This window comes from Anastrepha obliqua, chromosome 1 (assembly GCF_027943255.1).
Source record: "Anastrepha obliqua isolate idAnaObli1 chromosome 1, idAnaObli1_1.0, whole genome shotgun sequence".
In the NCBI taxonomy this organism is placed as follows: domain Eukaryota; kingdom Metazoa; phylum Arthropoda; class Insecta; order Diptera; family Tephritidae; genus Anastrepha; species Anastrepha obliqua.
In genome coordinates, this window is record NC_072892.1 from 71,632,236 (window position 1) to 71,776,414 (window position 144,179).

Below are 144,179 nucleotides of genomic sequence, written 5' to 3' on the forward strand. Positions count from 1 at the left end.
TTTCCAATTAAGGTGCTGGGAGAAATGTGCGCTGATGTTTTTATACTAACTATGTACCGAGAGAGTTCGATTATTTAAAATTCAGAGCTCTATTTTTTGTTTCCTACTACCGAATATATCCACAATTTTGCGACAGATCGGACCTTTATGCACCTGACTTTGATTATTTATATACTGTTCTGGAAGGAAGTCAAACTCACTTTATTAAATTTTGAATTGTGAACTACACATCGCTTGAAAGCGAAGCTGCCAATCAGAACAAAATCGAACCCTCGACAGTCGGTTCTCAGATCTATATCCGGCAAAGGACTGCCACTCCAGCAGCACTACGCGTACATGTATTCCCCATACATGCTGCTACAACAACAGCAACATCATAACAATGCATTTTATGCTATTTGAGCATAAATTCGGAAGTATTGCGAGTACTTAGATTAGCCCTCTCGTTTTGGCAAAGTCTGATCAAATCTTCTCTATTTCTTCTCAATTGCGGTCTCTTTCGTTGCACTGAGTTCGCCAACCAAATTCTCCAGTAGGGTACCAACTTGGAACTAGTGATTTTACCTACACGGCAATCTCTGTATATGTACGAGTATGCACTTTTCCTATTGTCTATGCCTCTCCCTGACGAAACGCAATAAACATAAATCAATGCCGCAACTGAGAGAATGAGAATCGTCGTTGAGATCGAGCTGACTAACAGGCAAGGAGACATATCAACAACAACAGCAAAAGTAAATGTTATGATTACGTAGTCGCAGACAACAGCCGGATAACCAACCAAAGGCAATTGGTAACAGCAGCCAGCAGCCTGCAATTAACAGCTCCATAGCAAGTACATACATCAACATGTACATAGATGGTAGATAGCGGCAGTAGCAGCAGCAAATATTGCAATTAGCGTCTGCCTTCGCCTATCGAAATTCGAACATAAAATTTCTCTAATTTGTTGCAATTATCCACAAACATCAACTCGCAAACATAAATGGCTGTGTAGCTTTCGAAGCTAAAGTAAATCAGAAAAAAAACAACACTTAGCTGCAATTGTAAAATTAGCAACAGCATAAACAATTTCTTTAATACTTGTAGATATGTCGTTGTTGGAGTCGTTGCGAATGCCATTGCGGTGGCTTCTGACCGCCGTTGGCCAACGCGTCAGCCAATTGGCTTGGCCCAGACAGTAAAACGTCAATTTTCGCCAATAAATCACACATTTTTATGACAAAATATAAACAAAGCGACAGCAAGAACAACAAGAATAACAAAAACAATGAAAATGTGGGATCTTTCGCAGGTAGTGTCAAATAGCATCAGCTAATATAACACCAGTCAACCGGTATTCCAAGCAACAGCCTGCAGCCTACTGCCTACAGCTTATAGCCTATATCTGATTGAATGGCTGGTGTGTTGCATTTGGCTATTAAGTATCCAAATGTATTTGTTCCAGGTGAAACGACTGTTGGAGTATGGGAGACTGCAAAAACAAAAGTAAAAACTAAATACTAATTACAACAACTACAGCACAGACAATAGACGTTTGTTTTAATAGTTTTTTGTTTTTGTGTCGAACACTAAAAATCTCTGATTCTTCATTAAGCGCGAAGATAAGAAATTATGTGAAAGAAAATATTTCAAAAGGAACGAACTGAGTGAAGGTTGGTAAGTGTTAAGAAAGATATGAAGGGGGGTGGTTGAGAGGAAACTGCAGCCAATTTTTACCCATTACAATGGGCAAAGACCAAAAAAATATAGAAAGTAAATATTTAATAAGGACTCACGAAAAAAGTCTGCAACATTGTTCTGCAACATTTTCATTTGATGTTTAAAGCATAGCACTAAGTTCGTGTTTCAAGTGAAATGGCTGTCAAAATCCATACAAATTGCACTACCGCAAGCCGAATCACATACACAAGGGGGCGTCTTCCCACCTTTACTTTATTTTTGAGTGTGTCACGTCAGGCACCATATTGGACCAAAACAAACAAAAGGACGAGAAATTACATGTTTGTGAAAATTCAGAGAATGGCTTTCTAATATTGTGATTTGTGGCATTTCAACTAAAAAACTAATGAAAACGAAGTGCCTCGTGCTAAATTGTGAAAGCACAAATTAATAGAAAGCCTCCAAATGCAGTTTATTTGCGTTTTTTGCCGATGATGCAGTGGAAAGAAACTGTGCGTGTTTATAATTTGTTGTGTTTGACAGTTTCTACTCGTATCGGCATTCTTAGAATTTTACTGCAATTAATGCGTGACATTTTATATGTATTTTACGGCAAAGTAAATGTCTTATTTGACAGCAACATTTGCTAGCAACATTTCACGGCAAGTCAAATGCATGTTGCTGGCGAAAATTCCCGACTGTTAAGTTAGTACTAGCCAAGGCGAATCTATTAAAGGTGGTATCGGCAAACCAGCTGATTTGATTTTTCTTTCGCATATCTATGTGGCTGTCAGCCCAGAATGAAATAAGGCAAATTCATTCTTTCTACTTTGCCAATACTTTTGTTTGACAATCAAAGGGACAAAATATTGTTGTTGGTCTAGTGCCGCCACTTTTAATGAATGCGAATTGGTACGAGCCTTGACTTAGAAACATGTGCCGCAGCCCATATAGCGAGTATTTAAGGATCAAAGCAGGTACGCAACCAGGATTTTTTTAGGTTAGGGAGTCTGTAGAAAATTCTCAAAAATCAATTCTTTTGAATGGAAACTAATTAAATTCTTATCTCAATGGATCAAATAACGCAGTTAGCACATGAAAATAAAAATAACTGTAATTTGATTTTGACTCACCGCTTGTTCTCAGCAATTTTTTCTAAAATGCTCTCCACTGTGTGAATTTTACATATACAGACGGGTAAATCTTTTAAATCACTCCCTATCAGTTGATTAGGTAAAATACTTCCCTTTTCTAAAAAATCTTCTTTCGATGGTAGCTGTAAATGACCATAAAACCTACTCTGCCCGGACAAGGGATCCTTTTGATTTACTTGATTAAGATCACAGAGGAAAATGTTACGATGAAATAATTGTAAAAACGTTTGGTTGCAAACTTTTATTTGTTTCATTCAATAATATGTATTTACCATCAGTTCTTGTTGTTGTTGTAGCAGTTCACTAGGGCAGCCAGTAACTGATCGTCATCGTCTGGCTCATCGGGTTGGGTCCAAGGAGAGAGTGGTATTAGGTGAGTGAGTTTAAGGCGGAATGTGAACGGTTGGTTCATATCGTGGGAGGTACCTTCGCGTACTGGGCATATATTGAGTATGTCGGATTCCATACCCCAATCGTCGACGACCTAATTGTCGTTCCGCTACCCGACCATAACGAGGTGAGAATAGCGATAACGCGGCTAATGAACAACAACGCTGACGGACTGCCGGCTCAGCTATTCAAACATGGCGGCGAGGAGCTGGTAAGGTGCATGCATCAGCTCCTATGCAAAATATGGTCGGATGAAAGCATGCCTGCCCATTGGAATTTAAGTGTGCTCTGCCCAATCCTGCAATCTGTGCCAATTACCGCGGAAATAAAGGATGCCACCAATAGAGCCACGCTGCGATCGGGCGCAACGCGAACCATGTGGGCCGGCTACCGAGAGTTAAAAAACGAAGAGAGACGCATTATCCGAAAGAAGAAATGAGATGCCGAAATACGTGAGTGCGAGGAGCTTGAGATGCTGGCCAACAGGAACAACGCCCGAAAATTCTACCAGAAAGTTCGGCGGCTTACAGAAGGTTTTCCTGTAAGAACAAAGACGGCAAACTGGTGACTGACAGGACGTGGAAAGTCTACCATCGACCAAATATTCACAATACGCCAAATCTTGGAAAATACCCATGAAAGGAGAATCGACACACACCAGCTTCTCGCCGATTTCAAAGCTGCATTCGACAGTACGAAAAGGAGTTATCTGTATGCCGCGATGTCTGAATTTGGTATCCCCACAAAACTAATACGGCTTTGCAAGATGACGTTGCTCAATACCAGCAGCGCCGTCAGAATTGGGAAGGACCTCTCCGAGCCGTTTGTTACCAAACGAGATATCAGACAGGTTGACTCGCTGTCGTGTGACTTCTTTATTCTGATGTTGGAGAGGATCTTGCGAGCCGCAGAACTTAATAGCTCAGGCACAATATTTGATAAGAGCGTACAATTGTTGCTGTATGCCGATGATATTGACATCATCGGCCTTAACAACCGCGCTGTTAGTTCTGCCTTCTCCAAACTGGATAAAGAGGCAAAGCGAATGGGTCTGGTGGTGAACGAGGACAAAACGAAGTACCTCCTGTCTTCAAACAAACAGTCGGCGCACTCGCGTATCGGCACCCACGTCACTGTAGACAGTTATAATTTCGAGGATTTCGTCTATTTAGGAACCAGCATTAACACCGATAACAAAGTCAGCCTTGAAATCCAACGTAGAATCTCTCTTGCCAACAAGTGCTACTTTGGACTAAGTAGGCAACTGAGCAGTAAAGTCCTCTCTCGACGAACAAAACAAACACTCTACAAGACTCTCATCATGCCCGTCCTAACGTATGGCGCAGAAGCTTGGACGATGACAACATCCGATGAAGTGACGCTTGGAGTGTTTGAGAGAAAGATTCTGCGCAAGATTTTTGGACCTTTGCACGTTGGCAGCGGCGAATATCGCTGTATGAGCTTTATGACGACATAGACATAGCGCAGCGAATAAAGATTCAGTGGCTACGCTGGCTGGCTCATGTTGTCTCTGAAAGTATTTGATGCGATACCAGCTGGTGGTAGTAGAGGAAGAGGAAGGCCTGCTTTGCGTTAGAAATATCAGGTGAAGGACTTGACTTCTTTTGGTGTGTCCAACTGGTGCCGGTTGGCACGACAAAGAAACGACTGGCGCGCTTTGTTAAACTCGGCCAAAATCGCGTAAGCGGTTATTGCGTCAATTAAGATTAAGACGATTTTTTTTACTTTAAATGTTCTTATTTTAATTCTTTTTATATCGATTCGTGTCTCAAGAATTAAAATTTTTAACTTGGAAGCAATGTTTGATAACATTTATTGCAGTACATATTTGCAAGCAGTTAGAAAAACTCAACGGTATTTCTCAGAACTTTCATTTGAGTCTCCGTTTCGGAAACTATGCAAGTTTCGCTACATTTGCTGCACTATTAATAGCATATTTTCGAGTATTTGCTCCTGAATTTTATACTTGTGTATAGGATTGCTGATGAGTTCCGCTATATGAAACTCATGTCAATTAAAAACAACACAGTTTTATTCAGTTTCTTTAATACTTTCTAAAATTGGTAGAATTTAAAGGACCTCAACGAATAATGACGTATGTGCGGCATTCTAAATTTTTCATCACAGCCAGCAGAATTGAAGTGGGAAGCGACTTGCCTGGAGGCCAAGGTAATTTGGAGTTCCTTGAAATAATTTGGCCGTGAAATTTTCGCTGTAAACTCTACCATAACAGATCTCAATATGTGCAAACTTGCCCGAGCTCGTTGAGGCCAGTAGATAATTTCCTGGCCAAAACTATTGTAGTGATCTATGTGCCAGCAGTTACTTGAATTCTTTTCTGGCTCTTCGATACCGAGGGTAATAAAAACACGAGTTTGACGGCTGCACACGAGCAACCTTGGTGAGCATATTACTACTACTATTTCATTCATTTTTTTATGTTAAGATTAAACTTTACAGACTAGATTCATAAAATTTGAATGCATGATTAAGTATAGTTCATAAATTCAAGCACAGATCCAAAACGAGATCTCATTTGAGTAAACTTTAAATCAAGACTACTAAATATTCAGCTCAGCAATCAATAGCCGGACCAACAATAATATTATAAACCACCATCAGCGATTGAATGGGTACTTGAATCGAGAAGATCCCTAAAAGCAATAACGCGTCAGGGAAATTAAGGGGTTTGACAGCAAAGCGAGTAAAAATCCGCTGGACTCTTCCAATTGTGTAGGAATAACTTATCTATTTAACTCGGCTTCAAGATTGAAGAAGCATATTAGAGTTTTGATCTTACTGTGAAACAGCTGGTTGACACAAGACGTATTAATTATCACAAAAACGTTAAGATTATTTGTACAGCTTCGAGTAATGCCGGCAATGTAAAACGTCATTTTACGGCTTTGAATAAGAAAGTCTTTGCTAGCATCATCAAATGTGTTTGCCTTAATCATAAATTTGTATGCCGCTAAACGAGAATTTCCATTAAACTGAATTTAGAGACTTGAATTTGCCGGTGTGTGTCTGAAAGGCATTTTTTTATTAAAATAGATCGTATGCTTTATACCAAAGCGACTAATCATTTGGCCCAGGAGTGGGCTGGATGCATATCAGCGTTTAAAGAAATTTACTTTGCTGAAAAGATACTTACTATCATAGCGTTGTTGTTGTTGCTGTTGTCGTTGTGATAGCATAAATGTTTGTGGAAGCTTGTGGAAAGACACTCCGGATATAGATCCGTGCCGTTCCGGTAACGCAGAACCGACTGTTGAGGGAAGGATCATTCTTCTTGCTTTATATAAGTCTGGGGAAAAAGGAATCCACTATTTTTCTTAACATTTTTGCGCAAATGGTTTGAAACTCTTTTATGGTTGATCTTTAGCTCTTGGGCTACGACTACTAACACGCCGGTAAACTTCGATATTTCTGTGACGGCGGGTCTACCTGGTGCATGACGGCGGCGTGCATCTTTAGTATCAAAAATACCTGAACGGAATCGACCTAAACATGCACGTAATTGGCTGTTACAGTATCGGCACCATAAACACCATTCCCAATTTCAGCGGCCTGGCTTGCATTTTCGCCTTTATCAAAGAAAAACTGTAAAATGTACCGATTGTTTTCTTTGTTGATTTCCATTGCTAACACCCTGTAACTCAAACTGAATGGAACTAACAAGAAGCAGCAACATATGTTTTAGTGTGAAATGTCACCTTGTCAACGAGCATACACTTTAAATTGTTTGATAGATACTTTACGAGATATCGATCACTACAGACACCTACCGAGATAATAGAAAATAATGGGTTTCGATTTCCTCAAACTAATATATTATCTTAACGCCAAAATCGAACCTGAACTGACATATTTCGGAATTCTTATTAACTAATATACTTCACAACCTGCTCGGTCCAAACACCTGGAGTCTAGCCAATGGTTATAAGCTTTAATTTTTTCAAGTGGTTCTATACAAACCTTTGGAATTTTTGCCCGCAATACATTTTTATTATATATCTATTTATGCAAATTTAATATATGCATATTAGGGCAGGTCGATTTAAAAATCGCTCATTGCTCTGTAAAAATCGTATTCTAGGGATCAAAATAAGAAACTTTGCCGAAGGAACCACACCTCTAAAACGAATTCTGATGCCCCCCAATTTGGGTCGAACGCAAAATCCCACTTTGACCCATTTAGAGTGCTCCAATCGAGTCCAAATGTATGACTGACCCCCACTAACTTTGGACGGCCGATCCACCCATGCCAGTGACACACCCCCTTTGAACTCTCCTGGGGGGTTCCCCATACAATCATTTCAAAATATCAACATTTTTGGCCTTTACATGAGAAAAGAAACTAAAAAGTTCGACCCAAATTGGGGGACATCAGAATTCGTTTTAAAGGTATGGTTCCTTCGGCAAAGTTTCTTATTTTGATCCCTAGAATATGATTTTCACAGAGCAATGGACGATTTTTTTGCCTCCCCACAAATCGACCCAGTCTAATGCATATATAACAAAAGCATAACACGGAAAGTCAGCAGAAAGATCTGCTCAAATAGCCGCATCCCATTATCCCAAATTAAATAAAAAAAGTGTTTTTATTTTTCTTTATAATTCATTCATAAAAATTTTATTATACTGTTTTTCATATTTTTTTATGTGATTTATTTTCCATATTTTTATTTTTATATTCGATTTTTTTATTTTTTGTTTTGAAATTCATTCGTTAGCTAACTGCCAAATAATTTCAATTTTTATATATAAAATTTTTAGACTAAATTGTAAGTACAATAACTACAGATGTACTTATAGCTAAGCACACAAATTACACACTAATATGGTATAAATATATATTTATAATTGCTTACATCATTCATTATATGTACATACCTACATAAGTAAATGTCAGTGTATAATTATATGTAGTTGTTGTTTTTTTTTCAATTCAATAGCTTACACTACTATTTACATATATGCAAATGTGTATGTATAATATTTTCTGCTTTTATCTCTCACAATTAAATTTTTGTTCCAATACAGATTTTCAGAAGTTTCAAATGCTCGACTCCGGAATAGGCGGAAGGGGTGGTGAAGATGGATTTTTTTTTATAATTGGAGCGCACAATTTTGGTTTTGCTTTTCTTCCAACTCACACAACACAAATTACAAATGCATATATACGCATGTACGTATGTAATGAAATAAAAAAATGTTCTTTAGCTCCGCAAATAGATGTTAAAAATATGAGCTCTACATATATGTATGAGGTAATTTTATTAAAAGAATGTAAAACTTTTGACTAAAACTAACTGCGTTACATACATTTTTTAGCACAAACCCAAAAAAAAAAATTTAGTTCAAATAAAAAGTATTTAAAAAAAAAAGAAAAAAGCAAACCAAAAATCATAAGAACCCAGCAAAAAAAAAAACACTAAAAACTCAAAAAGCAACAAAAAAATATATGTATAAGTAAAAAAAATACCAAAATGGAGAAATGTCATACAGCGGAAAACTAAAAAATGCGAAAAACTAAAACTAAAAAATAACAATCAAATTATAAAAAATGGAAAATTTTACATTGCAATGAAAAAAAATATATAGAAAATTAAAAAAAATCTATGTAATATAAACAGAAAAAATAATGAAATAATATAATTGAAGCTTGAAGCCAATAAAATATATCGATAGAGACCAAAAAAAAAAAACAAAATGAATCAAGACTACATAATAAAAATAAATAAAAAATTTGTATGTAAAGGTCAACAAAACATATCGAAAAGGATGAAAAATTAAACAAAAAATAAACCAAAAACCAGAAGAAAAAAAAAAATAACTAAAAAATAATAATAATAAAATAAAAAAAACAATAGAAAAATTAATTAGAGATTAGTAGAATATATCGAAAAACTACAAAATAAGTAGATAAAATAATAAATTACGGCAAACTAAAAGCATAGAAAGAAGAAAAGCCCTAATATTAAGAGAAAAAAGTTAGAAAAAGGTCCAAAAAACAAAAAAAAAAAAAAAACAAAATGATAACAAAAAATCAAAAAAAAAAAGTTCGTAAATAAAAACAATAATAAAAAATTGCAAATAACAATAAAACAAAAAATCAGAACGGATTGAGTTTGTTTATTAAAAAATTTAAGAGCTACAATAAAATATATTGGCGTGCCGCAAATATTTTAAAATAAAAAAAAAAACAAAAAAAGGTGTAAAAAAATTGCAAAAGTTAATTTTAAAACGTCGTAACGTTTACAGTGTTTTAGTTGCATATTTTTCTAAAACTTTTTTTTTTAATTTTCTAAGTAAAAACAAACAAAAAAAAATTACCTGTGTGAGTCTTCCTGTGTGGAAAAGTGTTTTTTCCGCTACAATTGTCATTTTTAATATATAAATTTCTTACGTGCAGCCACATTTAAATCATTTATGTACATTCACATGTATATTTTGTTTTTATTTATTCATTTGTTTAGTCTATGTGTGGGACTTAAATTTAATATTTTTTTGTTTATTTTTGTTTTTGTCATTTGCATAAAACTACTTTTCACAAATTGGTTAAAAACTAACGAGGAACCATTTTGCCTTTATTATTTCACCTCACCTGCGCTTTTTACACTGTTCTACACCTTATACAGCAGATACATATACATGTACTTTGTTTTTGTTTTCAATGTTTTATTTATTTATACACAGATTTCATTAGTGGAGACATGCACCCACGTACATTATCGCTATTTTTCACAAATGAAATCAGAAAAGGGTAGAAGTTTTGTATGCATGCACATGAATGTGTGCACATATACACATATACGTTTACTCAGCCATACGTGCATGCATGGGAAATTTTGAAATTTGCTTGCTGACGTTACAGGTCGTTAGGTTTTGCGAAAATTTCACGAGGATTGCTAATAAGCGCCGAGAGTTAGTGCGAGCCGTTATTTTTCCACTTTATATGAGTGAACTCTAAAAATCGCTGTACTCAATGCGATTTTCGAGCCATTTAAATTTTTTTGTTTTTGTGTACTTCCACCCTAAATATTTTCAGGGCGTTTATTTTTGTTATTAAAATGGTCGAACTTTTTCTACCGCCGTAAAGTAACAAGCAAGTACAAATATATATATATATATATATATATATATATATATATATATATATACATACATAGAACAGTACTTCCCTTCTGTGCTTTGCAATCGCGAAAAATTGCAGCCGCGCGCAAAATTTGAGATCATCACGAGAAATTAGCAACTTCTTTTATACAACTGTGCTGTGCTAAAAATGAATAACAGTAAAAATAATAACACATTGTTGTTTTTGTTTCATTGACATATCATTTTATGTTTCGTGCTTTTAATAAATATTTCAACTTAGGCGCGTCTAAGATCTACATTTTTTTTATTATATTTATTTTTTTAATTTTTGTTTTTCATTTAACTCGTAGTATACAAATTTTTTACATTTCTTATTCACAATAAATATTATTGAATTGCTTAATTTTTCATTCATTTTCAGCTTTTTTCACAATAAATTTTAGTTCACACATTTTCAACGATTTAGTTGTAATTTAAAATATTTGCTTTGTGGTCGGTAAAACTTTTTTTTAATTTCATTTGCTTAAAATATTTCTGTGCAGAATTCAAATGTATATGAATAGTTTTTCATACAAGTAGCGCTTAGAAATTAATAAATTCATTACATTGTGTTACTCCATAGTTTGTGTGTATATGTGTATGTGTACTTTCCAGTTCTGTTGTGCGTTGTCATTTGTAAAAAAGTATTTTTTTAATAATTACAACTAAGCAAATTGTATGGATGCATGTGTGTGCAAACCACTAAAATTGTGCTGACTTGATTTGTGACACTGAAAAAAATGTATAGGTTGGTGTTTCCAAAAAAGTTTTATTAGCTTTTTATTAAAAACATTAATGAACAACTCAAGTGAGCCACAAACTTTGTGTATTCATTTTGAATTCTTAAACGACGATATGCCAAAGTTTCAAATTTTTTAAGTGTTTACATATTTTTTTGTTTTTTTTACTTGTAAAATTAAGAAAAAAATTAATCGACTTTTAAATTTAGAATAATTTTGTGTTTGCTTGTTTTTCAAGTAATATTTGAACTAAGTATATTATGTATAAAATAAAAATAGCGTAGAAATTAAGTTTAATTTAGTTTAGGAATAAGGGACATCACTATCGAATGCTTTTTTTAATATAATAGTTTTGTCTTCACTTTATGATTTGTTTGTTTTGCTTGTGTACTACTTACGTAAGAGTTATAAAATGTATGCTAAATTTGTGTGAGAAATATAAATTTATAAATAAATGTTAACTAATTAACTAGAGGAGCGCAAAGGGCGGTTAAGTGTGCGGGGTGCCAGAATTTTGTGCGGCTAGAAACACAAAAAATGTTTATTACAAAATTATTTGATAGCATAAAATTTTTATCTACGGCAGCATACAACTTTTTGGCCTAAAAAAATTATATTGAAAAATAAGTTTAAGAAAGCATTGCAGCAACAATTAGACATTTTCAAAGTATATTTTTGAACTTAAAAATATTTATCTAATACGAAAAATATTTTTGAGTTCAAAAGTTGTGCACATATTTATAAAAAAAATTCGAAAAAAGTTTGAAGCCTATTTTGAACTCAACAAGATATTCACCAAAAATATAGTTTTAGTTGCTTTTTTATAAATTTTTGTTCCTAAAGACGTCCCTTAAAAATTACAAAAAATTGTATGCACCGCACAAAACACAAACACACCGCACGAACAATTGATAATTTAGAATTGTGTTTGTTAAATAAACTAATAGAAAGTCAAAAGAGCGTAAATTTAATCAAAAAAATTAAAATCAATATTTACAAGTCACTTAATTTCGTTTTTTGTTTTTGTTGCTGCGCGCCACGCCGCAAACTGCTTTTCGGAAAAAAATGTGTACCTAAATAAAATTATGTGCGGGCGTAGCACAAAAGGTTCAATTTCTTGAACAGTGGAATTTTTGTGAAAAGGATTCTAAAATCTAAGCATTTGCAAGTAATCTGTAATATGTCGAATAAATGGCAATTTTACTAGCAAAAGTTATTTTATACAAACTAATTTTTGAAACATGAAAATTTCGCTTTTTTTTGTTTTTGTTTTTAGTTGCATGCAACAAGTTAAAATGCCAATCTAACAGACACTTTCTTTTGTCTTTTTTGTTTATAGTTTAGCAGAGTGGCTTTGTCATTTACACCTTAGTTTTAATAAGAAGTATTTTTTAATTCAATATTCGTCACAGCAATCAGCGCACTCCACTAAAAAAAAATGAATAAAAAAACAAGATTTTGAAAAATTCGCACATAATTTATATGACAGAGAAAGATCCAAAATGTCTGATCGGCAAATGTGTGGCTGCGTCATGCAAAAATTACTCGTCGTTTGCTACTAGCGGAATGCGTCATTTCTAGGCTTTTCGCTTATTAAATATTTAAATTTAGTAAATTGTTATAATTAAAAATTTCATAACGCTAAGTTTCTTTCTTGTAAATTCTACGAAGCACACAACATACAGCAAATTTGGTTTTTTTTTGTGAATTTTTTTAATTTCTAAAAAAAATGTCAGTATTTGCCTTCTCACCACCATTCGCGTTCGTTCGCTCTTCGCTTCTCGCAATTGCGCACATCTAATTTATTTAAATATAATTAATTTTAATTTATATCTATACGTCTTTTTTACAATGAATTTCTTATCAACGTCAGTCCTTTTCAATAGCGAAAAATTACAGAAAAATTTAAGTATGTAAATATGCGTGTATGTAAGATATTTGAAAAGGTGCTGCAGCACATTTTCGCTTGTGAAAATTCTTGCATTTACATGAAAAAAAAAATTATATTAATATAGAAAATAAGATTTTTTTTGTAAAAAATATCGTAGCAAATGTAGCAACAGCTCGTTACGCGTGCCCCCACCAACGCGCTAACACCATACGCACGCGTTCACCGTGTCCGCTCACCTCGCTTGACGCCACAGCCAAAAACTGCTCACCTACAACACGCGCTCACATATGTGGCGTGCCACACATCACCGCACGCGCCTGTTGTTGTTGTTGATGCGCTGTAGATGCCGCCGCACTGCTCCCCGCCGCCGCGGCCGCTGCCGCTGCTGCTGCTGATGCAGCCATCATTTGTGACGCACAGCCACCACTCACACCCGCCGCCGCCAACGATTGCCACCGCTGACTGCAATAGGCGCTCTCACCTAGCACTGAGATGCGTTTTCCTTCGGCTATGCCGCCGCCGCCGCCATTGCTGCTATGGACACCATAGTCTTTGGTTGCACCAGCAACACCACCACCACCAACAGCGCCATTACCGCCGATCACTCCACTCATGCCGGCGCCAGCAGCATTTGCAGCCGCAGCAGCAGCACTTGCACCGGCTACAGCACTGGCGGCACTGTGCAACAGTTGCGAGGCGCGGTGCATTAGAGTGGGGTCAGTGTTGAGTTGTTTCTGTGATTTGGCGCGTTGCAGAGGCGCTATTTGGCCGACACCACAAAATTCCGAATTGGCGTTATTATCTGCTGCATAATTGGCTAACGCTGTGCCATAAAGCGATGTATTCAAGCAGTCATCTGTACTCGGTGAAGCGGAAATGTTATTCACTGATTTGTCCCAGGTGTTCTTAATAATGTTTGGATTTGAATTGTCGAAGGCCAGCCCCGAGGAAGAGGTGCGCTTTATGCCCAAGCCTACACCGCCTACCACGCCGCTCATAACGCCCATACCAGCGCCGCTGTTTACGTTGTGATGCAGCGTCGCCACTGCGTTTTGTTCGTTCTGTTTGCGGGCCTCCGCATCGTCCTTCTCCTGAGCACGCTTACGCTTGCGCTTCATGCAAACCACAACACAAGCTGCAATCACCGCCACTACAGGCATAGCGACCGAAAGTATAGCAATCAGAAAGACTTGTCCACTTGTCAAACCGTCACTGCGTGCTTGTGGCATCGCTTCGTATTGGCGTGCATTATACGTAGTCGATGCGTAAGACTCATCCTCACATTGTTTACCGCGGAAGTTGTTGGCGCAAACGCAGTGGAAACTATTGACGCGATTTACGCAGGTGCCACCATTGCGACAAGGTGCCGACATGCACTCGTCAATGTCAATAGAACAATCTTTGCCTGCGAAGCCAGCGCGACATGTGCATCTGTAGTCATTGTTGAGGTTCGTGCAGACGCCGCCATTCGCACAAGGCTTCGTTAAGCACAAATCTACTTTATCTGCGCACAAAGAACCCAAGTATCCAGGCACGCATTGGCAACGAAACTGATTGACCATGTCGATGCAGGTGCCGCCGTTCTGACACGGATTGCCCTGACAATCATCTATGTTCTGCTCACACATGCTACCTGTAAAACCACTACGACACTGACATTGGTGATTTCCAGACGGAGTCATGAAACAGCTACCACCATTTTGGCAGGGGTTCGGATTACAGTTGTCCACATGCAGTTCACAGATACGCCCGCTGTAGCCGCTCGGACAGTCGCATTGAAATCCTTTCGTAGTGTTGCGGCAACTGCCGTGACGACACGGTTTATCCAGGCAAGTGATCATTCTTTCTGCGCACAACGGACCTCCCCAATCTTTCAAACAATCACACTTGTAGCCACGCTTGGAAGCATCATCACGACAAGAGCCGCCATTCTGACAGGGATTAGCCTCCTTGCATGAAGAGATCTCAGTCTGGCACTCAGAGCCAAGGAAATTCGGCGGACACTTGCAGGTGTATAGATCAGGGCCGGTATTAAAACAGGTGCCGCCATTTTGACAGGGACGATGGTTGGTGCAGTAGTTCAGATCCTGATTGCAAAGCAAACCGCCCCAGCCTTCCTTACAGATGCATTTCCACGGTTTGTTGCATGTGCCGTGCACACAGCCGGGATACGGTTCACATTCGTTGCACAGAGGCCCCTTATAGCCGGTTTGGCAACTGTAAAGAGAGAAAAAAGGTAGAGAGAGAGGTTAATAACTAAACTCCATTTGGTATGTAACTAAGCTAAATACCTATGTGAGAAGCAAAGTGCGATATTGCTATTTGGAAAACGCTCACAAACAAGCTAAGAAAGTGAGGTGTGGATGCTTAACGAATATTTAGAAATAAATTAAATTAGAAAAAACGTTTACATAATCTATTCGATTGAGAGAGTAGATTAACGCAAGGAATATATATTATAATATATATATAAAATGGTTTGTATTCGTGTTAAATAATACTAAATGTAGACTTTTTAGGTAACATACGGGTACAACAAGAACTTTCGCTACACACGGAAACCAAGTAGCACCCAGCCTTTATCAATGGCTTAGCATATACGAAGAAAGAGCACATCAAAATTATTAAAGGTGCACGACGGAAAGTATTTGATTGTTTGGGACGATGAAGCCCACGTCATCACTAGCTTCTCAGATCGGAGATGCCAAACCATGCTGCGGTGGCAAAGCCGATGGGACACTGAACCGAGTGGCAGATGGACGGCGAAACTTATTCCATCAATTGACAAATGGGTCCAACGGAACTTCGGGGAAGTGAACTACTTCTTAACTCAGTTCCTCTCGGGCCACGGATACTTCCGAAGATACACCTATACCGCATGGGCAAGGGAACCGATTCCAAGTGCATATACTGCAAAGCGCTGAGCGATGACGCTGCACACACATTTTGAACCCTACCTCACCCACAAAAAAAAAGAAGAAGAGTGCGCTTAAAGTGTTCCAATTTGCAAGTAAGCTTTAGAACGAAGTGATAAATATCCAACTCAACACAGCAGAGAGGGAGGGTAACACAAAAGACGAAAGCAACGATATTTTGAACGAGTTGGCGTTGCCGGCGTATTTTAAAAATTCTCGCACGTATGCAGTAAACATGTTGTTGCATTTAATTATCATTCATGCAACAATCAGGCGAAATGCGGCAAAGAGCAAGACAAGTGAAAGAAACATAAAAAGTTGGGAAAATGAGCCATACACTGGACGCCTGACTGCAAGCGATCACAGCTTTTAAGAGAATGATTTGAAAGGAGTCAGAGTAGAAGATAAATAAAAGGAATTATATAAATATAAACAAATTTTTTTACTATAATTGCTGCTGGTCGTTGCGTGGACCACGTGGTCAGTCAATGCTTTTAATGCGAGTCAAGCATTTTTTGGTCTTTCCCCGCCCCCCATTTAATTTTTTTACCAAGACGGGATCACTTGCCGCTGCTGAGTTGGCAGCTTGTGTTTTCGTGTTAGTTCTGCATTATTATTGTCATTATTAAATTAAATAACTTTTTTCTTACTCATTTCGGCTGTGTGCATCATATCCCTTATTCTCGTGCTCACTACTACCGCGACTTAAAATAAAATTTCGAACGTGATCGCTTCTTCCTTTTTCCACTAAAATAACTTGACGCACTGTGGCATGCCAGTGGTAGAGGCAACAAGAAAAGATCAGACATTGTTGGAGCTTACTTGATATTGCTTTGAGTTGTGTTTAATCAGTAAAGTAAGTGATTGTCTGTGAGTGTGTGTCATTGCGCGCGTACATTTGTGTTTGCGCATTTGCCATGCATGTGCTTATTGGCCGTGAGAAATAATTTGCAAAAATGGTCACACACCATAAACACACACAACAACTGGATGGACGACGGATGGCTGGACAAAGAGCGACAAACAGACATACAGACATATAGATAGAGTGAGACTGACAAACAGAAATATGCGCACAGAAAGTACCAAAGGCAAGTAAGAAGTCAAAGTACATATGCATGTATGTAAGTGGAACGCGTGGAGAAGATGCAGTGCGAATAAAAAGTGCACACAATGAGAGATCAGCGCTCATGTTCACACACCGGCGCACAAACCTAGGTCCAGTTACGCTTAAAAGCACCTCGACTAGCTACGCATACACAATGCGCTTACATTCAACATTGCTTTGACGGGCACACCAACTTGAGACCAAGTAAAAGATCACCATGATCACCGGCTAGCTGCGCACTGTGCACTACGTCCGCGTCACCTTTCGCCAAATGACCAACTGCAAGTGGAGTTATTTACTGTGTGCGTTTCGTTTTTTTTTCGTATAGCTTCCACCCGCTGCAGTTAACTGCGAAGATAAGTGCGCAGAGTCAGTTCCCGATTTTTTGGATCTTGCCTCTTTCACTCCTGGCTGCTGCTCGACCAGTGGCAGTCAGTCAAGCAGTCAATGCGTTAGTTTGTCTTTGCGCCTGTCACTCAGCAACACCAGTGACAACGGCGAGTTAGCCGTGCCCGTTGGTCGGTCAGTTGCCAACTGGGGTTGGTAGGTTGCTTCTGATCGCGCGGATCTTCTTTGCTGATCGTGCACATATGAGTAATGCGGGAATATGTATATTTAAAATCAATTGCTTGGCTATTGCTCGTGGCAATGTTGGTGACACTCACACCAAGCACATATGCGTGGATAGGCATGCTTTTTTTGTTTTTGACTATGCTCGTATTTCTAAAGATGATTTCAGTTGATGTTGAAGTCGTAGTTTGATTTGCGACTGACAGACGTGCGCTCACTTGTCATTCACTTTTGTTGCTGCTACCATCAACTAATGATGGCAAGTGAATCGCGTTGGCGCTTTCGAAAAGTGAAAAAGTGTACACCAATATAATACGTTTTGCGATTTAAGTAGGAAGTGGGGGTGATATGATATTTTTAGCATTTTAGTATCTGCCTTCATCGATGGGGGGTTTTGAACTCGGTAAAATTTTCTAGCAAAACTTACAAAAAAAAAAAAAAATTCAAAAAAAGGAAACAAAAAAATAAAAGACTAAAGAATATGTATACCGAGGAGCTACGCTTTCTCCATGCCATTCAAATGATTAAATTTTTCACACGCAAATTTTTTTTTTCGTAAATTCACCAAAAAGCAACGCTTGACCCAGTTGCGAAAAAATTGCGAAACTCAGCAAAAAAAATATACTCCTTTTTTTCTTAGGCAGCAAGTATGATCTATTATGTGCTATTAAGCGTGAGGCGTATACAAGAAGTTGCTCCAGTAAAAAGAAATGAATGTCAAAAATCTTCAATGACAACAATTTAGAAAGCATTGCAAATATATTTGTTAGTAATGTGGCTCAACAAATTTTACTTAAACACACACGAGCTTGTATGTAGATGATATTTGCAGTACTTTCAACGACAAACTGGCACGCATGCGCAGCGACGGTGAATTGTCTACTACAAAAAATGCTGTTTACAAGCGGTTGGAGTGCTTATTAATGTGATTCGAACAAAGACAAAAAAAAAAGTATGATTATGTTGTTGTTATTGTCGTCACAGTTGCTTGCTACACTCCAGTTATGATAGTCAGCTAACAAAAGCACGTCAAAAGCCAGCATAACAAGCTACTTCATTAAAATCAATTTTAATTTTAAAGTTGCCAAGAAAAAAATTCAAAATGTAACATAAATGAAGTAGTTAGAGGAGTGTTTGAGAGGTGGAAAACGAAGGAAATAGAGTAAATCAAAAAATGGCCGCTAGCTGTAGAGCAAATATACTGCATAAACATACAGTGAGAGTCATTGAAAATCGAGCAGCTATTTTTTTACAATGTTTTCAAAGTGTATTGGTTTCCGGTTATTTTTTTTTGAGACCGAAGGTGGCCACAGAAGTGCCGCAGTAGCTCCTCACCTATTTCTGATACGTGCTGATATTTTCTGCTTGTCAATTTATAAAAAAAAATGGAGTTCATATTCCCAGAAAAACAATATGGATGGATTATAGTCAAGAAAAATTAGCACAATTGTATCAGATTTAAAAGAAAAAATACATATATAGTTTTGTACATCATTAAATCTTATTAGTGTGTAACTTTACCTAGCTAATGGTAACAGTGTAGAAGTTGTAAAGTTTCTGCTGAGCACTCTCGCCATAGCACGCATTCATAAACATAATCTTTATTTCTATGGAGAAAATGTGCACGGGTTAACAATCGGGTTATTGCAAAATTCAAATTCGGGTCGTCAAAAATTGGACTGATCGAACGTAACTGCATATTCAAAAAATTAGCAAAAAATAACAAAATAAAAAGAACTTTGAAAACATTGCAAAAACACAGCGGTACAAATTTCAGTAGCACTCACTGCCTATAATTTAGATGTCTATGTGTATTTATACCATACTTGAAAGTCCAAAGAGCAGAAAGATTTCACTGCGTTCCCAGATCCCTCAAGATCAGATAAAGAAGAGCGCAAGTTTACAAACAAAAAGCTAGCTGGCTGTTACTTGCTACGTTTCTTAGCAGACAATTTTAGCGTCATATTTATTTGTGTTTCGCGGCGCAACTGCCAATGAGTATGCAAATTTTTGAAAACGATTCATATATTAATATACGCACCGTTGAAGAACAGACCTAGCTGAAAGGAACAACCTGCCATGCCAGCCACAATCAGCACTCTGCACGAGCCTGCTTATTTTCTCACTTGACTGACTCTGCCGTGGCTGAGTAAATCAATGAAAATGCAAATAAATCAACTTAAGGGCTTTTCTTTAACTCATAAGCAAGTCAACCAAAGGCAATGGCACAACCAACAAGGCCGCTAGCAACTAGTGAGTAATGAGAAATCAAAACAAAAACAGTTACAAAAAAAAAAAAGAAAAAAAAAAAAAAAGTTGAGCTGCTTGAGATTGCAGTAGAGGCAGACTTTCAGGCAGAAGACACAAGACGAATCACCTGTTCCACAGATAATCAGCAAACGTAGAAAAAATCGGAGTTAAAAAAAGTCGCATCGTTGAAGGTACTGATGGTAGTAGTGTCGGTGTAACATTCAAATGACGCACACCAGCATGCAGGAGATTGCAGCTGTAGAAGTTGCGTTGTCAGCAAGCAACAAGTGGTCAGTTTGGCTGCCACGCACTGGAGTATGAGTGAGTCCACCCGGTTGTCAGTTGTTTATGGGTTGGGTGAGTGTTTGCAAACCGTGGCCAGAGCAAGCGGACAAGCGCAAATTGCCATAACAACTGGCTGAAATGGTGGACGCATGATTACAACGACAAAAGCCTAGTTAGTGGAGAGCCTGACAAGTCAGTCAGTCTGTCGTTCCAGCACTATACCGCGTATGCAAATATGACAAAAATACAATAGAGGTATTATTCAAAAGTAAAAAAAAAACCAAAAAGAAAAAAAATTTAAAATAAAAAAGACAAAAAGACAAAAAGGTGCAAAAACTCCATTGAAAAGCATAACGATCAAGGCAATCTTTCGTAAAATTTATTGATAATAACATTTGCTATGCAGCCTCATTTGAAAAGAAAGTAAATAACTATGAACTTTACTCCAAAGCAATTTGTGATTGGTGTCGTGACGATCGTGCTGATCATGGCGCTCATGAGCTTCAACAAAAAGCTGTAAACTAAAAACAGAATTGCTCATAAATGAAATAATTAACCAATATCGGTGTAAGAAGTTGAAAAATTCGAATAAAGAATTTAAATTATTTATAATGCAAGGCTAAGGATCACGCGAGCCAAAGAATTAATTTCGGCATTTTATGGTAAAAGAAAAGGTTTTTTATGGTACTTGCAAAAGAAAATTATTAACACTAAAAGAAGTTGCAAAAGTGAAACGAAAACGCTATAAAACGATATATTGTAAAATTCTTGTTTTTAATATTTTCTATGCAACAAAAAGAAAATATGTTTACCATGAAAGTTTTTTGTAACGACCTACAGATAATAAAAATGAAATGCGCCGGCGATGAGTGATCATGTAGATGTAGAGCGAAACTATTGGCAATTACATATACATTTTTGTTGATTTTAAACTCAAATTGCCTAAACCAAAGCTTTTGTATAATGATAAGCTGAAGATTTTGTGGATCGTGTTATGATCTGAAAGAAAGTTTTTTTTTTATTGGAAAACTTCTATTAGATATAACAAAAATAAAAAAATGAATATGCAGACGATCAGTGATCGTGCAGAGATCTAGAGAATTGTATTAATTTTGGACACAGAAAGGACAAATTTGAAAATCTTAAAATAAAAAAGCTGTTAGGTCTGATTTTCCATCAGATGCTATCTGAAATTTCATCGTACATAGTTAACTCCAGCAAAGCCTTCTTTTTATTGGATAACATAGATCTGGAGCATGTATTGGCAATTTGGAATGCAGATGGTTGGTGAACTTAAAGTTATTACTGACAAGCTGAGAGAAACGATCGTGTAATGATCTACTGGCACTCCCGAAAACATGAAGCACGAAACCCATGGTGTTCTACAAAAAGTAACGTTCGCTAAAAATGTGGGAAAGGTACTATAGTCTAAGCAACTTTGCTGTGTGTCGAGGATCAGTGGCGATCACATCACATCACAATTTTTGCTTTTTCACAAAATGTTAAAAAAAATATTAGTAAACTGTTGGCGAAAAGACATTTCCTGCTTTTTTTTACTTTTTTTCTATTTCGCTGTGCAAACACTCAATAGAGTACTAAATTTAAAATAATATTACCTTCACTATTAGCAAAAATATAAAAGCATACAATGAAGTGAAGCGCTTGAATGCAGAGCATACAAATTTCATAAATTCCATTTAAATAATACAAATAAATGAAAGAAAATTGTAATTGATATGCCGTATGCAAGGCAGCAAGTAACCTAAATCGTAAATTATGCGAGGTTATTAGCAAGAATAAGAAGAATATAACGACATGCAAATCGACGGTGATATGCCCAACCTTAAATGAAAAATGAAGAGCGCAAAGGGGAAAGGATAGGGCGAAAAATACAATAATCAACCTTTTGTGGAACTAAAAACAAACAGAAGCAAAAGTGAGTGGTGGGATAGCAGCGAATAGACGAAGAGGGCGATTGCCTGGGCGAATAGAATTTTCATAGGCTGAGAAAAGGGCCTTCACCTAAAAATCAATTACCAATAATTCATTTGAATTCAACGAATTGCCATAAAATGCCAGTGAGAATGGGAGTTGTTGAGCGGTTAAAGGCGTAGTTAATAGTCAAGGGGAACGCGCCACGCTGTGGAATTGCGGCCATAAATCAGTTGATATGCAAAAAATCACAACGCACAAACATGGCCAACATCATTTGCGCAAAGGTGCAATGATGAGTGTGAAGTATTGTGTATATACAGTTGCGGACAAAGAAATATGGGCAGGTGGGATATAAAGGTCAGCAGAAATAATATTCCGAGGAAGGCTACTTCTTTAGTGTAAAAACAGGAACAGGAAAAATTCAAGAACTCCGAATTATAAAAAAAAAATCACTGAAAGTGACCAGAGCAAAATTTTTACTCCGATAAAATACAAAATTTTTAATCCCTGAGGTGAATTCCACGTCAGTGTAGCATTTGGATAGATAGGGCTTAGAACTAGAAGGCAATAGTAACAATTTGGAAAATATACTCGAACCTGCGATATAAAGTAGGTCTTCCCAGAAATTGGGATACAATGTATTTAGTTCGAGAACAGTTCGCTGCAAACTTCAAGAATCTTTTCGTGAACAGAATTTTAATAAATCGTACCTACTAATTTACAATGTGATTTAACATTTTTTAGTTACACACTCATGGCAAATAAAGTAGGTTTGCGACATTTTGACCAGTCGTGGCTATTTTACTTTTCTTTATTTGGTGTATACTAATTTTTTATAAAAGTTTAACTTCTTATGCAACAAAAATCATACAAATCGTTTCTCAAACTTTGAGCAAAAAATATGAAGATTTCGCAAACTTCACACAATTGGCAAGTGTCTTACAAAAACCGTTGATTTAAAAAAACATTTTTGCTGCCGCACGTTCGACAAATTTTTTGTGCGGAAGAAAATTGTTAGCATCGTTAAAAAAAAAAAACAATAACACAGCTAACACTCAAAATTTGGTGGCTCGAATTATTGTGCCCGCTACTGTATGTATGTGTGTGAGTGTGTGTAGCATTAGGCGAAGACTGTTGTGCTAAGAAGTGCGTTAGCTTGCCACAAGCCGGCACGCACTGTGCAGTGCAAGCAACCTACAAGTGGAACAGCAACTATAACAATAAAAACAAGAAAAGTATGTGCGCTCACACGCATACAAATATTTGTTTGAGTACATTTCTGAGCACCTTTCCTTTGAGCTACTTATTTGAGTAACTTTTGCTTTTGTTGTTCTTTTAGATATTTATTGTTTGTAAGTTGTTGGTTGGCATGAAATCGCCGGTTGGTAAATGTACTGATATGCGTGTAATGTTTCTTATTTCATTTTATTGCTTCGCTATTTTACTTGTTATTGTTGTTGCTGGTGTTTTAAGGCATGGTCATTGCTTACTAGCAGCGGACTCATGTCCAAACGTACTTATGTACATATGTATGTATGTAGTGCGGTTCGTATGAAGCAGCGCGCCTCACGTGAATGCGTGCGGAATTATTAAAACATTCCCACACATTACAACAGCACATCAACGCTACAGAAGCAGCAACACCAACAAATCCACAAGCAAATGGCATAACAATAATAATAAAACAAAAAACAGGAGAACGTGTATGCGCGGATTCTTAAACGTTTCAGCAACAATAAAAAAAACGCAGCAAAGTAAATGAAAACAACAGCAAGGTGTAAGCAAATGCAGACAGCTTAAAGCTGCTCTTGTTTGTTGTACTTGCAGTGCAATTGTTGTTTTTTTATTTTTATTTTTAAATTTGTGTGTATGCATGTGTGTCTAAGCACTTCCAAAGAAAACTGATTTAAATTTTATTGCTTTTGCTTAACCAAGGTGAGCGCAACATTTGCCAACTTTGTAGCAAATACATTTTTCTTGCGGTTGTTGCTTGTACTGATAACTTCTAAGCAAGCGCTCGCCCACTTGCACCGCCACCGGCCGGTCGGCCGCTCATCCAACAGTAGTTGGCAATTCAATTGAAGCAGCATTTCGCGCTTCAGCACCGCCAATATTTTAATTTTTCCCAACTTCGACTTTGTTATTGTGTTGTATTAGGTTGCAGCAAAGTACTTGGTAAGTGCTGCACCAAGATGATTTTTTTAATTAAATTAATTATAACAATTATTTTTGAGTGTGTGCTATATGTACATGTATGGGCGTTAAAGCGACAGCAATAAATGTTGAATGGCATAGCAACCGCTTCAAATGGACGAGAGCTGTTGCTCGTAAAGCAACACTGCGCTAAAACGTGGCAACTAAAAAACTTAAGAAAAAAACTAGCGTGGCAGTTGCAAGCACTGCTAACTTCACTCAAATAGTAAGCCACTACCTGTTAGCAGCATACACACACACACACACACAAGCTCATAAGTGCACATAATATTTCCAGCTGCCTTTCAAGCCAGTTTTTATGTCTGTTGTTTACTTGTGCTTATCTGCCAACAGCACATCATCATTATAAACAACAACAATCATATCAAGAAATTAATATAAACTGAAGGAACAAAAACAACAGCGATATTATACGCCTGCATAAATAAGAATATATGTATATAAGCATGTCTGTATGTATTCACTAGGCTGTTGCTAGTAACAGCCGGCTACTAGTCGCCAGCAACATCCACCGGCATTATCGTCATTTTGCTGGCTTATGCTTACTGCTTCAGTAATGTTGCGGTTGCTTTTGTTTTTTATGTTTTGTTGTATACATCATTGTGTTGCTGTGCTGCTGTCTGTCAACTGCGCCACAATTACCGTTGAAAGATGCACACACACGCAGGTGTATGCGTTATGGGACCCTTTGAAACCAGTAGCAACACAAAAGTCAACAGCGGCAGTGTAATGTATGTGTATACATATGTATGTAGTAGAATTGACCAACACACACATACATAATATTGCAGCTGTATTTGTGGTAACTTCTGCCACTTCACTTACACACGCCACTGTTGCACACACACAGTTGATACACACCAGTTCATATTTCGTCTGCTACGTGTATTATTTGTTGTTGTTGTTTTAATGTTATTAATATTGTCAATATATCTCATAGCACAATTCACCTGTCGTCATCAGCACTGCAGAGAACTTGAAATGTTGCTGCCGTTCATTGCTACTTTTAATTTTTGCGACGAATTAATGTGTAGATGTATCTCTGCCACTATTAAGTAGAATGAAATTGTTGCGCACGAAGCAAGGTGCGCCGTTGGTATTGCAGTTTAGTTGTTTTTTTATTTTTTATTTTTATTATTAAACACGCAATTCGGTTTCAGCTTCTTCTTCGCCTTCATTTCATAAGCATTATTTATTTGTAGTATTGTCTTTGCTATTGTTGCTTTGTTGCTGTGGAAGTGTTGAGTTGCTAACAGCAGCTATTGAAAAAAGTCAGCTGCTACTTTGCGCAGAGTACGGAGACTTACTGAAAAATATGAGCTAGTGAAGGAACATGTTGCGTCAAAGTCGAAATTTTTTAGAGGTGGCGAGAGTTTAAAGACTGTAGTTAGTGTTAATGTTGAAGAATGAATTCGAAAAATTGGAGCAGTGCAACATATTGCTGCTCCGATGATATGTTGCTGAAGACATTTTATAAGTAAACATCAATTTTATAAACCATTAAACAGAAATAGATGCATGGATATACCTATTTTTGATTTTCGTGGCAATATACATACATTTCGTGCAACATGTTGCTAGTATTACTATATATTGCTGATGAGAAGTATTTAAACCAAAAATAATTTTTTAGATAAATAAGTTTGTGGTTTGGTATATTTTTGATAAAAAATTTTAATATAAAAAAAATATATAAAAAATACTGAATTTTTACTGCAAGCAGAGTATGACTGCAGGTATTTGAAGTCTATTTTCTCTTGTCACAAACATTTTTATTTATTTTTAAACATGAAAAACCTAAATGGGAGCAAATGTTAGAATATCTAAGGTACTTAACAAGCAAGCAACATGTTGCTGACGCAGAAATATGCTGCTAAGGTGCTTTTCAGACACTCAAACACCAAGTAACATGTTTCAAGTGCAACGCTGCGGCTTAACCTCTTCAGGTACATCGGCGCATATGTGTACGTTTAGGTTTCTTTTTTTTGTTTTTTTAGTTATTTCAAGAGAAATGAAGTAAAATTTTGTTAGAGAATATTTCACTACAGAATCCCTCAACTAAAGAAAAACAAATCGCTAAGTATAACGGAACGGATAACGGAATATTCTGCTTTATTCATGTTTTATAGCATTGCAACGATAACTTCTTGTGCGTAAAGTGTTCCCATTTATTCAAAAACAATCATTATTCGTATTACTTCCCAAATAAAATATCAGGTAAGTAAAATATAATCCCTTACAATGATTGTATAAGTTTAAAAATCGTATTTTGAATTATAAGTCGTATTTTATAGCCAATTATAAACGTAGGTACACATTTGTGTACAGTTATCGGCTGAGGTAGTATTTCTTGTGAAAATCGTTTCGAGTAACATTTCTCTCAGAATCGTGATTATGTTTGTGAAAGTCTGTTAACGATTCTTTGTTCTGATGGATTCAATTTTATACCCAGATTACAATGAAGGTAAAAAGAGGATACAATAAGGAGCAAATCATTGCAGAAAAACAAAATAATGTCTGCTGAGATGTTGAAGAGTTAGAAGAAGATTTGACGATTGAGCCCCAGAACCCAGAAAGACCTTTTATGAATGAGGAAGACTACACCGACTCCGATGGAAGTATTTATTTTCGCAACTCCAGAAAACTTAGACGTATTTTAGAAAGTGAGACTAGCGACGAGGAAGACCTATTAGGTATTAGACAACACCAACGGTCCCCGATTTGGTACACTGAGAAGGATAAGGAATTTTCCAGTACCCCACCACCTTTTGTGAGTCCCTTTGAAATTAAAATTACTGGTGAAACTCCATACGAATAGTTCAAAAATATATTTACCGACGAAATCTTGGAATATATAGATGAACTCTACGCTAAATGGCCACATAGGTATGTGGACATATTTTTTTTTTTTTGTTTTTTTTTTAAATTACTATTTTCTATTTTGTTTCTTATCTTACTGAAAATGAAAAATAAAATTAACGTTTTTTCACTTTAAAAAATTCGTCCCTGAAGAGGTTAAGTTACTTGAAGGTGCTGAAGAAAGTTGTTTCTATTAGCGCAACTACCAGACACTTGAAAGATAAACAGACAAATGAAGTTTCTTGTTTTTTATTCCTTAATCACTCCCCTAGGGAGCATAAGGCCTCAACAAGAATTCACCATCTGATACGATTTGTTGCTGTTGTACTTGCGTTATTACGCGCGATGTTAACTGCAGCTAACTCACGCAAGTCGATCTTCTCCAGGTGGTTTTGGGTCGCCCTCGCGCTTACGAAGCTAAATTTCTGCAATTCCGCCCAAGGTTAATGGCCAACAAAAATTTTTGGGAGAAAATATAAGTTTTTTCTAATACTAATTTAGTCCCTTCAATATGTTGTGTATGCTGAACTCTTCAAAAGCAAGAATTAAATTTTTAACGCACTTGGGAACGTACTCTTAACAATTTTGTGGAAGTGTCAAAAAGTGCGTTTTCAAAGATTTATTTTTTTACTTTTCCCTATATTCTCTTCCTACATCATAAAAAAGCTCCTCGTAAAAAATATCTGCTGTTAGGAGTCAGCTTAAAACTGTAGGTCGCTTCATTTGTGGAACAACTTCAAGACACACCCTACAAATAGGAGGAGGAGCTCGGCCAAACACCCAAAAAGGGTGTACGCACCAATTATATATATACATATATATTACAAAAACTTTTTTGTTTGTTTTTTAGGCATTACCAAACACTCAGAAACTAAATTATTTTAACACATTTACCACAAGAAAAAAAAAGCAGACAACCAGCCGCAAAACAGCTGACTTTGCTGGCGTTTAAAATCATTTTTCATATGAGTACCACAGCCTATAAAAACAATAGCAAAGAATATGTCACCATATATGCATAACTCTGACTGCATGCGTGACGGAAAAATTATTGCCGCAAAAAAAAAAACAAAAAACCGAAACAAAAAATCGGCTACTGTCACACGAAATTTCACTCAGCTGAGCTAAACTTGATTTATATGAGAAAACCATAAATATGAGTGTAGACTGTTAAACAAACTTATATATGAGTATAAGTATAAAGAAATAAAATGTTTGGAAAAATTCTGCTAGCACAGCAAAGTGTATTCTTTCACCTGGGCTGAAATAAAAAAAAGAAATTTAAAAATGTATATTGGTGACAGGCAAACGTAGCCACACAAACGAAAAACAGTCAGCTTTTTAATGTTGCTGGAAAGCAGACAACAAACGGTGCAGCCGTAGCTCATAGTTGCTATTGATGTATGTTGCCTTTGCCTCACGCTGCAGGCATAAAAATGTGGGAAAAATTTGTGATTCAATGTTTAACTTATTATTTTTCGTTGACTTGAATGGCTGGAGTTGACGTATTTTTGTACGTGAGTGTGAGTGATTCAATACTACAAATAAATGTGTACGTACATATGTGTGTGCTGCACGAGCATTTGCTTTTGAATCGTAATGCAAAACCTCAAATGAAATTAAAGACATCCAAAAAAATAAAGAATGGAAAAATCAAAACTTTAACAAAAACAAATATTAACATTAGAAGCCAGTATTTGCAACAAAAGAAATGTGTGGAAAAATTACTGCAGCGGTGCATCATCGTATTGCAGGTGCAGGGCAAAAACACCAAAAAAAATTTAGAAATTCAACACAGAGAAGACTATGAGCTGGGAGCAGAACGAAAGCAGACAAACTAACAGTGATTTCGCGGCGTTAGTGGGCATTGAGACATTCATTGCTTACTGCTTCAGGGCGGGCAGCCAGCCAGTTGATGATACAGGCATGCAAGTTAAAGCTAGGGGCAGTCGCATCACCTAATAGATAAACGAGTGTGTGATAGAGCGGTGGCGGCGGCGACGCTGCGCCATATTAGTCAGTGTGTTTAAAAGGTAAGAGTGAAGGGGGGGAAACGTTTAAAAACATTTAAAACAAATAAAGCGCCATTTGAGTTATGGGCTGCAGCAAATGTTATACGCCCTTCTTAATGGATTGCAAATGAAATGAAATACGCCACCACAGCTATGCAACCCAACAAAGGGCGCTGTGGCAATACACCAACAGCAGGGACAATATATCTATGTATTTATGTATAAGAGCAGAAAATAAATAGGTGTAGAATATAAATAAGCAAACTACGAGTTCGGCGCATATGGAATGCAAAATAAAACCGATTTAATAGCTACAAAAGGTGTGCCAGTCAGTCGCGCAGTGGTGTTTCAACTGCTGACTGTCTGCCAAAAAATTACATGCCGGCGGCTTGGGAGTGTTTGACTGGCTAAAACGAAATGAAAAGGTACTTGCCGGTGGTACTTTATAGCGCATAATAACAAAAACTGATGGTGTGGCATGAAAGTTAATTTGAAACTAAAATGCAAAAATTTAGTGCACATCAACAAAAAAAACTACAAATAAAATGGTATGGCTCGCGGTGACACCTTCGTCGCGGAGAAGATGAGCTAGCGATGAAAAAACATAGTAGCAATAAAAACAAAAATAAAAAAAAAAAAATAAAAAAAAAGTATCACTCGACTCTTAAGAAAGTAAAAAAAAATTGCCGGGAAAAAAAGAAAATAAAAAATCCAATTGCAGCGCACTGGACACAGTAGCGTAACAAAAATACGATGCGCACACAAATCTAGCGAACGTGCGAAACCAATTTTAATTAGCTGCGAGCAAATGCAGACTGACTAAGTATGTAGATAGACCGTCAGTTGGCTGAGCAAGTGACTGGAGTGGTGACGAACCATCATGAGCTGTAAGTTGTATAGTGTGAGTGGACCGACGCCGCTACCGCCGTAGCCTCTCATGAGACGGTGGAGACGACACCCAGAGTCAGAGTAGTCAGTCGTCAGCAGTCAGTTAGCATTTGCTCATGAATGAATTCACACAAACGGTTTTGAAATACAAATACATACAACAAAAGAAGCTTTAACAAACTTAAAAAAAAACAAATGACGATGTGTTGCTTAGCGTGAAAATTTGTTGAATCGTTGCTGCTATTAAATGGGTGGTGGCGAATGGTGTAGCGAGCGAGTGCGCAGAATTGCAAAGCGTGTGCAGGCGTGTATTATTTAAATGGGTTCGTGTGGTTATTAAATAATTAATAGCAAATAGTTTATTTACGTAATATTTATATTTGTATGTAGATAGGTACTTACATGCATTGATTAGGCTTGTCGCAATGGCCGTGGTCGCATCCTTTGGTGCATTCAGCTGCAATGAGAGGTGGATGAGATGAAATTCATGAGAAAGTTATAACCAAATATGGATATGTATAGGTTAAATTTTCGATTGGTAGAAAAAATAGTAGTCAGAAAAGCTAAACTTTCTTTAAAGATTTTAAAATAATTTAAAGACACAAAAGTGTATAGATCAGTTATAAAAAAGTAATAAAATTAAAGAGTTCCTTATATTAACAAAAACGATAAGAATTCCCAAAAATTTAGATCCAAAGGAATGGTATCTTAAAAATTTTAAAATCAGCTTTAAGATAAAAAAACATGCCAAACTTAGTTTAGTTCAAAGTAAAAATAAAAACTTTAGTAAAAAACAATCACAAATTTCAAAAATACTTCAAGTTGAAAAATATCAGGCCTCTTCTGCATTTCGAGTCGTTTTGAGAGTGGTGTTCTTAATTCCGAATAAGTTACAAAAGTTTGAAACCTTTTTCGGAGCACATTATTTTATATTCGATAAACAGCTGGTTCCAGTATTCTTTTGGATAGGATCGGCCATTAGGCGCCGATTATTGTCAAATTCGCAAAAAGTAAGATATTTTTACATATTTCCATAAAAAACATTGATTCGAATTCGATCGAATATTATTCGTAATGCAAGGCACTGAAGCGAATTCTAGGACGTTCCCACGACAATCGATTCTACGTTAGCGGAACGACCCGGATTTATAGCCCTGACTGTCACCATTCCAATTTTATTTCGTTCCTTAGAGCTTTACTTATCCAAATATTTTTGAACACAACTCTTATGGGAAATATTCTTCAAAGGGCGTTATATTTTTCCGCCAAACAAGAAAATTTTAGATCAAAGTTTATATAAAAAATAGACCACAAAAATAGTTCAGATCGGGAAAGAAAATTAAATTAAAAATTTTGAAGTATCAAGAGGTAGTAAAGTCTCTTAATATTATACTTGATAAAAATATCTCAGGCGAGCATACAAACCTATGTATCTCAGCAAGGAAATATCAAAAATTAGTTACTTCAAATGATTTCAAATACATGCATATGAGCATGTGTAGATATATATGTATATAAAAAATAAGTTATAACTGTGACTTAAAGAACGGGAAATTATATGAATAAAATTCAGTTACTATATGCAATTGGCGCGTACACTTCTGTTATGGGTTTGGTGGAGCTCCTCCTCTTATTTGTGGCGTGCGCATTGATGTTTTTCCACAAATGGAGGAGTCTGCAGTTTTAAGTCGACTCCTAACGGCAAGTGGGTTTTATTGGCAGAAATACACTCGGAAGCTTGCCATATCCCGCGCATTCCCGAATGAGACTTTTACCAAAGTGATAGTTTTCAAGGTGAAAGGCTGAAGCCCACCATCAATCAACTGATCGGACCTTATCAGTGTGTCTTTACAACTGGAAAGTCCACCATCTACCAAATGTTCACAATACGCCTAATCTTGGAGAATCGACACACACCATTTTTTAGTCGACTTCAAAGCTGCATTCGACAGTACGAAAAGGAATTATCTATATGCCGCGATGTCTTTATTTGGTATTCCCGCAAAACTAATACGGATATGCAAGATGGCGTTGCTCAATACCAGCAGCGCCGTCAGAATTGGGTAGGACCACTCCGAGCCGTTTGATACCAAACGAGGTTTCAAACCGAGTGATTCGCTATCGTTTGACTTCTTTAACCTGATGTTGGTGAGGATCGTGCGAGCCGAAGAACTTAATCGCTCAGGCACAATATTTTATAAGAGCGTGCAATTGTTGGCGTATTACCATCATCAGCTTTAACAACCGCGCTGTTGGTTCTGCCTTTTCCAAACTGGATAAAGAGGCAAGGCGAATGGGTCTGGTCGCGAACGAGGACAAACCAAGTACCTCCTGTCATCAAACAAACATTCGGCTCCCTCGCGCATCGGCACGCACGTCACTGTTGACAGTTATGATTTCGTGGTTGTAAATACTTCGTTTATTTAGGAACCAGCATTGGCACCGATAACAATGTCAGCCTAGAAATCCAACGCAGAATCACTCTAGCCAACAAGTGCTCGTTGGACTAAGTAGGGTATTGAGCAGTAAAGTCCTCTCTCGACGAACAAAACTAACACTCTACAAGGCCAAAGTACGGCGCAGAAGCTTGGACGATGACAACATCCGATGAAGCGACACTTGGAGTGTTTGAGAGAAAGATTCTGCGGAAGATTTTTGGACCTTTGCACATTGGCGACGGCGAGTATCGCAGGAGATGGAACTATGAGCTGTATGAGCTTTACGACGACATAGACATAGCGCAGCGAATAAAGATCCAGCGGCTCCGCTGGTTGGATCTTGTCGTCCGAATGGATACAAACGCTCCGGCTCTGAAAGTATTCGATGTGGTGCCAGCTGATGGTAGCAGAGGAAGAGGAAGGCCTCCTCTGCGTTGGAAAGATCAGGTGGAGAAGGACTTGGCTTCACCTGGTGCCGGTTAGCACGAGAAAGAAACGACTGGCGCACTTTGGTATACTCGGTCAAAATCGCGTAAGCGGTTATCGCACCAATTAAGGAGAAGAGATATTGTTGAAGTGAGTAGTGATTTTGATCAATGTGATGATGAGGAACTCTTTAGTAATCCTCTAATACTTTTGAAAAATATCGAATGCCTCAAAATTATTAATTTACTTTTCGTTATAAATTGGATTTCTTTGTTTTAAGATATTTTTAATAAGAATTGCCTTAAGTTATAGAATTGCCAAAAGTATCTCAAAAAATACAAAAGTATGTCACAAGATGCAACAGTATTTGAGAAGATACAAAAGTATCTCAGACGCAATGACATGACAAATATGATAAGAAATTTCATTTTCAAAACTTTTTCTTTTCAGAAATTGTGCAGATCCATACTTTTCAGAAGTTTTTTTGTTTCCTTTTGTTAGCTTTCACTCAGCTCTGCTGCACTATCTTTTCCGTCAGTTTTTCAGCCCTTCGTGGTACTATAACAACAAAATTATCCACAAAAATATTTACTAATGATTTTCATTGCAAATATCCCACATTTGTCTCGCATAAAATGTTTCTAGCACTTCATTCGTAGCAGTAAAATTTAAGGACGTGTTTTTTTTTTAATATTCAGCAAAAATAGTACATATGCAAAACTGCGCTCGTAAAACTTTTGCCCCAGCCAAATAGGCGCTTGAATAATTAATACTATATACAATTTTTTTTCTATAAACCTATTCCATTATATTCATTTTTTTCATACTTTTCGCGCCCCAGCCAGCACCACAAAATTCCACTTTAGTTGCTGTCTGCAGTTTTATGCCTTTTCCGTTGAAAAAGCAGACAAATTTTATATCAGTCAACTAACAGCAGCTACAACAACAGCAACATCACGAGTAACATCAAAGCGACGATTTTTCAAATAAAATGCAGTTTTTTCTTTTATAATGACCAATTCAACTCCACAAACTTAACAAAAACAACCAACTGGAAATACGCACATAAAAATATTATGACAAATGTTGCAGCAGCGGCTGTGGCGTTGGTGTTGGCACAACTATGGAAAATAGAAAGTTGAATGCCAAAGCAAAGTCAGTGAAGGCATCCAACAAAATGCGAAGGTGTAGGTCGTCATAGTCGTCGCTGTTGTTGTTTGGTGGATGTTGCAATTATTGTTGTTTTTATTGCCATCATAGCATTTGTTGTCCATGAGCAGCGATACGCGGGTGTGAGATGCAGCTAATAAAACGACAAACAGCGAAAAGTATTGCGCACTTTACCAAAACCATATACTCTCAAATAACTTCCTTAGCTGAATGCCGGTTTAACAACTTTTTAGTTTTAATTGTATGCAACGCAGCAAGCATCATTCGATGCATTCGAAATTGGCAGATACTTTATCAATACAACTTGTCTGCCTGTGCTGACTCGCGGACGTGCATCTGCAGGTGTTTGATTTTTATTTCTGTTTTAAGATGGGTTTTTTCTCCACAGCTTACAAATAGGTAAGTACATACATATTTAAGTGTATATGTCATATGTACTATGGATGTGTGTAACAGTACAATTTGCACGTTTGCTTGCTTTTCTCACATTAGACGATGGTTTACGAGTGTTTTATTTGATTTCCTGTGGCGAAGACATTTTTATATCTTACAGATAATTTTACGTTTTCTTAATTAATTTAATGTTTTTCATTTATTTTTGCATGTTTTATAAGTTAATACGTGCCTTTGTAGCGATTTATTGCTTTTATTAACTGTAAAACTGTAAAAAGGCAGTTTTGTATCTAGGAAATATATTTATAGGTAAATTAATTTTTTATAAGAATGATTAAGTTGCCCCAGTTGTTTTAATGCATTCGTTGGTTGTCTTCCATCGCGGATACTTTTGTAGCTCATGGATATTTTTTGCTGCACGTTTAATTTAACGCTTTTCACTCATAACTAAACGTTTATTTTGTCCAAAAATGTGTGTAAATGTTTTTTTTTTTCTAAAATAATGGCAGACAGATTTTTACATCTTAGAAATAGTTGCGTATTCCACATTTTGCAGACGTAAAAAAATGAAAATTTTCTAGTTAATTGAAGGCCTACAAATCTGCATCTCACATATATGTTTTTTAATTTTAGCCCTATTTCATTTTTTTTTTGGCATATTTAACTGAATTTTAACTTTCCAGTTAATTCAAGTATTATCAAATCTCACAACTATGTACTTTTACTAATAATTTTAGTTAAAAAAGGAAGCAAAAACAAAAACGACTTCATCCCGCCATCATATTCTCGCACCTCTCTCAGCTGCGCTAAGGGAATTTCTAAACGCAGGCATTGCTTTCAGGGCATATAAACTTCCTCTTTAAAGCTAAAAACAAAAAGAAGAAGGTTGCTAGCTAACTAAAAACCCTAACAACACCGATACCAATGCTGATCATTGGTGGCAAAAGGAAACACAGAAAATGAAATAATCTCATGGTCACAATAAAAAACGATTCCCAAGCCTCTGAGACAGTCAAACAATCAGTTAGTCAGCAAGCCGGCCGATCGGCGAACGAGGCAGCCAGTTAAAAAGCAATGCATATGCATTTGTGTGTGTGTGTGTGTGTGTGTTATTGCGCGGCCTATGTTGCAAGAGTCAGCAATAGCAACAGCAGCGCAAAACAGCATAAATATGTGGCAAACATGTTTTTGCAAGCCGCGTGAACAACTTGAGGCAGTCGGCAGTCGGCGGTGACGACGATGCAAGAACGGAAGGTGTGCGATGTACCGCCGATGACGCGCTACAACAAATATGGGAGTTACCAATATAAAAGTAGCTGAAGTTACGCGAAAAGATGCTGCAAGAAACGCTGGGCTCAAACTGCAACAAGGTCCTCTAACTCTTGCACCGCCGACGTTGTCTTTTAGCTCAGCTCTCAAACACTAAAGGACTCGTCTGCCGTAAATCGTGAATTACCTACGCGTCGATTGGCTTTAAAAATTCCAACAATTGAAGGAAAGGTAAGGTAAATAAGGAGAGTGGTGAGGTGGTGGTTGTAGCAGACAACCCACAATTCATTCAAAACCGCACAGTAAACTAATAGGACTCGATGCGAGCAGCAAAAAAACAAAAACCAACCAACAAAAAGAAAGGAATTTCTTGATCGCGCAATCTGGTTAAAACTTTTGCGCCTGCAAGTGAGTGTATGTGATATTTGTGTTTGTGGAATTTTCGCTGCCACAAAAAAAGCAAAGAAAATTAAAAAAAAAAATTTATATTAAAAACACAACCGCATTGATTCAGCTCGATGCCAATGCGCAGCCGCATAGACAGACGAATTCGCTTCGATTAGCTCCACCACACTAACATATACTTTTAATGCACTCTGAAGTTTACTGCCTTCTACGTACTACATTTTCCTTGCTTCGGGTGGTGCGAAACAGTAAAATAGGTAGAAAATCACAAAAACGTGCGCATATGTTTTTTCCCCACTTTTTGCTATATTGCGGCTGTTGTCCAAGAACCTTCTCAACTCAAAGAACCAAACAAAGTTCCAATGCTTGCTTTTACACCCAATTCGCTTAGCCTTTGATAGATTCTTTCCTGGGCTGGAGTCCATTTTCCAATGAAGTGCGCGTTCACTTTTTAATTTTCCTCACCATTTCAACTTGTAGACACCCGCTCGCTCACTTTCCGTAGTATCTTTTGTCTTGGTGGGGCTCGAGGCAAACGCTTAAGGGCAATAATGAATAATATTATAGAGCAATTGGCATTCTGCAGCCTTAAGTAGAAAAAAATGGCAATTTACTCACATAGTACAGAGTACTGAAGAGACTGCTTGTTTGCTCTATAAGGCAAGCATAGTCAAGCAGGAAACTGATTTGGTAGCCGACTTTGTTGGTTGCAGAGCAAGGACGAGACCAACCGTTTAGTGGTAAATGATTTCTGCCTCTGAAAGTGAATTTATGTATGCCTATGAAGCTCACTGAAGAATCGCATGCATGCCACCAGGCATACTGCAGTGATGAAAGCAAAGCAAGAAAAAGAGTACATAGGTAGGGAAATCCAGTTGATTTTGCCATATATGTGTGTGTATGTATGCCAGTGAGTTTATGTGCAAGTAAGTGATCTGCGCGCAAGTTCACACGCCCGCAAGGATTTTTATTAACACACATGCGTACATATGTAGCTATGTAAGTGCTTGTGGCGTATGCATCATTGTTGATGTGGCAAATGCAATAACTGAGAGTATTACAAAATTGCTTTGCTACGATTTTTCCCAACGTAAGCACTTTCTCTGTGTGAACGCGTGCACTATGCACTAAGCACGAAATAGAGGCTTACATACATATAAACGCAGGTATTTGTAGTACCATATTTATAGCCTAAAATGGTAATAGGCTGTCAGCTGCTGTGCTGGCATAGCGATCACTTCGTTAAACCTACCATTCGATAAGTTGAAAGTGTGCGGGAAACTATGGTACTGATACGCAAATACGAAGTGTAGAAAAGGGTTGAAAAAGCACATAAACTCAGAATGGCTATATTCAAGACGTAGTGCCTTTAGAAAAGAGAGCTTTGGCATGCTCTGGAAGCTGTATGAAAGCATACAGGGCGCCTTGCATTGATTAAAGCTTTAAGCGCCCAAGTAGGAACTATTCAAAAGGTACACTACAGATAAAAAAGCAGGAAAGCTGCATGTAGGAAATTTTTAAAAAGTTCCAGAAAGACAAAAATAAAAAAGTGATTACAGAAAAATACTTTGAAATGTCACACAAGTAGAAAGATATTTTCTTAAATTGATGAAAGCTTTAAGTGTCAAAGCTGCACGGGAATTTTCGACGAGCAGCATATAAGTAAAAATAAATAAATATTTATTATACATAGACATTTGAAATGGGATGAAAGCGGCATACAAGCACAAACAATAAACTATTGTATTTTGCATTGATGAAAGTTTAAATATTAAAGACGCGCGAAAATATTCGAAAAGCAGCATAGAAACAATGCGAATCTACATCCGACAATACACATATGTAAATAGAGCTTTGAAATAACATGGAATCTGCGTGAGAGCTTTTAATACGATGCCTTAAGTCTTAAGCACTAAATCAATGAAAGTTTCAAGCATCAAAAGTGTGCAGGAAAGTTCTAAAAGCAATTTGAGTAAAAAATTGCATTTCAGTCTAAGTACGCCTTAGAATGCCACGATATCTTTCCTATTCCAGAATTCATAATATCTCACTTTTGTTCCCACATGTAAGAAAGAGTTTGTCGTAAATATATGTATTAGTCTGTAAGGATATTGTAATCCTTGACTTAAATAAATACATGAAATGAAATGCTTTTCAAAGCTTGCCAAGCCATTGCTAAGTGACATAAACCAAATCACAATATATTTTCAGCACGAATATTATTTTTTTTTAAGTAAATAAAATGTAGAACAAGGCCATTAACTCAAATTTTAAAACAAACAATTACGGCGCGAAGTAGAAACATTACACAAAATTTTGAGGAAAACAAAAAAAATTAACGCACATGCGCACTTCCACAACCTAATTCAGTGTACAAAAATAAATAATCGTAAGTGATGGGCTACCAAAAATAAAGGATAGCCAACATTACTCCAAAGTAAGAACCAAAGCACGCGAAGGTGCTTTATTTTATATAAATATTTTTTTTTGTTTTTGTAGAACTCATGCACCTTAAGTACTTTTTCGAGTAGTCATTAACATATCAAAAAATTTAGAATTGCTTAGAAAAACAAAAACTTCTATACAGATCAGCGATCGAGTAAGCTGATTGATCGCACGTTGCGCTTAAAGTTTATGTCATTTTCGTATGAAAACCCCTTTGAAAAAAATGTGTGGCGAAACGAATCATTTGAATGTTTATTTTTAACTTACTTTTTTTTCATTATTGAAAATCACTTGCTTGTCAAATCAAATGGGATGATTTAACAAAAAATTTGAGCGGCGTAATTTTGAGAAAGAATAAAAATAAGTGAGAAAAAATCGATTTGAATTGCTTGCTGCTAGGATGCACACCCATCTGAACACACACATGTACGCACACGCCTAAGCAAACAGTTAAGCTAAAGTGTAATTATTGTCTCAGCCGCCACGATTGATTGGATTGGGACTGTGAAGCGCATGCAATATATGTAAATATTTGTTGGTGCGATGACTAGAAGCTAAGTGTGTTGCTGCTGTTGACACTGATTATTAAGTATTTCTTTTTTTTTTGTAATTCTAAGGCCGACAGTTCCAGCTACAAGGAAGTGAATGGAAAATACGCGAGCATTGCTTGATCATGGCATATTGGTATACAAAAAAACAAACAAAAAAGTGCATGTACATTAATTTTCTTTTATGTAAATTACAAAACCATTGAGTGTAGAAAATTTCATTTGTCATCGTTTGCGTTTGAGGCTACAATGCCGGGCTATTGTTTTCGAAAGGCGGTGATCGCAAGACGGAACGATCATTCGAGCAAGGTACGGGAAAAGGCAGGACGAGGGGAAAAGGGCCGTGTATGGTAGATCATAAAATGAATAGGTAAGCTGAGAAATAGTGCATGAAAAATGAAGAGGTGCGGAATAAAAGAAGGGGTCTAAAAACGGTTGATTTTCGATGAACGCTTTAGTAATAAGATTATTTGGTGATTCATTTATTCACAGGTTAGTAAGGAAGGCGGGCGAAAGTACTAGCGACCTAGATAACGAGGGTTAATCATTACACGAACGGAGGGGCGTTAACAAGCAAGTGATAGAGTGAAGTCTAACATTTCTGTAAAAAAAAAACGAAAAAAAACCGAGGAGCTGAAGAATCTTAGAAGTTTTCAAGGGAAATGTGTGAAAATGAGTTGCAATGATATACAGCTTTGACACTCTTGTTTGTTTGTCTAAGTTTCGTTGGAAAAGGGCATATAGAGTTGTAACCTTTTAGAATTAGTGGTCACTTCATTCGCGTTAATCTTCAAAATATTAAAATTATTAGTCCATTAGTTGCCTGAAAGACTTATTAAAGTCAGTCAGCATAATTATTAGGATGCTGCATGCCTATCATATCAAAAGCATTAAGTTAACAATCCGGTTTATAAATCTGACGAGAATTGTAGTAAAGAAAGCTAGCTTAAAGCAATGAAAGAGCGTGCAGCGATTAACTTGTTTGGAAGAAGGGGCTAGTGTACTCTATGGAAACGCATGCTTTTGAGTGTGAAGAGCGAGATGGGCTGCCTTGGGCTGCTGTGCAATAAACACGCGCCAGCTTCCAATATTTTATTTCAAAAAAGGGTTGGGAATTGAATTCAAAAAAGGTTGGGAATAATGAATAAAATAATGAAGAGTTCAAGAAATAAAAAGTAGTCAAATAAGCTGAAATAATTTTTTTAACCGATAATTTAATGTAGAATTAATATACATTTCAATCTAATTTGACTACAACAAATATTTGAGTGCAACATCGAACATAATATAATTCGAGCATCGAAAAACTCTTGTTGCCTCACAAAATGTGTTGTAGCTTCAGTTAAGCCAGCAAGACAACCAGTTGTTGTGAAACATAAAACATTTTTTCTTCCCAACATTTTTGGGGAGGGGCTGGTTGTTAGGTTCTAGCAACAACAGCAAAAAGAACCACAAAGAATGCTAGCGATCAAGACAAGATACAAAACACGCCATGCCATGCCACGGAACTCAACTGCGATGATAGTGGAGGAAGGAGTAGGCGATACGTAAGCGCGAGAATACGAAATATTGTAGGCAAAGCCAGAGCCTAAACCTAAAGAAAAATCTTCCCACGCCACAGTTTGGGCACAAAACGAATGAAAGGATAGTAACGGTGTACAATGAGGTGCGAGGAAAGACAGGCAAGCAAAGAAAGTAAAGAATCATCGGGCTCTGTGTTTTATTGTTGTTGTTCGTTTTGTTTGCTGGCGCATATGGAGCACTAAGTAGCGGCACAGAAATTGTGCTGCTACCAGACCCTGGTAGTCAGACGGCCATTCGATTATTTTGGAGTCCCTTTTCTGCCAATACTACAGCGGCAGCTTCACATTTCCGCTCGCTACGCCGCTAACTCCGCTAGCTAACTGCGTCCTGCTGCTAGTGCTTATATAAGCCAGACACAAAGGGTGTGTGGTTGTCAATACCTGTCGTACTGTTGGCTTACTACTACTACCACTACAACTGCATACGAGGTACTTTGCGTGTGCTCCAAGGGACGATTCTGTGCACTCAAAGGCGGCTGCCAGCAAGCACGCAAGCCCAGCAAGTGGGTCCAAGCGGACTTCAGGCTGTGCGGCTGCACAAAAATACGTATCTGTGTGTTAGTGCCTTTTGGAAGGTGGAATAAGTGTGTGTGCTTATGCATGTGCGGTGCCATTCAAAATTTAAAGACCCTTCAGCTGCTGTGTTGCTTTTTTTTTACTACGCTGATACTTGTTTGTTCGCCGCTGCTCGTCTTCCTTTTTCGTTGTGTGGAATTTTTTCGTTGTTTGTGCGCTCTTTACTAGCGGATGTTGATTACACCTTGAATTTTGTGGTAAATATACCATTTTTTCGCCTGCAATTGTGGTATGCTTCCTTTTTTCGTTGAACGCTGCCGCCAGGTTGCTGTCCTTCAACAGGCAAGTGGGTAAGTGCGTGTTCGTATGTGTGTTTTTTTATCACAAAATATGCGTTGCTGGCAAGACAAACGAACAACAATAGCAAATCGGAAGCATTGACACTGCCAAAAAATACAGCTGCCGCTGGATGCACCGGTTTTCAGCAGCATATTTTTTTGCTTTTCCTATGCCCGATTTAATCGAGTAAATGGCCTTAAAATTAGGTACTTTCGTATAGTCCGAGTTCGAGTTGAATACAATTTGCCAAAATATAATGAGTATTAAAAGGAAATAAAAATAATGAAAACTGAGGCTGGCGAGGCAGGTTGTTGTTTTATGTAGTTATGAATGATACATATGAGGCTGATGGTGGTGGAGAAAGCAGGCAGTTTGAGGGGTAGTGAGAAGCAGTGAGGCGATAAGCCGTGCTGGTAGCAGTAGCAGTGGCAGCAACTTCTTGAATAAGTGGGCAGACAAGTGTTTTAATCAAGAAAGGAAATGAGCGATTTGTCGAATGAATGAATGATCGCATGCGTGCGGCAGCGAATGAATGAATAAAATGCACTTTTTAAGTGCGTAGAAGGCGCAGCAGCAGAAGTTGTGGAGGAAAACGTAAGCGAAGCAGCGAAAAGCACACAAAAGGCTGCAAATTTCAATTTTTGTGTGAAATGCAAAAACACAAAATAAAAAAAGGCGCAATACTGGACGAACATTCAATATATTGTTTTTATTATATTGAGAATTTTTCGTGCATGTTGTCAGTGCTGAAAGATTTACTGGAGACAACGTCAATTGCAAAACTATATTTTCCATTTTGGTTCAATTTTTTTTGAAGTATGTTTCGGAAAAATAGTCGTAATTTTTTTTGTGGAAAAATTTTAATTACAAAAAAAATTGGGCAAAATATGTTACTTTGATAATTAAAATTAAATGAAATTTTTTAATGCAAAAATAATTGTTTGAAAATTTATTGGATTTTGTTTTTTTAACTCAAGTGAATATGTTCTTAGGAGCAAAAGAAGTAAGAAAAAAAATGCACCTATAAATATTTTATTTTTATTTTTTAATAATATTGCTTTTTTTACATTTGCAAATAGAAGAAACTGAAATATTTAATACGTCATCAAATATTGCCTCATTGCACTTTTTATACATATGCATATGTATTATATATAAATTGTTTTTTTCTTCTTAGTTTGGAAAATATATTAATTTTTGTTGAACCTACCTTTATCACAATAATCTCCCTGCCAGCCACTCAAGCAGATAATTTCACCGCTCTCCGAGCAGGTATAATGCCCAAATGAATCATCACGTGGCCTACACAGATTCGCACAGCCGCGACCATAATAATGAGCATCGCAGGTGACACGAAAATCATATTCCAACCAAGTGTATTGAGCTTCGCTCTTGTTCGTTTTCCACTCAGTCGATACTTCGAGCACTTGTTGCAGCGACATACGTTGAATTAATAAATCTGTGAAAAAATACATAAATTTTTATGCTTAAAATAAGTGAACAAATAGGTAAGAAATATTGAAATAAAAAATTAGGAAAATATAATATAAATGGCGCATTGTGATGAAAAATGTCAAACTACAATCAAAATTAATGGTTTAATATATATAATATTTTATTTTTATTTATTCTTTTATTTAATATATGGAAAATAACAATAAATTATTATTTTACAAAAAAATGGAGCACTAGCTGTCAGGGATATAATAACAAAAATATTGTTGAAAATAGAAAACATAAACAAATATTTCAGAAAAATGGCAACTTTAGATAAATTTGATTGCGGGTATCTTTAAGTTCCAATTTTCTATTTTTCATGGTATTATAACATACATATTTATGGCTTTATGGCCCTCTTAAATGCGTTAAATTATATTAATATTTCAGTACGTAAAATGCATAATAGGCGGCAGTTTTAAGAAATATAAAAGCAAGTGCAGCTATGTTTTGTAATAAAGTTGTGCTAAAAATCCAACCAGACAGACCTGTAGGTGATTAGTACTGCAGCAGGGAAGCAAAGCAAAATAACAGCACGCTATGAGGTCCCTCCAGGAAAGACGAGAGCTGCGGAAGGGAGAAACAACTGCAAACGCCGATGCATAAGGAAACAATGAAGATAATGTAGAGATTTTGGCTGCAAGCAAGCAGCCGAGAAAAACAAGTAAGAACATGAGAAGTTATCGAAAAGATCAAGTCGTAAAAATTATTTAAGGCTAAAAAAACACAACCAGAAGAAATTCTCAGGCAGCAGCGGAGACTTATGAATATTTCTTACCTTGTACTTGGTTTTTTTTATTGTGTTTTGTTCGAGATTGATGAGAAAGCCGCTGTGTTGCAGCAGCAGTTATCACTGCATAAATATAAGCATGCATGTGTATGTGTGTGCTTGCTCGTCTGCTGGTTAGGTTATTAAATGAAGATTAATTATTGTGAATTAGTGGAAACGGGAGGCCGAGCCGTGAAGAAATACCATCGCGCAATACAATGCCTTACTGGACTTGAGATGGAGGATGTTGTAAGCTGTATTTTTTGTGCAGATTATCAGTGGCAAGTTGCAGAAGCAGCACAGGTAGATGCGCACTTAATTGTATTAAATACATTTGGTTTGTTCAGAGTATTTTGGGATACACTCCTAAGCGCCTCACCGTGCCTCAGTAACCATGTAAAAGCAGCACGCAATAGAGATATGGAAGAAAAGTACAGTAGTGACCGCTTCAAATTACAGATTTTGTCTTAATGTGTCTTAGGTTCTACAAGCTGTTTGTGAATAGGAGTTACAAATTTGTTAATCTTTAATTTTTCTCAAATGCATAATTAGCGCGATTTCTGAGGAAAACAGAGCAGTGATTTTTTGTTTTCCCCTTTTTTTATATTACAATAGTTTTCATTGTTCGTGGCAGGCAGACAAGCAAATGTCAAAAAGAGATTAGATATTCAACATTCCAAGTAGAATAATTATAAATAAAAATTGTAGCAGCACTACATGTTGCTGACTGGGCGATCTTTTATATGAAAATTATATTATTAAATATGTACATATACATTTAGCTATGGGAACCGTGATAAGTACGTAACATAACAGATAACTTGCTAAAATATAATAATTGCCTTCGACAACATTACTACAAACTTTTACAACAACCTGCAACATGTTGCCATAATACCAATAATTCGTTTGTCTAAATGTTATTGCAATGGCGCATAACCATAGTCCAAAATAACCCAGTCCCATAATTATTAAAGACAGGTTAAAGAAAAACCACAAAAAGTCGGAACTAAAGTTCGTTTGAAACAAATGAAAATCAAATTAAATTTATGAATGTATGTGCACCTAATTAAAAACGTTTAATTTTCAATATATTGAAAAGTATTTTGATATAATAAACTAAGGAACATATACGAAAAATCTAATTTTGAATTACTTTAAACTGATATTTTACCAAAATTCAATGGATATAAAACTGCCTACTTGAAATTTTTCTGAAAATTCTGTTTAAAAAGCTTCAAATTTTTATTAAAATTTGTTTAATTCTGTAAAATTGTATGCCAAGTGCAAAGCTTTAAATTATATGATTTTTATAGTAGTATGAAAGAAATATTTATAAAAAAAATATAATATAAAAAATTAAATTAAATAAATAAATAAAACAAAGGTATATAAGTACAGAGTTAGCAGGAAAATAAAAATATTTCAATGTAAATTATCAGGTCACTCCATAAGTAAATTTAAATTAAAATTATTCGCGGAATATAACGGAACTATTTATAGTTTCTTTGATATATTGTGCATTCAACAAGTGATTTTAATAGCGGAAGCACGTTTGTTAAAAAATAAAATGGAATCTTCGAAAGCGTACCTACAAGAGGCATATTTTGTATTTTTTTTCTAAAAGTGGTAAAAATGCAACAACTGCTAATGCAGAAATAAACACTGTTCACGGAGAGGATACCGTGGACAGAGAGGAGTGTAAGGACTGCGCAAAAGTGGTTTTCAAAATTCCGAAGTGGTAACTGCGACGTGGAGGATGCCCCGCGCGCTGGTCGTCCTGAAGTCCTTAACCCCGACGCCTTGCTCGAACTCGTGGAAGCTGAGCCAAATTTGATAGTCGATATGATAGCTCAGAGGTTGAATTCATCGCATGGAACAGTTCACAGGCACCTGGTTCAGTTGGGAGAGGTTTCAAAGCTGGGAAAATGGGTTCCGCATAGACTTTCCGTCACCAACCTTCAGCAGACAGTGAATGTGTGTTCTCAGCTGCTGCACCGGCTTGAAAATAAAAGTTCTTTGAACCGTATCGTTACTGGTGATGAAAAATGGGTCCTTTACAATAATCCTGTTCGCAAACGCCAATAAAGATGAAATACCAGAACCGACCCCTAGAGATGGCCTTCGCTCCAAGAATATTCTCCTGTCTATTTGGTGGGATATGGCCGGTATTGTTTATTATGAACTTCTGGAACCAAACCAGACGATAACTGCGGATTATTATTCCTATCAGCTATCAAACCTGAATGAGGCACTTAAAAAAAATCGACCGTTTTTAGTGAATAGACGCCAAGTTTTGTTTCACCACGACTACGCAAGACCTAATACCGCAAAGCAAACATTAGGCAATCTGAACGAGGACGGATGGGAGCTAATGCCGCATCCCCCATACTCTCCGGATATTGCACCTTGTGATTATCACCTTTTCCGTGGACTTCAATCTCATATGAGTAACAAGAACTACTCCCCAAAAGAAGCTATAAAAAGCAATAACGAAGCGCATTTTGGCTCCAAGGACAAACATTTTTTTGAGCAGGGAAAACGTTTGAACGTTAGGAGACATTGTAAATAATAAAGGAAAATATATGTTTTATTGACTAATAAATCTTTAAACATCTTTTTTATTAATTTTAAAACCACCTTTAAAAAACGCACGAAATTATGGACTGACCTGATATAATCATGCATTTATCAGATGGCATTAGAATATAATCGATTTGAGTCAAAGCTGATTCTTACTAAAACATAGATTGACATGTCAGTAGAGAAAGTAAACCCAGTTCTAAATATTTAGCCCTATGATTATGTGGCAATGGCTTTATATACAATTCACAAGATCAACCACTGAGTAAAGTGGCTGCTAAAGACCGGTTTGCCTTGCCGAGTGAGGCTGCCAGCTAAATTTGGTGTGGAGCGGCGGATTATTTGTATTGTGGGCACATAAACTGCGACAAATGTATGAATACATGTATGCATGTGTGTATGCACACATACAAATGTATGCGGCTAAGGTCTATAAAGTAAATTGCAGGTGCATGACTGGTGAATTGAGGTGGTGTGGCAAGAAATACAAAAACAAAGCATAAGAAGAGTAACAATGCAAAAATAGCAACACAAAAAAACTACAATAAATTAGCGGACAACATCAAATTACAGCAGCAAAGGCAGTAACCGCTACGGCAGCGGTTAAAGTTGAATGCAGCATAATTCTCCCGCATGACAAACAACAACATGGCTAGTTTACGAGTATGTATACATATACATATACATATTGTAATATGCAAGTGGCAGTGACATGGCGAAACCGTGACCACACACACGTGACCACTGAATGTTGCTGGTATTGCACCGGGCAACTGAAAGAGAACGAAGTTGAATGCACGAAAAACGAAGAAAATGCAAGAATGCTACCACACTATCAACAAACTAAGAAAATATAAAGTAAAAGCTACAAAAACGGAAAGAAAGAAAATAACTTTCAATAAGAAGTTTTCAGCAGGCACTTAATACACAGTTCGGGTTGAGAGAAGGGTGGGATGGAAAAAAAGCAAACGGCCAAACTAACAACAGCAAACAGCAATATAATCACCACGCCGCAGCAATCAGCAATAATAATAAACAGCAATTTCAGAGGATTTTGGAGGTTAACATTTTCATGCGCAACCAGAACGAGAGACTTATGCAACGAACCCGACCAGCATTTGTAGTCTAACTGCCGGCGCAGCAGTGTAGGAGATGAAACTTAGGGAGTTTTGTTCAGTTTTTATTTGTTACCGGTGCTGTTCTTACTTTCCGCTGGTGGCATTTGCAAGTACTATAGTTGACGACGTATGAGCGCGTGAAAAAAGCAAAAGTGGCCGGCGATGGCGCGGTGAGGTTTCTGTAGCCGCCGCATTTAATTTTCGCTGCACTTAAACGAGATCTACCGTGGAATGGAGAAAAAGCGAAAATGGTGCCTTCAATAGATGGTGTTTAGCTAAGCAAGTGTTTTGATGCATGTATTTGATTTTGTTACGAATTATATTAGGTGCGCAACTAAGTTCTGATGAAAATACAACTTTATTCTGAAAAAATGGTTACAAGTGAATCATTGAAAGTATTGCCCATCCCCGGCTACTACTTTTTCCCATCTTTCTGGTAGATCTCGTAAACCGTCGCGGTAAAACTGTTCATCTCTTGAGGCTATCCACGGATCAAGCCAGTTTTTTATGTCTTCTTATGAATGGCACTGCTAGTCAGCTAGACCATGTGCCATCGATCGAAACAGGTGGTATCCGGACGACGTAATATCTGGAGAATATGGCGGGTGGGGTAAGATTTCCCATTCAGTGTTTCCAGGTTGGTTTTAACGGGTTTGGTAACGTGAGATCGAGCGTTGTCATGCTGTATAATCACTTTTTCATGCCTCTCCTCGTATTGCGGCCGCTTCTAGCGCAGTGCTCGGCTCAATCGCATCAATTGAAGTCGATACCGATCCCCAGTGATGGTTTCACATTTTGGTTTTAACATTTCATAATAAATAACACTAACTTGGTCCCACCAAATACATAGCATAACCTTCGCAGCATGAATATTCGGCCGAGGCGACGACGTAGAAGCATGACCGGGCAGTCCGCATGACCTTCTTTTCTTTGGATTGCTGTAATGAATCCACTTTTCATCACCCGTCACGATGCGATGAAGAAAGCCCTTCCTTTTTTGCCGCTGAGGCAGTTGTTCACAGGCGAAAAAACGACGTTCAATATCCTTTGCTTTTAACTCATAAGGAACCCAAGTCCCCTACTTCTGAACCATTCCCAAAGCATGGAATCGCTTAGAAATGGATTAGCAGGTAACTCTTAATACTGAAGCAAGCTTTTCTTGCGTTTGACACGGCTCCTCATTGAGCAATGCCTCCAATTCAGCGTTTTCGAAGGTTTTTGGTCTTCCTTCACGCGGACGGTCGTCAATATTAAAATCACAGTCTTTGAAGCGACGGAACCAATCTTGGCCTGTTGTTTCACTTAAAGCAGCATCTCCAAAAACTATTTGTAGCCCTCGATGCGCTTCAACCGCTGTTTTTTTTACGAATGAAAGAGGAAAATCAACACTTCCCGCAAATAACGATTATTCAGCATAAAATCAGACATTTTCACAAAATCAAAAGTATATGATACCAAACCAAAATCACTAATGTGTCGAAGCAGTTTGTTTACCATATGTCTAAGCTTGGTTTATGACGCTTAAGTTATGTTAGAATCGACTAGCATACACTGCTGGCGGCAGCTATTGACAAACAGCGGGAACTTAGTTGCGCACCTAAATAGTAGATGAAAAGTGAAAAGACCTTGTGTAGAGAATTAATAAATGCGATTGAATGAGATATTTTTCAATAATGCATAATATTTAGGTGTTTTTAATAAAAAACGAAAAAACTTTATTTTGAGATAATTTGACATGCGTGCCCTCCAGAATTTGTCATTTTAGATGAATATAAGCGTTGTAAACAAATAAATGGCAATGGTTGCGATTAACGAATTTAATGTGTGTATATTTCGGACAAGAAATCACTGTCAATTCCTTGTATGATAACACGAATGCAACATTTTTTAACCTTATGACGTTTGATCGGTGTTTATCCATAACGAGTATCTTCGACGCAAACAATTGAAGGACTAAAGTGAAAACAAAATAATTTTATTATCTTGTTTTTATTTTATATTTTGTTATTTTCATAATCTTAAACTTTTTTTCCTCTTTTTTAGCGATCTTCAATAATTTGTTCTTTTTTTAATGTATTACTCGTATTTACTATTTTTTATTTTATTATTATTTTTTATTTTTTATTTTATTATCATTTTTTATTCAGGTTTTTTTATTCAATTTACTAATTAGTTTTTTTTTAATTATTTTTTGCTTTTTAAATTTATTTTTCATTGAATGTTTTTTGTTTTTATTGTTTATCTTTAAGCATTACTTAATAAATTTTTATTTTCATTTTGTTGATGTTTTTGATATATATTTTTATTTTATTAATTTTATAAATTATAATAATAGTTTTAGTTTCCCCTATTTTTATGTAATTTTTTTCATATCTTTATTTCGTTTTACTATTTATTTTTTAGTTGTATTTAATTTAATTATTTATTTTTAATTTTTTACCTACTGTTTTATTACTTTTTTTGCTACTTTCTTGTTTTGTTTATGCCGACTATAAACGTAAAAACTACCATCATAACTTGTTTACTATTTTACTTAAATTTTATTTCACTTTTCATTTAATTTTTTTCTAATACTTTGCTTACTTTATTAAATAATTTCTTTATTTAATTTTTTTTTACATCGTGTGTATTTTTCTTTTGGTTCTTTATTCTCGAAAACACTGCATTTCGCTAAACCTTCCCTTCTACTTTAAACTGGAGAAAACTTTGCCCCAATCGCCTTTATCGAATTCACCTGCAGCAACAAACGAGGCATACATACATACACACCACAATTTTCCATTTTCAACCTACAAATGAAAATTTCACTCTTATCAGCCCAAAATGACAACCAACCAGGCGCGGCACGCAGCGAGTGATCAATTTCTCAGCATGCGGAATAGCATGCGAGCTGTCACATTTTTCATGCGTTAGTTACAAATTTAATAGAAAGAAATAAAATTAGTAACGGAAATTTGAAATGCGACAGCAAACAACAATCAGTTTTCGTGCTTATCACATGAAATGTTTTTTCAAAGGCGACATAGCGAATTAGTAATGCGAAAATGTAGGAAATAAAATTAGCAAAAGCACAAAAATTAACGACTTCTCACAGGAGACAGAGTAAATTATCATTTTTTGTTTTTGCTGTTTTCAACCGCGTTTCTTCATATGCTGACAACTTGGAAGGTTTGGAAATTTTATTATAAATTATTTGACTTTTTTTCATTATTACAATTTTATAGCTACATATGTGTAAGTTGCGTTGCTGCATTTTTGCGAGAGAACAACAACAATAAGTCGTACTCAAATTAATATAAAAAATGTGCGTCTAATAACCTGTCATACTACAAGTCCCACTGTTCGCATGCGCGGCCACTTGCTGTGCTGTGCTGTGCGCGGACCCAATGCGAAACTACCGGACTGACTGGCTTACTGCGGAGTTGGCTGGCTTGCAGTTATCGTCACTTCATGTGTTGCAGCAAAGTAAAAAACCTAATAAGCAGACGCAATGAGTGAGGGGAGGCGAAAAAAGCCAACGAGCGGGCTGCTGACTTGGTTAGTGCCGTCGCAAGCACTTATTACAACAATAACAATAACTACGGCAGCAGCAGAGGCAATGATGAAAATGTAAGCAGCCGCAACGACATTAGCGGCAATAGTAAATGGCAAACGCAAATGCGCAAAGCTTTTAGGTGATTGCCATAGCCAACACGTATACACAACACTTTGTATGTATGGATGTATGTAAGTGTGTTCGTACACGCGCATACATTAGTTTCGTGGAGCAGCGAGCGAAGGTGCCACACAAAAATTCCGAAAATCCATTGGAATGCCAGCATGGTAAGTACGTACGTAGTGCTGGAGTGCCACATGCCACATTCGCGGCCCAAAGACAGTGTGACACACAGAAATCGCAATAAGTGTGTGTGCGTATGTTGAATATGTGTGCTAGGATGCAAAAAAAAAGTCAGGCTTAGCCAGCTGCTGCACACGTTGGCGACTTGACGACCCAGTACATGCGCCTAACGTTTTTTTGCTTGTAATAACTTTTTCAATTTTTATTTTGTTTCTACTTTATTTTACCCGAAGTAGCTTTGTTGCCAACAAAATTGGTATAGAACAGGTGCCATGCACGCGAGTTCCGTTTATTTTGTGCAAAATATTTTTCGTTGTAATTTTTTACGTCTAATTTTTCTGTTTCAATATTTTTTTCGCTAACTATATTATATTTACTTGTTAATTAATTAAGTTAATTTGTGAGCGTTCCTGTATCGTATTTGGCGAATTCGCACAAAAAATCCATGCGCATAGGAATTTGTTGGCCTATTCTATCTCGTTTGTTATTTTTGCTTCTTTTTTTCCAACTTCGCTGACCAACAACCGGTTGACATTCGCAACATGTTGCCACAAAAAATAAGCAAAACTCACAACTAATTCTCAACACAAATTGACATTTTTCGGATATTTAGTGTTGCTAGTTAGAATTGGCTGAACTGTCACAGTAAGCTGTGTTGCCAAACTGACTGCCCCGGAGAAACGCCAGAGCGTTGTATGCAATGGCTGATCGACTGGAGGCAGACCGCCAACCGCCAAGCGCCGCCAGTTAGATGGCGAGTACAATTAGCTGACTGGTTCGGATGATTTGCCTAACAGCTGGTCAAGTGCCCCAGCAACTAGATAGGCTGACTGCCTGTCACACTAAGCGAGTAGAGTTGTGTGACAGTCGTATGGCAAGTAAAGTTACAAGCAAATGCAACTGCCTTTCCGACATCTCCTGCAGCTGACAATGAAAAGGTGTACTTCACCGCGAATGACCAAAAAATTGTTGCAGGAATTTTTGGGTTAATTAGTTTGAGATCTCAAAACAAACACAAGCACAAAAAACAAAAAATGTTAAACCACAAGTGACAAACTGACGTTTAAATTTAAAAACTCCGAGAACAATATGGTTTAGAAACCTGTCGCACTGCTATTATATTTCATATTCGCAAAAAGTACGCATTGTAAATGCCAGTTTATCAAACTAAGGCCACGAATAAGAAGCAGCCAGCAAAAGGAAAATAAGCAGCAAGAGAAAGAAAAGAGAAGTAACAAATGAAAAGTAGCACAAAAACAATAACCAACAACAGAATAAATAAAGAAGAAACAACAAACCCCCTCACCAGCATGATCAACAGCCCCAAGAATAGGCAACCACTTAAGAGCGCAAGTGCCACTGAGATAACTCACGGCGATGATAACTGCCGAACAATAGCTCGAAAAAATTTACCAAAAAACTAAAAACAAAGACAAAAAATAATATACGAGTATATACATATATACTTATATTTATAATGGAAACACAGCCAACCAGAAAGTCAAACAAACATTTAAAACCTCTGCTCCATTGAGTTAAAATTAAAAGATAAACATTTAACAACTTGCAACAAGCACTTGCAGCAAAACGGCTAACAACTTTGGTTTGGCATTGGCAGAGATTAATTGGCAGGTGTAGAAGAGCATCAAGCAGAGGTTAAATGTTAAGAAGCGGCAGTGAACAGTAAATCAAAGAGCAAGAAACAAATGATAACGCAAAGAGGAAGAAATATATTAAAATTATGAAAAATGCAGTGGAAATGTTGGAAAAGGCAGACCAGGAAACAGGAGCGTGGTAGTCTTTAAGGATAAGTAGATCTAGGAAATGAGGATAAGTGGTCGGGAAAGCATGAAATTGAAAGTTTATAGCGTAAAAGGAGAACTAGGCAATGAGGGAAGGTCTGAAAAGCATAAGTAGTAGAAAGTAGTGAAGAAAGTTGCAAGTTTATAATTTTTAAGGCGAAAACTTAGCAGTGTGTAGGCTGAAAAGGGCTGCAAAGAAGCAGAAGAGTAACTATAAGGTGAATAACGAAATTAAGAAAGGCTAATGTGAGGGATGAAAACTCTAGGGCTTACATAGTGCAAAAATTTAGTAGAGTAGCAGTTCTTGAGTGTAAACAACGCAGATTTAAACAAGTGTAAAGAGAAAGAATGGTTGTCCAAATTTGAATTATCGAACAAAGAATGATCCACAACTCTCTGCTCTGTTGTCTACTGAACAAGAAGTTTCACTTGCTCAAGTGTTTGCGTGGCGTACGCGTAACCAAAACCAACCAGTACGTTTGTGGGCATTTGGATCCTTAACAAACAATTTTTTGTTTAATTTATGTTAAATTAAAAACTTGTTGCATCCAACGACTGGTTAGCCGGCGCACGACAGCTGGACAGATAGCGTTGGACAGGCGTAAAGTGAAGACGGTTGAAAAATAAAAGCGATAAAGCGAAAAAAGCAGAAAAAAATGGCAAAAACACGCAACACCGCACAAACATAACTAGTGAAATAATGAAATTAATCCTTGACAAGAGTCAACGAGCCACATGAATAAAATTAAAGCGCCTTAAAGCCGAACGAGTTAAAAAGCTGGTGGAGTAGGCAAAGGAGGCGGAGGCGCTTTAGAAGAATGCAATAATATTACAAATCGCGATAAAAATCTACAAACGACATGCAACATACAGCGCAGCTTATACAAAGTAAAATTATACAGCTTGCAACAAACAGCTTGAGCAGCGTGCTTGGTGTTGGCGGCGAAGGTGCCGCAAATGCAAGCCGGTGTGTACAACACTTGAAAGGAGAAGTAGAAATCGGAACAGGATGCGCACAGCAGGACATGCACGCACAAATGTCCAAGTATGCATATATACAGGCATGCACATTTATGTGCATATGAGTGTATGAGAAGCTAGAGACAAAAAGTGAAATGCCAGTGCATGCAGCATGCAACACACAGCGGCAGTAGAAGAAAAGAGGCGTTGCGCGTTATTGGCAGGCAGGCAGGCTGGCAGAGCTAAGGATTTTAGTATTTTAAGCTGCGACTGCATTGAAATGGAAAATGAAAGATCGTGTGGCAATGTGGCTGAATCATTAGGATTTTGTTGGAGTAATTTTTGATTTTCTATGGATATGAAAAATGTGGAAAAAAAACAAAAAAAAAAAAAACAAACAGATTGAAGAACTGAAAAAAGGGCAGTGTTTTTTTCCTCTTTGATGTGCATGAAAGAGCATAATTAAAATTCCAGAGACATGGCAGGGTATTCTTTATTTTTAGACCATAGTGAGTGCAACCAATATTAGGTGTTTCAAGCATTGAATGGCAATTTTTAATGAATTTTAAAGAATTTAACATCAAATAAAAGGAAAAGGGCACAACTAGGAAATTTTCTCAGATGCCATAGGCGATCAATAAATGGTTGGCCGAAATGGTGGAATAAATTGTTAATCAAAAGAAAGTATTCTTCGCCTTTTTTGTTTGGTTTTTGTATTTTAAAATTTTCTGTGGATATAGAAAATGAGGAAACATAAATCTCCATTTGTAGCGGTCTGGGAAAATCATCGTAGGTATATTGAAGCCCACCAACAACTACATACATTAAAGCATTACAAAAGGGTACATAAAAATCGAACGGCAGGTAAAGCAGGTGTTGATTGGTATACCTACATATGCACGTACATATATAGGGGCATACAGGAATGGAAATGTAAGGAATGAAGAACGGGCGATGAGAAGCAAGAATGCTGCAGGTCAAAAGAAGTTCACAAGGTACTTAAAATCGCTATTAAAGAGTGACATTGAAGCAGGAAAATAAAAAATAAGTTTCTATTTAGATAAAAGGCGGAATTCAAACAATGCAAGAAAATGCAATTCAAAAATAATTGTTATAAAAAAAAAGCTATTCAATGGCGATGGGTTTCGTATGTGGAAGCATTGAATTTCTCGTATTGATTGTTGGAGTAAAGAAATTTTTTTTGAAAATTGGGTTGAAATGAATCAAACCAAAGGCATAAGAAGGAAATGCATAGGGACGGTGATTAGCTCAAGGAGAGTGCGGGAGAGGGTGGAACATGGAGATGGCAGAGACAGGGGGTGTGAACTATTACGTTCCCATTTATAAGTTAAATTTTCTTTAGGTTGCAAGCGCGCTGAAGGCTCTGTAAGCCCCATTGTAATCACACAGCTTATCACCGCTACCAGGGTATGTGTAGCTTGAGGCTTATACGTACTATCAGGCAGTGTCTTAGGAGAGATTGCGCATATGACAGCACTACTAGAATCAGTTGTTGAGTTTAGGGGTACGGCTACATTTTTTTACTCATAATTTTTTTTATTTTTCTGTTACTTTCTTTCATATTCTTCTAAAGTTTACATTAACCAAACTCAACTTTTTCATTTTTGTTCACAAAAGTTAAGTGCAAGATAATTTAAAACTACGTTGCAGCAAAAAACTCTCGATGAATTCCACTACAGTCTGTGTAATCTCTCCGTCAACCCGTTGAGAATTTCAAACATAGACCAAAAAATGTTGATTCTTGAAACTCGAGAATGAAATAATGAGTAGCTATCACAGCTTACTGTAGAAAAAAGCATACTTACAGGCGAGAGCAGCGATACACACAACTCTCACAAACTTAGAATTCTTCGAATGAATTATTCAAAAATGAACAACGGTAATACTGTTCGAAAACTTCACCGTCGAGGCTTACAATGCCCCCAATTCGCCCACTGCACGCCAGCTGTGTGGTCGCGGCAGGTTGACAACAAACAGCACTGCGTGCTAAATGCTTTCAAGTGCGATTGATGTGCAACATGCCGGTTTCTGTTGTCATTTGTGTTTTTTCTTTGTTCTTTTCTGAGATATTTTTTGCGAAGGATAAAATAATTTTATCGCTTTGAATAATCAAAAAGAATTTAAATGGCAACAGTGCAGCATCAAGCCAAAAACAAAAAAAGGGGCAAAAAGCTACCCAGTGAATGGATGATAGCGACATGAAATCGAAGTAGCAGTAAGAGAAGCATCAAAAAAGCAAACAGCCCAACAGATGCGACATTATTGGCATGCAACAAGAGATATAAAAGAGTACAACTTTACAGCAGCATAGCAAGACGGCGGTGGGTGGGAAGAAGAGCGCATGAAAAGGGATACAAAAAGTAATATAAAGAAAAAGCAATGGCTGAAACAGGAATGCACGGAGCCCAACAACCATATCAGCAGCAGCAGTGATCAGCAGTCGGCATGCGGCATTCAACAGCAGGGACTGCACTCACATTTCGTTAGTGGCTGGCAATAAAATCCAACATTCGTGGTTATAAAAACAAAAACAGGCATATAAGATGGATTACACGATGGCAAACACGATCGTTGATTTTTGTGAAATAGCTCCAAAGTTGGCAAGGAAAGGCCAATCGAGTATGTAAAGTGTAGAAAAATCTCAACAAGGAGTTTCAAATATGCAACTAGACAGGCTGGCAGAATGATGCGATTGTTGCTAAGCAGCCAGCCAGGCAATGCATAAAATGCCATCGAACGGAAAAAAGTTAAAAACTTGATAGTGCGCGAGTTATTTCTGCTATTCCACACGCCACACACTGCTAGCCAGCAGTAGACAAAGAACAACAGCAACAACACAGGAGCAGCAGTGCTGCGCGTGCAACATTGAAATGTTGCGTGGTGTTGCAAAAACAGACAATGAAACGAACAACATCAGGCAATGAGACGACGATAGTCAGCCAGGCAGGCAGGCACAGACAGACAACGGGCATCAGGCATCCAGCCAGTTATCCAGTCAGCGCGCACAAAAGTCGTGATTCGGCGGCGCTTTTTAATGGCTGCCCCGCAAGCAAACCAACAAACAGAAATAATAGTCGCTGAATTAAAATATTTGCAACATTTAACGAGTGGTAGCAGCAAAAAACAATCCAACTGCAGAGTGCTGCTACACGTCAAAGTAATTGCTGAATTTGCAGGCGGTGGATCAGAGCAAGGTGAAGTAGCGGATGAAGACACACCAAGAGCAACAGCAGCAACAGGAGCATTGGATGTTGGTAAATTAATTGTAGCTAAAATTAAATTAAATCCAACTAAATGGCGAATTAGTCCTGAAAAAACTATGAGACTTTAAAGTAGCAAAACAAAAAATGCAACAGACACAAACACAAACGGCAAACCGACATACCGTCGAAGAGTGAGAAACGGATGTACGGGTAAGAAGAGGCACACTTCCGTTCTGTGGCAGCCACAAACGCAGAAAGAGAGACAAAAGACATAAAAAAACACAAAAAATCTTCTATAAAGCATAAAATAAAGTGCAATTCATTTTCAAGGTTTGGAAAAAAGGAAAAAAAAAATGTACACAAAACGCCTCACTAAGTGTGCTGCCATATAGTAAAACCAAAACAGCGTGCGGGAGCATCGAGTAGGGGATAAGCCTGGCAGCAGCAGCAACTGACATTGTTTTCAGCAAACACGACGACGCTGCAGTTGGCCACATATCTATTCTACAAAAATATACATATCTATATACCTATAAAAAATGTGGACAGAAGCTGACATTTAAAACCACTCAATATGCCGGAAATCTGCACAAAAACAATAAGCGCAACAACAACATCGACTGTGGTTAAAACTGCTAGTCGCAAGACAAGAAAAAAAGGGGTTGCAAACAACAGCAGCAGCGAAAAATGGGCTGCAGGAAACTTGCCCGGTGGCAGGCAGTCAGGATGGCAGGAGCTGGCAAGGGGTAAAAAATGATGCGCAAGTGTCAGGCGCTTAGGTTTTAGAAACACCACCAACAAGCCTACTCTCTACTGCTGCCCAAAAGGATATCAAATGACGCATACATGGCGAGGCGCAAGGAGGAAGCTCGCGAAGAAGTGACAGCAAACAGGCACAAATGTGGTGATCCTGCTGCCAAAGTAAATGCGATCATAATAACTCTTGGCTTTTGCTCATCGCCACAAGAAGCGCACACAGAAAAAAAAACGGATGACATAAACAGGATATTATATTAATATAACACATGCATATATGTATATGCATACAAAATTAATATTTTTTTGGTTTTGGCATTAAGGAAGCAATTATAGGGTTACATGAATATGAAGAAGGGTACTGATCATGCGACGAACGCAAGCGCTCATCAGTGCGTTCGAGGAGGTAGTGCCAATTTGAAATAAACTTAATTTGAATCTTCAAGGAAGTGCAGCAATTCGAATGACATTTTTAAGAGGGTAGCAAAAATATATAAGCCTAGCAAGGGCAAGTTTTTGCGAGAATTGCGAGAACGCTTACTTGAAGCAGCGATTGAAAAGACCGCTTGACGAACTTCTATAATGAAATATTGAAAGTGGGTATGATCGACAAGATCGCTTGAGAAGCTTATGCAATGAAATAGGTAAAGTAGAAAGAGATAGAGTGGATAATAAGATCTCTACAGGAGATTCCTTAACGATTTATAAAAATCGGGTTTGTTGTTGCTGCAGCAGCATAAATATCCCCATACATTAACGGGGGAAAGCTGCTGGAGCGACAGTCTTTGGCTGGATATAAATCCGGATTGTTCCGATAACGTAGAACTAACTGTCGTTGGACCGAATCGGGTATGACCGACAAGATCGCTTCACAATTTCACGAAACTTATTTCTAGAATCAAAATGCGATTGAGATTACTATTCAAATAATTCAATAATTTCTTATTTAGTAACACATTTTTTTAGTCAAAACTTACTATTTGAGCGCGTATTGGCGCTGTTGTTCGTATCATGCAAAGCCTCGACGATCAAGGTGAACGTGCCCTGTAAGTGAAGAAGTAGAAATAGAAATTAATAATTTAATGGAAGAATATCGTACAAATTATAATTATAGCATTTAAATGAAAGATAAGTGAATAAACAAATTAAACTCCTAGTATTTTTTACTAATTTCAAGGATGCTTTAACCAATACAGCCTCAGTTAAGGTTAGTGACCACTAATCCCTGAAGTGACTGCTGGCTTAGTACTTAAATTTTTTAATTTTAATAAGAAAACCTTCATTAGTAATGAACAAATAGAATTTATAAAACAATTTATTTTTTAATAAGAACAAAATATCTTTAAAAAAATTATTTTTTGATAAAAAAGTTTCTACAAATATTTAATTTTTAATGAAATATGATTTAGTAATGAAAAACTGTGCATGAAAGAATCGTTTCATTTTTATTTGGAAAACACCTGTTAGATTTTATAATTCTTACATATTTTTAATTAAGAATTTAATATCTTAATATAAATTTTACTAAACGAAAAATCAAAAACAAAAACAAAATCAATTAAAAACAACTCTATGTGCCAACGACTTTAATCGTGAAGATCTCGAGAAAAATCAGACGAAATTCATACGAGCGAGAAATGCTAAAAACATTCTAGAAACTCCCTAAAACAGTAGGGACACAACACTCAAATCACTAAAGCTCGATTTTTAACTAATATCTTTCCATACTTATTAATAATTTTACTTTTTTTGTAAACTTTAAGCGCGTATCAGCTTTTATTGAAAATAATTTTTTACTAAAGTTAGTCAGCAACTTTTTTATAATAATTTAAAATCAGTAACTAAAAAATATGCACAAAAGCAATTTGAGTTGACAACAAAAGACTGTTGAGCATTCGAGGCGTCGCAGGCCTGTACGTTACTCTAAATACTGAATAAGTAAAAGCAAATAGGTTTATGATGTATTGAATTATCAGAAATATGAGCTTACGAAAGGCATGAAATATCGAAAGTAAATTGCTGATCGCTTCTAGGTGAATAACTTAAAAATATCAAAAACATCCAAGTCAAGCGGATGTAATAGTTCAGTGTTGATCGCTTTTAACGATAAAACAAGTGGTGATCATAGTCGATCGTGCACAAGCGCTTTACGTTGAGCCTCTTCAAACCTACTTATCAACAACAAATTTCCGTTCAACACAAAAAAAAGTAAATAGCAGCAAAGAGAAATTTTTCAACAACAAAATGGTTAAAGAAAATGAAGATTCACCAAACGAACATCATTTGAAATAGTGAGCATGGCCAAGAAGGAAAATAAGAAATGTTCAAGCAGAAAGTGCAACGGAAATACCAAGAAGCGTACAGCAACTGATGTTGGTTATGAGGTAAAAAATAAATAAGCAGTGGTCACAAAAACACACTAAGGCTGTTGAAAAACTATACAAATGCAAATTAGTGACAAATTAATAAATTGTGATAATCGCACGATAATGTATGTGGCCGAAAAAAAACTTGGCCAGCACACGCAGAGGCCACAACACAAAGCCTGAAAGAGGCTGAAAGTGAAAAAGCGTTACAAAGAGTCATGAAAAAACGACACCTCCATAGTGTGAGTTACAAATTTTAGAAAAAATTATACAAGTATGTATATGTAGATATATATGAATTAAATAGAAAAAATGTTGCTGAGCTGGCTGATGTGTGTAGCTGGCCGAGTGTGGCCACTTTGCGGCTGGCTGAGCTCAAAGTTGCTAAGCGTGGCTGGCGTGGCTTACCTAGTTAGTGGCTACTTGCATATTACACCTACATATACACATATATATGTACAAATGTAAAATAAATAACGCAATCAAGTGGCAAAATGCATAAGTAACGGTGCAGCAACCATTGAAAAAGACGAGGGGGAAGCGTCGAAACAACGCAACTGTTGCATGCATTTGAAATGCAAATATGCGCGCGCCATGAGCAGCTACAACCATAATAATGGTACTCGTAGAGGTAGTAGTATGATAGTAATTGTGTGTTAGTGAAGCGCATGCGTGCAGGCGGCTACTTGCCAAAGCGCCCTCAATTCATACACAACAAGCAACAGGTAAATTTAAATAAAAAATAAAAAAAAACTAATGCCGCGACTACTTGGAATAGAAGTTATATTGTTTTATAGCTTTATTTTGTTATCTCACGACAGATAAACGAAGATGAAGCCACCAGCAATGCAAGAGGAAAAAATGCAGAGGAGGATGTGCTGCCGCCTTGGCCATTCGGCGTTTGATTATTGCAGCTAACAAGTTTGCTTTCGATTTTGAAAGCTTTGAACAGGTTAAGCAAAAGCGGACAATATTTATTAAAAAACATTTTAGGTGGGTGTCTAGCGCTTCCTACATTGATAAACCGTAAATAGCTAAAAGTAAAATTCGATTATTTAGTTTTTTTATTAATGACGATTTTGGTGCTCCGAGAGTTGCGCACTTTTCACCAAACACGCTCGGATAGAAAAATTAAAGCAGCTTTACAATTTACCAAACAGCTTTTGTGTAACTAAATAAATTTTTGTAATTTTTAATATTAATCTGTTTATTCATTTATTTCTTTTTATTGAACGTGGGCTGTCGGAAATGTTGCACTGATTTGCATTTAAGGAATTTTATTGCATGGCGATCGTTTGAGAATTCAGAGCGAAGGGTTGAAATGCTGTGTGAATTAAAATTGAAAGAAGGAAAAATGTATTAAAAAATTTCAGCATATGAGGCAGCAAGCATTCAAGCGCAAACAGGCATTGAAATACCAAAGATCAAACAATTTGAATGCGCCTGCGCCGCTAACTAGTGAATGGATGCACCACCACCACCACGTGCACGCATCCTATAAAACGCCAGGCGACGGCCACCACCAACTGGGCGCGCTGAAGAGGAAATTATTGCAAGTCACAAATCAAAAAACAGCAGCAAGCAAAAATTTTAATGAAAAAAACAAAACGCCACACAAGTGCAAAATTGATGCATAAGAAAAAGTGAACTAAAGTGCAAAGGAAGAAGGTAGAAAAGACGGCGTACTAAAATGAAATAAAAATTTGGAACATATTGAAAATGTGCGAATAATAAATTTTGCATTGATAAAAATATTATTGGCAGACGCTTGGTAAGCAGTGAAGAAAAAAATCACAGTAAAAAACAGTAGGCGAATCACAAGAAATATGGGCACGGCAGGAAGCAAATCAGACGACACACAGAGCGCTGAGCGGCAATCAATTGCAAGCAGCAGCAGCAAGTTGCAACACAGCACAAATGAGGCTGCGAAAAGAAAGCGATCGCGCGCTCCATCGCTCCTCAAAAGTCCATAAAAGGTGCTGTTATGTAGCTAGCAAGGTGTAGGTGACACCAACCACCACAGTGGCCAAAGTAGTGTGGTGTGGCAGATTATGTCGCGTCAAAAGCGTCGTCGTCGTCGCGAGAAATAGATATAGGTGGCAGTCAAAGTGAACGCACACAAGCTATCGGTAAGGCAGTGGCGCAATCAGTTAGGTGCATGCAAACATACATATATATAATTATATACATATTCATATACTATACGTATAGTTATATATATGTAAAGAATTATATATATGTGTATAGTTATATATACATGAAAGATGTATGTAAGCAGAATGATTTTCTACGAGAGCAAGTGGCAGGAGAAGCGGTTTTAGTCAACAATAGCGGCGGCGATCACTTCTGAGCGATCAACGGTGATCGCACCATAGCCAGCTCAAAAAGAAATTGCATTAATAAATTGTCAGCATGCCATTTTGTTGCCATTTTCATTTGTCGCCGCCCATGAATTGTTTGAATTTTATTTTTCTCTTTACTCAAACTCTTTTTCCAGGGGTTGGCCCGCCGCCGCCTGCGATAGGCGATCACTTTGCACTTTTAATGAAATGAAGAAGCTGCAGCAACAGCAGCAGCACTAGTCGCCGCAGCCATGTCTTCACACACAGTCGTCAACGATCAAATGCGCTAAAAATACGTAGGTATTGTTAGCGCGTGGTGCACGTCGTCTGCATACAACAATGCAACGCTAGATCGCGTGCAACATGGGACAGCAGACAAAAGACATATACAGATATATAGAAATGTAAACAGCCGCCACAAGACAGTGAGTGAGTATAAAAGTAAATAGAGGTATGCATATTTGTTGCATGATGCGCGTCTGAGATTAAAGTTCAATTTCAGAAGCAACACCCTTTGTCAGCGCGGACCCCAAAGTTTTCACTCCCCAAAATGCAGCGCACAAACCACTACATACATTTAGCGCAGCTATAAACTATCCGACAATCGCGACATGCGCTGTGCTCGAAACGACATCTATTTTTAGGCGTCTGGCATCACATGAAAAGTAGGCGTACTACTGGGTAGTGTTAGTGGTAGAGTGTATACTACTTAGCTGAGGCTGCTGTACAATTGCAGACTGTGTTGATCAAGCAAAATACCAAGTAGGTTGCATTAGGGAAGGAAGGAGGGTAAGCAGGGGGGAGCAACTGCTACTTGGGTCTTCACCTTTGGTAGATGCCAGCTTGACAATAGGCCCTGGTGACATAGACGCCGCCACAAATGCACATACTTGTACGATATCTATATATACATATGAGGTAAGTGTTGTGTAAAGGGGCGCATGGTTCATATTTTAAATTGTATCCGATTTTGTTAGGTACATTTATTTACACATGCTGCTGAGTTTAGCTGGAGTTGTATTAAGCGAAATTGTTGTTGCTCAGTGCTAAGAAAATACTTTTCATTAATTTTTATTTGACGCAGACAAATATCGGCACGCGTTAGCGCCAGCCGCAATGACCCAGAAACTTGGGGAAAAAAGCAGAGAACTTGCGAAGAACTGAGCGCAAAGAATTTTAATTTTTAATTTAATTTAGTTTAATTTTAATTTTTTTAAATTTATTTTTATTATTACTTTCTCATTGTTAGAATTTTTATTTTTTATTTCCTCTTCCACTTCCTCAGTATTATAATATGTAATTAAATTTTTTTTATCTGTCTCCATTATTTTTTATTTTTTTAGTTTTCATCAATTTGTTCACAGCTTTTTATTTTTTTCATATTTTTTTACTTTTTATTATAACATTTTATTGCATTTTATTTTCTATCGATTTTATGTTTGGTTTGTAAATAAATTTAATTGTTTTGATAATCTTATTTTATTTTACTTTATATAATCTGTATACTTTTTAAATTTAATTAATTTTTTTATTTATAATAATTAATATAATTGGTTTTTTTTTATATTAATATTTATTTATATTTAATTATTTAATTTCTTAATTTTCTTTTTATTTGGTTATAAAAAAAGTGTTAGCGTTTTTCTTTATATTTCATATTTTTATTATTTTTTTTACATAGAATAAATTTTATTTCAATATATATTTGTGCATTTTTATTTAAATTTCTTGACTTACTTCTAATATTTTGTTTGTTTTATTGACAATTGTATTTATAGTTAACTATAAAATACAAAAGGCTTATAGCTATGGCTACTGTGGCCTTAAGCTAATATTTGTTTTTGCGTTTATTTTATGCGGCCGCCGTAGCGGAATGGCTTGGTGCGAGACTACCATTTGGAGTACGTAGGTTCTAATCTCTATGAATGAAACAACAAAATGAAAAATTGTTTCTAATAGCGGCGCTCGGGGCCAGTATTATTTTGGTATTTTTAATCAATTTTATTAGGCTAGTTTTATGCATATTTTTGTGTTTTTGTATGTTTGTGGTTTATATATTTTATATTAATTTTTTATTTTTAATACAAATTTTCTTAATTAAAAGAAAATGTTTATTTAGTTATATATTTTTTTCTATTATTTTATATTTTTAATTTTTATGTATTACTTTTTATATTTATTTTATTTTTCATTGTTTGATTTGTTATTTTATATTTTTATTTATATACATATTTTTTCAATAAACTTAGTTTTCAGTCTATTATCGCATATTTGTGCCATTGCTCAGTTAAAATACATTTTTTGTAGCAAGCATCAATACAGCCCATTTGGGTAAGTCCACTCAGACAAACTGCAAAGACAAAGAAGCAGCAAAGGCAAAGATAAAAGCAATAAAAACGGCGAAAAAACTCAATTCAATTATAGATAACACAAAAAGGAAGGTTCTCAGATAAGAAGCGGAAAAAGAAAACCGGCCGCCGCGGAATTTCACGTGCCACATTAATTTGCCACAGCAATAGCGGTCTGGGGGTCGAAAGACGAGTACCTGGCACCATAAGACAGACGCTCTGCACAGCTTGAGCTTGGGCCTGGGCTTATCCCTAACCGCTACTAAATTAATAAACTGCAAGCGTGCATGCCTACTTTGTTGCCGGGACCGCCGACCGCCGTTTTTGCTTATTGTTGTTGTGCAAATGATAAAGATGACGTTTGCAATGTTGACGACAATGACGCTGAACGCTGACAATCGCTGATGGGCTGATGGTAATGACACCAGCCTGCCTGCCTACTGCACCATCATCCTGATCGGCCAAGCGCACCAAGCGGAATTGTAAATGATGAGTAGTAAGTGTACTATTTGAGGAAGACGAGGCGTAAAAGCAGGAGAGAACAACAACGGTGACGGTCACAGCGATGGCGATGGCTATGATGATGATGACTAGTGACGTTGCACATGCGCGTCGCTGTAATTACACATGGCATAGCAAGCGATCAACATGCCACAAATACGCTGTCATGTGAAGTAGGAAATGATGGTGCGGCAAGAGCAAGGGGAGAAAAGTGTAGTCAGCAAAGAAGGAGGAAGTTAGTAAATCACCCTTACGCAAGAAGTTGCAACTGAGTTCTAGACTGGGAAGGCAAGCAATAAATGCACTCGCACATACGTACGTGTGTGATGTTGACAAAGTTCACTGAGCTGTACCGCTAATGCGCTTACTTTACATACATAAATTTACACATACATATATACAAATGTAGCTCAGCGATGATGTAGCAATAAAGTATGGTTGGTCTACCTAGTTGTGTGCGGGGTTGGCAAGCAAGTGGCAGGAAAAATATTTTTCATTACCACATCACAAGCAACATTTTGGATACGTAGCTTGGAAAAAGAAGAAGAAGCAGTAGAACACTTTGAATACTTGCACGAAAAAATGTGCCGTTGAGGAAACCCAAAGTCAAGTAAGGAAAAAAAAAATATAATAAAAATACGTTAAAAATTGCTGAATTATTGCAAAGCTTGAGTGCTTCGCAAAGGCAAGGGTAACACACAGACAGCATTTTCCGAGTCTAATAACATTCACAAACTTGAGGCTCTGAAAATTAGTAAAAGACGCGCGTGTGGTTGTTACCTCATTTATCTATTTCTTACGAAAAGTAGGTAAAGTACTTTTATTTATTTAGATATATGAAGGCAAGCATGCTTTAAATTCCCATAAAACAAAAACAAAAAATAAATAATATGAAATAATGGGAAAGAATTGTGCAGAGCAAATGCAATCAAAATAGTGAACAATTTTTTATTTAAATTTAGCGGCGCTGAAGCATGAACCAGAATTCTCTTTTCGACCAAGAAACCAATAAAAAATAATAAAAAGAAAACACATTTTTGAATATTAAGATTTATTAAGAAATATATTTTTGTATCTATTCCTTTGCATGCATATGCACAAATATACTTTCGAAGAACACGTGCGCTCAACGCTACTGAATACGAAGATAAGTTAGTTGAACCAACGCTAAAGATACCACCACCGAGCCACAGCGCATTATAAAATTTCCGCTTAGCAAAATAGGGGTGCACTACTTTCGCCGTTGTTACTCTTGTTGTTGCGCAAGTGAAGTTGGAGTATGTTTGTAATGAACAAATGCGCTCTTCTATAGGTGACAACTAAAATTAGGGAGCGATCGCTTAAATAATGAGCAACATGCGTTGTAACGCATGCTACTCTAAAGAGGAGGAGAAACATACAAGTGTATGTATGCATGTGTGTATGTATGTATATGGGTATGAATGAATACTGTAGAAAAATATAATAAACTATCCATGTGACAGCAAACTTTTAGTTTAACTGGCAGTATATGAGGGGAATGGCATGACTCCATATAGCGATTGGCCATGTGTAAGTCTTTCATTCAATTATAGTGAGACGTAATGAATATTTATGTATGTAATAGTGAATGGGATGAGCATTTGAGGTATGAGTGGCGATGTTGCAAAAAAAAAAAATAAGAACTAATGAGACAAGTTTCTAAAACACAACCAGGACCATTTCAGTAAATGTAGACTAATTTGCAGTACCCACTAATTTACTAGATTGAAAGTTGTCACATAAAAACCAAAATGGGGTTAAATAAAAAAACTTTAAATTGCACATGGTTTCATAACATTTTCGACAAATGCAGATTGATCTGCTGTAGTATGGCTAGTTTGCGCTTAGTTCATTAGAGATCTAAGCAAGTACATCAAAAAAAAATTAATTTCACATTTTTCTAATAACCAAATTGATTATTTAAGAATATAATGCAATCGCACAGTGTGTCACTAGTTGGCAACTAGTTGATCAAAGACCAAAAAGCATTTACATTGAATGAAATTTAATTTGTCTTAGTCATACCATATAAGAAAAACAATTAAATTGGTGATCTAGCAGCATAATGCAATCGCACACTTTGTCACTATTTGATAACTAGTTGTGTTTACATTAAATAAAATTTAAATTTTTACATTTTTTAATAATAATAAGAAAAAAATTAATTATTTAACTATACTCGTATAATGAAATCGCACAGTTTGTCACTAGTAGCCTAGTAGTCGACTACAGCCCAAAAGTGGCTTACATTAAATACAGCCCAAAAGTGGCTTACATTAAATATATGAAATTCAAAATTTCAAAGGTTCAATAACAAAATTTCTGAATGTTTATGGATATGAGTAAAAAATTCACGCCAAACAAATGTCTCAAATGTATTAAAAATTGTATAATTTCTGATAGTTTTTTTCTAATTTTTTAATTTTAATTTATATAACGTGCGCTACTTCGCATTTACATTCCACAGAAAATTTATCCATACACAAATTTCTCATGGATACTGATATGTTGCAACAAATATGCACGCTTGCAAAGAGGCAAACAAGTTTCGAATAAAAACGCGACTCGTTGACTAAATTAAATCACCAAATTGTAGGGGTTGAATGGGCAAATACATAAATGTACCACAACACGCGCCAGCAAAACTGGCAGTGGCACGACGCAAAGCAAGAACAATACATATGCGCATAAATAGTGTTCGTTTGAATGGCACAAATTCCAGTTGGAAAAGCAGAACGAAAAGTGCTGATCGCAGCAGAAATAACAAGCAGCAAATTTACATTATCAAGCCATATAGGGGGTCAACAAAATCGATTGATAGCGAGAGAGAAAGAGCGCGAGCGCATGTCCGGGGCGGATAATTACGACGCGGGCGCCTAGGGAGTTCACGATAGCGAAGGCCACAACGCCTAATGGTGTGTGACAGCCGCTACGCCACTGACTCTGCCGCTAGTGCCGGTGGTAGAGATGATGGAAAAAAGCGCATAGGTTTGGATAATGGGTGTTTATGATAGTGGTGGTGATGGTGGTTGATACAATGCCTAAAGTGATTGCACACACACCAGTGAAAGAGGATAATACACTTACAAAGTCACAAACATGAAGTATAGTTTGTCCGTTAACGTAAAGCGCACGCGCAGCCGTTCATTGTTGTCGACGACGGCGACGCCACAGACTGCGCGGAGTGACTATGCGTAGCGGTGACTCGGTTTTAGCGCATTTTAATAGCTAACAGCTGTTAAGCGTAAAAAGCGGCAATCGAAATATTTACTTTGCGTAAAGTGGTGAAGTGTGTAGTGGTGGTGTGGATTGTTGAGTGAGGTGCCGCAACCAAAGCGACCAAGTCTGCCAGCCACCCCTCGTCTAGCGAGCGCTTGGATATATGCACGTATGCATGGATGTGTGTGTATGGATTGCACCCCAACTAAGTTATAAATATGCACATGTGTGTGCGTTCTTAAAGCAATTTCTTCTGTATTTATTCTGCATTTTTAATATCCATTTGTTTATGTATATGACTTTTTGCTGTAGTTTTTGTAACGTATATTTTGCTACAAGGACAAGCACGCTTTGTTGGTGAACAAATTATAAACAGAGACAAATTAAAAAAATTTATGATACTACGGAAGAGAGTGATAAAGGGTGCTTCGTTTTTATTTTTTAGTTCAAAAGTAAGGAATTCGGAGACTGTTTTAAAAATAAATTAAAATAACACTCTCTTAAATGTTTTTCAACCCGATTCTCCGGAGTAAATTTCCCATTTACAAAAAGGCAAACATATTTTTGTTATTTATAAACCATATTTTATGAATCAGCAGCAAAAGCAAATCAAAAAGAAAACAAAAAACTATCGGCACAGAGCGAAAATGTGCCACTTGGCAAGCGATTCGATGATGGCGGTAACATTAGCGAGGCCGGCTAGCTTGGCTTAGCGCATATACATATGTTGCATGCAACATATGATGCGCCACACAGAACAGTAGAAATAAATAACAAAAATGCAACTCAAAGAAAAGCACTTCCCGCTTCGACAGCGAGCCAAAGGCGAAGACGAAAATGTTTTTGTTGTTGTAAATGTATCTATACATACGGATTTTATTTAAAAATAACTCGCAAATGTTGTGAGGCTTTAATTTGAGTGTAAGTGTGTGTTTTATTTTTATTTTTTTACTATTCCGTTTTGTGGCATGTACATGCTTTACGAAATGGGCGATAAAGCACCGCACACAAAATTAGCAGAAGTGTCAGTTTTTAACAAACTTCTAATGCTGATTGTTATGTTGCTTCTGGTGGTGGCGGGCGGTGGTAACTTTAAACTCTTTGCTGGCGTTTGTGGACGAAATTTATTTTTAAATTTTTTGCGAATTTTTTTGTGAATTTCGGAGAGAGCCCAAAAAAGAGCTGATAAATCACAGAAAATAAAAAAGACCGCGAAAGCAGATATTTACCATGCTTTGATGTGATTACGAAATGTACATAAGTGAATTACTTGGTACGAAAGTTGAGAGCTAACAAAACTTGGCTGGAGATATTTCAAACAATGCACTGTCAGAGGCGAAATGAGTTTCAAAATTTCTCGAAAATAATTTGTTTGTAGAGTAGGTACAAATAAAGTTTTTGAAATTTTCAAATTAGCCCTTAAAAGCTTTATGGGTTTCAAATAAATTATTTCGAAAATAATCAGTAAATAATAAGGAATGAAGCTAGTTGCACCGCATATCAACTACTTTACTCAAATATCAGCTAAATTATGCACTTGCATAGCACGAAATCCGCTCAATATTGCATATTTTGAAATCTATTTCGAAAACGTGCTTCTCACGTACTTTTGTACATATTTTGGAAATATTTGAGTTACTCAGTGTCTAAAAATACTTAAAACTGTAAAAACGTTTCGAAAAAATTCGAAGACACACTTCTCAAGCACTTTTTTTCAAACTTTGAAAAAAACTTAATACTCAATAATGCTCAAACACGTAAGTGAAGCTCAAAATTTTCCGAGAGGCTCTTTTGTGCATACTTCATAAAATCTAATAGACTTTAACAATCAATATTGTTAGGTTCAAGTTATAACTTTATTTGATTTATATAAAATGATGCTTTTACTTACCGGCCATGCAAAATTGAAGGCAAATTGTATTGGATTCGTGAAACCTTTGCTTTTGAATTTTTGCGTGTTCGTTAGATTTACCGAATTTTCACCCAGTATCGGCGTCACAACATCACCATACGTACACTGTGATGTCGTATCGATTTTCGCCTGATAATGTTTGAGACAAACGCGAAACCGTGTCTTACATGTACCGATACATTTGCCCGTTTGCGGATCGGAGAAGCCACTACAACAATTGCCTTCGCTATCGCGTCCGTAATCATTGTTGAAATAACGTAAGCGTAATTCAAATAAACCGGAACTGTGGACCTGACGAAGAAGAAGTAAAAATGTTTAAAAATTACTAATAGAAATTTGTAAGAAAAATAAAAGTTTTCAATATAAAATATAATAAAAATGTCTACTAGTTACATACCGACCGAAAGTTAACCTTAGATACTATATTTAATCCACTCTGAAAAAGTATTCTCGAAATAGTTTACATTGCGAGAACGAACATAGATACATACATACACACGGGTACACACATACCTGCATGATAACCCACCAAACGTTTGCACTAGTCTTGAAATGCTTTTTTCTTTAAATCGTTTCTATGTGCCGCCAACTAATCGAATTATAAAGCAATTCATTTAACTTTACACGCAATTCTTTTTATTAAATTTTTTATTCTTTGCTACTTCTGCCAGCCTTCCAACAATTCCACTTAAACGATGTTGCATTCCTGCATATCTCTCTCTCATTCTTTTTGTGGTAGAAAAAAATGCCAGCTACCGATTTAACATGACAATAAATCTTTCAACATGGTATTTAAGCAAAATACTACAAAATCGCAGCCAAGCGGACGGCAGCGGCAGTTACGACAATTGCTGAGAAACGAATACAATACGAAAAGCTCAAGTTGAAGAATTCTTTGCAGGCCTAAGAGGTTGAAAAGCCCAGCGAGAAGAAATAAAAGCGAAGGTGATACAAATAAAGAAATTTGCCAATTGTCTGCGACTTCGCAGTCGAACAGTGGCGGGCGGCTGCGCGATCAACAGTCGCATATTGCTGCGACCAAACGCCTCGGCCGCCTGCTCACTGCCAGAACTGTAAATCACTTACTTATGAGAGCTTGGTTGTTATTGTTGCACACTTTTGGCTGCCAATGTTGCTGGTGTTGGTGATTAAGTTGCTGAATTTCATATGTATGGTTGTGTGCAAATTGACAGCAAGAGGACCAAAATGCGCATTCAATTGCCTACAGCTTCGAGCCTTAGCAAAAGTGAATTGAAGCAGCAGGATGTGGAGGACAAACTCTGATTCTGTAACCATTGATTATTTTATAATTTCGTTCCATTTGTGATAAACGGTTCACTAGACAGGGCTAATTTACTGGGGCGGCAGCCCTTGGTCGGAGAACCCCAAGCCGTTCCGGTAACGTAGAGTGTCGTTCCATTTGTGATTCTACTTGCTTTCTGTTGATAATTCAAGAAACGTTTAAATTTTTGTTTTCTTTTTATCATAATTCCTTTGTTATTAAGTTTTAATTCTTTTATTTTTTAATTGTTCATTTACCTTTTTTCACGTATTTATCATTACAGAGTTTGGTTTTCGTTTATTTGTAAATTTTAATTTTTTAACATTGTTAACATTTATAATTTAATATTTTCTTAATTTTTTCTATGCATATTTTTTACATTTTTTGTTTATTTTTTTTTCATATTTTTAAAATTTAAAAAATGAGTACTGACCCAAATCAAACAGAAATTTCCCCCATTTCTTATTATGAGACATATGTAAAACATACAAACAAAGCCCATTTCACTGATATGTGTAGATTTGCTTCACCACAAGCCGATCTTTTTTCCACGCAAAAAAAAAAAAAAACAAAAAAAAAAAACAAAAAAAAAAAAACAAAAAAAAAAAACATATGCAAATTTGTCATAAAGACAACAAAGCGTCTAATTAGCATAATTTGATTTGTGGCTTTAAAGAGGCAGATTTTTAGATTAACTTTAGCAGCTGGGTGATAAAACTGTCAGCATTTATTAGCGAAATTGGAAGAAGTGAGCAAAGTCAAGCAATCAACAAACAAGCGCCTCCACTTTGTTTTGTTGTGGCGTTAATTAAAAATTGATTAAACGAAAGGGTAAAAATATAAACAAAAATCTTTAAAGATGAAAACTATACTGAGTTTACAACAAAAAATAAAAGATCAGAAGAAATCGGAGAGTTGCATGCAAATTAGGGTAACAAAATTTTAAAGCAAGTTCGATCGATTTGTGATCTTTAACAAGATTGAATAAAAGCAAATTGATTTTAGTATGTATGATTAACGAGCAATAATTAGTCGAATTTGTAAATCAGGTTAAGCGGATGCTTTGGAATATACTCGTAAAAAATACAAAGTCAGTGAAAGAATGAAAATACCGGTGACAAATTATGGCAATTCCTCCTATAGCGGGCAAATGATGGATAGAAATTAACTAATGACAAAGAAAGCTTCAAATGTTAATGCTAATACATACGCACACTAGTTGCCGAGATTCAATACATAGACATAAAACCAAAGAGGAGGTACGCTGGCGACAAACCAAATATGGAGTAAATTTTTTTGGCATTTTTGGAAGACAAGAAAAAAAAGACTTAAAACAAATTAAAAGAAAAAAGAGAAAAAACATGTAAATTAAAAAGATAACTTAAAGAATAGAAATAAGAAATCCAACGCTAAAAAAGGCAAATACATATGGAATAACTTTTATAAAAAATTAAAAAAAATTTACTAATTAAAAAAAAAAAAATAACTTGAAATTAATAAATGAATTTATGAAAAAATAAGTAGATAAAGTTTAACTTAAACAAAATTAATTAGAATAAAAATGTATACAATTAAATACACAAAGTCCTCACTCGATCAGGAGTTTTAGTTAAACTTTTTATTCATAAAATTATGAACTAAAAAATTAATTAGTTTAAAGAAAATTAGTGAACAAAAAATGACAATTAGGAACAAAAAAAAACATTAAAAAAAACCAATTAATAAATAAAATGAGGAATATATACAAAAATGTAATAGAAAATCAAATAAAACATTACTAAGAGTTTAACAAAAAAAAAGATGAATACGAAAAAATTCGAAAAACCTTTTTGTTTAAATCGTATTTCCAAATAAGCATCTGCATGTTAATCGAACAATTGAGTGAGAAAATTAACACAAAAATTTTAAACGTATTTACCAAGTCCAAAGAATGCCAAAAAGTTGACCAAAAAGGGAACGAAAAAATTTGAAATGTTAAAAAAAATTATATAAAGAGCGAAATAATGAAGAAATTAAGTAAAACCGAAAAATATATTTTTTAATTTTTCACCCATAAAAACTAACCGACAAGCAATCAACGCTTCATTAAATGCACAACCAAAAATGGAGGCAGTCTCTACAGTAACAGTGACAACAACATATACAACACTGCAAAAAAAAATGGAGCGAACAAGTGTCCAGCACAACAGCAACACACTCGCAAATACGCACAGAGGCTTCCTCAAGCTGAACGCCCCAACATACAGCTGGAGTGCTCGACGGGCTACCGGCTGCTGCTGGCTGCCCAAAAATAGACGCACACAGGCACTTACATACATACATACATACATGCCTACACTGCAATGCTCTGATTTATAACTGTCCGGCAATTAACATTTACAACAAGTTTAAGCTCGTTAAAATGACAATTTAATTGTTAACAAGGCGACGTCATAACAAAATGGGAAAATCAAAAAAAAAAATAGAAAAAGGAAAAAGATAAAAATGTAAAATAAATAGCTAGAAACATACAAATATAAAGCAGAACAAGGAATACGTATTCCATATATGGACGGAAACAAACGAAAAGGGAGCAAAATTGGCTACGCGCATAGTTTTGTATGCCACTGTAGGAAGTCAAGAAAGCAAGCTCGGCTATTTTGTGCTTTCCTGCTTCGCCAGCTAACCAGCTAATAGCTAAATAATGTCCACTAGATTTTTTGTTGTTCTTGTTGCTACTGGTGCTATCCAGCAGCGCATCATTCATATTGTAAGTGTTGCTGTTTAATTACTTAATTACTCGCTTAAACTGATACCACTAGCGTTGATAATTTGCCTGGGAGAATATGGCGAAGCCGGCCAACAACGCAGCAAATGCTTGAGGAAATCATGAGAGTTTAAAGATTGAGATAGGCAGTGAGGTGAATGGGCGAAAAGAAGAGAGAAAAAACTTAACGTAAAGAAAAACATATGAGAATACTGAAAGCAAAAGTCTAATTATTTGTAGAGTATAAAAATAAAAAGATGAATTTTTTGGCTGCAATTAAAGAAGAGCGCATATTATTCAATGAAAGTTTCGAAACAACAAAGTTTATGGATGGTAATTTAAGAAAAGCCCTCTTTATAAGCTAATAAAGTGCGCATACTTAGGATCGGCTTTGAAACACCAAGAGCAGGCTAGTTAACAAAAAATTAATTTAATTTCGATGTGCGCAATTAAGGAGCGTGCAACATTGAATTTGCGGCAGTTATGATTCGAAGCGCAGCAAGCGAAGAAAAAACGGTTAAATAGCGTACGCACTTTAAACGCCTATTAAGAAATAAAGCGGTTTAAGTTGGCGCTTGGGGTTAGAAAAAAAACACACACGCGCACGCAAGCAAAAGAAAATAATGAAGACGACCAAGTCAATGCTAAGCACAAGTTGGGCACAAACGACGAAGAAGCGGCACATAGTGTAATAAACAAGTTAGACGCATCAATATCTACACCCGACAAGAGGCGGTCAATAAAAGAAGAAGCGTGGAAACAGAATTCAGACTGGCGGCCAATAATTTCGGCTTAAACTGGAACGAAATTTAAGAAAAAACTAATAGAAATGAAAATAAAAAACGTTTGTATTTGTACACTACCAAGTCTATTTGTAAAGCTATCACTGGGAGAAATCTGAAAAAGTTTATGCACACACACGCCCAGCACACAACAACAAACGAGTCGGGCTAATGACCAAAACCAAGCCAAACTTTAAATAAAACATTATTAGAAGAAAAAAACTTAAACTCAAGTCACCAAACAGCAAGAAAAAGGAAATTGACGCTTAAAACGTCACACCAAAACCGTAAAAATATACGAAAAATATAAAACAATGTTAAAATTATTGGCACTTTTTATTGGCAGAGGCCGGAAAAAGCCGAACTAAAAAAAAACAAAAGCACAAATAATCACAAAAGAGAAAAAACATGAATCATGCTTTTTCTATGACGAAGACAACGACGACGATCAACTAAAAACTGCCACTAAAGAGAACGATTTGGCGCTGAAGAATACAACAGGCAGCCAAATCCCAGCTTCGGCCATGCAATAGCCAAAGGCGAGACTTAGACTTAGCCAGACCGAAGACAGGCCTCAAAATCTACACCTAAACGTAAAGCTGAAACACTAAGCAAAATAACAACAAAACCTAAAAAACCCAATACCAAGCAATTTCACAAGTAGGCACATGATGGGTACACACGATCTAAACTACAGCACAAGCACTATTTAAGAAGACGCCTAAAAAAAGGAAAATAAAATATACAAACTGAAAAGATAATGTAAAAAAAACCCAACTGATCAGCACTAAAAGCAGAAAAGCAGCAGTAGAAATATGTAGGTAAGCCTGACTAAAGTCGAAATACAAGACAACAAAAAAGCGGTGGCAGCAGAAAAAAGAACGCCCGACGGCCAAAGCATGCAACTAGCAACCCAAACGACAATCATATTCAAGCCCAAGCGGGTGCGTTGCCGATCATGCCAAGTATGTGGAGACGGCCAAGAGAAGCACCATACAACACAGCAGCTAACAGCAACCAGCCAGCAAGCAAGCAAAGATCAAGAGGAAGGCAAAACCAAATACCGACGCAAGAGAAGTGGGGACGATGGCAGGCAGGCAGGCGCAAGTTGAGGATAAACCGAGCAGTGAGGCGAGCGGTGCTCGAAGCGAAAAACACCGCACCAACTAGCCAAGCTAAGCAGTCAACGAGCCAACCAACTGAACGCCCGAACGGCCGACCGACCAACACCAGCCAAACGACCAATCATTCCAACGTCTAGCAGCTAACCTAACTACACACAAACAAACGTGCATAAAAACCGAAGCGAACAACAAAAGCAAACAAAGGCAAAAATAAAATTGAAAAAGTGAGATGAAAAAAATCAAAAAACAACAAAAGACAACAAAGCAAAGTGCAGGCAGAAAACATTTTTTCAAGTAAAACCGAATTGTTTCCCACGGCATACGATTTGCCGGTCAACATTGATGGTTTAAAAGCGATGCGGCGGTCGACGGAGACGCCATCGCCGTCGCTGCCAACAGCCCGAGCTTATGACGATGGTGATATATAGCGAAAAATGAGCAAAAAAGCAAAAGCCAAAGCAGCGAAGAGCCAGCATGGAAGAATAACAAGTTTTTTGGTGAAGTAAACGACGAAGAATCGAGGCGAGTTAGGTGACGAAGCTGAAACCGGAGATTGAGGTGGTGTGGTGTGGTGGTAATGCATAAAAAAAGCCCAAGAGTTAAAGAAACAAACGACAAACGAAAATACGCCAGAGAAACGCAAAAATATGAGCTTGACGCTGGATCAGCAGTGAACACAGTGCTGGTGAGAGTGTGCGAGCACGAAGAGCAGCTGAGAGAAATATTTCTGAAGGCAATGAGGTAATGATGAGGCAGCTTGCAAAACCAGTTTTTAGCGAATGTCAGCTTGCAACGGCGCTTTTCTTAACGCCCAAAGCTATGAAAGCAGTTAGCTGAGAGAGTTAAAGCATTGAACAGCTGTGCTGCTGTGTGAACTGCTTGCCGGACGAAAGATCAATCGATCGTGCTCGTGGTTGGTGGTGGTGTTGTGATGTGGTGTCAGCGATCGAAGATCAGTGGACTGTAGAATTGTGAAAATATTGCAGCTGCTATTACTGCTACGTAATATTGTTGCAAGTGCGACCTGTGCAACATGCGAACCAAGAGTAGCAGGCGAGCGCCCGAGAGCGCCAATGAGCGAATGAGTAGCGAAGTAATTGTAGCATTTATGGCAAACTGGATTTGAGCGCACAATTCATAACTACTTGGTTAGATGGCAGACAGCGATACTTGCAAAGCATTCAAGAAAAAACGAAGCAGATGAATATTGTATGGAAGGAACAACAACAAACATGCTGTTACTGCATGTGAAATTGTGAATTGCATGGGTCGATTGATCTTTTGCTATGCACTCATATTGCAAACCAGCCAACCACCAGCCATCAATGCAGTGCTGCTGCGTGCTTTTGCTTTTGCTTATTCTTCTTCTTCATCTTATGTTTCTATGCTATTTCCATTATTGTTGCTTGAGAATATTAAATTAAAAATGCTATATTAACAATACGACAAGCACCACTAAGAAGTTAACTTCGACGCTAAGTTTAGCTGAGCAAGTCGGTTGATGTTGATCATCGCTAGTCAACTGTCTGAACATCGTTGATATTGAGGGAAGAGAGATGATAATGGTGATCATCGCGATTATCAACAACAACCACAAGAACGTGTTCAGCAAAACTTTGTCTATGTAGCAGTCAAATAATCATCAATACCAATAAAAAAAGACGAAGTTGGAAGTTGAACATCATAAATGTACTGGAAAACAATAAAAAAAGGAAATGCAATTGCTAAAACAACCAAAACAACAGCAGCTTGTACGAATGTGAGAGCCAACATTATTGTACATTTATAGAGAACCTTAAAGCAACAGAAGAAAGGTTGCTGTTAAGTTGCCAGGGCGACCGACCGCCAGCGATATATGGCGAGTATCATTCGGATAAGTTTAATATTGACGAAAAACAACTGCTGATATTCAATGTCGGTTGGAGCACTGGTTGTTGTGTGACTTCTTCAGTTACAAATTTACCAAAGCGATTCATTTTCTCCTTTTTAGTTAAATGTTTAGTGATTAGTAGAATTTAAATGAATAAATTCTCACAAAACAAAAAAACAAATGCCAAAAATTATTTGAATTTCATTCGCCGTATTTTTATATAACCTTCCCCATCTATTTTTAAGTCCCAATTGATTTTTATCAATATTTTTGGTCGCCGTATTTTTAGCTGCATTTATATATGTAGCTATTAATTCTCTCAGTTTCTTGTTTTCCTTTGTTAAATTTTGTTTTTCTATTAATTTTATTTACTTTTCCTATTTTTAAACTTTTCCTAACTTTTTCCACCAGTTTTTATACTTTCCTCCTTATCTGTTGTATTATTTTCTTTGATTATTTCAATACCTACTTTGTTGTTGGCAAAGTTTTTATTTGCTTTTACGATTTTTCTTTTCTTTATATTAATTTCTTTAAAACGGATTTTTTATAATTTTTATTTTTAATTTATTATTTATTATTATTTTATTATTATTTATTTATTATTATCATTGACCTTAAGAATAGTTTACATGAAAGGATCAAGGAACAGTAAAATTAAAATTAAAATTACAGATAGTAGTAAAGAAGTATACGTTGGAGAAAAGTATTAAAAAAGGAAAGTAAGGTAAAAATAATAGTAGCAGGAGTAGGGATTAATTGGAAGAGATTTAAATAATGTGGAACCATTTGATTCCATTCAACAATTTTCGGCAAGGTAGCGAAGCAATTTATTTTTGAAACATGAGTTTTCTTTTATACGTTTAATTTTGTAAGGTAAGGCATTTCAAAGACGGACAGAGAACACAAAGTGTTGACGTTCAGTCACCAAACAACTGTATTTCATCGGGACTAAGTTTAACGAACGGCAGGACTTTGAAAACATAAGTCGATCTTTGAGGTATCTGGGTTCCTGAGTGTGTATGATCTTCTGTAGTAAAACCAAAAATGTAAACCTAAGCAAGTCGTAAAAGGACACGGAAGCAATTTTTTTAGCAAGAACAGAAATATGGTCATAACGTTTTTTACAGTACACGTATCTTGCAATGTTGTTATACAAAACATTAAGCTTACTTTGCCTATGACAGTAAAGATGTGGTTGCTCCATGTCAAAGTTCTATTAACTGTAACCCCTAAATTTTTAACATTGTCCTCATATTTAAGAATTAATCCGTTGTCAGAACCCCACTTGCTTGTGAGGCTCAAGCCAGAATTCATATTACTTATGCAAATATCAATACAGCTAATGGGACAACTAACATATAATTGAACGTCATCAGTATATACATGGACATCACTATATTTAATCACACTGAACAAATCGTTAATGTACAAGACAAATAAAAGATGGCCCAGGATAGAGCCTTGAGGCACACCTCTGGTTACAGGTAGAAAGTTTGATATGGTATTATCACCACATACTGCTTGTAGTCGGTCACAAAGATACGTTTCTATAAGAGTCAAAGCCGACGATGAAAAGCTAAATAAGTTTTTAAGCTTCAAGATTAAGAGTTTATGGTCTACGAAGTCAAATACCTTGGAATGGTGAAGTAGAATTAGAAAAGTCACATGTTTTTTGTCAATGTTGAGCCTTATGTCGTCAGACATTTTTAGGAGTGCTGTCATGCAGCTCCTGCTACATCTAAACCCCGACTGCAGTGTGTTCACCAAGGCGTTGTTGTTCAGAAACGTGTTTATTTGGCGATGCATAATACGCTCAAGAACTTTAGATATTGCAATCGGGCGGTAGTCCCCATTCGCTTTCTTAATTGGTATGATTTTGGCTCTCTTCCAAGAGCTGGGAAAGACTGAGGTGGTTAAGATGGTATTCAGAGCATATGTAAGATATTTTAAGGCATTTTAGAAATTTTGGATGAGTTCCATCCCAGACCGGCCGCATTCGACTTGACATTAAGTATGGACTGTACCACCTCACAATCATCGACACATTCAAAACAAAAAGTGGACATCACAACGTTAAGATTATAATTGTAATTGTCATATCAACAGAACCGGGCAAGCACACAAAATTCTCATTTAGTACATTTACATTAACATCACATAAATCGAGCATAGGTTGATTTTTGTTCCCAATCCCGATCGCACGAATTTTGTTCCACGTCTGCTTCGCTCGCATACTTCTTGCGCTTTTTGCATTCCACTTATTCATTCACTGAACTTTTTCTCGATAACTTCCAATAAGCTTTTGATTTCTTTTTCATGAGTTTCAAGTGCGCTTTCGAATTCAAACTTGTAATCAAGCAATCGTGAACCGTTCTTGTCGACTACACTCTGCACCTCCTTAATTGCAAGGTCAAAGTTGCTAGTGTAAACCACACATTCATCACATATGTAGCGAAGTTTGGGAAATTCATCTAGTTTTCCTAATGTATATTGATCTATTCCCGAGCATTTCGATTGGGAATGATACGTTTTGCCACAAACACCCGCACACCTTATTGCCGTCTCTCCACGGATTTGCAGTTTGCACCTTTTGCAACCCATGGATTGCGTATATTGTTATTATGCAGTTAATATTTAATACTTTCTTTTGCACTTTTTTATTTTAACTCTTTCTTATGGAAAATATGTTTTACGGGGGAGAGAAAGAGGCAGAAAACTTCAAAAATCCACTTTACCACTGGTATAGAGTCACTGTCTCAATACGAACATCAATTGTGTCCAGATTTGAATTTTTGAAAACACTTTTTTGCAGAGCGGTCCGAAACACGTCCGTTGCGCTTGACATACAAAAGAAATTCATTTAATTTTTATTTTTAATATTAATTTATATACTTATTACTGTTATATTTGTATTTAGTTATAGAACTTTCAGTTACATATATTTGTTTTTGTAATTTTTTTTTAATTTTCTGTTATTTTATATTTTTACTTACGCCCCCACCCCCTTTCTTGAACCATTTTTAATTTTTTTTTTTAATTTTTAAATTTATTACCATGTCTTTTATTCTAGAAGAACATTTCACCTTATATTAAATTTGTATTCTTATGCTTAGTTTTATTTCCCTTTTTTGTTGTTATAATTTTATTATTTTATTTTATACTTACTATTTGCTTATAAGTAAGTATTTTTTACTAATTCTTTTTCATTTTACTTAATTAACTTTTTGATTTTCTCAATTTCATATTTAAAAAGAAACTCTTTTTTATTTTCTTTTTGTACATATTTGAAAATAATTTCGTTTCAGTTTACTTTAAATATATGATGTTTATTCTTTGAAACCACATTCTTGCGTAGACCCATTACCACTCGCTCCTGAAGTCGACAGCAGCAGCTCACATTTTAAAACTCATCTTCACAAAATAAATAAGCAAATATTCTACGCTCTTTTTTAACGCGCTACAATTCCTAAAGCAACAAAAACTTATTAAAACTCTACAACAAATAGCTAACAAACCAACCAGCAGTCAAACAAATCAAAGAATCCAAGCAATAATGAGGCAGTCAAAACAAGCCTCTAAGCAAAGCGCTTCAAGGCAAATAAATTAAAAAAAAAGCCAGGAAAAACAAAGTGACGAGAAAAAACTCAATGCATAAACATATTTTTACTTCAACTGTCAACACAAACAAAGGTGTATTATTGATTTAACAGAAATCAATTTGAATATGTCAAGAACCTTATTTTTTCCACTATTTCCACTTTTGAACTCCCATCAGTTTTAGCTCAACACTTCTTACAAAATATGCACTTCAGTTGCCGGAATGACATTTAGTGGTTTTTTTTTTTGTTTAAGTTGGTAATTCATTGTTGTTGCATGCGCCACAATCGAAACCTTAAAACAAAAAAAAAAAAAAACAATAAATTTGATGCTGACTTGAGTGAAAAGCACAGCTCGTAAAGTTTTGCTTTAGAAAAAACGGCGGCATAGGTTTTTGATATTTTCAACTTTTTTTTAAATACGAGTATATACATACATGTACTTTTTGTTGTTGCTTTTTCACGATTTCCTCTCACCAATAACAATTTCACAAAAGCGTTGCGCAGCAGTTAGTTTAAGCTCAACTCAAATGCAATAGCAACAAAGCGCACGTTTTAAATCAAGTGTGGCACCGCATTACTATTATGAGTCAGTTGTGTCGAAGATGGAGAAGAAGAAGCAGAATAAGAAGAGGAAGAGTGTGTCAGGATGAATGGCTGATTGGTTGCCACGATGCTTTGCTGGTGGTTGGCACTGGCTGTCTGGCAACTGGGTGCCAACTCAGGTGAGGAATGTGTCACTCAAACGTGAGAAAATCATAAATTAAAAATGAGCAAAAAAAAAACGAATAAAAAAATACGTATTGTCAGTTAATGCATTATTATCTAAGGCAAATTGCGAGGGTAGAGGGAATCAAGGAGCAGCAATAGTTCAGCATAGCTTTGCAATACTTTATTTTTAAATAAACAAGAAAAGGCAAAATAAGTCTATGCGCTCTTAAGAGCTACAAAAAAAGGTAAACAATGCCATCAAGTTTAATGAATAAAATTTTAGCAGAAGTAAAGGTTTCCAAAGCATTTTCATCAATGGGATTTCACTTCGTCATCTTAATAATTCTTTGTTTTAACATCCAATAATAACAGCTAGTTGACTTAATTCCACGCTTGGCTTAAACTTACTTGCCGCTTTGGCTAACTCAAAAATCAACTAGGCGGCGAATGGCATTTTAAGTCAGTGAGCAAGTGACGGCAACCCAATTTTGATTTCTTGCATTTCTTAACTTTACTTTGGCATTTTTAACTTTATAATGAAGACAATAAAAATTGACTGCAAACGATTTAAAAAAATTGTAAAAAGAGTACGCCATATTTACCAGAATAAATAGATCGTAACTCATGAACTTTATTACGCAATAAAATGCGTGAAAAATGCAGCAAAGGAAAAACGGAAAATATGAAGAAAAGAGAATATCAATTATAAAAGGTACTACGAAATATGGGGTGTAATGTTCATAGGCTGGTTCAGTAAAATTAATTAAATTGCTTTTAAAACAGTAAAAAAATCGAAAAAATATAGTGGAAAAATGGGCAAGAAAAATAGAAAATATTATTTTGAGTTACTTACTTTTTTACAGTCTGTTCACTTATAACGGGAATAGTCGAAAAGCCCATTTATTTATTTAATTATTTGGGTACTATCCTGAACGCAATTGTGCCATTGCATTCTTGATCTTTGTTATCCTCTATCTAACTAACTTTGTGCTTGGGATGCTAAGTATTTACTTTGTGCCACTGACGTACAAGCCCAACAAGTCACTCCACACTTTTTATAGACGATATCAGATGCCACGGGCTGTATTGATGCTCAAGCTGAATACCAACGGTGCTTTTAGGCTAAGCTAATATCAGACAGTATGACGGGCGTACGCAAAAGCAAAGATCATTTCAAAGTACTTAAAAGTATATTGGGGAAATATTGTCAGGGAAATCTGTTACGAAAATTTCCCGATGCCTTGGTTTACAATACGAACTCGGTAATGGTAACTAATGGAATCGAAACATATTTATTGAATTTGTTACGCTTACTGGCATGGAAAAGTAAAGGTGAGAATCCCTAAACCGATTTCGTGCTCTATTCAGTAGTTAATTATTTTTATTTTTTATGATATATTTCTTTACTTTAAGTTTCATTTCATTACTATTTTTATTGTTTTATTTCGATATTTTTGTTAGTTCAACTTTATTTAAATTACAAAATTTCAACTTAGTTCACTATCCCATTATATTTTTTCTTTTCTATAAATTTTTTCACATTTTTTATTCGATCATTATTGTTTTTATTTATTTTTCCCCCTTTCGCATTTTTTTGTTGGTTCTTTCTTATGAAAATTTTGTTTTCATATTTTTTTATTATTACGATTTATTTTTAATTATTATTTATTTAGATATTTTTTAGTATTTATTTTTAATAATTTACAATGTTTTGTTAGTTACTTTTTCTATATTTCATTATTGTTTTTATTTTTGTTTATTATATTTATTTTGTGTTTATTTTATTTGTTGTACTTTTTATTATTTCTTGTTTATATTTTTTGGATTAATTTAATTTTTTTTCTATTAATTTCATTATTTTTTATTGCTTTTAATTTCGTATTTATAAATTTTCTTTATCATTATTTATTTATTTTTCATTATATAAAATTATAAAAACAACGGCAGTCGACAGCTGGCTGGACTTGCTTGAATGCCTTAGAAAAAAGCTTGAATGAAGCAAACTAAGAGATATATAATAGCAAAGAAAACATGAACACAAAAGAGAAAAATTTAAAACAAATAATAAAAAGAAAAATATATGAAAAAAAACTAAAGTTGGGTCTGAGTTACAGGTGGGCCAAACACATTCAAACCCACCTTTATAATTGCAAATGCAATGCAATTGATCGCATTACAGCCGCTCTAGTAACTAGCGGCATGCAACATATTTATGCAAATATGTGTGAATGTACATCTGTACATACGAGTATGTATGTATGTTTGAAGCGTAGTTGAGTATATAGCTATTTTCGTTATAAAAACTCCAGGTGAGGAGACGCGCGCACGCTCACTCAAGCGTCTTACATTCAGGCAGTCAGTCAGTCACTCATTCATTCATTTACTCTTGTAGTCAGCCAACCATTTGGCAAACCAACCACCAACCGTTCCTACGCAGTGCTTTTCCAGTCAACCGGATTGCTTCTTAGGTGATTTGCTTATTCTTCTTCCACTATAAATACCACTACTACTGTTACCACAATTTCTATATATTATATGATGACTTTTTCTTCACTTTTATTGCTAATATGCACACACTTGTACATATGTACATATATTTTTTTATTAATAAATTATAAAACATAAACATAACTTACAGTTATGCGAAAAAGTAAAGCAAACCCACAACGAACGACCAGCCATAAAACAAAGGGTTCAACCAAGTGGCTCCCCCACCTAGCATAAGCAGCTAAGTTTCAAAGAAAACTGGTGCAAAGAGTAGTGGCAAGGAAAGACAGCAGAAAAAATTAAGGCAAGACAATTAACAAAGCAAAAGCAGTCGAAATAATAATAATAATAATAAAGAAAAATGAACTGTTAGTGCTATCGCATTAGACGCGGTGTATTCCCTTCAAGCCAACCCCGCTCCTCATGCCCCTCTCCTCTTTAGTGCGGGTTAACTCAATTAAGACAAGTGACGTTCACCAAACAACGCATAGGCGAAAGCCTGACACCCAGACACACATACATACTTACATATCCACAAATTATATTAAAGAAAGAGGCGTTTGAATTAATTGTGGATACGAGTGTACTATGTGGTCCGTTTCACAGTATGTTAAAAAATATGACATACTCAAGTGCATTCATATGTAAATATGTAGTTGAGTGTCTAGGTGCTGAGGTGCCTTGGAAGCACAGGTTACGCCTTTTGATAGCAGCCTGGCGTAGCTTCCTCAAGCCGTAGGGTCTGTGAGTGGTACGTTTTTTCTATACACGTAATTTTGTTTATAGGTCCCCTTCTATCGGTTTCACGAATTTCAGTGGCAGCCCCATTGTCTGAGTGGTATCTGCCTGATACTTAGCAACTTCCGTAAATGTATGTAATGTATGGTATGAGTGATTAGTTGGCGGACTGATTGCTTGGCGCTGTGGCACTCAGGCAATTAGTGCGAAATCGCTGAGAAATTAATTCTCCGGCATTTTTCCCCCCTTTTTTGCTAAGATTATTGTTTGTGCAAATAATTTGTCAAGTTTGTGCTGATAGAGAAGGTAAGGGATGAACGAAAGAGTAAGCGCAGTTTGAATAAAAATTAGGTAGTTGAATCAAAATAATCAAAGGGGGGGGGGGGGGGGGGAAAGTGAGATGAACAATCGTTGGGAAATTAAAAAAAAAAAATTATTAAAAAAAACTAAAAAACATATATAGAGTAAGAAAAATTTATAGAAAAATAAAAAAAATATAAGTACAAATAAATGAAAGATATAAATATATATATTTGAAACAAAGCAATATAAAGAATTATACTAAAAAAACGAAAAAAAAATTTAATTAATTTTATATTTTATTTATTTAGGAATTAAATCAGCAGAAATTAAAAAGATAAAAGAAAACACAATCACCATTTGATTCGCCTTTTAAAAATTAGTTTGTTCTCACAAGCTTTAACAAAGTTGCAATAGGAGCGATATCCATTAGAAAAGAACTAGAAGAAGCGTCATTATCTTCACAAAAGCCACTTATTTTCTCAGTAATGCCATGTCATTTTCCTGCGAGTCAACCAGCGCCTCTAGCTGATGAGGATGACAACAATAGTTACAATTTCAATGTCACATTTGGATTTTATACAAAATTAGTGAGGCACTACATTAAGTGAATTGTCACAAGCAAAACGGAGGATGCCACTGTTTTGGTACTACGCGACGAAATATAATTGCTTTGTGATGGTTGCTTGACAGCCTGATTGGACAACTGTGAACGTAATTATGGAATAGGGAAGAAAACGTGAATAGAGAACTGATAAACAAAGCAGCAAATTGTTCTTAAAACACTGTCAAACTAAAATAAATCGCATAACAAAAAGTGAGAAAAACATCTGCTCAAAATCCAGTTTTTTTTTTTTCAAGACAAAATGAGAAAAATTAAACTAAAACTAAAACTAATGAGATGAGAAGCGACAATGAAGAAAGAATTTGTAACATAAAAGCGAATTTAAAAATTTGCAGCGAAAACCAATGAAAAATAAAACCAAATTTAATATTAAAACACTAAAAAAAAACAGCTAAAAACAGCTTGAAAAAGTCTACGCAAGTAAATATTTTTCAGCTGCTCGCAAAGACCGCAGGAGATGCATTTCAGCAGCCAGCAAAGGACAGCAAACAAAAACAAAAAAAAGAGAAGGCCGCTGGGAGGGAGAGTAGAGTTAATAATTTACAATAAAAACAAAATACAAAAAAAGCACGGAAAGAAATTAAAGTGCAGTAAGACGATGGAATTAATTTGGTTAAGCAGAGCAAAATTAGCCACAAGAAAAAATCAACAACGGCTACAACAGATGATTATCATGCTGATGATCCTACACACCATAGGGCGCGCCGAAGGAACGACCAACATATGTTTTGCCGAGCAGCAGCAGCGACAGTTGTCAGTCAGCACACACAGCAAGAAACAATTTTGTAATTTTAGCAACGCTTTTGCTGCAAAGCAATTTGCATTTTTTTACAAAGTAAAAATATGCGTGCAAAGGCAGGAATATAAAAAAAAAGTATGCAACGAAAATGCTGAAGGATGGTGAGGGAAGGTACAAGTACAAAAATTTTGTTTTTTCTAAAAGTAACTGCTGGTGGTGGTGGTGGAAGTATTATAGGATGCTGAGTGCTTGCTTTCCCTTTTTCCTCAATCCACTCACTGTATTTGTTGCTTTCGCTTGCCTGCTGGTGGTGTTGCAAGCGCTAGCGGAACGTTGACCTACGCTGCGCGTCGTCGTTTTGTGTTGCACTGGTTGGTTGGTTAGTTGGTCTCAACTACAGCAGCCCCGACAAGTTGACAGCCACAAGCAGGCAGTCAGACAGGCAAACTGTCGAGCCATGCCGTGACAAAGTCAAAGTGGCAGCAAGTGAGTCAGTCGGCTCAACTGTGTTTGCGAGCAGATGTTGTTTTTAAAACTGTATATTTAAACAAAAATGGTATACAAAAAAATAGCAAGTTGAGTGACTTTTAGCGCGCACTTGGGTTTGTTGAAAAAAGGCCCTCGAAAAATATGTCAACGGCAATCGCAGAATTTCTATAAATAGGACAGGCGCAAAGTCAAGCATTTATTTTTCAAAGAAAACATTTTTGATATTAATGAAATTGTGAAATAGAATTTTTTTTAAATATGATTCCAAAAAGTTTTTAGTTAAACTCAAAAAATTATGCTGCTTCAAGTCAAGTTTCTTTGGCAATCTTTATTAAATGTTGCACAATTCCAAACTTTTGGTTAATAAAAATGTATATCTTTTAGTTTTCATCTGTTGTTGTAGCAGCATAAACATTCCCCATACTTACATACATACGGGGAATGCTACTGGAGTGGCAGGCAATCCTTGGCCGGATATAAATCCGGGTCGTTTCGGTAACGTAAAACCGACTGCCGTGGAAACGTTGGTTTTCAGCTCTCTTACTTTACTTATTGATGACCTTCATTCCCATATGTAAAAAATTTTCAAATTTAAATAACAATACAGCCAGCATACGGGCATACGCCAGAGGGCGGTTGTCTTATTTTATGGGTTGTAGCGTATTCCTCATTAATTTCATTACAAAAGTATATTTTCAATAATTTCGAAGAAGTGTATGGAATTTCTAACTCTTACTTCTATTACTGCGCCAAAAATCCCACCTCTTTCTCCACTTTTGTATACTTTTGTAAGAGCTATCCAATTACAAAGGCAACCCTTTGTTTGGATTTTCAAAATTTTTGGAATATGTGCTTAAGTGCCTCGAAAGAAAACGAATATTAAAAGTTTAACGACATTAAATGCTAAGAAACCCTGCAAACATAATTTAATAAATTTACAGTAAGGAAAAAATTTCAAAAAGTCTAAAACAATTCCAGAAATCTTGCGAATGAGGAGGATTTTTGGAAAAACCGATTAGAGGTTGATGAAAACACCCTCGCCTGAGTTGGAAAACTGTTCTTAAATAAATGTGTAACAATATTTTAGACGAAGGTCATACTTTAAAAATTTGCAATGAGAATATTTCCAATACCAGATATGAAAACAATTTAGGTTTAATTAAACACTAAATAGAGAACAAGTTTTGGTTGAAAAAAATTTGTAGTCAAATTTAAGCTACAAAATTAAAAACTTACTTAGAAATTTATCGATTATAATTTAGTACTAAACTGGCGTAAAACTTAAAATATTTTAAGCAATTTTCCAGTTCAAATATTTACATTGTAAAAGTTCGATAAAGTAGAAAGGGGCTTCAAAAACTCAACGGCCAAATATTTACTTATATTTCATATTTATTGCCAAATGAAGCTTAGAATATAAAACAATCATAGCATTATATGAAATCTTAAATAAAAAAGAGGTTTGCACAATTAAAAAAAAAAAATCGATTTTCTTGTATTAAAAATGTATAGCTAATAGTTTTCCTTTAACTATTTTTTGGTAATTTTTACGATGGAAAAAATTGACAAACATTTGTCACAATAAACTTAACAAATAGGTTTTTTGCTGATGAAATTTGTTTTTTTTTTTGTAGTAATATTATATTAGCTACAAAGAAAATTGGTAAAAATTTGTAACTAAAACTTTTGACAAACGCCCTAATTTTTATTTCTTATATTACAACAATTAAATCTAAACTTGTTTACCATTTATTTTTAAAAGAACAAACTAAAAACTCTTGTGATATTATTTTTAGGACAAATAAATTTTGTAAGAATTTTTAACAAAACAAAAAAAGTTTTACTAACAGTTACAGCTATATTACTATGTCTAGTATTAAAACAGTTTAATTAAAAAGCTGTCACTTCTGTTTAAAAAACAATGCATCTAATTAAACTTTAATTATCAAAAAAAAATATTAACAATTTTTTTTTAATAAAAGTCGCCTGCGACTAAAATCTAGATAGAATAAAAAAAATTTTAATTTCATGGAAAGCGACTTGTTATGGCTTTCAGTATCAATTCGAAATGCTATTTAAGATGAAGAGTAAGTTACTTGATCCTTACTTCACCTCTCCCTCAACAACACTTCTGTGATAATTTAAAACTTCTCGTTTAATAACTTCTTTTTCTCTCCCATTCCAAAAATTATTTTATTTACTTTTCCTCCACCTTTAAATATCAGTGTCATTTTTCTTTTTTCAACAGCTCTGAAACTAAAAAATCCAAACTTACCTCATTGACAATGACTAAGAGCGTTAGGATTGTGGCTGCTGTTAAGTTTATCCAATTCATTTTGAATGATTTATGGTTTTAGGTATGTAGCTAATCCGTATAGGGAATTTAGTCCAAAGTAGTGTTTTACGCCGACGAATATGTCCAATTATAGCTGCCTTGTAGCGTTGTCCGAAAAAATTCGGTCTAGTGTGTTTTGTTTTTTTTTTTATAAATAATCCTTTCTATATGGCATTAAACGATTTTCCACTTTTGTTTAGTTTCTAAATAAAATTCGTTGGATATTTTCTGTTTTTGTTTAAAAGCAGCAGGAAACAGTTTGGGAGCACAAAACTAATAACTTTTTTTCTTCTGTGTTTGTTCTTAAGAAAGACTTTTTCGGGTTTTTGTTGTTGCACACAATAAATTATTCATAAAACTATATAATTGGCTTACAATGTAAAACGTGTTTAGAAATATAAATTTTGTTGAGTTTTTTTTTTTTTTGGTTTTGTTTTTGTAACCACTTTATTAACTGTTAGCTTAGCATGGCGCAATGTTTCTTTATCAATTTGGTTTTATCTTTATTTGAGATGATCTGTGAGATATTACATGCACTACTGTAGGCGCAGTTGTTTTCAATTAATATATTTCTGATTTAAATTTTCCTGCATTCTGATTGATTTATTTAATTTGGCACGCATGCACTTCTTTCCCTTCGATTAGGCGTCTTTTGCTTTTGCTTCCTCTTTTCTTAGTTTTTGCACAATTAACGTTTGTTCATATTTAATTGCGAAGTTTCTTTATTAATTGCATAATTTTTTACAAAAAGTAACGTTACTTCTCTCGCCGTCAGCTTTGCGTGGGCGATAGCAGCACCACGTGAACTTTTGACATTTCAGCGCTGCGCAGCTTGATTTCGTGCGTGTCGTCAACGTTAACCGCGTAACGTAAAGTAACGGTTTACTTACGTTTTGAACTGAAAAAATCAGATGCAAAATCAGCAAAATGTCCGCGCGATTTTTCACAAGTAGCATTAACTTTTCCTCGTTTTTTAAAGCCTTTACACTAATTAAATTGCTTTGTGAAGTTTGGAGTTTTAATCTTTGAAAATTTCGCGCCGTTTCAAATTTTATTTGCAAACGCTAGTTCGTATATACCTCGAACAAATTTCAACGACACAAAAGCACATGGAATGATTGCGTGGTGCATAAGTATGATAAAATTGGCCTCTGTCACCAAGTTTTCATTCTACACCCATTTTTCTGTCTTACGCATTCGCACTTATTCACTTTAAATTTGACTCCAGATTAAATGCAAGCCTTTATTGCATCGTCATTTTAATTCATTTTCAATTATTTTTTCTTAACTATTTTAACTTTTTTATACAACGCGAAATTTTGCGCATCACTGCACATTTGCATACAAATTCTTCAGAAAATATTCCTCCTTATCGAGTAAAATTTTTCTTCACTCGCCTGCACGTCTTCAAACACTTTTTTCTTTTAAGAACTTATAGTAGCAGTAGCAACAAAGTAGTAAAAATGTCGCCGCTATGTTGTTATTGTGTTTGATTCAGGTTTACCTGCGTTACGGTGCGATGCGCAAACTATATGATGTTTATCACGCAAACTTCAATTCAAAACTGCCGCTACGCTACGTCGCCAAGTTGCTACCGCCCGCAAAACTTCACCTTCGCAGCGAGCAAAACAACCAACTGCATTCTCTGCTCTCAGAGGCGTCCCTCATTTGCTGCCGCGTGTGTGAGTAAAGCAGCATATACCGGCATGCCAAAGTGTTGCTCTGCTTCCGCTTATGCAGTGAACGGCAGCTGCTCCGTCGACAGATGTTTTTCATTGTTTGCTTTTTACGATGCATTCGCATGCTGTTGTTGCTATCGCGGTGGCGTTTGATAGCTTTGATGAGCTCTTTCACTACCATGAGCTCAAGTCAGAGAAGAAGAGAGTGCGTGTAAGAGAGCGAAAGTTAATAATTTGTTCTCATTGGCGTGCTCAAAAAGTGTTAACGGTGAGGGCTGAGAAATGGGTAGTAGGTTTAGTAGTAGATTTTGTTACTGAGAAATATAGCAGCAGCTGCATGGTAAGTGTTTCTTGTTCTTGGTTTTGCATGCTATACAAAAAATTTTAACAGTCTTTTGTTAATAGTAGTAAAAGGAAGTTATTCCTAGTTGGATCTAGTATTGTAGTTATTGATGTGCGGGATCAGGCAAGAAATTTATAAATATCTTTGAATTTCATATATGTACACGAAATCGTCAACGAGTGCAGTAGAAGGGCATGAATGGTTGTGGCTCTCAAACTGTTACGGCCAGTAGAGAAGTTGCTACCAATATTGGTATGTTTGAAGTAGTGGTGTGTGCGTAAATAAATATTTACCCATACACCCATTTATACACTCAAACATTCACACATAAGAAATACCAAATATGTTGTCGTTATTAAACTTCTTGTAACAACATAATCTCCAAGAATCATTTAGGGAATAGTACTGGAATTGCATCTCAAAAAGGGATAGAAAAAGAAAATCTAGGACTCAATTTCCGCATTTATTCTTCGTTGCCCCATATTTTTAAAATTGGGTGTGCTTTACATAGATTTTTTTTATAAAATGCGGATTTTTTAATATGGACATAAATACCGTCTTTTTCCGAAAATAACACACTGTCTTACTTTCTTTTTTGGTCCAAATACGCGCTAGGGCAAAAATGAAAGTATATATGTATATTTTTATTTAATATTTATTTTACATAGAATACATAAATTTCAATTTATTCAATTACAGTCAAGTCATCTTCTTCTGGAACATCGTCATAAATAAAATTCTGAATTATATTCTGATTTTCTTCCAAAATCATTTCCTGTTGAATCATTGGTCGGAATCTCTCATGTCTTGCGATATAACTATCGTTAAATGAATATTTCTTGTCTAAGTAGCCTGTTCGTAGTGCATTGGAAACTCATTATCAGTTATTTTGTTCCATGAATTTTTTACCCAATTCACAACTTCGTGTAAGCCTGGTTTTACAAAATTACCTCATTGATTTTCATCCGCAAATGATCCTTGAATGGCTTGTTTATTGCAATGTCGAGTGTCTGGAGGTAACCAGTCATTCCTGCCGGAATCATTATTCGATCAATCTTCCTCTCAGCAAGAAAGTTTTTCATGTCTTTAGCGCGGTGAGTACTGGCTGAATCCCAAACTAGTAAACCTCTATTCTGACCCCTTAACAGTGGTGACAGCACAAAATCAAACCACTTTCTTATAACTGCTTGGGTGCACCAGGCTTTTCCCCTTTCAATGACATAAATTCCTGAAACACCTAATCGTAGTTTGCACGCCATTTACGAACCATACGGATATCCAGTATCTTCTCTTTACAGAACGCTACAAGATTTACACCCCTGGAGTCTTCCATGATTCCCTTTTTGTACTCGACGGAATAGCGCTTGCGTTTTGTACTCATTTACCTGAGGTTAAAAATGATGCACTTTATTTTTAAATAAAATTACGTATGAGGAAATAATCAGACTTACAAGACTGAAATGAATGAACGTTGTATACTTGCACTGTCACTCGATGTAGACTGCTGCCTTATTTTGTATTGTTAAGATAAATTCCAAGAATTAATGGAAACGAACCGTAGAGGTAAACAATTAGTTTCTCGAAATATTTTGTTGCAAAAATTTCTCTGAAATACTAGTACTAGATAAACTAAACATATTATTACCTATACTTAATAAATCAACAGCGTTTTTTAACGAATTCTGTTGTCTTATTTTCGCTTCACTTCAAGAGTTGATTTGGTCTTATAAGCGTTTGACTACGGGAAAATTTTCTAATGCATATACTAAAAGTCCGGGATGAAATGCGTAGTATTTTTTTTTTTTTGGGAAAACAATGAAAATGGACTAAAACGGTTAAGCAAATTGCGACACAATGTGGACTGAGGACTCATAATTTCTGTAAACACCGCGGAAGTTTGAAAAACTTTCCTATAGCTCTTAAAAAATCACCCTTTAGTTCCCCATGCTATATATAATCAATAGCACCGCATTCTATCCATTCTAAATTCAAGGTACACAAAAGGTCAAAGGAATAAAGACTAAGCCACAGTAAGACAGCGAAAAAGGAAGTGCTTCTGTGCAAAGGATACGTACTTATATGCGTGCAAGTGTGTAACAAGAGCTCGATGACAATACTTTATGCTGAGCGCTAGCACAACGAAAAAGGGTTAAATGCAGAAAGAAATATTTTCATATGCGCGCGCAAATATTTTGAATGAAGTGAATTTTATGAATGAGATTCGATAAAATTTGCATAAGACATTATGAGAACTTTGAAAAGAAGAATTGCATTTTGGCGGCAAAATATTTTTAGTTGTTTGTTATGTAAATTCCAAGAATTACCTGAGCAATTAAAGGAGCAATAATGCTCATTGGGAGGACAGCAGAAAAAAAGTGTAGCAGTATAAAAAAAGAATTTACGAGATCTTATCAATGGGGCCCATATTTAACTATAGGCCACGTTTTGGAGTGCAGATGACATAACTGACATTTCTCATTTGGCAGTAAATTTGATCGTGTTTCGTAGTTTTTATTTCTCCATAAAATCTAAAAAAACTATTATCGATCCGTATTTTGATTTGCTACATATTTTTGGGCGGAAAAGCAGGCAAGAAATGGAAGCAAACTTGCATGTTGTTTGTAGAAACTGAAATGACGCTCTAGATCTGTTTTTGATAAGTAGAGGCCAGATAGTTCACCAGACGTGACAAAGAAATCGTGAAGAGTTAGTCATCTGTTATTTTACAGTTTTGAATATTTGGAACCCTTTCCTCGTTATGAGGACAAGACCAAGCATCAACTTTCTCAAGAAAACAGTCAGCGTATCCTTCACTTAACATCCACGTCCCTGTTGAGAGTTTTCACCATTTGGGGACGAGTGTCGGCATATATCCGCCCAAGTCGATTTACCGTACCGGAAGCGTGTCGGCATATTTTCCCTTAGGGGATTCGCCGTCTTGTACGATACAAATTAACACGTATGAGCTGAATCGTAAATTGTACAAACTTGTTCTGAAATCTACTGCTGGAGGATGGTGTAGCTTTTATGCAATGCAGGAATGAATGCACTGACTTGCATCCGCATTATAAGTATACTTATCGATACATACAAATAGTTATAGCATACATCCCCAGTAAGGTTTTTGTCTTAACTTCTCTTCCAATTCGCAGCGATCTTTCAAATTGGCAAATGGAGTAACCTGTAGTGTTATATTATATAACCGCTACTACATTTAATGTTTAATGTTCACAAGGAGTATCGAACTCGGGGTCATACGAATGATGTTTCGTATCGCTTACATAAAAAATAGAAATCCTTGCGCCTCTTCCCCACCACGTAAGCCGCGATCATCCAAATGATATTCGTGATTCGGAGCTCTTATCTGGATTAGCTAAAATAGTAGGTTGGTTCCCAGAAGGGTCCTTATCGACCGACCATCATATAGCAAAAGTAATTAGAGAAGTTTAAATAAACTCTTTTGAAATTGATCTTTTTTGATGGATTAAAAAATGTTCCCGTGTTTTATAGCTGAAAATTGGGGTGTGAGGCAGATCGCCTCCGCGTGTTGAACCCTGGGTTACGCCAAATGATCTGCGGCCTTAACGGCCTTGAAACCTGAACGGTGACGACCCTGCATTCTCTTTGCGCTTTCATTATCTGGATTTGATCGCTGATCCCTGAGCTGGTGGTTGCGGCATTCTGTCACCTGAGTACGTTGGGGTGAAACTCAGCCGAAATGGCTGGTGGGCCAATGCCGTGACTGCCCCCGTCCCGTTAAAACCACTGGCAGGCCTCGGAGTACGTTCCAAACTCTGCGCCATTGGGTTGGTGGTGTAGGTACGGTTGAGATGACTCCCGCTTTGCGTCCGATCTGACTAAGAACGCATGCCTCCTAAGGCTATGCGTCAACCCATCTGGGGTTGGCTCCCGGACACCATCCCAGGTGGCGTGAGTGGGAGCCTGCTTCATGTAGGTCTCTTGCGGAACCGCTTGCGGCTCGTGGTGAGGTAGGATTGGAGCGGATGGCCAGTACCACCAAAGGAGTTCTCCCAAGCTTTCCAAGAGATTCAGGGACTTCTTTTCAGGTGTCCTGTGCTAGGCCTAAACGTCAGCCAAGGTAGAGCAGGAGAGCCTTCTCTGACCAACGCCTAGCCAATAAAATCCTGGAACGCTACGGCGGCCAAAATGCTTCACAGGTATATATATATATATATATATATATAGGGTGTTTGGCCGAGCTCCTCCTCCTGTTTGTGGTGTGCGTCTTGATGTTGTTACACAAATGGGGGGACCTACAGTTTCAAACCGACTCCGAACGGCAGATATTTTTATGAGGAGCTTTTTCATGGCAGAAATACACTCGGAGGTTTGCCATTGCCTGCCGAGGGGCGACCGCTATTAGAAAAATGTTTTTCTTAATTTTGGAGTTTCACCGAGATTCGAACCAACGTTCTCACTTTGGATTCCGAATGGTAATCACGCACCAACCCATTCGGCTACAGCGGCCGCCGCTGCTTCACAGGTACCTGAGTAGTATTTACGGACGCTTGAGTGGGCCAGGATAGTACTCAGCGGGGCAGAGAAAACCTGCGCGGAAAGGGAGGGTGCGAGAGCACCGCCACCGGAATCGGCAGTGAAGCGGCGACGCTCTGAAGAGGAGGAAGTTCTGCTATTGAAGAAACCGAGAACTGGTGGGGTTCCGCCGAAATCTTTCAGCGAAGTCACTAAGCGGGCTGGATGCATCACTCTAGGGGTTGTCGACAGCGGCAGGGAAGATGGCGCCATTTCCAGGGATGAGCAGAAAATATTGGCGACCGCCGGTAGTAAGGGAAACACCTGGACCTCCACCGTGCTGCGAGAGTGCCGAATGGCACCGTGGTACCTTTAAGCGCATTATATGCGCCGATGAGCGGTTGACCACAATGTACAGGACGGCAGTAGCTCTGGTGGGGGAGGTCTGGAAGGGAGCCAAGCTGGAAGCTTTGGACAAAAACAACCTGCCTCTTTGTCCCCGCGTCCGGGTCTGGCTCCCCTCTGAGCCTTCTGCTCCAGAGGATAAGGATGGAATCCTCCATTATTGCAACTCCAAACTTCCCAACGGAAGATAGTCAAGATGGAGAAACTAGGAGTCGAAATCGAACTCATTAGGCTTATCCACAAGATGCTTAGCGATAGAATTATCGCGGCAGAATGGAGCGACACCTCTCTCCGCCAGCAATTGAACAGAGGCAGTCCGCAAGGCGGTGTTCTCTCGTCACTACTCTGGATTGCCGTACTCAACGACTTGCTGGAGGAGCTGCAGAGGAGGGGATGCAGGGTGATTGCCTACGCGGATGACTTATTGTCAGAAGGACCTTTTTAGATACTCTGATGGAATTGATGTGGGGTTATCTGAATCTAGTTGAGAATTAGACCGCGGCTTTTCGATAAATTCTCTGAAGACGGAGCTCGACTTATTTACCAGGAAATATAAAATACCTAGAGTGTTTCTCCCATCAATGGCGGGCGCTCCGTTGGTACTCTCTGACAGGGTGAAGTACCTGGGACTTATCCTTGACAGAGGTCTAACCTAGAAGCCAAACATTGAGGAGAGAATTAGGAAGGCAACAGTCGCCTTATATGGTTACAGGGGCACTTGCCTAAAGTCACTTTTTGGCTTTCTAACACGAATATAAAACCAACCTTGCTGTCCCGAGTTCTTGTCTGGTGGAACTCGGTAGAAATGATGGCATCAAATAATAAGCTGGAGAGGGTACAAAGGTCTGCCCTCATTGGAATCAGTGGGGCTCGCCGTAACACTCCTACTCTAGCGCTTAACGCTATGCTGAATGTGGCACCGGTGGACATTGTAGGAAAAACTACTGCTGAACGCACCGCAATCAGACTAAGGTGTTCGGGCTATATTATAAGCTATACTTAAGCTACGAACACTCTAGCATTCTTCAAAATTTTGAGTTCATCCCTATAGTGCTGGATCATTGTAAACCCACGCGGATTTTTTCCCACTCATATTGCCTTAAGGGATGAGTGGGCGGGGGGTAACGTTTGGCAGCAAGGCATGGCAAGCATGTTCACGAATGGCTCGAAGTTGGGTGGTAGAGTTGATGGAATCGCTTGAGAGAACTTCTTAGGCTAACAAAGCCCCAGCTTCCGAATTTGGTGGGTATTCTTACCGGAGATTGTCCGTTAGGTGTCCATGCGGTGAGACTTGGGATAGCCTCAAATCCGTTCTGCAGAAGCTGTCTTGAGGAAAAGGTGGAATCATCTCAACACCTTCTTCTCAGGTACCCTGCTCTCGTCTGCCAAAGATTTCGACATCTTTTTTCGCTACGCCCGCGGATATAGCGGCTTTAAATATCACACATCTGGTGAATTTCATCAGCGGTTTGTTGCGGCTAATTACGAACGTAAATCAGCCACCGTCGCCGTCGTCGTAAGTGCATGGTCATCATCCTCTAATCACAAGGCTCCTTCTTCCTTCCCTTCTTTCCCTTGTATGGCATCAAGGGAATTTTGAATATATGTCCAAGTGGGCCCCAAGCTAGGGCAGCCGTGTAACTTAACCTAATCTAACTGGAAATTTTTAGAACTTGAACTTCAGATAATATCATTTCACAGCTTCCTTTTTCTTAAACAATTTCCGAATATCCTTATTTACAGTTCACATCGTCCTTTTTCTCATTGCTGAGAACGGAATTTGAAAGAAATGAAATATGTAGAAGCATGCATAGCTATTTACATGTTGACGTTTTTCTGTAGAAAAACATGCAACGGAAATTTAGTTGCAAAAGAGAGTGAGACCAAGGAAACTACCTGCTGCTGATGGCGTTACCAAAGCAAACAGAATGAGCAACAACAACGCAAAAATACTCGTGCGTGCGCAAAAACAACGAAATATACACACATATCTGCATACAAACATGGGTACATACATACATATGTATATATGAGCAGGCTCAATGCGGCCGACCGGAAGCACCGTTCCGTGTGGCAACAACAAAACAGCACAAGGTGCAAATAAGGATGTGCGCTGCAGCTAGCAGAGAGCTCAATTTTCTCCAGTGTATTCGTGTATGTGTGCACTTTTAAGTATTATATGTGTATGTAAGTAAAGGCAAAGCAGCAAAGGATTTTCGTATGCTACTGCTTCCTATTTAACCTGAAACTCGATAAGAGGCGACGGATAAGGATAACGATTTTGATTAAGATTATGAGGCTATGCATGATGAAGTTGCGGCACTGGTAAATACATGCATACATAAAAATGTACGTACAGTCATATATTACAAATATGCATGCACACACACACATATGAACGTATTTCTATATTTCTTATGTGGGTGCATCGCTCCTCAGTTTGCTGCACGCCTGCGCAGTTCGCCCTATTTTTTATTTAACTCTGTTATACTCTGCTTTTCCGCGGCGGAACTGCTTCCAAAACGGAAGCTGCGACCAACTGAATTCGTAAACACTTCTTCCACGAAATTGAATTGATGTCAAGGGAAGATTTCGAAGAAATTCCCACGCTTTTAAAGGTGTACACTTCCCTTTCATCGCCAACGAATCCGAGATGGCTACAAAAAAAAGTTCTAGAAAATATTTCTTTGCGCTTATTTACCGAAGTGGATTGAATGAATATACCTAAGAGAAGTGAATGAATTAGAAGAATGCTGCTAAAAAGTAGCGAATTAAATTTCCAAAATGCGTATGCGTGATATAATTGTGACTTGTGGCAGAAGTTATAGATTCCTACGTTTAGGTCAGGTTTGTTTAGTTGCTTCTAAGAAGGAGGCACATTTGGACCAGCTGTGATAATGTTGTTGATGCTGATTTTATGGTCTCCAGTTTTATAATTCATAAAAATTATTGACTTATTGAAATCAAGAAGTATTGAGGTCAGAAATACGTCAGAACAACGAAGTCAAGTTTAGAATGTAACAGTTCCAATGTTCATACTCCAAACAGTAACCTCACCTACTCTTTCTTGGTCTTGTTCACGCAAAGTTCGGATGGATTCGCTCATCCTGCAAACGACGCCCACATTTTCTTGCATTAGGTGCAAACTAGAAAGTGCTTTGATTCGACCAAACAAAATTGGGAGCAATTCACCCTCGCAGTCACTTAGAAGCTTGTCCAGTGTAATTCGACCAAGTACAGAGTGGGCCATATAGCGTTTGCTTTTTGAACCACCTATTTTTTTGAGAATGGTAACACAAATGACCTGTCAAATGTGTTCATAATTTACTTAAAGGTTTCACATTTACGAAGTGGGACGCTAAACGCTTGAACAAAATTGGGAAATATTGAAAACCTATTTCCAAAGTGGTGAGTCTTCTTCTTCTTTTCTGATTTTCAAATCGGTGGCTACGTCAATAAGCAAAATTTTCGGATTTGGGGCTCAGAAAATCCACACGTTACTGTAGAGAAGCAAATGCATCCACAACGAGTCGGTATTTGGTGCGGTTTTTGGTCTGGCGGCATCATCGCGCCATTTTTTTTCGAAAATGAGCGAGGAGCAACGGTTACAGTAAATGGCGAGCGTTACCGTGGCATCCTCTACGAGTTGTTTCCAAAAATTGAAGAGGATGTCATGGACGACATTTTGTTTCAACAGGACGGTGCAACTTGTCACTCTGCCAAAGTTACACTCGAACTTTCAAAACCGAATAATTAGCCGAAATTCCGAAATCAATTGGCCGCCTCAGAGCTGTGATTTAAGCCCGTTGGACTATTTTTTGTGGGGAGCCGTTAAGGACAAATGCTATGCAAACCATCCAGAGACGATTGATGCTTTAAAACACGAAATCGAAGTTGCCATTCATGAAATTGGAGCCCAAACAATCGAAAATGTGCGTATTGTAAAGCCAGTCGTGGCAGTTAGTTGAACGATATTATTTCTTATTCATAAATGACAATATTCAATATTCAAAATAAAAAAAAAAAGTTTGAAAAAATATTGATTAGGTTTTGTTTTATAGCCGATTCAAAAAGCAAATTTTACATGGCCCACCCTATATATCTCACTTGTCAAACAAACAGCCAAGATTGGTATATTATATTAAACTGATGTTTGTGAATTGTTGGTGGTCATCGTCTCGTGGCTCGTCTCATGCTTTATCACTTTGAAAAATATTTTACTGGACAATGACCCAATTCGTTATTAGAGTTCGACCAATTGTCACTGAAATAATAAAACATACCGAAAAATTCTAGTGATCTATGGATTTACCATCAATATCACCTCAATTTTTGATAAACTTTCTCTTGGTTCTAATCTCATAGATGTGCAGGTAACATTTCTCTGATTTGGGTTCCACAACATAAGAATGTAGAGGAAAATGAAATTGCTGATGAGCTTGCCAAGTAGAGGCCGACTGAATTGGTTTGAGAGATCTCCCACCCGGTCAGCGGCATCCCCCTGACTATTGTTAAGGTGGAATTGCACAACTTACTTCTCAGAAAAGCACAGACCCGGTGGAGCTTCATTTCTTCGAGTGCTATTTCTAAAATCCTATGGGTTCAGTACAATGGACTTAGGACATAGTCCTGGGGACTTCACGCCATTCAATTTCCAAACTTGTAACTGTCCTAACCGGTCATTGGACGATCGGCATGCACCCAAAAAAGCTGGGTTTATCATGCAGTCAGACACGTTTCTGTACTCTTTCAGAGAAAACACTATTGAGGTGTTTCTCTGTAAATGTCCGGCGTTGGTAGCCAGACGATTGAGGTCACTGGATGCTCCTTTTTTCGACAGCCTGGGACAGAGCTTTAACTTAAATCCCATCAACCTTCTCCGTTACGCTCTGGATGGCTGGAGATGCCTGCCATTTGGAGGTCTCATAATGGTATCAAAACGGCGCTTTAGTGTTACTTGGGGAGTGCCAGTCTGGTATTTTAACCATTTTATCTACCTACCTACCTTCTCTTGGTTACAGTCCAAAGAGTTTCACAGGTGGGTAATATCTAAATCTGCTATATCCGCAGATGTAGCAAAAAGAGAGAGCCAAGATTTCTAAAACTTAGCCACGTGTGAGAAGGACAGCTAGGGAGAAGGTGCTGGAATGATTCCACCTCATTCTCTAAATAATTGCTGCCAAACTGACTGTAAATAAAACTCGAGAGCAATTATGCCGATTTTGTTAAATTTTCTGTTATGGATTTCGTATAGACTTCTATTTAATTGATTATATAGACGTATTCATAAGTCTTAAAACTTCTGCGAAATATTTTGATGAAGGGCTAAGAACGTAATACATTTTACAATTACAATGAAAACACCTACTTATTTTGGTGAGGCACCCTAATATTACATATATAAGTACTTATGTAGTTATATTTGTATGTGTATGTGCTAATATAATATATAAGTATATGTAGGTATGTCATCAGCATTTAAAGCCAAATCAACTGAACCTCGAAACAAATATCAGTAAAAAAGTACTTTTATAAAAAAAGAAGAGGAGAGATTTGGCAAACACAAAAACTCGAATAAAAAAGACGCGCCAATAACAAACACAGTTTTTAGGGATAAAAGATCGACAGCGATTAAGAGCAACCCTAAGTCAAGTGAAGTGCTTTAGCAAAGGTGCTAAATGTTGAGCGAAAAAAAACATACAGTAAATAGTTTTTCATTTCCGTCGCATAATAAATACAGATTGTTGAAATATACATACAATCAGAGCCTTACGTGATAAAACAACTGTTGATCTTCTCTAATTGCTGAGCTAAGAAAAGCGGAGAAACATATAAAACAACCAAAAACCAAACCGGCTCTTAAACTACGGATCCAAAAGTGTACCTTTGTCCTTTATTGCGGCAAGATAACGTTGCAAGTGCTTCTCAACATATGTTGCGCGAAATCAGGTAATCGAATGGCTGTGGGAATTTTGACCAGAGAAAGATTCGCTAAGTAAAAATAACAACAATTCTCTAGAATGGCAGGAATAACATTTGTGTTCTTCTTCATTTTAATTGATATTTTCTTAATTTCTTTTTGATACTGAACTTCGAGGTCTTGCCTCGTTATCCTGTCAAATTTTGCAACAATACAGCTGCCAGCTTTCTAAAATTTCTCTTCGCACTTTGCATGAGGAACGTCAAATTCAATGCGTCGCACGAAGTCTGATTTAATCACGTCAATGCAGTTATTTTTCCAATATAGAGAAACACTTTACTACTCTGCACTTCTATGATTTACTATGATTCGTATTGCGTATGAATATCCTTGTATATACATATATATCCTTCAGCTGATTTGAAATCGACACATTGGCATCCTGTTCCTTTGTATGTTTCCTCTTTTCTAAGATAGTTTTTTGTTGCCAGTAATCCAGTTATGTGTTGCGAGGGTGTTCTTGCATGTATATGTCTGATTTGCTGTGTCTGTGGGAAAAAGGATTTTCTCCCCGAACAGTTGTTCTGCAAACCACATATGAAATAAATGCGCAGTTAGTGAAGTGTTTTCGTGGGAAAATTCCTTGTCAAACACCTGCAGTCTCTTTTTAGGAGCACTTGAAAACCGAGTACTTGAATAAACGATGATAAGTGAAATTATGGGGTGTGCAGGTATAAGCAAGTTTTTTAAGATCAAAAACGAAAGAAAACATTTCAATTTTACACTAGCCCAGATAAACAGATTCAACTCTTAAATTTGCTTATAAGTCTACTCAGTCGCTAACGTGTAAAATACCATGCATCTTTCACAGAACCTTTCCCACGAGCATTTCACATATCGACTATTCAGATATAGTGATCGTTTATGCAACATATACATATAGGGTGAATCAATAAGCATTGACAATTGGTACAATACGTTTTGTTTGTAAAGAAGAAGTTTTCAAAACAGAGCCAACCTAAGGCTAGAAGTGCCCAGTGAGTCATATTCATACAGGCTATACCTCCTCTTCCTCTGCTGCCACCAACTGGTAACACATCGAATACTTTCAGAGCCGGTCGAAGCCATTGGATCTATCACTGCGCTATGTCTATGTCGCCGTAACGCTCATACAGCTCAAATAAGACATTGCTCAGGTCATTTTCAAGGGTGTATTGACACACCATCATACATATATGCATATGTAATTAGCGCGTATATCCTCCTCCTACTTGTAGTCTGTGTCTTGATGTTGTTCCACAAGTGGTAGGTACCGTTTTTTGCCTTCTTGCTTGGCAGAAGTATTCTCAGAGGCTTACCACTACTTCCCAAGGGGTGATCCCTATTAGAAAATACCTTTTTCTACCCATAATGGAATATTACGTCATCTGCCGTCTTTAACATCGAGAGAGCCTTCGGTAATACTGCTTACATAAGCAGAAAGGAGGAAGCTTTCCTCCTTGAAGTCAAAGAAGTTACCTAAAGTAATTTTTTAGATCAATATACATCTCTTGATAAAAGAGTCCAAGTGGAATGGTTTACTTTTAGCTGGATTGAATGTATATTCAACGATTTTGTGAGGATGGTTACCACTAGCGTGATAGTCTATACCTCCTGCTAAGGTATCTTGAAGTATATGAGCTCTTATTTATACTTTATGACTATGTGCGACTCTTTGTAAGTCACAAACTTTTCTGACAAGACATACCTATACATATATACGCAAAAGCTGTTCTTGCACTATTCGGAGATGTAAGCCCATCTTTGATTCGTTTACTGTTATGGTTCAATACTTGAATGCTCAAATGACGCTAAATATAATAAGTCTCTAAGTAGACCCACATGGAAAATGTGGGCTTGAAGGAGACTAGGTCGGATGTGGAGTCTGAAGTCAGAATTAATGGCATATTTTATCAGTAAATGGTCGTCCAAACACCTAACAGAAGTGTACGCGCCAATATTTTTTATTTTTATTTTCCATGGTCAGCTCGCTTATTACCCAGGCCTTCGTAGTTTGGAAACAGAAAACCCTGCAAACAACCACCACACTGCGTCTAAATAAACTGACAAAATTGCGCTGTTCCTGGTTTGGTGGATTTGTTACAACTTATTTAGCCATGGCGATGAAGCCCCTCCTCCGATGAACTGCCCTTCATATTTTTATATGAGCAGCATCCTCGAAAGAGCGATTATTTGAAGGAATTTTTAGCAGGTGTTCTAAGAAAAATCCCTAGAAAAGTGAGCAGAGTAATTCAGACTCTATAATTATGGAATCAGCAGGACCAACGTCAGAATTCTTGTTCGGGATGCTTAGAAAAACAGTCGAAACTTTTTGGTTATTTGCTCAGTATTGTAAAAGGCCATTAATTAATTTTTGAGCCGAACGAATAATGAACGGCGTTTTCACCCGCACCTCGGGTAGTGAGAACAGCTAACTCCCTGAAGGCAGAAACGTTCCAGTTACAAATTGATAGAAGTTCAAGTGTCTTCTTCATAATTGAAAAAGAAGTCATTCGCTTTGATGATTGTTGTTGTTGTAGCAGCATAAACATCCCCATACATATACGGGGAATGCTGCTGAAGTCACAGTCCTGGCCGGGTATAAATCAGAGTCGTTGCGGTTACGTAGAATCGATTGTCGTGGGCACGTCGCTCTGATTGTTTGTGGCTAGTTAATTGTCAAATGAACTGAATTTTAGATTATTACTCGTATATTTTCTTCAAAGACTCCTTTCTCGATGTCAGTGACTTTAGGTACACACAGCATACCCCAAGCTATAAGTACAGCGGTTTCTATACCAAGGAAAGTCGCGATCACAACGTTACTAATCTTTTCATTACATCAGCAAATAATTACGCGCTAATTTAACTCAATAATTCTGCAAGAAATATTCACTTGACGCGAAAAAAATGTAACGCCACACATGCACATACATACACTTACAAAAAAGCAGCAACACATTGCTTTGAACTGGTCAAGAGTGTTTTGGAGTACGGCTAAGCTAACTTCAGCTACGTGCACTGCCTTGTAGATACCGCCACACATGCGAGCGCTGGAACAGTGAGGAGCCAGATGCGTTAAGCAGAATGACTATGTGCGCTGTAGGGTTTGGGGCAGGTTGTTGCACGAATTGTTGATAAAAGAAATTGGGGTCATGTACGCGCGAATGAGCGACAAGGGACCACAACTGAGTATAGAAGAAGGACGAAGAAAAAGAGGAGGTGTCAGCAAACAAAAAAAGGTATCACGCAGCCGACCAACTTTTTTGTTTGCCTTTATAGCAATCGGTTCTGTTTCCATAGCACTTTTGACCAGTTCAAACCAATGTGTTGCTCCTTTATTCGGCGGCCACATTTTTGGACGTTTTGGTGCTTAATGCTACATCCATACCTGTTTGAATTATTTATTTTTCTTTTTCGGTGATTCTCGGCTCGAATACTTTGTTTCCCTCAAGTTTTCGTCCCGCAAATGAAGCCTCATCAACTACATTGCCGTCTGCCGTCAGTGTTTTTGGCTGCCACTACTAGCGAATTTTCTCTCTTTTCTGCCCTCAGACTGCTGCTGGTATACTTTAGCACGGTTGCGACTCCGTGCCTTTGGTTTCAGCTTCGAATGCAGTTTGGAATTTTTGAGGTCTCTTTCGTGTTTTTTTAGTAGGGGGGCCTGCGTGTTACCATCATTTGCTGGATGATGTATGTTGCGCTTTCGATTTGGAGCAGCAGGACATCTGTTTCTTGTGTTTATGTCTTCTCTTTGCTTCACATGTTTGCCCGAGCGCCTCATTGCATTTTTTTCTTTTCTTCTGCTCCTCCTCCTCCTCCTTCTTCTTCTCCACCTACTACTTTTACTTGTGCGTTCGAGGCTTGCTTATATTGTTTAACCCTTTCTTGCTGTTGTTGCTGCTGTTGTTTTAAAGCAGGTTTACAGGTGCTTTTTTGTAGCCTTCAAGCAGTGCTTGTTAATGCTGTTGTTCTGCTGCTATTGCTGCTATAGCAGTTTTCGAAGTGGAAAGTGAGCGTGCGTCGGCTGCCGACTGTCGGCTGTCACTGGCTTCAGCAGCAGCACGGCTGCCGTTTGCATTTGCTCCACAGCCTCGAGCTTTTCGACTAAGTTATGTATGTATGTGTGTATGTTTCACACGCAAGTCACCTGTATGAATATGTATATGTAAATATGTGCGTATGTATCTATAAAAGCATGCAGCATATTATCCCATACTTGCACCCATCCTTTTCTTTATTAACAATTTTAAAATTTATGGCGTTAAACGGTGCATGATGGATCACTGGAAAAGGGCAATAAGTTACGCTTCGCGGTACTAAAGTAGCAGCTCGCATATGGTAAATTATCAGCGGAGCAGGGGCACATATATACCTACAGACTTTCTACATAGCCGCATTTGTGCAGCGCTCTTTATTGCTTTACAGTTCTTAAAATTTAATTTTCTGCCAAAAATTTATGCATCACACATTTCACATATCGATAAGGTAGTAAATTCAATGGTTTTTATTTTCAGGCACTACACTTATTCCAACAAAAGCAAAATATGATTTACTAAAAGTAACTATGTGAGGTTACTTAGAAAGAGTTCTCTCAAGGACCGCACTTTGCGTTGTTCTTGTAAGATTTCTTCCATCCTAACCCAATATTATTGATTTTTTTTATTTGATTGTTATTGCTATTGCTACTCAGTTTTGTGGCAATTCGAATCTATCGAGAACCCAAGATCAGACATCTCGCTCTAATATTGGGTAGTCGAAAAAGTCCTTTCGTATTTTGTCAATAGATGTCTTTGGAGTCATCTATCTCCAGTGCTACCAATCACATTGTGTCATATCATATGGTGTTAGAAAGGTGACGTTTTAAACTTCATTTAACCAAAAAAAATTAAATTCGGAGAAGTTGAAAAAAAGTTATAGCTGTTCAAAAATTAGTGAAAATAATGAAGAAATTCGCTATATTTTGAAATATTTTTATAAAAAAGGGAAGAATGCCACGCAAGCCACCAATGAAATTTGTGAAGTTTACGGAGACGATGCGTTATCAGTTCGTTTAGCACAACATTGGTTCGTTCGCTTTCCTCGCTCCGGTCGACCTATCGTTGAAAAAGTCGATGAAATTATGGAAAAGATTAACCAGGACCATCACATAAGCTGCCATGACATCGCCAAGGCACTAAACATTCATCATCAAACGGTTTTGAACCATTTAAAAAAAGCTGGTTACAAAAAGAAGCTCGATGCTTGGGTACCACATGAATTGTCTGTGAAAAATTTAATGGACCGAATTAACATCTGCGATTCTTTGCTGAAACGAAATGAAATCGAACCATTTCTGAAGCGAATGGTAACAGGAGACGAAAAGTGGATCAAATACGACAACAGTGTGCGAAAAAGATCATGGAGCAAGGGTGGTGAAGCTCAACAAATGGTCGCAAAGCCAGGATTGACGCCTCGAAAGGTTATGCTGTGTGTTTGGTGGGATTGGAAAGGAATCATCTACTATGAGCTGCTCCAGCCTGCTCGAACGATTGATTCTACACTTTACTGTCAACAACTGATGAGATTGAAGCAAGCAATCGAAAAAAAAACGGCCAGAACTGATGAGCAGAAAGGTCGTCGTCTTCCATCAGGACAAGGCTAGGCCACACACATCTTTGATGACTCGGCAAAAACTGGGAGAGCTTGGCTGGGAAGTTTTGATGCATCCACCATATAGCCCTGACCTTGCACCATCGGACTTCCATTTGTTTCGGTAAATGCAGAACTCCCTTAATGGAGTAAAGTTGGCTTCAAGAGAAGCCTGTGAAAATTACTTGTCGCAGTTTTTCGCCGAGAAACCAAAAAAGTTTTACACTGAGGGAATAATGTCTCTAGAAGAAAAATGGCAAAAGGTGGTCGACCAAAATGGTACATATTTGGTTTAATAAAGTTCGTTATAAGTATAGAAAAAAATGAGTGGAAGTTTGATTGGAAATACGAAAAGAGTTTTTCGACTACCCAATATTTCAACGGCTATGGTAGGCGGTTAGTTGATGTGGTGTTGGCTTATGACTACCACTAGAAAATAAAAACCTACCCCAGATGTTTGAAAATCTAAGGAAATCTTATGTACTCCAAATAATTAGTGCTGTCCGAGTGTAAAAATTATGTTTGCCCAGGTACATAATTCTAGTTACACACAATACTAATCAAGTGCAATCTCCGTTTTCGAACTTTTTTTTCGAAACAACAAACAATTTCAGTCCTGCTATAGTCAGTGTGGAGCGTTCCAGGCTAGCTCGTCGACAATTTCTTTACTTCTATTTCGGAGTCTCAACATCGAAATGAAGGCAATATTACGTCTATTAGGCAACTTCGTCCAAAACTGTTTTACAAGACTAGTTGATAACAAACAGTTCAGACCGAAAAACACTTGCCCGACCCGATAGCTGCTCTGATATTTCAATATGCATAATCAGCTTAGTAAGTCCCTGCACCAATGCCAGAGTTCATTTCGGAACCATCTGTGAGGGTTGATGGATCGAAGCATTCTCTGGAGTATATATGTGGTAAAACACGGATTTTACTTCAATATGTTTATTCACAAACTTCTTACAATATATATGAATATCTGTCTTCCGTTCGTGTGGTCAACGTCTTTCGCTGGGAATGTTCAATGTATGGCGAACGCAATCCTTCTGCTGTGTCCCATTTATTCTCCGTATTCGTCCGGTTATTCACTATACCTACTGTTGCCTCCTCGTCGCGCCCGTCTTTTTCACATATAAGTACATTTTTTCATTTCTTTTATGTGGCAGTCATTATCTTACAGTTCTCGTCGAAGAGCTTCGTATTACAAATATAATCTGATTAAAGAGCAGTTTAGGGAGTGCAGAGTATCCCTGTACCGTAAAGCGGCTCTTTACAGAGCCCTATTTCGCTTAACTTCAGAACGCTCCGAGAAGCAGTTCCTTGTATCAACATATACTTCCAGGTGTATCAACATATCTACCGGTGGCACGTTACAGATCACATTCAAAGCCCCCGCTGGTTTCGATCTGATTACTCAAATGATTTCCAACAGTTGTACACTGCCCTTTATTGTGTGTCGACATGCTTTATCTTTAAAACTATTTTTAGCAAAGCATTCAGTGGCCTCTGTAGGCAACAATATTCTTTAATATTATTCAAAAGGGTCAGCGTAGAAGCTTCGCCATTCTCGGCCACACATATGTAAGTGAGATCACGGGTATGCAAACCTCAAAAAGAATTGTATTCTAGATATACGTTCGACGAATAGAGTCAAAAGAACAGTAGGAGGCACATTCCAACCTGCCCTGCAAGCTATTTTCTACGCCTTTAACTTGTAAAATTATATGCGTGACCTATGAAATATTAATGATGCTAGCGGCTCGTACAACGGTTATAACGGTTAGCACCAAGCGACACTTGAAAATAGCTATTACAGTGAAAAAATATAAATACCAGCAACATCAGTTAACGAAATTAAAACTTCGATAACAATAACAACATTACGGAGTCAGGCGAAATGCCCTCGCCTGTCCACAAACCTTCAAAAATGACAAAAAGATGAAAAAAGTAATAATGGTAGCAGCCATTACACTGCCTACTGAGCGACACTCAGATAACATAGCAACAACAATATTGCAAACCTTTCCGACTCAACACGTCATATGGCCCGTATATGCATACATACAAAGTACATATGTAAATACGTAATGACACTCGTCTGCATACCCATGTTGTTGGTGCTTCCCTGCGGGAATTATACGGGGCGGGTGTACAATGTCGCCGCCACGCGCCTAAAGTTTCCCCAAAAAAGTATCCAAAAGTCGTTGAAAAAATTAACAACAGCGAAGCAATAACCAGTCAACGGCAATAAAGAAAAAATTAACAGCAACAACAGCAATAATGCCGCTGACGATAACAGCAGTTGTAGCTAAAAATTGTCATCGGCGACGTTGGTGCTGGAAAAATGTATACGTTTTGCTGAAAAAGATGTGGCTGCGGACTAAAACATGCCGCGTGGCACACAAACCAACACATATACGTTTTTTTGTGGCTGAAAATGTTTGAAAGTACATTGGCTTCTTTTGCACTAGGCTCCATGGCAAATGCTACCTTACAAAGAAAATTTTCTTTTTCTTAAAGTGAAATTTATCTGCTGCACCTCTTTTTTTTGTTTTTGCTCTGGGATTTTTTAGCAATCCACAGTTTTTTGATTGCCTGGTTGTACTTTTGCACTCAGTTAAACACCTGTATCGCTACGTAAGAAAAATGCCACAATGACGCTGCCCCCCCAGTAGAAACGGCAATGCTCTGCGATGATGTCTCTCTCCCAAACCCGAATTTGCACTCCTTTACACCGCAGTGTGGCAGGCGTCACAAGAACCATATGGGGATTTCTTGCTTTGCTTGTATATAACCAGCGAGGATAAATTAGGTTAGGTTCGACTGGGTGGTCCCAGAAACTATGATAACTGGGACATGGGAAATATTGTATATTACATGTTCTTAAATCATCCCGATCTTTTGTCGAATTCAAACAAATTTCTAGAGGCATCTAGTCTAAATTCCAGAGCAATCTGAAGCGCATCCTAAGAAGTGGTGTACATCTGCACAAGAAGTTTTGATGTAATTCTATTTCCAACATCTCTACAGCTATTAAAGGTATCGTTATATGGTACATCGTTATTTAGTGCACTTGCTATTCAAAGCAGCGCTAACCGTCTCCTCAATTTGTAAAAAAAGCAAATTCAGAGGGGGTTGTATGCATATAACAACGTGGATAAGTGCCAAGTTTTCATTTGTAGAGTTAAACTAACTTGCAGGAGATAGGTTACTTTTTTGTTTCGCGACTACATGCAATATTTGCTTCTTTAGATCGCAAAGGATTTGTTATTTACAAAAAGTCATTACGCAATTGTAGTGAAAGTTAGAGAATGTGTCACTTTAAGAATTTGATTCACAAGAGCAAATAGTTGGATCTACGAAAGAGAAATTCTATATCCGTAAAATAAGTGAAAGACAAGAATTTGAACAGTTCAATAGCAGAAACTTTTTAAAGAATTATGAATAGACCAGAGGTGTGACCGTGCTAGAAAAACTGACTCGAGAGGGAGCCTGCGAAAAAGGTATTTTTAACGACAAACAAGCGCTAAAAGTATCTCCATTGGACAAAACGAAATCAAACATTAAATACAGTCACTCACATCTTATTCGAAACAAATACGATTTTTTTATAAAGTGTAAAAAGTAAATATTTGGCGAAAATGGAAAAACAGAGTATGAAGATATTTTTTTTATTTGGTTTTATTTCATTTCTCAACATAAAGGACAAAGAATTCACGCCGCAGCTTAAATGATGCAGTCAAAAAAGAGCAACTATTTATTTCTAATTTAAGCTATTTAGTACTTTGTTGTCAATTACGAGACATGAAGTCAACTAAGTTTTTTGTGCATTCGGGACTTATTTGATTCCACTCTTCAAGTATCGCCTTTTTAAGATCAGATTTGTTATGGATGTCATATTCTCTTATACGAGGGGTGCCTTTTATATGTCGGGATTAGAGAACAAAAACAAATTTTAATCATCGAAAATCACTTTATTGTTTTTCAAAATATTCTCCATGAAGATCTATACACTTTTGCATGCGCTTGAACTAATTGTCGAAGCACTTTTGCCACTCTGAATGAGGTACCTCCAAAGCATGCATTCTAAATGCCGCAACCGCTTCTTCAGGTGTCGAAAAACGTTGACCTTTCAGTTTGTTTTTTACGTACGGGAATAAAAGCCTTTCCTTCGACCAATCGACACGAGCCTTTTTTTGAGCGATTGACAAATTGTGTGGGATCCAACGCGAACAAATTTTTTTGACAGTCAAATGTTTATGCAAATGGAATGTATGCTGGTCCCACTAATGCCTAAGATTGTCTCAATCTCACGATAGGTCACATGACGACCTTGCAATATCAGTTCAACAACAACTGATTTTGGACGACCTTCACGAAATTCGTCTTGGAGTGAACTACGACCACGATTGAATTCACCATACCATCGATAAACACTGGTCCTTGATGGAGCTTCATCGCCAAAAAATGAATTAAGTTCATCCATGCAATGTTGCTGAGTTAATCCACGTCGAAAGTTGTAAAAAATAATCGCACGAAAATGTTCACGATTTAGTTCCATTTTTGGACCGAGATGAATCTTTTAAGTTACTGTAAACAACACAAATAGCGCTGTATTTCAAAACGTTTTGAGTACGTAAAAGCCAAAAAATGTCAAACTTTGCGATACAGCTGTCAGTTGCCAGATTGCAACACCAGGGTTGCCAAATCCCGAAATATAAAAGGCACGCCTCGTATTGTATTTGGCTTCAAAACCGACCACAAATTTTCGATTACGTTCAAATCCGGTGATGGCGCGGGAGTTTCAACACTGTGGGGACATTTATATACATTTTAACCATGTTTGTACTTATATTATTTGGGACTGTGCTTATGGTAGTTATCTTAATAAAAGCGAAAGTCATCTTCAACTTGTAATGTTCTAGCGCTTTGAACCAAATTTCCTTGCAGAAGTCTTAAGTAAACATATTTGTTGGTTGTTTCTTCGATAAAGGTCAAATTCCCAGCTCCATTTGATGACATGCATGCCCAAACCATCTGGTCGAAATAAGTTTATTTTTATCTCGTCTGCAAAAAGTAGGGTCCTCCAAAATGTTGGGGTCTTATTTAGATGGTCACGCGCAAGCTGAAATCTTTTACTTCAACGAAAGGTTTATAACGGGCACATCTGCCATTTAAATTTGCTTCTATCAGTACTCTTCGAACAGTTTCTGGATGTCATTCTTACCTAAATTCTTTTTGGCCATTTCAGCTAACTTTAGAGCGCTTGTTGCGTTTGACGCACTAACCAATTGAAGAAAAATCCACTGACACTCTTTCTCCGAGAAAGTTGTATTTATCACACGATTTTCATACATAAAGCGTTCAATATTGTGTTGCAACTGTTGACGATCTTAAGTGTAAAATTCAGCTATTTTACGAAACGACATTCTTTTTTTGAAATGCTCTAAAACTAACTCACTTTTTTCGCGAAGTACGCGGTCAAATGGTTAAAAAAAACAAAGGTACATAAAATTTAATATTGCTTTATTTCAAACTCACTCTACAAACCTTCGCAGACTAAAAATACAATTTCATTGGTTGAAACCTGCTCCGGAAATAGCGGTACTTTTAACTGTATCATTTAAGCTGCGGCGTGAATTCTCTGTATATGTATATGGATTTTATGTTGAGAAATGAAATACAACAAATTACATAAAATATCTGCATACTCAAAATGTTGTCAAATATAGAACACTTTACAACAAATCGTATACATATGTATCAAGTAAAGTGTGAGGGGCTGTATAATCGAACCTTACGGGTTGCATTGGTATCAAGGATAATCCATACTAAACTCCACTTCGAACGTTCGAGTTAACATTCCACACTAATCATTATTTATTATAAACAGGGATTTTAATAATATTCTGGAATATACCCCAAATTAACCTAATTTTTAAACGAAGAAAGTAAGGAAGAGAATACCTAAGGCTTCATTTGAGTAGGAGCGGATCCTTAAGGGGTTACATGGGTTTTGTGGGTTCAAAAAATCGATTTTTTTTACTTATTAATTTCTACAACATCTCAAGAATATTATCCTAAATTTTGAAGTCGATCCGAATAATAGTTTCGGAGATACAGCCTTCGGAATGTGTGCGCTCCAAACCACTTTTATTGTTACTCAAAACTTTAAACGCGTTTTTCTCGGAACCGTGTTTTCAAAGTCGGTTGTCAAATGTTCTCGAAAACTACTCAACCGATCTTGATGAAATTTTACACAGGTGTTCGAGATACAACTTACTCGTGCATGAACGAAGGATTTTGTTTTTTTTTTTCAATTATAACTATTTAAAAAAAAACAAAATGTCAAGTAAATTTTTACCGAAATTTTCATTTTTTTGGAAAAATGTCTGCCAAAATTCCAATTTTTATTTTTTTTTTCTTTCCGTCGTCCAAGCACGAGTTTATGGTCTTAACTAAAACACTTATTTTTGTTTTTTCATTTTTAATGATCCTGTCAGGAGTTATGCTGACAACGCGGATGCACCTTTTTTTCGAGGGGTCACCGGAAATGACGTCACAATGGAGGAGTTTCAATTTTTTTTTTTTTGAAAATGAAATTTCAGAAATTATTCTTTAAATATGTATCTATAAGACAGAAGAAAGTCTGAATTAAATAAATAATTTTTACATAGAAAAAAAAAATATTGAAAATAGGCGTTTTTTTACCCGACGAAACCCATGTAACCCCTTAAAGAAGTTTTGTACTTACGAGTATACGAGTATAATAAAATTAAAGCTACTTTTTTACATTCTACTAAATGTGTCTTAACATCTGTAAAATTTCTGTTTTGGTTTTGTCCCGTTTTCTTATGTGGACAATCATTTTCAACATGGCTTCAAGCAAATCAAATCGTTAACTTCGAATGCAAAAGCTTTTAAGGTGAGTTGTCAATTTATGAAATTGAAGTTGATGTTAAGACAGTGGTGTTACGAAATTCGGTAAGAAAAAATGTTTGCAGTGGAAATTGACGGTCTTCATCTAAAATTTTTCTTTCAACAGGCTTTTTTGACATAATCCATAGTATTTGCAGATGTGGGGTCAAGCAGGCTCGAAAATATAAATAATATGTATGTACATGCATTTAGTATAAATATTTCTTAGAATATTTAATGTTACCACTGCTTTATAGAGATATATAATTTTAATTTGTAATGATAACATAAGCAAAGTTATGTACATACCAAAAATGGTTAGTTAAAAAGCCAAAACACCTATAATAAGTTATCATATTTCAATGGTCAACTAAAATTATCTTCATATTTATTTAAACCATATTTTAATAAGGCAATGAAAAAAAGTCCGCAACTGTGAGACTTTGTACCAAAAAGTATTTCCTAAAAAACACAAAAATTCATTTACTAACACATGCATATAATCATAAGTAAGTTAGCAATTGAATTAGTAATTATTCAATGTTAAAATGGAGATGCAAAATCTAAGCATAAATTTACAACTTAAATACTACAGTTATTGGCCACTATACTACGATGTTTACTATTTGCATTTTATCACATTTCCAGTTATAGATTTTCGTTATGCTCTTTAAATATGTAGTTGCAATTCATGTTACATTTGTAAGGGATAGCAAATCCTGACTGTGAAAAATTTGCATAAAAATTGATTGCAAAGGCAGCAAAGAAAATTCCGGCTGGTTCAGACTTGAAGCATGAATATAAATTTGTTTATAGGAAAAACATTGCGGAAGAAATGAATGCTGATAGGCATTTAAAATAAAAGTCAGATAAACACATTATACAAATAATATAATACCGTTATTGGTTGCCGAAATTAGTTGAAATTGATTAAAATTAAATTAAAATGTATTTATCTGTTTAAGCTAGTGAGGAAATCTTAGACATTTACAAGTATGTGGAAGTAGGGGAAGTAAATGCCTTTGAGAAGAGACACGGTTTAGATGGGAAAGTTATGTGAATAACAGAGTATCTTTAATAAACCAACATTAAGCGGCAAAAAATATGCAAAGAAATTACAAACATTGAAATAAAATAAATTCTTCTTCTTCTTAATTGACGCGATAACCGCTTACGCGATTTTGGCCGAGATTAACAAAGCGCGCCAGTCGTTTCCTTCTCGTGCTAACCGGCGCCAATTGGACACACCAAGTGAAGCCAAGCCCTTCTCCACCTGATCTTTCCAACGCAGAGGAGGCCTCCCTCTTCCTCTGCTACCACCTGTAGTACAGAATGCAGCTTTGAAGTCGACGAAAAGATGGTGTGTGTCGATTCTCCTTTCATGGGTCTTTTCCAAGATTTGACGTATTGTGAATATTTGGTCGATGGTAGACTTTCCAGGTCTAAAGCCACACTGATAAGGTCCAATTAGTTGGTTGACGGTGGGCTTCAGCCTTTCACCCAATACGCTCACTAGAACCTTATAGGCGATATTTAGAAGACTAATCCCGCGGTAATTGGCATAAATTGCAGGATCGCCCTTCTTATGGATTGGGCAGAGCACACTTAAATACCAATCGGCAGTCATGCTTTCATCCGACCATATTTCGCATAGAAGCTGATGCATACAACTTACCAGCTCCTCGCCGCCATGTTTAGCTCAATAGCTCAGCCGGCAGTCCGTCGACGCCCGCGCCTTTGTTGTTCTTTAGCCGTGATATTGCTATTCTCACCTCGTCATGGTCGGGTAACGGAACGACAATTCCGTCGTCAACGATTGGGGTATCGGGATCTTCACATTCTCTATGACATGCGCAGCTGTCACCGTTTAACAGGTTCCAGAAGTGCTCCCTCCATAATTTAAGATTGCTCTGTACGTCAGTCACCAGATCGCCGTCTTTGTTCTTACAGGAAAACGCCCCGGTCTTAAAACCTTCTGTAAGCCGCCGAACTTTCTGGTAGAATTTTCGGGCGTTGTTCCTATTGGCCAGCATCTCAAGCTCCTCGCACTCACGTATTCCGCCTCTCGTTTCTTCTGTCGGATAATACGTCTCTCTTCCTTTTTCAGCTCTCTGTAGCGATCCCACATGGCTCGCGTTGCGCCCGATCGCAGCGTGGCTCTATAGGCGGCATCCTTTCTTTCTGCGGCAGCATGACATTCCTCGTCGTACCAATTGTTTTTTCGGGCTCGCGGGAATCCGATTTCTTCTTCGGCGGCGGTACGTAGGGAACGAGAAATGTTGCTCCATTGCTCGCGCATGCCGGTTTGTTGGGCAGTGCTCTCTGAGAGCAGGAGTGAGAGTCGAGTGGCGAATCTTCTGGGTGTCTGTTGTGATTGCAGCTTTTCGATGTCGAACATTCTTTGCGTAGGTAGATGTACGTTTTTTGCTGCACAGAGGCTGGTGCGCAGTTTGGCTGCAACAAGGTAATGATCCGAGTCGATGTTGGGTCCTCATATCGTACGTACATCTAATACACTAGAAGCGTGTCTTCCATCTATCACAACATGATCGATTTGGTTTCGCGTTTTTCGATCAGGAGACAGCCAGGTAGCTTGGTGTATCTTTTTATGCTGGAATCTGGTGCTGCAGACTACCATGTTTCGGGCCCCGGCGAAGTCGATCAGCCTCTGTCCGTTACCGGATGTTTCGTTGTGCAGGCTGAATTTTCCGACTGTGGGACCAAAAATTCCCTCCTTGCCCACCCTGGCGTTGAAGTCGCCAAGCACGATTTTTATGTCGTGCCGGGGGCAGCGCTCATAGGAACGTTCCAAGCGCTCATAGAAGGAATCTTTGGTCGCATCGTCCTTCTCTTCCGTCGGGGCGTGGGCGCAAATTAGCGATATGTTGAAAAATCTGGCTTTGATGCGGATTATTGCGGGACGCTCGTCCACCGGAGTGAACGACAGTACTTGGTGACGAAGTCTTTCTCCCACAACAAATCCGACACCGAATTTGCGCTCCTTTACATGGCAGCTTTAGTAGACGTCGCAAGGTCCTATGGTTTTCTTACCTTGCCCCGTCCATCGCATCTCTTGGATGGCAGTGATGACGTGGGCTAATCCCGGCCGTTGTGAGCTGCTTGAACCATATGTAGAAGAATCGTCCTGGCCACTCCCAAGTGAATGGCGATCAGTAACTTTCCCCACTTGCGTGGACTTCTACACATGGAACCATCCTAAATTAATAAATAAAAATTAACAAAAAATTAAATAAAAAAATAATACACAAAGAAAATAAGGCGCTATAAAAATTAAATAAAATAAAGTGAAAAAAGTAATAGGGAAATAATAAATGTAGGAGAAATAAAATAAAATTAAATAAAATAAACTGAAATAAAAACGCTAAGCGCAAAAACTTATACTTATTTAGCATTTTTAAAGAGTTATGCGAAAGATTTTAGAGACTCTTGTACTAAGCAGATTTTGCACAATTCTCTACTTTGTTCTAAGCTTGTTTGCGCATCTCTGATCTGTAGTTTAGTTCACTAGCTTTAAAATTTATTTTTGTCAAGAATATTTACCGATTGCACTAACGATTGCTGCTCACAAACTAATACTAAACAGTTGTCCTCCTCTATTTATTCACCCTGACAGAAAGTGGCATCTTTGGCAAATTAGATATCAAATCGAGTGAGTAACGCAAAGACGGATAACAAAAGATAATAAATATCCTATGCTTACTAGCGCAAGCTGTTCAATTAAACTTAGGATTTTTTCTTCAATTGTATTTGCGCAAATTCAGTAAAATAAAATAATAATATATATGATAAAATAAAATAACTATACTGATACTATAAAATAAAATAACTATTTATTTGAAAGTAAGCATTAATGAATACTTTTGTGCCGAGCAACTCATACGAAAGCTTCGTTTGCAGCCAGTCGAACCAATTGGGTCACTTGACCAACAGATGACTGACTGACGGATATTTCCCATTGCTCAGCTACGGGTCGTTGATAACAGTAGCAAGAAATCGCAATGTAGCTAGAACCTAGTAATAAAGGGTGATTTTTTAGGCTATTATCTTTTTAAGCAGTTGGTTTAAACAGCTGACGCACGTTTCGTGTTTTGTTTCACTGTCAAACATCTTCAGTTTGGTCTATAATTTAACCATGAATCGCTTGCAAATCATTGAATTTTATTATAAAAATGCGTGTTCTGTTAAGAAAGCTTAAGTTGGCCGAAGATCCACTTTTTTATCGAAAAATTGTGTTCAGCGACGAAGCTCATTTTTGGATCAATGGGTACGTAAATAAGCAGAATTGTCGATTTTGGAGTGAAGAGCAGCCAGAAGAACTGCAAGAGCTTCCAATGTATTTAGAAAAGGTCACAGTTTGGTGCGGTTTATGGGCTGGAGGTCTCATTGGACTGTACTTCTTCAAAGATGCTGCGAATCGTAACATAGCTGTGAATGGTTAGGGCTACCGTGAAATGATATCCAACTTTTTTTTGTCCAAAATGCAAGAGCTTGACTTGCATGCCATGTGGTTTCAGCAAGACGGTGCCACATGCCACACTTGTTGAGAGGCGAGTTCGGTGAACATTTTATTTCACGTTCGGGACCTGTCAATTGGCTACCCAGATCGTGCGATATAACGCCTTTAGATAATTTTTTGTGGGGCTATGTTAAAGCTCTTGTCTATTCAGACAAGCCTGCTTCAATTAGCGCATTGGAAGACAACATTAAAGCATTTATATGTGAGATACCGACCGAAACATTGGAAAGAGTATGCCAAAATTGGACTAAGCGGATGAGTCATTTGAAGCTCAGTCGCGGTCAACATTTGCATGAAATAATCTTCAAACATTAAATTACATGAACTGTACTATCGATTTAAATAAAAATTTCATGCATTTTTCTGAATTTTACGTGTGTTTTTTTGAAAAACACCGTTTATAAAGACAGCATTTTAAATTGAATTAGCTTGAAGTCTGTTTTCCAGTCGAAATTCTGGAACCTCTAAGTTGACTGTCAAGCTGAGAAATTAAGTCTGCAGCCAAGCCTGGAATTAATCGGACTAGTTTTTGGAATTCCCTGCAGCAAAAAGGAAAGGGTTGTGCACATCCCGAAGCAATCGTCGATTCATTGTTTGAGGGCTCACTTCCTGCTCTCCAAGCGGTAAGTCGTAAGCCAAATACTCGAATGACATATTCGCGCTTTTTTAGTAGCTATTTGATAACGTGATTTCACCATTTAAATTATAACCGCAAGAAAATATTTTCCCTATTCAAGTGAAAGGGAGTGTATTGAGGAAGTACGACGTCACAAAAGTGATTGAAACGGGTAGCAGCGTCTTTATATTAATCTATCAAACTTTTAAGAATAAGTCATATATCTAAATGCCTTTATTTGTTCAAATCCAATGTGTTCGTTTTTGTCTCATTATTAATTTTTTTTATCATTTAAAGATTTTAATACAAGAAGAAGCCTCCGAAAAAATCTTGCTTCTGCGCCTGTCTGTAAGGTGCATTGTACTGTAGATCTGAAATAAATATATGTGACCTGGTCTATGAAAAGGTACCTTACGTGTCAAAAAATCATTTTTCACTTTTTTGTTGATTCGAGTAGTGTGTGAAAGGCTCTTTAAAATGGTGAAAACCAGAAAGTCATAATTTGTTTAAAAGTTTGTTAAAAGTGAAAAAAAAGAAAAGTACAAATACGAAAAAGACTGATTTTTTTGTCATGATACAAATTAGAATAACGAAGACAATAATTTGTGCAAATTAAAAACTGAACCATTCCTGGACAGTCTAAGGTGTAATGAATACGATACTGAAGTCTGTTTTCAAAAAATTTTTGTCACCGGGTCTTATGAGTTTTTTTCTGGCATGGATGTCGGTACAAAAGCTAATTTATTTTTTAAAACGATTTCTTCGATTTGCATTAACTTTTTCTTGTTTATTTATATATAAAAAAAATGTTTTTCACTGCTTCTGTGATTTTATTGATACTGTGATCTATGCTGAAGAAAATAAGCCAAATCGGATTGAAAATTATTAATATTTAAAAAAGTTACAAGAGTTTTTAGAAGTTTAAACTTTAACTGCTGTTTTCTCGAAAACTTGTTTTCGCACGTAAGGTACCTTTTCGTAGACCAGGTCACATATAAATACATTAATCTAAATGAATATTAATACTCATATATATCATACATATATGCACATATACGACAATCTGAAGCGTTATGAGTTCTACAATAAAAAGTTCATTGAAAGTAATTTGCTTTCGCCCTTGAGGGCCTGTTGACAGGGTTATTGGAACTGATTCACATGCCCGAAGTAGGTTCTGGTTTCAATACGTACAAAAGAAAAAAGTCAATTCTAACATCAGACACCCTTGCGCAGGCTATAGAAAAGTTCCTAGCGCATTTCCCCTACAAAACAAACTTCTCATAAAAACCCCCTTTACCATTCGAAGGTGGCATAAAACGGTAGGGTATTCCATTCGCAGAACAACATCAAAATACGCAGCAAATTTTGAAGCAGAAGCTTAGCCTAAACACCTTTAAATTGTATGTGGGTTAGTCTATAAATAAATTGCCGCCAGTTAACTTCAGCTAAACTCGCGTTTTATTTACATTGCCATAAAAAAACTTTAAATTTAGTTTTATCGAGCGCAGAGTATTTATAATTTGGACTTAAAAATCTTTTCAACCACTTTTGAATGAATGCCAAATATCAATTTGAACTAATTTAATATGCAACACCAATAGCAGATACATTTTCGCAAACAAGTATTCACTGCTTTAAACCGTGAAAAATGCAGCAAATTCGCTTTAGTACGACTGTGCCTGTGGTCACACTGCGCATGCGCAAAGTTAATACTCAGAGCAACACTTCTCGCAACACAAATAAATGGTCCAAATGTTCTGACTTTTTCACAAAGCACGTTCACATATTTTATTAGATTTTTATATACCTTTTTAAGTAGCCGTGTAAACTTTTTAAGCTGTTTGCTGTTAGTCTGTTTGTTGTTGTTGCACTCAGCTGCCGTTTTAACGATTTATTCATTTATCATTTTTGTTGTGAGGCATTTTGAATACTCGCACGTACACATCGAAAAGCATAATAATAAGATGTCCAAATGGACAGCATGGGAATTCGGCGATGAGTGTGGATAAATTACAATTTGTATATTTATTTATGTATATGTATGTGTGCGTGTATTTCTTAGTGGGCTCGAAATGAAGCTGTTGCTGCTTGGGTGTTGCTGTTGCCTTGGCTTTGTTTGGATCTATCTGTTGCTGCAAGATGGTTCTTGTTGTTTATCTCTTAGCTTTTGTTGTTTCTGTTGTTGCCGAGGGCTTGTACATCATATTAGCATGTAATTCTTCACATCATTACATAGACAACAAATCATTAAACCGGAGTGAAGTGGGGAAAATAGATATGGCGGTGGGGGAGGCAGAGCAACGTAAGCAGAAATAGATCAGTAATAGAAATAGCAGGCAGACAAATATTAGGTAGTAGGGTGAGTCAGTTTAAAAAATGTCTTTCAGATCGAAAGTGAGTGCCCGAAGCATATGGCCGACCCATACCAAAACCAGAGCTCTGAATTTTCTTTCGCTTTGTTCAATATTTTCCGCTCGATATTTGAGAATAAAGATTTTTTTAAATTTTCGCAAAAAACACAAAATGCAAAAGACAGGCTGACATTGGAATGAGAAAGTTTATACTTTTCTCTTCAAAAGAAAACGGCTTATCGGGTAGTCTGGCTGAGCCGTACTGATCAATTACTTCGGCTCACTAAACGTAGACGTTGACGGAAATGTCAATGGAAAGACGACAAAAAGAACAGTACACTCGAAATCATTACCTAAAAATATGAGGCTCTTTGCTTAACTGTTACATAACCCACCATGCGTGAAGGCCTTCATATCCAGTTCCACTAATAACCCAGCCATAAAGTCAACTACATGCAGGGCGCCTATAAATAAGCTCAGAAATCGTAAGGATGTGTGCCACGAACCTTGTGAGTAAATACTTTGGTTGGCATTTCTTGAACTCAATTTACAGTGCTCCTACAGCAACGGTGTGGTATAGAAAGCACATGAAGATCTATTCAGGTACCTAACCATCAGGTAGGGAAAGTTCACTCGCATATCAAGTGATCCAAGTATTTTGTTTAATTTTGCTGGGAATTGGATTATTTATAAGTTTGAGTGTAATAAAGAGTAAACTGAACAATCTTGAGAAACTCGAATATTACGTCCATTCGCAAGCCGATCGAGGCGTTGATACGTACGTTAGTAGCAGATACCCGATATTTTCCACTGTACTTGTACGTACGGTCTTCTTATTTTGAGTAAGTTGTTTGATATGTGTTTTTGAGACTATCGAAACGGAAGAAAATTCTCTTATTATCACTGATCTCAGAGTTATGTCACTGACCTGATTGACATCTCATAGTCCCTTGGATCCTTCCTCAGCATCTTCAAGCGGTACCCTTTAAGAGTAAAACCCCCTGTTATTATTGTATTAGGAGTTTGCCAGACCCCACATAGATTGTTTTACACATCATTTGTAGCCATAATCATCTACTAATAAAGTTCAAAAACGAGTTGTTTCGTCGATGTTGGGCCAAAAGAAAAGGGGTACCGGATGGTCATGGAGACCATTTTGAATATATCGGGGGCGTATTCTGGTTAGTTATAATATTCATCTGCATTTTGTGAGAGATATTGTTTGGTACGAATTTTGGGATGGATGAATGGTAAAACCAAGTCTGGACTGGAGCATTTCGGAGTATGCGGTTGACAATGTACTTTCTAAATTACTTAATCGAGATTAATTTTTTGTATGGGCCTGACAACACTTATGCCTAAATTTGTGATGTGAACGTTACATGGTTCTTATGAGAAATTTCTTCATGGCAGAAATATAGTCATTGTCTGCTGAAGACCGATCGTTATGCGAAAAACCTATTTCTAGAATATGATGTTTCATGTCTCTAGTGATTTTCAAACCCGGGACTTACCGAATGGTAGTCACGCACAAGCCCATTCGGTTACGGCGACTGCTGTGAAAGACAAGATAGCCGGTACTGCTAAACTGTCCCCGAAAATCTGGTCATAAAAAAGAACTAACTCCACGAGGAAGCCTTTAACTGATATTGTGTTCTGTACATAACCTCCGTGTCTACGCTTTAATTACATTAATGAGCGTAATAACTTTTTAAATAATCTCTGCGTGTTCTCTTAAATTTCAATGTAAGGGGTCCTAATGTGACACCCTCTATTTGTTGTTTTGGGTATTGGATCTCTTTAGACTAATTAATCAGACGTGTTACAAATGTAGTTCTGTTATAATTCGGTTACCCTTTCCGGGTGTTAAGAAAACTTTAAAAATAGCCCACCTTAGCAGACAGAAAGTCAGACAGTTAGCTGGCGCTTACCTGCACTGCATCTCAGAACTCTTACTCCCGCTTATACTCGTCATGGTGTGCAGGGCAAGAGATGTGTAGGCGATAAAGGTACTGAGTACAGTTCCTACAACAATTTGTTGCTTTTGCTGTTAGCTGACTCAATTGCTAATTTGTTGGTATTTTGTTAACACGCTTTTAAAGCTTGTGTTGCTGTAGTTACTTTTCCGCTTATCTGCTAATGTTTGCAGCGAAGAAATGCGGGTTCGTGGCATCTGAAAAATGCTGCCTGCTAACTAACAATCGTCAATTTGCTGCCATTGCTACCATTCTAAAGTGGTTGCTACCATTTTTAATTATTTACATATACACAGATATATGTATGTATGTAGCTTTCATGGTACGATTTGAACTTGGGAAAGACCTAACAACCCGCTCGATTGGTTGCCCGCAGTGTAACTTGACATACCACTAAAGAGACAGTAGGAGGAGAATGAAAAATGATGTAAGATTAGAAATACGAGTGTATCCATAAAATAGGAAAGAGATTAACAAACAAGAATAATCTGAATTTAGCTGAATGTGTAAGTTATGAGAAATTAAATAATAAACTAAAATTATAACAATTAATTAAATTTTTTACAGTTAGTTGGAACTAATCGTATGCTTTTTTCTTTTGTTTGTTTTTGCATTTTTTGTTAATAGAAAACCGAAAAATTTACATTAATTTTAGGGAGGTAGGTAAGTAGAAAAAGCTGAAACAAAAACAGGGGCCCAGTAGAAAGAGGAGTATTCTACGAAGAGCTCCCCATTAAGCATCAATTTAGGCTTCCGAATCATTGTGGGCAAAAAGTAAGGGGAATTTGGTTGTAAAATGAAAAATCTTTATTTATTCTTGTGAATCAATTTCATCCCCTTCAAAATAATCCCCTCTCGATGAAATACACTTATGCCAACGATTTTTCCAATCCCCGAAACATGCCAAATAGTCCATTTCCGGTATAGCCATCAGCACCTTCTTCGATTCAGCTTTTATCTCCTCAATCGACTCGAAACGCGTTCCCCGGAGTGGTCTCTTGAGTTTTGGGAATAGCCAGAAGTCACACGGAGCCAAATCAGGCGAATACGGTGGTTGCGGAACGATATGCGTGGAATTTTTGGCGAAATGGTCACGAAGAACGAGTGCAGTGTGAGACGGTGCATTATCGTGATGCAAAAACCAAGAGTTGTTGGCCCATAATTCTGGTCTTTTTAGACGAATTGCTTCACGTAAACGACGCATAACGCTCAAATACAATAATATTCCTTATTAACAGTTTGGCCAGGTGGAAGGAATTCATAGTGCACCACACCACGAAAATCGAAAAAAACTGTCATCTTAACTTTTATTTTTGAACGACTTTGACGTGCTCTTTTCGGTCTGGCCTCGCCTTTAGCACGATATTCACTTGATTGATCGGTTGTTTCAGGGTCGTAAGCATAAATCCAAGTCTCATCTCCCGTAATGATGCATTTGAGCTTGTCCTGATAGTTTGAAAGCATTGTTTCACACACATAAACGCGACGACTTTTTTCCAAGAAATTGAGAGTTTTCGGTACCAAACGAGATTTGACTTTTCGTAGGCCCAAATGGTCTTTGTCTTTCAAAATGGTTTTCACAGATCCTTCTGATATTCCGATCATATCAGTAAGGTCCTTAACAGTCAACCGACGATTTTTGAGCACTAACCCTTCACTTTATTGACGTGTTGGTCGTCTGTTGACGTCGATGGTCGTCCGGAGCGCTCCAAGTCATCAACAGGTTCTCGACCCTCTTTGAAGTCTTTGTACCACTTATAAACATTTTTCTGCGACATGGTCGAATCACCAAATGCCTTCTGCAACGTGCTAAACGTTTCCGCAGCCGAAATTTCATTCCGCAAACAAAATTTGATGGCACTTCTCTGCTCAATCAAATCAGACATTGTAAAAATCGAAAAATGTACTCTTGGTCGTTTGGTAAACACAAGCGTAAATATATTACTGATAATGACATTCACATGAAAGTTGGCCCAGATGTTATTAACAGCGCTTCCAACTCATGAAAAAAATAACTAGAGCGAAATTTTAATCCCGCGAAGTTTGACAAATAAATTCACCTTACTTTTTGCCCACAGTAGTACATAACACATGAGCTGAAATGTCCGTAGCTCAATACATAGATGACACTTGTTTTATTGCATTCACCTCTTTTTCAGACAGTTTTAATCTCTAGAAGACACCTATTAAAATTGCATGATATTCTACTGGTTAGTTCGTGAGTTATTGTGCTAAGAGTTACGTTACTTTTGTTATTTTTGTTTAATTAAGACAACGCACCGTGTCACAAGTCAATCAAAACAATAGCAAAACTACATGACTTGAACTTCGAATTGTCCCACATGCACCGTGTTTGAAGGGTTTGGCTCTCAGCGGCTACTGACAGTTCGTAGATCTAAGGCCTATTTTGAGGGAAAAGAAAAGTCGTTCCACAAAAGTGGTATTGAGAGGTTAGAGTGACGATGGAATGATTGTGTTGTTATTGATGGAAATTACGTTGATGAATAAAGCTAATTTTGAAGAACGAAAAGCGTGTTTTGTTTAAAACTTTCGAGCCCATGGGTTATATAAATTAATTTAACCTTTTTGAAAGAATAAAAGAAATTGTCAGGTATACCATGACTTCGGTTCTAAAAATATGATTTTTAAGAAAAAGAAAGTTGTGCCGATCATTCACAATTGCGACTGATAGATATGGATACGCCTCAGATGTAACAGATTATCTCGTATATGGAAAGGAAACTCAAATTGCCACGCTAACTTTCACGTTTCCTAATTAAAAGTGACCAACGAAGAGAATAATGAAAGGATTCATTTAAACAGGCAAACAACCACTCATACGAACATATTATTAAGCACATACACATATACACATATGTACATATACTCGTACATATAAAAGTTTAGCTTTGCGTTAATACAAATGGCTATGCGTGCAACATTTACCTCGTTGCACGCAGATGTTACCAATGAGATAAACGATTTTAATGGATTTCATCTACACACCTTCATGCCAAAGATGCCGTGGTGGTAAGCAACAACAACTATATACGAGTATGTCCATCGCAGCATTTTGCACTTTTGTGGAGCTTTGAAGTTCGCAAGCAGCTCATTATTTTTTGACTGCGTTTCCTGCTAATCTCTTGTATCTTAACTCATTTTTTGTACAGTTGCTGTGATGTTGTTGGTGTTGCTCTTCACATGCGTGGATTTGTGCTTCAGCGTTGTTGTAAGTAGATGCCGCGGATTGTGATTTTTTATTTGCGTGCACCTGAAAGTTGTTGAACTTGCAGAGTTTTTTTCTTTCTTGAGTTTGGGAGAGTGGCAGAGAGTCTTTTTTGTTGATGTTTGCCTTATGCAGCGGCGGCTTAGGAAAAGTTGTGTTGCAACTCGGCTCTTCACTACACTTGTTTCTGCCAACGCACATTGGTACTAAATCCCAAATTTTTGGCTTAAGGTAAATTTTTATTTTATATATGTACCTTAAGGCGGGTCAATTTGTTCTTAAAAAATATAACCGACTTTGTTTCGGCGAATAAGTTTATTGACAATTCTGGAAAAAAGTCCAGGGAGGCATATCTATAAATGCATTTCAAGCCTGCTTATTTTTTTAAATTTTAATGAAATTAATTTTTAAAATATTATTTTTAATTTACTTTGTTAAATTTTGCAAGAAAGTTTGGGCTTATAGTTTTAGGGTACGAAAAACCCATTTTTGATTTTTAGTTTGCTAAAAAGTCTCCGCTAGCGAGCGTAGCATTAAAAAATTAACACCATTTGACTATCTTTAATAGAAGTACATCAATTTTCTCTACTTTTAAATAAAAATATTTTTAGCAACTATTGTATTTGAAATTAAAAAATATATATGAAAGTTTTAGTTAAAAACACTAGCAGAGGAATGTTACAGAAAAAACTCTATTTACTATGTTTTTCAATATAATTTTACACTCTATTACAGACAGATTTTTTAAATGTACTTTTTTCGGGCCAAATTAAGGAGAAGTTACCGTATATTTGGAATTTACCAAGTCGTGGAAAATACCCATCTCTGCGCCAATTTCAAAACCGCATTCGACCGCGTACAAACCATTCCCCGCAAAACCCGTACAATAGCTAGTGTATGCTGCCCCGTTAGTTTTATGTTTTCTAAGCTGAATAAATAAGCAAAGCGAATAGGTCTGGTGGTGAACGAGGTATCTCCTGCCATCAAACAAACAGTCGGCGCGCTTGCGTATCGGCATCCACCTCGCAGTTATGATTTTGTTCGAGACTTCGTTTATTTAGGAATCAGTATTAATTCCGATAAGAAACGTAAGTAAGCAATGGAGTAGTAAAATATCTCCTCGATGATTTAAACTAACACTTCAAAAGTCTCTCATCCTGCTCGTCCTATCGAATCAAGGAGAAGCTTGGACGATGACAATATCCGATGAGGCGTCCTTTGCGTGTTTGAGGGAAAGATTCTGCGGAAGATTTTTGGAGCCTTGTACCTTGGCAACGGCGATTGGAAGTTTTATCATTTTCTGCCGAAGGGCCTGTATAAAAGTGTTCGGTACGGTCAAGTTGAACTGAAGGGCTGTGATAAAATTAAAAATAGAAGTACCCAATTAGGGCACCTTTGAAACATTTCAAACCAAGTCGATGGTGTGAAGATTCAAACACTTATTATCTCCATGTGTGAAGGCATATGTTATTTAGACCCCCGTAGGAAAACACTTTATATTTATTTATTTTTACTTTCAATGTAAGTTTTTGGCGAATGCATTCTTCTGTCAGCTCCTTTACGACGCGTGACTCCTTCATAGAATTAACAGATCCTGTCCCCGTAAGGCAGATTATACGTTAAGCGGATAAAAGTTGCACACTGGCATACACTGGGGTGCTGTACTTGTCAAGGAACTTTTTAACATATTCGCATCGGGAAACGAGAATTCTCGTTTCGTGAGAAGTGTGCTTTCCTGGACTGACGAGAAGTACTTTCTCCAAGGATATTTACATCCCGGTCTCCTTTGGCTCTATCGACACATGTTAACTGCTTACTTCGAATATCTCATTTCGGATTTTTTTCCTATTCCGATCCTAAATAAACAAAGCTGTTGGCGATTACGTTTTCAAAGGGTCTATCTTTTGTTGATATTTAAAGATAAAAGAGACATAAAAATGCTAAGTACAATTCATTCTGCTGAAGTATATTAGTACCGACCGGAAAGCATAGTAGAAAAACCAAAAAGAATATTGTGATACGACTATGCATCACAGAATACAACAAATTCATGAAAGGTTTTGATCGCTGGTTTTAGGAACCAGCATTAACACCGATAACAAAGTCAGCCTTGAAATCCAACGTAGAATCTCTCTTGCCAACAAGTGCTACTTTGGACTAAGTAGGCAACTGAGCAGTAAAGTCCTTTCTCGACGAACAAAACTAATATAACACTCTACAAGACTCTCATCATGCCCGTCCTAACGTATGGCGCAGAAGCTTGGACGATGACAACATCCGATGAAGCGACGCTTGGAGTGTTCGAGAGAAAGATTCTGCGTACGATTTTTGGACCTTTGCACGTGTGCAACGGCAAATATCGCAGACGATGGAACGATGAGCTGTATGAGCTTTACGACGACATAGACATAGCGCAGCGAATAAAGATCCAGCGGCTTCGTTGTCTGTGTCATGTCGTCCGAATGGATACAAACGCTTCGGCTTTGAAAGTATTCGATGCGGTACCAACAAGTGGTAGCAGAGGAAGAGGAAAGCCTCCTCTGCGTTGGAAAGATCAGGTGGAGAAGGACTTGGCTTCACTTGGTGTGTCCAATTGGCGCCGGTTAGCACGAGAAAGAAACGACTGGCGCACTTTGTTAAACTCGGCCAAAATCGCGTAAGCGGTTATCGCGCCAATTAAGAAGAGAAGAATATACAAAGCGAGAAATATAAATACAAAATTGTGTAAAAAAAATATTTATTAGCAGTTGTGAGGACCTGGTTAACTGAAAAAGTTGATGAAGTTCTGCCCACAACATCACGAGCTACTGGTCCAACTTCAACACCACCTGGTAGATTGTCTGGTGACATGAAAAAACACACCCTGGAGACAATAAAGCCAACAAAGAATAAAAAATATCCCACAAGAATATGTCTAGTATGTAAAACACATGGGATAAGGAGGGAAACACGATATGTATGCAAATCTGTGAAGTACCGTTCCACAAAGGAAGCTGTTTCACCGATTATCATACTTAAAAAAAATACTAATACTTCTTATAACTAATACTTCTTCTGAAAATTTCTATAAAATATAATAGTTACAAAAATAACGCAGGCCAACAAAAAACAAGTTTGTGAAAACTTTTCAAACAATTTTACCTAAATCTTATGCATTTTTGAATGCTGAAACCGTAATACATAGCCATTTTTTTATCACCTACCATTGGAAAATACCTAACATTGGAAAATAGAATTGAACTAGCGGTTCCACTACAAACCGAAGAACAACTGGACCTTGAGGTGGAAAAACTAGTCAACGATATACAGTATTCAGCATGGGAAAATACACCTGAAGTCAAAAGAAAACTGAAAGGCAATTGCTATCCTAAAGAAATAGTAGAGCTTATTTCAGAAAAAAGAAAAGCGAGAAAAAAATGGCATCAAACCAGAAACCCGCGGGATAAAACAATACTGAATAATTTAACATCACAATTAACAAATGAAATTAGACAGTTAAAAAATGACTCTATAAGTGACTTTCTTCGTGAGCTTACTAACGACTCCAGTACTGAATATTCGCTTTGGAAGACTACAAAAAATCTAAAGAGACCAATCATACAAACACCTCCAATTAAAAATGTGGATGGAAGCTGGGCCAGAAATAATGAGCAAAAAGCAACAATATTTGCAAATCATCTTGAAAACATATTTCAACCAAATGCAGCTAATGACATTAATCCCTTACCATACATTGCAGAACAAATGGACGGGATAATACCATTCGTCACTCCGGCTGAAGTCAAAAAAGAGATCAAGAGTAATATCAACCCTAAGAAAGCACCTGGCTTTGATCTTATCACTGGCCAAATACTAAAAGGACTTCCAAAAAAAGCGTTAATGAAAATAACCAACATAATTAATGCATCACTTCGGTTACAATATGTTCCACAACTTTGGAAAGTTGCCGAAGTTATAATGATACCAAAGCCAGGGAAGCCGCCACATGAAACAACCTCATATCGACCAATATCATTGCTGCCGATTATGTCAAAGTTGTTCGAGAAACTTCTCTTGAAAAGGTTAAAACCAATTATCGAAGAGAAACACCTCATTCCTGATCATCAGTTTGGTTTCCGAAATCAGCACTCTACAATTGATCAGGTACACCGAATCACCGACATAATTGAAAAGGCGATAGAAGAGAAAAAAGTTTGTTCGACAATATTTCTGGATGTTGCACAAGCTTTTGACAAGGTTTGGCATGAAGGATTAAATCATAAATTACAAATACTTCTTCCTGCTCAATACTCAAAAATTTTAAAATCATACATAACAGAACGTTACTTCAGAATAAAACAAGAAGACACCTATTCTGACTTGAAAAAAATTCAAGCGGGAGTACCACAAGGAAGTGTACTAGGACCAATCCTATATCTCCTATACACTAGTGATATCCCTACATTTACAAATAATACCGTTGCTACGTTTGCTGATGACACTGCAATAATGGCCACTGGTGAAAACAACATTGAATCAACAGAAAAATTACAAACAGCCATTACTGAGATACAGCGCTGGACAGTCAAATGGCGTATAAAACTCAACGAAACCAAATCTGTGCACGTCGACTTCACTAATAAAAGAATCGACCATAAACCAGTATACATCAATCAACAAATCATTCCGTACGAGAATTCAGCGAAATATCTTGGCATGACCCTTGACGCAAAACTCAGGTGGAAACCGCATGTCAAGAAAAAACAAGAAGAGTTGAAAATGAAGTACAGAAAGATGTACTGGCTATTGGGTAGACATTCTGCCTTGTCAACATACAACAAGCTGCTCTTGTATCAGCAAGTCCTTAAGCCAATCTGGACTTATGGTATTCAGCTCTGGGGATGTACCAGTCAAAGCAACAGAATGATCATTCAACGATTTCAAAATAAAGTGCTCCGTGCTATTGTTAATGCTCCGTGGTACATCAGAAATGACAATTTACATAAGGATTTGGATGTTGAAATTGTCGACAACGTTATCAAAAAGTTTGCGCAAAGTCATGAACAACGACTTCAACAACATGTCAACATTGAGGCCCTCCAGCTCCTCGAAAACGATGACTTAACCAGAAGATTAAAACGAGTGAAACCATTTGAACTTGTGTAAAAAATAGTGAACTATCTATAAACAATACATAATAAATAAACCAGTCACAAACAAAAGTAGTGACCAAAACATTTACAGAAACAAAAAGTGCATATATCATAGGATAAGTACTTTGTAATTTTAACCGTATCAAATTAAGTCAAATTCAAATAGCTTATTAGTATTTGTGCTAGATTGCTATATAATAAATACACCAATAGGTGTTTAAAAAAAAAAAAAAAAAAAAAAAAAAAAAACCTACCATTCTTCCACAATCTGATATCGATTTAATAGTATTTAAAAAAAAATAGGCAAAATTTGATCTATAAAAATTAATGAAATCATATTTTTTTGAATTGATTATATTTTCACTTACAATCATACTTAAATTATAATATTAAATGCTTATTCTTTTATATTTTCTCTCCCTTTTTTTCGTAAAATTTCTTGCGTAGCTTTTTCGCCCATGTATTGCATTTTGATGTTCTCTGTGAAGTGACCAACAGTAATCACCCATCATTTTGATATTCCACCGTCCCTGGTATCGTTTCTCCATCTCTTTATGCCCTGATGAAACCGTTCCCCCTGCTCTTCGCTCACGTCACCTAAGTTTTCAGGAAAAAAGTCAAGATGGTTGTGCAAAAAGTGGACCTTAAGGCTTACCAGGCAACCAAGAGTTTTAAACTTGTTTATCATGTTAGCTATGATGAGTTTATAATTCGGAGCTTTCGCATTACCCAAAAACTTAATCACAACTTCTTTAAATGATATCCAAGCATCCTTCTCCTTCTTATTCATTGTTGTTTCAAAGTTTGAATCGAACATCAATTTACGGATATCAGGTCCAACGAAAATCCCTTCTTTTAATTTAGCTTATGATAAATGGGGAAATTTCCCACACAAATATATGTATATTATATATATATAATTGGCGCGTACACCCTTTTTGGGTATTTGGCCGAACTCCTCATCCTATTTGTGGTGTGCGTCTTGATGTTGTTCCACAAATGGAGGGACCTACAATTTCAAGCCGACTCCGAACGGCAGATATTTTTGTGAGGAGCTTTTTCATGGCAGAAATACACTCGGAGGTTTGCCATTGCCTGCCGAGGGGCGACCGCTATTAGAAAAATGTTTTTCTTAATTGTGGTGTTTCACCGAGATTCGAACCAACGCTCTCTCTGTGAATTGCGAATGGCAATCACGCACGATTTCTATGAAAATTTAAGGAAAAATAGCCCGATGCGAATGTGTTAACAGACAATGCAGAAAAGCCAGCGCCTTGCTCTCTTCCACCTTGCTTTATTGGAACACTAACAATGTTTTCGGCGAAACAAGAAAAAAGAGAAATTGCCTTGTAACTGAAATTACTCCACCAGCAGTATTTTCTAATTTTCTATAATTATAATAATTCTATTTTTTCTCTTGGACTCCAAAATCCGCACTAAACTATGATATATATTACTATCTGGCTACTTGGTAATTAAGTGGAGGCAATTAAGTTAAGGCATGTTGCCAACAAGCGGTAATTTTGTGTCTTAACATCTGGCAGTCTATTTCAAAGAACCTCAGTTCATAAGCATTACTCACTCAAGTTTCTGAATGGGGAAACACTGCAAGTGTCCAAAATCGTACCTATAAATAAAAAAAACCTCCGTTGCACCACCCTATAGGAACAGTAGTAATTAGTCGGATGCTCCCGTCAAATATTTCGTCAGGAGGCGGTTTGAGCATTACACTCAACGCCCGTTACTGTCCTGATGCAATACGTCAGAAATTACATCTACCTGTTACCACCTACAATTAAAATCATTCCAGGAGAGAGCCACCCCTGTCGGATCAGTACGCCCTCTCCTACCATGTCCCTATCCATATTATAGATAAGTTAGTTTTTAAGAGTGGTATAGTCAGATTACCTGTATTTTCACCTCTGAGTAGGTTTGCTGGTTTATATACTTACATACTTGGCGTTCGTGCATCCGCCTTGCCTGCTGGCTGTTCTGGAGTCACCGCACTATTTTGGCAGCCATGTACTGTGCTTTGTTCCATGTATCCTGACTCATCAAACCAATCCAAACCAAAACCAATCAAAAGTAAGTAAGTAAGTATATGTGCGTTCAGGCTGCTAGCACAACTCCAATCACCACCTCGTTTTGCACTAGTTTATTTTGGCACTAGTACGGCGAGAGTCACAGAGTGTGTAGTAGGCGACTAGTGATGGAGTAAACTGCTTTTCTCCATTACATATATTACGCATACATACACACACCAAAATCATGCGCATCTGTCTACATCCGGTGACTCTGTGAGTGAGTGCCGTTGCCACACGCATGGTTTAACAACTACAATGCTGTAGGTGTGAGTGTAAGTGTGTACACCTGCATGGCCAGCATTGGCGATTTCCGTTTTTCATCTCTACTATTTTGTTGTTGCTGCTTTTGAATGGCAAAATGTGCGCATTTTAATTGTTTCGATGGCAGTTTTTGTGCGCCAAAAGTCGTCAAGTAAAAGTCAAAGCTCTGCGTGTTGCATGCCACCTTCGCTGGCAGATATCACAACCAGCATTGGGCAAAATTGCAGATGACAAAGGAGCAGCAGAGCAACCGATCGAAATCCAACCGCCAGACAGTCCGTCTGTCAGTCAGAGCCAACACCAGCCGACACCAACAGCAAAAACAACAGTAAGCGCAGCAAAATGAAACAACAACGGCAACGCTTGCAGTGCTCGCATGCAGGCATGTGGAGTCGGCCAGGAAAGAAGAAGCACCAAAGGCGAAAACAACAAAAAAGTGATAAAAACTTGAAAACTAAAATATACTTCGATTCAACAGGTGGAATATTGTCTTTTCATGCAAGCAAGTAACAATGCAACGCAACGAAAAAACAACAACAAAGGCAGAAGACAAAAATCAGCAACAAAATTGTAAGCTGCCACAACTAAAGCAAAACGCAAAATAAAATGACAAAAGTTCAAAAACTTGTAATCATGATATCGATGCGCTACTTACCCTTCGCGCCACTGCCCCGCTTAGCTGCTCCCTCAAATTTTGCGCCCGCGCTAAACAAAACCTCACAATCACCCTCATAAGACTATTCTGTCATCTTTCTTCCCTTTGTCATTACGCTTTTATTGCTCTCATTGCTGTTGTTGTTCGGTTGTACAAGATGTTATTTTTGTTGCTGTTTTGTGTGCGCGCCGCAACAATAATTACGATGATTAGCGATGAGTTTTTAGACGACGCCACCATAGTGGTAGACGCCATCGATGCGGCCGTGTTACAACAGCCACAGACATTGTATCTACAGATTAAAATAGCTTTTTATATTGTTTTGTTGTTATTCTTGCATATACGACCACCATTCGAGAGCCACGCGACAAATTTTTTGCCCACATTTTTGGCTTTGTTTTTGGCGCTTCCCTTCTTTTTTCTCTTGGACTCTTTGTGAAGTTGATTGCGTTTATGTTTGTGCAGGTTGCTACAAAAATATTATCTTTTTGAACTCAACTGTATAAAGCTTTCTCCAAACTGAACGACTGTTTTTCCCAAACCAGCTGGAAATTGTTCATTCACATTCGCTACTGACCGAAACTAATGTAGAAACTGAATGTACTACAATATGCATGTGGTGCATGTGACCAAGATATTGGGTGGGAAGGCGAATCTTGCCAAAGATCATTGAAAAAAGATCTAAGTCTCCAAACTGAATACTGAACAGTTTTTCCATTAGTTCAATAGTCGGTATAGTCATAGAACATTACCTAATGGAGATACGCGACAAGCGAGTGGGTCCCCCCCTCAAGTGACTCCAACCACATTCTACAAATCTTTATATGAGTAAGAGTTTGATAACTGCGATGATTATCTCTTTTAGGAAAAATTTCTAGTGAATTCAACAATCATATAAATGACTTTTATTTAAGTCCGGTCAAGGATTGTCATTTCCGCAGCATTTTCTAATAATATTTAAGGATTTTTTTTGTATTTCTTTATTCAACAAATTATTAAGAACAAACTTTAATCATTTCAATTTTACTAACCAGATAATCTAAGGTCGAATCAATTAATTTTTCGTTAGTGAGGACAAGCCGAGTAGCAGAAAAAATCAATTCGCAGATCTAATAACTTCTCCATGGTTCTTAATATGATGGAAGTGAGACCAATCTATCCGATTCTATCCAAATACCAATAATAACATCTTCAATATATGTGGGATATATTCCCAAGATTTGCTAGCCCCATCACACAAGTTAGAGAGTCAATAATATTTTAACATCGACGCCTATCTGAATTAGTGTTGGTCAAACGCAATGCACCCAAGCAACTTCGAACAGTTTATATGACTCTTCAGCACATCGCACCTTATCCTTCTCAAAAATATAGTCGGATCTGCTTGGCGCCTTTCTTGAGGAAACCTGCGTCTAAGAGAGAAGGGAGTCATGGAGTCAAATATTCTAGAGTGTAAAGAAGCAGTCTTGTTTTTTTTTCTTAAGTGCCTAACGGATTGGATGACTCAGTAGATAAAATTAAATGCAAATGAGAGTTTTCCGATAAACTGTCTGGATATGATGTTATAAGGGTTTTCATAAATGGAATAAAACCAAATGTATGTGAGGCACTAACGCAATTATGTTTTTAATTGAAAGGAAAATGCATGCCAATATGTATCTACAGGATATAACATAGTTCAAATGTCCGCCATAGCTTCTCACGGTGACTCGGATTCCAAATGTCTAATTTTCAATGATTTTTCAGTATGAATCCAACGGAAATTTAGCAACGACTTGGGTTATGATGGTTTTAAGGTCATCGGTCAGTTACGGCTTATTGGCTTCATCATCATTGGCATCAGAAAACCTCAAAAGAAAATGTCTATCAGGGTGAAATCACATATTTTTGATGACCAATACTCATCACCTCCACGGTAACCTTCAGCATCAGTGAAGAGGCAGTCAGCATCGACTCGTCCTTATTAGAAAACCGTACCTAATATTTGAAAGAATCCAGTGTTTTTAGTAAGTATGCTACATTTATTTAAAGTCCTCAAGAAGTATAGCTAATGTTATTTCACTTCAGTTGTTTCTGTTTTTTTTTTCAAGTATGCATTAGAAGATACACACTTGCTATCCTGTAACAACAACTCAGATCCCTGAAGTGATATTACACTTGAAGCCAAGTGTTTGAATTGAACTACATACCAGACAAGGTAAAGTAATGCACAAAAGTATGTAGACATCACATCAAGAATCTGCCATCAAAATGCAGTCTAAATTAAAACATGTGTTGCGCATGCGCAAACAATAATTCAAATGCAATAATACTCCAATGGGTCAGAAACCACATCCTGTACTCGATAGAAAAAGTGAAAATAAAAAAACACTAAAACTAAATAAAAACCATTGCTGAGACAAGGAAGAAAAAGGAAATGAGTGCCAGCAGGGCAGCTACTTAAATTTCTAAATTAGGTAGTATTTCAAGTAAAAAACAAAAGACCAAAAACAAAAAACTAGTACCTATTCAGGCTAAGTGCAAATCAATTTTCAAAACAACATTTGTCGAAGTGCATGAGAAATTAAAGGAAAGACATGTCGCAGGCTGTTAGAATTGTGGCACGAAAAAGCCATTGCAAGAGCTCGTAGTAGGCGTCGCCTGAAAACATCAAAATTAAAAAAAAGATTTAAAACCAAGAATTCCGTAGGCGTCAACTATGGTTTCGGGCTCTGCTGCTTATTTCAAATGCTCTTACATACATACATACATACATCTGCGCATGTAAAGATGCTCGTGCCGCTTCAGAGCGCAAGCGTAAAACAATGACGATTGACAAACGAGTAAAATCAATTTGCGGCAAATGCTTTTCATGTGGCAAAGATGAAAGCGAATTGCAAAACATGCGTCTTGCAAGGATAACAGAGTCTAGGGATAACAGTGTCTAGAATATGCAAGCACGTTCGTAAATTCGTTTGCAAACGCCTATGAGCTGCAGCAGCAATAGCTGGAATTTAAGAAACTGCTTGTAAAGGATATACCCACAAGGACATAGGCCACTTTTCGCTGAAATGCTGCTGCTGGTCTGTGGGCGTGCTTCGGCTGCAGACTCAGACGATTGGCGGAACTGCATGAAAATACTCGCAAACAGATGCTTGTATATGTATTTATGTATGTATGTATTCTATATATACGAAAACTTAAAAAATATAATATGATTGGCTAGCTGCCGGCCTCTCCCATATCCTGTCAAGTCTTGCGAATGCCATTTTTCGAAGGCCTCCAAGCGGTGCCAATAATTATATGTTTCTTAAATATGCTTACCAAAAATTTGTTATCATTAAGTGTTGGACTAATGCTGCATATATATATATATACACAATTTACATATATGTATACACGCATGTATACGCAATTTATAAATATCCTTATCCTCATATACCTTTGTATGATATCCATCCAAGCACATGCTCGGCTCAATAAAACTGCATCCACATCGGTATTTCGCTTTACAGCATCCTCTTCTTTTCCGTCTAACATTTACTTTAATTTTTGGCCATGTACATATGTACGAACCAAGTCCTTTTGAATCCCGTTGTCACTATTTAAGTATTTGCTGCAGGTGCAGTGACGTCGTATAGTACAACACTTCTTGCATACCTCTGCTTAATGGTCGAAGTTGTTGTTGGTGTAGTTATAAAGTAACCTTTGCTTTGTTTCATGTTAGTCGAATCATTTTTGTTCTTGGTTTTCCAATTATTTTTGGATACTCTTGCTTATACCAATAGCAAATGCTCGAAAAAGAATCTGCTTGTAAACCTTGTGCGCAGGTGTTGGCTTACCCACACCTGGCTGTACTTTTTAACGATTTTCAATTCTATTCTATACTAGCTGATGTCCGTGACTCCGTTTGCGTGGCTCACAACACAAAATATTGAAAAAAGGGGAAAACAAAATTGACTTACATATGTATTATAAAATTCCTTTGAACCAATAGGGAAGGTCACCTTTATATTTAAATTATTATGGCAGGCATCAGGTATTTTTTTAGCATGAGACTATCGATATCGATAACTATGGTTTAACAGCTGATAATGGCAAACTGGTTGACATTTCTGTTCAGTAAGGTTTGGCGTCTGATCAACGCTTCCAAATTGCGTAAATTTATTTCTTTCGAAATAAAGAGGAGCAGCCGTTACGGTGAGTGGAAAGTGCTGACTGAATTTTTGTTTTCAAAGATTAACATCGACGACCTTTGGTTCCAAAAAGACTATGCAACTTGCCACACAGCGCGCTTAACAATCGATTTATTGCCTTACGGCCAGAAAAAGAAATAGGGGAAAGTAGTAAAAAATTGGACTGATCGAATGAACCATATAACTCGTAGCCGCGGCGAACATATGCCGGATATCATATTCAAAAAATAAATTCTATGAAATTATCTACCAGATTATTATACAAAAATTAGTTCCCATAATATTTCTGATTTGTGTTATCATTTTAAGTGCTCAAACTGTTAAAAAAAACTCTCGATACATACAACCATAAGTAGCGATGGCAGAATTAGGTTTTAAATTTAAAGTCCCGCTGAACGCATAAGCGGGGAGGGAACCGCGTCAGCTTCGTTTTTCGTGCTGGTTATTTAGTCACGATGTTGCAGAGAAGGGGTGAGCAATGCAATGCACTCGCAATCGGAGCGTATTTCAAACAGTATATTGACCGTGATTTCTTCCTTAACAAACTGATAAGCCGATTTGGTGGCATATCCTGGCCACCTGGGACCCCCGATCTTGCCCCTACGGACTTTTTGGTACCTCAAAAGTAGAGTCTATAGAACAAATCCAATGACCATCTCAGCATTAAAAGAAAATATAGTTAATGTATTCGTATCGTTAAGGACAACGCAATATCACTTCCCCAGCGAATTTCACGGAGTGCGGGGGAACATATTTCAGGAGTGTACTCAACATAACGGACAGCATTTAGACGATATATAGTAATTGTAGTAAAAGCAATGAAATACGCACTTGTCTTCTTTGCAATAGTTATATAAAGTAGTAGTTCCTTTTTAATTTAGCTTTTAATTCATAATTCTGCCACCGGATAGCCTGTACAAATTCAACCTGAACAATCGGGCACCAATCAGCTGATGAAACAATACCACATTTTAAAGATACGCCTTGTAACTAATTTAATACTCGTAAATATATGAAGCATCCTGCTCTTTATCACATTTCACCCAAATTCTTTTGTATTCTAGTGCTTTCCACAAAACAGGTATACCACCTGAAAGTATTCATTAAAAAATTATAATAACCCTATCGCATTTTTTTTGCACGACATTACGCGCATTTGGCTAAAAATTTTATATTTACCTTGCCACAAATTAGGAGCTTCAATGGAATTTTAATAAAAGTGTGTGTATCTATTCAAAAATTTTTTGTAGAATGTTGTGCGCAAAATGGTCTGATTATGTCATAGGACGAGCCTTTTTACTATAAATAATATACGAGTACATTCTGAATATGTGCAACAGCTTGAAGTCTGTGACTAGACCAGATATTTAGGGAATAAGCTAAAAAATTTACTGAAACCCCTTCGGTTGTTTATGAGCTATTTACTAACAAAGAAAACTGCCTTCATTTCTTTGTATATGTTCCAATTTTTTCGACTTAAACTAGCGTTTCCATTATCCTTTGGAAATTCCTGCAACAGATTTGCCAAACTTGAAGCAAATTCCAAACACGACAAGATAAATTATTGACTATCAACATTAACGTGTGGACACTGTGGATCTGATCATTTATTTCGTGATATCCTCTTAGTTTTTAATGCCTAGCACTCAAGACAACTTCGACCGCCTAATCTAGGCTAAGAGGTTCATAATCGCAGCAATTAAAATAATCAGAGGGCCCCTTATAGTTTTCTTAAAAAATGTAAATCTTGATCCAATCAAAACGAGATATTAAATTGTGTTCAGATTGTGTACAATATTTCCATGTATTGTGTTGGGTTCTTCTATCTTACCCAGAGTTGTTTGAGGTTCTCCTTTGTGGTACTTCTACAAGGTCCTTGTTACTTTCTTGTCAGCTACATTTAGGAGCAAGTGGGTTCTACCTATTACTTAATCAGTATGCTGACATCGTTTCATAAAATGTTACTTTTGTTTGGCATATACGAAATTATCTTTATCATAATTCCTCAAATAGTGAAATATTTTAAATAGTTTTGGACCGAAAAAGTGGTAACACTAATTGAACGCAGTAAGAATCGGTATAAGCCATATGTAGATTTAAGTCAGGCATAAATAACTGAAATTTGAAAGGTCGAGCCAAGAAGCACCGAGAGATTTTGTAGCTCCTAAAACACGCAGGCTAAAAAGCCCAGTGTATAGGGTGGGCCATGTAAAATTTGCTTTTTAAATCGGCTATAAAAAAAAGTATATATTTTTTTACATTTTTTTTTTGAAGATTGAACATTGTCATTTATGAATTAAAAATAATATCGTTCAAATGACTGCCACGACTGGCTTTACAGTAGGCCATTCGATCAACCCAATTCTTAAGCACATTTTCGATTGTTTGGGCTCCCATTTCATGAATGTCAACTTCGATTTCATGTTTTAAGGCAACAATCGTCTCTGGATGGTTCGCATAGCATTTATCCTTAACGGCTCCCCACAAAAAATTGTCCAACGGGCTTAAATCACAGCTCCGAGGCGTCCAAGTGATATCGGAATTCAAAAACGGTAGCTAAAAGTTCGAGTGTAACTTTGGCAGTGTGACAAGTTGCACCGTCCTGTTGAAACCAAATGTCGTCCATGTCATCCTCTTCAATTTTTGGAAACAACTCGTTAAGCATGTCACGGTAACGATCGCCATTTACTGTAACCGCGGCTCCTCGCTCATTTTCGAAAAAAAAAATGGCCCGATGATGCCGCCAGACCAAAAACCGCACCAAACAGTGACTCGTGGTGGATGCATTTGCTTCTCTACAGTAACGTGTGAATTTTCTGAGCCCCAAATCCGACAATTTTGCTTATTGACGTAGCCACCGATGTGAAAATGAGCTTCATCAGAAAAGAAGAAGAAGACTCACCTCTTTGGAAATAGGTTTTCAATATTTCCCAATTTTGTTCATGCGTATAGCGTCCCATTTCGTAAATGCCAAACCTTTAAGTAAATTATGAACACATTTGACATGTCATTTGTGTTACCATTCTCAAAAAAATAGGTGGTTCAAAAAGCAAACGCTATATGGCCCACCCTGTATTTAAAACTCTAG

At 37.0% G+C, this 144,179-nt stretch overlaps 1 protein-coding gene across 1 annotated transcript; it reads right to left on the reverse strand.

Annotated features, from left to right (window-relative positions):
- Window positions 1-10,373: 10,373 nt before the first annotated feature.
- On the reverse strand, window positions 10,374-92,186 carry LOC129246884 (neurogenic locus protein delta). Its single transcript, XM_054885599.1, has 6 exons — window positions 90,587-92,186; window positions 70,802-71,113; window positions 59,091-59,157; window positions 42,777-43,025; window positions 30,437-30,491; window positions 10,374-15,215 (listed from the first exon to the last, which is right to left on the reverse strand). The coding sequence occupies exons 1-6, from the start codon at window positions 90,644-90,646 to the stop codon at window positions 13,280-13,282; spliced, it is 2,679 nt and encodes an 892-aa protein (XP_054741574.1). The 5' UTR covers window positions 90,647-92,186; the 3' UTR covers window positions 10,374-13,279.
- Window positions 92,187-144,179: the final 51,993 nt, after the last annotated feature.

Bases quoted from the DNA above. Each gene is read 5' to 3' on its own strand.
- LOC129246884 (XM_054885599.1), bottom strand. From the start codon at position 90,646: ATGAATTGGATAAACTTAACAGCAGCCACAATCCTAACGCTCTTAGTC. The intron at 43,026-59,090 runs GTAAGTTTTGAC...ATTTTTTCACAG, and splicing joins CGCCAATACGCGCTCAAATA to ATTTATTAATTCAACGTATG. The intron at 15,216-30,436 runs GTAAGTACCTAT...CTCTCTTTACAG, and splicing joins GACAAGCCTAATCAATGCAT to TTGCCAAACCGGCTATAAGG.